The sequence below is a fragment of the Phoca vitulina genome, unplaced genomic scaffold (assembly GCF_004348235.1).
Source record: "Phoca vitulina isolate PV1807 unplaced genomic scaffold, GSC_HSeal_1.0 scaffold4, whole genome shotgun sequence".
Taxonomy (NCBI): Eukaryota; Metazoa; Chordata; class Mammalia; order Carnivora; family Phocidae; genus Phoca; species Phoca vitulina.
Window position 1 is genome coordinate 54,642,629 of NW_022589707.1, and position 144,179 is coordinate 54,786,807.

Here is a 144,179-nt window from a genome sequence, read left to right on the forward strand (position 1 = left end):
GGGTGGGGGTGGGGGCGAGGGGAGGGAAAGAGGGAGGGAGGGAGAGAGGGAAGTAGAGATGGAGGGAGAAATAAAGCAAGGGGAAAAAAAGAAGGAAATAAGTCTACCACTCTCCATTTCCTTCTTTGATTATTTTCTTATTTTCTTTACTAGGTTGGTTGATCAAAAAGCCTTCAATGGAATAGATTAATGGCCCATTCTTGCTTGTCACAAGAATATAATTGTGTAAATCATCACAGGTAATGATTTTCTTGATCATTTCAAGTCTTTTCTGAATAATATTCATTGCTCTGTGCCCTGATAACCTGCATCGACTCTTCTTACATTCAATTGTCAATTGGAAATTTTCCATTTATAATTAGTTATTTAGCTGACACTTTATTGTGTCCTGTGGAGACTGAGATGGAAGATAGTCTCAGGGTTACAGCAGAATAGTGATCTTTAGGTAAGTGGTTCTTTAATTCTTTTGAGATCATCATTTCCTGTGTGAGGTAGAACAACTCTGGACACTGGCTAGGGAAGCATAGCCAAGTTAGAATGATAATTTTCTGTAATTTCTAAGTTTTTTAAAATGAGCACTTATTTTTCTTTGATAATTACAATAATATTAAACATTAGACAAATTAAAGACATCAAAACAAATTTAGATGATTAAAAATGAGAAAGTGTGAGTAAGCTTTTGTTTCTTTAATTTTATTTATACAATTTAATTTTTGTCAAATAATAAATATATCTTTTTGAAGGACTGATTGATTCTTCTATACACTTCTCAATGCTTCTCACTCCCAAATCCCATTACCCAGAGACAAGCACTTTAACTCATTTCATTGCTTTTTCTAGTGCTTTAGTCCATATTTCTAAGTAAGTACATAGTGATATTTCCTGATTTTCAATTGCAGATATCTATTGAATTCCTCCTTAGCTGAGGTTTTGTTTTCCCTCTTTGGCTCGTCCCCTCCCTTCACACACATTTTACCTGTTCCTATAGTTCCAATACTCACAATCATTGGTTGAATCAATACCTAAATATCAATCACAACAAAGGCTGTAGATTTTCTAGCCACATAAAATATAACTTCGGCTTATCTTCTAGGAAAGAAATTGTGTTGATTGCCTCTCATTGGTAGCTTCTGGTTTCTTCTTGTGGTAACCTTGAAATATTTTTTTTCCAGTCCTTCAAAGAGAATACACTCACAGAAGAGTAGTGAGAAAAACAGATTTTACTAAAGACCCATTAGAGGTGTTGGGGAGGAAGAATTTCCTCTAGCTTTCAAGGTCCTAGCTGGACTTAGAATCAAATGGACATGAGACAGATTAGCAGGAGAAAATCAAATTTAATAGCATATGTATGGGTAATCCACAAAGAAATGGAAATTCCAAAAACTGTCAGGCAACATGATGTTTATATGAGCTAAGGAGAAGAGTAGGGGTCTGAAGATCAAAGGGGTGAAAGACCATTAGCCGGAAGGTGAAAGGAGATGTTTGAAAAACACAGATGCCCTGTTACATAGATAAGTTTCTTAGGTAAAGAGGCATCTCTTTTAATAGCTCTTTTTCTGATAAAGCAGGCAGTTGATGGGGAGGTAAACAGCTTTTTCTGAATCTGTTGGCTTTGGATTGCTTTTAACTCACAATAATACTTATGCCAAAGTGGGAGGGAAAAATGGAACAAGACGAAACCGGAGAGGGAGACAAACCATAAGAGACTCTTAATCTCAGGAAACAAACTGAGGGTTGCTGGAGTGGAGGGGGGTGGGAGGGATGGGGTGGCTGGGTGATGGACATTGGGGAGGGTATGTGCTATGGTGAGTGCTGTGAATTGTGTAAGACTGATGAATCACAGACCTGTACCTCTGAAACAAATAATACATTATATGTTAATAAAAATAAAATAAAAAGTTGTCAAAATAAATAACTAAATAAAAGTTATCTGTGAAAAGAACTTTTTCTTCCATTACATATATTTGAAAGCTCCTAGGAAAAAGATCCCAGTTAACCTAACTCACTTCTGACTAAGTCACCCATTGGATCACATGTTAGTCTAATAGAGGAAGATATTATTTCCCTTATTTTGAAATGTCTTCAGAAAATATCCTTTTATGAGTTTACTTTTAAATTATTTAATTAATAAATGAATTTAAAATATTATAGAAGCTGGGGGTGCCTGGGTGGCTCAGTCTGTTAACCAACTGACTCTGGATTTAGGCTCAGGTCATGATCTCAGGGTCCTAGGATGGAGCCCCAAGTTGGGCTCCAAGCTCAACAGGGAGTCTGCTTGAGGATTCTCTCTCTCCTCCCTCTGCTCCTCTTCCTGCTCTCTCTCTCTAAAATAAATAAATAAATCTTTGAAAAAATATATTATAAAAGCTATTTAAACTCTACAAAAGGTGACACCCTAACTTCTGAGAACCAAATATAAATCTGAGGCAAAATCTTAATTATTATACACATAGTTGCTTTGTTTCTGTGAGGGAGGAAAAAATAATTTTCCCTTACCCTTGTAGGTTCTTGGCTGAGACATCCCCTGACTACCCACCCCCTGTAATAACTGATAGATTAACAGGAGAAAAACAAACAATCTTAATAGCATGTATACCTCTTATATTTCCCTTATAAATGTAAATGTCTCTCACAAAAGGGTAACTTCTTCTTGGTTTACAGAGCTTTTCCTTTGTCTGCAGTTAAAAAAAAAAAATAATAATTAGCTTAAAATAATCCTTATGCCAAAGAGCCATATTTTGGGCTAGCCAGTTCTGCTCCCCTTCATTACTATACCACGTGTAAGTTTTAATTATTAAAAATCTAAAATAATACTTTGAAATAACATTGAAAATACTGAAGGTAAATTTGCCTCAGAGAGTAAAATTCTAGTCAGAAACTAAATACCAACCAAAATCATATATTAACTTTAGGCCCTTGAAAAAGAATATTAGTATAATGATAATGTAGGTCTTTACTCACAGCAGAATATATTTCTAATTCAAGTAACTATCATTTCAGGTCCAGTAAGCAAATAGAGACTACCCATTCATTTCATGGAAGCCTCTCATGAGCTGCCTATGGAAACAAATGTCTCTCATTGCTCAACTAGGTTGGGTTCAAATTGGTGACTTGGAGGTGAAAGGTTGTGGATTCTGTTATCAATCATCTAAGCTACCCATTCCTCAAGCAGAAAGCACTGGCTCAGACAAGAGAGGGGAGAATTATTTGACTCAATTCATTAACACATTACACGAGTCTGTTGGCAAATAATCTTTTTGAATAAAATAACTGTACAAAAAACAGCTCCCTTTTTTTATTGTAACATATGGAACATATGTGAAGAAAATATGCCAATTACAATGTTCTGCAAATTGCTATAAATTGTTAGTGAGAAAATTCATTGTAATTCCTAGGTATTTCTTCTTGTCTGTGACTGTCAAACAATGGCAGTATGATGGATTGTGTCACCACAAGCAGATCTCCCATGGACACAGTCTCTGGCTTCTGTCGGATAACATTACAAACCTGACTTTTATACTCACTGTTAACATACTTGGGGAACAAGTTATTTATTTTCTGCCACACTATTTTCTATTTCTTTGCATTAAATATACATTGGAGAGTAAAAAATGATAGTTTAGCTATAGAGGGCAGAGAAATCAAGAGCTATAGTTTGGGATACTCATTACTTTATGAGGATAATTCACTTAAATAATTTCTTAAAACAGAATACAAAAAGATGAAGACAGAATATAGTTTTGTGATTAGTTAGCATTAAATTTTCAATAAAAGTTTGAAATATACTCTTATGTTTTTCTATGAGATATTTTGAACTTCTTAAAGCACTATGGCAGAATATTTTTTCCTGAAAGGATTCCAAAATGATTTCAACAGCAATTTTATGCCAAATTGGTCAAGTACTTACTTTTTATCATGTAGTGTTCCAGAATATGGAAATGAACAAAACCAAGCATTACTAGCATTATGTAACTTATATTCCACTGAGAAGACAGAATATAAATGGATAAGCAAATGAACAAAACCAAACATTGCTAGCATTATATAACTCATATTCTACTGAGAAGACAGAATATAAATGGATAAACAAATGATAATGATGTAGGCAGGCCTGGTCCTAGGATCCAAAGGGGGTCCCACACGACCAGCCAAAAGGATCCTTGACTTCATGCATGATAGAAATCAGATGCAAGCTGAGAAGAAGTGAGAGCAGATTTTATTGAAGATATATAGTGTAGATACAGACAGAGCATCTGGGAGACTTAGAAAGGAAAGGAGAGAGAGTCTCATCTTTGCTTGGGGTCTGGAATTTTCATTGAGGATTGTGGTTTGGTGTACGTGTCCTCCCAGGCATCCAAGAACTGGTCAGAACAAAAACAAGGGTCCAGGTGTCCTCCATAAGTCACTTATTACTTGCAGCCACAGGGTCTTAGTGTTGAGATGTCTGGTGCCAGTGGTCTGGAATACATATAGGATGGCCTCACCTGGTCATTTTCACCTGGTCATTCCTTAGATGTTATCCGTTGTGCTGGAAGTCTCCAAAGAAATCATTAATTCCTTGATCCTTTCAAGGAGGACATACATTATTTCTGCTGTGAGGCACGTGTAAGGCAGCGGTGCTGGTCCTGGCAAGAATAGAGGCAGCAAAAAAGCAGTTCTTCCTGATAGTTTTAATAAGTACTATAAAAAAATAAAACGTAAGGCAAGTGAAATAGGAGTCATGCAGTTTTCTCCCTTAGATGAGTCATTCATAAAAGACCTGTACGAAAACATAACATGTGAGTAGAAGTTTGGGAAAAAAAGAATGCCAGTTGTGAGAATATTTAAGGGAAAATTATTTAAGGCAGAAAGGACACCAAATTGAAGGGCTATAGTAGAGAATTTGCTTGGAGTGTTCAAGAACTGGCAAGATCAGAATGGCTGGAGAAAAATGAATAAGGGAGGAAGAAGTAGGATATGATAAAAAAAAAAAAGTTATTCATGGGCCAGATCATTTGGGTCCCAAGTCATGTAAATGATTTGGATTTTGTTCCAAGTCTCATCGGAATGTTTGGAAGACTTGAGAGCAGGAAATTGAGAAATGATTTATCTGTTAAAGGATCTCTCTGGATGTTGTATGGAAATAGATTCTAGAGGGTCAAGAATTGAAGAAAAGAAGCTATTACAGTAGCCGAGGCAAATGATCAGAACCAAATGATTATAAAAAGTAACACTTTTTTTTCAGTTTGGGAAGCACAAAGGCATCAAGAATGGTTCCAAGATCTTGGAACCATTAGTGGTGAACTCATTAATTGAGTTCATTAGCATTGAACTCATTAGTGATGAACACTAATCAGCGGGGTAAATGGTGGGGCCATTAACTTAGATAGGGAACACTAGAAGAGAGGCAGATTTGAATGTTAGGGGGATAAATACTCTATTTTGGACAGGCTTAATTTGTGAGAAGATGCTTGTTAAATCCCTGTATTAATTTTTTTGCTATATAAAAAAATCACCACAAATTTAGTGACTTAAAACAACACAAATTTATTATTTCACAGTTTTTGTGGGGTTGGAGTCTGGGCGTGGTTTAGCTGGGTTCTCTGCAAGTCTGCAAACAAGGTGTCAGCCAGCTGGGTTCTCATCTTGACAACATCTGGGGAAGGCTCTGCTTCCAAGCTCACTCAGGTTATTGCAAACTTCCTTTCCTCACAGCCTTGGGATTTATGGAATCTTGCTTATTTAAAATCAGCAGGGAAAGCAAGACTCAAGAGCAAGTCAGCTAGCTTATACAAGGAGATTTGTATAATGTAACATAATTACAACAGTGATATCCCAGTATCTTTGCCATATTCAAGTCACAGATCCAACCCATATTCAAGGGGAGGAGACTCTACAAGGGAATGAAAGCCAGGATGTAAGGATCATAGGGACCACTTAAAAGTCTCTAGATACCAAAGTAAATAAACTGAGTTGGAAATTGAATATACATTCCAGAAGGAGCACCAGGCCTGGAGATATAAGTTTAAGTTATCAAGATATTGATATCTTAAAGCCTTGGGTCTAGATGAAAATATAATCAATATTGACATGGAAATGATAGATATTTTATACCAATAGACACATAGAACATTCTAGTTAGCTAGATTTTTAAAAAAGAATGCAGAAAATAATTCTTGGATCAGTTTGATACTTATTGGGTCAGTTTTTTTTTTTTTTTTTAAAGATTTTATTTATTCATTTGACAGAGAGAGCACAAGCAGGGAGAGCAGCAGGAAGAGGGAGAAGGAGAAGTAGGCCCCCTGCAGAGCAGGGAGCCTGAAGGGGGACTTGATCCCAGGACCTTGGGATCATGACCTGAGCTGAAGGCAGGTGCTTAACCGACTGAGCCACCCAGGCGCCCCTAATGGGTCAGTTCTTGTTTGCCTTAACAGGGCTACTTGGCTATTATCAGATGTTTAGAATGTGCCACACAAATACTGTGCTAAGACCTTTGAAAAGGTCATCTCACTTTATCCCTACAATAAACTAATGAGATAGATAATACTACTTCTTTTAAGTTGATTAGAAAACTAATGCTGTAGCTCACAGCCACTAAGAGGTACAGTCAGTCAATGTGGTGTGACTCCATGGTCTGTACACTTACCCGTGTCCTGTATAGCGCCTCCCTTTGTGTCCAACTTGCCTGGATCAGATCCACTGCTGATCACTGATTCATACTCTTTACGCCTGCATGAGTTTGTCATTCTTCTTGATTTGTTTTCTCTTGTCCTCCATCCAGATCATATCAACTTACTTCCTCCTTCCCTTGGGAGCTGTCAACTGATGTCTTTGTAGCCTGCAATTGCTTTAACATTGCATGATAGACATAATCTTTTGTAAACATTAGTCTTTTCATTAAAGACTAAAATATCTGAGGAATTTAAAACTGAATGAAGTTAGTGCACAGGAAGGACTCAGAGAAAAATCTGTAATATTGAACCCGAAGAAAAAGGAAATCCAAGAGGAAAGAAGTATTTTTGAGTAGGAAAGAAGTAAACATATTCATCATTCTTACAATTATCATGGAAGTAGTTTATATTCTTTACCTATAAGAGTAACCAAGGCATTGTGGCTTGAAGAATGAATTTACTTTCTCAGTAACAAAAAAAGATGATAAAAATGTGTTTCTCAATTATAGTGGAATGCTTTATAGTAGAAATTTTAGTTGATTCCCTTTTTAATTTTTTTTATTTTGCATTTGGCTCCTGGTGAATGGTTATAACTAATGCATACTATATAATGCATTCATTTCTGTGGTTCAAATTATATATAGGATGTGGTTTAGTATATCTCTTTTACCTAAGTGTTGTTATCCTTGACCCAACATTAGCATTAAGATGTGTCTACTGAATATTCAAATAAAGGTGGACAAGAACACATTTCTTTTTCTCACTAAAAAACAGTCTTAGATAAAACAAATTATTCTAAATGTTTAAAAAAAACCCCAAAATTTACACTAGCTTTTTTTCATGGAAAACCCTAATCCATTTTTCCTGCCTAAATAAAATACACATTTTATAGACTATATGAGAACACAATCACGTCTACTGATGAAAAACTCTGACTTATGCCTGTGGTGTCCCACCTTCAGATTCAGGATTATTTCTACAAGGCATGTGACATCCTTATAGATCAGTTTCCATTTGAAAGAACTCAAATTAAGATTATGGAAGATGGGTAAGTAAACACCAGAAAAGTAACAGCACCTTTAGTAAAATGTCATGTCTACCTAGGACTACTGTAGCAAAGTCCCATAGGCCGGATGGCTTAAAGCAACGAGCAGTTTTTCGTCTCCCAGCTCCGGAGGCCAGAAGTCTGAAGTCAAGGTGTTGGCAAGGTCATGTTCTCCCTGAAGGTACGAGGAAAGGAACTTTCCCTGCTTTTCTTCTTGTAGCCTGTGCCGTTCCCTGGGTTGTAGTAGATGCATCACTCCAATCTTTGGTCTTCGTGTGACATTATCCCTGGGTATCTTTGCATTCTCTTCCCTGTATTTGTGTCTTTGTGTCCAAATTTCCCCTTTTTACAAGGACACCAGTCATACTGAATTAAGGCTGAGCATAATGACTTTAAACTTATTTACCTCATAAAGACTTTATTTCTAAATAAGCTTACATTTGGAGGTATGGAGGGTTAGGATTTCAACATAACTTTTTATAGGTACACCATTCAACCCATAACATATGTATAAAGCCATACATTTAAAATCATATTTTGAAACATTTGTGCTGAAATATTGAATGCAGATTGCCATTGAAATTGATGTCCTCATGTTTGGTACTTCATGCAGACTAACCACATTATTTAACTTATTTTTAATTGAACTTGTTCCAGAGTCCTATACATTATCAAAATACATTGTTTTTTCTTTCCTTGTATATAATTCAACATGGCAGAATATAGATTCAAAGAGAAATCAATAGTATTATCCCAACAATAATCTAGAAGATGCTATAAGCAATAAGCAACAAATATGTATCACAAAACTGTACCAATAAAATGAAGAGCCATAATTATGAGCAATACTAGACGTTAATTTATATTTAAATACATATTAAATAAATCACCTATGGTTAGGATAGTTTACATGTGATTTTAGCTATAGGCATGGGTTTAAAAAGGTAATTATAAAGTTAAAAAGGTAATTCCCAGTCTCTAAGTTTATTTTATGTTCTTTTTATATTTACATAGTACTGTTTAGAGACAAATTATTAATGTTTATAACTCTGAAAGTCATTAGAAATTCAATGAGTTGTTATAATGTATGCATTTCATCTGTGAGGTGAACTTCTTATTACATTCTGCCTTGATTAGGGTTGTCCATACAGAAAGACTGAACAATTGTCAGGATATGCTGCTACAACTACTAGCTAACACTTAAATAGCAGTTTTTATTTCTCATTTAATTGTCATGACAACACTATGAAGTAGGTACTATTATTGTCTGCAAAATACAGATGAGGAAAAGGAGGCACAGAAAGTTTAAGTGACTTGCCCAAGGTCACACAGCAATTTGTCAGATCTCAGATTGGAAACCACATGGTCTGAATTCAGGGGCCATCTAATTATTACTGTTACGACAGAGCATTACAAATAATCCATCTGAAATTATCATCATGCTTTTTTTGTTGCCATTTTCCCTAATAATTATTATTTTAAATCTAATATGGTTTGTCTTGACAAAAGAAGTAGAAAAAGAGGCCTTATTTAAAAAATTAGCTAACTCTTCTCTGTCCATGCTTACCTTATTTGATTTCTAGATTCTAGTCATAAAATGGAGAGTAAAGCATGGATTTTGAGTTCTGTCTTGGATTTTATTATATAGCAGTGACTAAAACATGTAAAGATTCCTGACCATGTAAGTGGTCATATCCTAATGAGAGAAGAGTATACCAGCCTCTTAAACCTGTAAAAACTCGCTCTCTCTCTTTTTTTTTTTTTTGGTGGTATCCACTATCTCTTTACATTGCTTCTACAGTTTTGAGTCACTTCACTATTTTGCATTTTGACACAGAATTATGAGTTGATAATGAGAAAGTTCACTTAGACTTGTGTCTGAATGGAAATTGACTAATAATTTAGACTATTAATTTACAAATTACCTTAATACAGTAGCATGAGATAATGAATTACCCTAAAATATTTTAATTTTAATGTCTTTTTTTTAAAAATATTTTATTTATTTGAGAGAGAGAGAGCATGAGCAAGGGGAGGGTCGGAAGGAAAGGGAGAAGCAGACTCCCCACTGAGTAGGGAACCTGACACCTGGGCTCAATTCCAGGACCCTGGGATCATGACCTGAGCTAAAGGCAGGTGCTTAACTGGCTGAGCCACCCAGGCACCCCTTTAATGTCTTTTAATTGTGAATTATCTGAAGAATAATGAAGTTTAGACACATCAACAGTATTTTATACTGCAAATTCAAATTCATTGGTCTCAATGAGGTGATATCTCATTATAGTTGAGATATTTTACTCATTCTTTATGGAGAAGAATCTGCTATAATTAAGGGGAGAAAAATTATCATCTCTAAATTTGTTATCTCAATTTGTATGATATCTGCCTAATTTAATTAGTTCTATTATTTATGGCATTTACTCTAGAATTTCTTTTACATTTTATTATGCGTTCTATGAAGAAAATGGGATTGAATGCTTAATTATGTTTTTTTTTAAATTATAGTCATCTTTTTCTTATTTTTACTTCCAATACTGTTCCAGAATCCTAAAAAGGAAAAGAAAAAGTTAACTCAATTTTTAGAACTATGCATTTGGGCGCTGGTCCCTCAAAAGACACAGGGAACAATCCTTCACAGGTTCAACACTATATTTGGGCCAGGATGTTGCAGGTTGATATGAATTTTCTCACCTTCTAATCTCCTGAAGGAGCAGAATGGCACTAAATACCACTAAGCCACACTCTCAGGTTTTCTAACTTTTGAATCAAATTCTATGTACTTTCGCACAATGTACTAAAGACATAGAAGCAATAACAGGTTTATTAACAGTGGCTGGACAGTGACCAGCATCTTCCATTTTTGTACTTTGTAAGAAAATATCAGTGCAAAGAACCCCAGCTTGCTTTCTGAATTTTTTTGAAAATTTTTAATTTTTTTCTGATTTTCTGATTGTTTTTCCTGAAAGGAATTATAATCTGTCTAAAGGAAAAACTAAAGTGGCTTGAAGAGATTTCACCTTTATGGGACTTTAATTCTTCATTGTGGAGGAAAATTAAATTTATATTGCAGGTGAAACTTAAGAATCCAAACTGCTTAGTCTGCTACAAGGGCTTCTTGCTTTTTATACTTCACTTCAGAGATTAAAGACAGTCTTTATTTAGTCCAAGTATTCTACAGTGTTCTCCCTAACCTTCATATTTGCATATAAATGTCTTTTTATGGAAAATTTGAAGGTTCTTTATGCCATTTCTAATGCATACAGCAAGCATTGGCTTGCTGTAGTATAACTATTCTGACACTAAATTTCATACTATTATCTATGTGAAATTATTTAAGATATGTGATGTGTTCTGATTTCATTCTAGAATTACCACTTAGAAAGTGGTCACCACCACTTTAAGCAATATGACTAAAAGAGTTGTTCCAGTCAGTTCTGGCATATCTCTTTTAAGTCTGTATTGCTCTTGATCAATGTATTGAGTTTTTGCTAGAATTACGACTTCATGCTTCAAAGCCCTTACTATCAAGTCTTTGTACACAAGATTTCAGTGTTAGTTTTTTATTAATAAAACTTTACATTATGAAATATTTTTAGATTTGTAAAAGAGTTACAAAGAAAGTGCAGAGAGTTCCTGCATACCCTTCATCCATTTTCCCTTTATGTCGACATCCTACATAACCAAGGCACATTTGTTAAAATAAGCAATTAGCATTGGTATTTTACTATTAAAAAAAACAAACTAGACTTTGTTCAGATTCTTCAATTTTTTCCATGAATATCCCTTTTCTGTTCCAGGATCAAATTTCTATTCCAGGATACACAGTCAACATAGCCAATATTAGTTTGGAAGCACTGCAGTTTTATTCATTGCCTTCCTCCATTAAGCTCTGATTGGGCTTGCTTAATGGTCCTGAGAAGGTCCTTGTGTTCCTGCTGCTCTCATCAATTGCACACTCATTTGAACTCCCTGATCTTAGTAACTTCTGTGTCCAAATTGTTGAATTGATGTTCTTGGTGGAATTCATAGCCATCAATGACTATAATGATGGTAGAAGAGAGATGATGGCAAAAAGAATGTAGAAAAAGAGGTTTAGTTAAGTTGTTTTTGGTAGATAGATCCTTTTCATGCATGAAATCTCAATTTACAAGGTATGTCCATTATTGTAATGCCATGAAAATACCTAGGACATTTTAAACATTCACAAGCCAACAGGAGCGAGGACATCAATTAATACCACACACTCAGCCTTTGGAACTGAATGTATTAGGTTTAGTTTTCCTAACCAGTCAAAAACTAAGATTATTTTTATATAGAATGTGTCATTTAGAAAGTTAGTGGATTAAAAATCTTAAGGGTTAAACTTTAAAATATTTTGAAACATATCTGTTGTATGTATGTATAGGTATATACATAATACATATACATATAGACATAACACATATGCATACATATAACTAAGACATGTTTCAAAATATAATGTATAATCCTTAAGATTTTTAATCCACTAGGTCTTTAAAAATATATATATGTACATACATACATGAATTATTTAGTGCTAGAAATTTTTCTCTCAGCAACACTTTAGCTGTGTCCTTCAAATTTTATTGATTTTTGCATTTCTAGATTACCATTTGAATTTAGTATATTGTTTTTTTTCCAATTCTCATTTATTTTTGGCTCTTGGGGCAATGTTATCTTTTTCAATATATATATATATAAAAAAGCAAGTTCAACTCAAAATAGAAATTTGAAGTGTAGGATAGGACAAAACCAAGGGTGAGGGTTGGGGTGGGGTGGGGGGGAGGGAATAGTCAAAGGAAGAGATGAGATGTTGCCAAAAGACAGAGGGTCTCTTTGTCCCCTCTCTGGAGGAATGACCCAAATATTCACATGGTAATACATACCTTTCTATATGTACACAGCAGGGCTGGGTTTTTGTTAAGAAAAGATGGGGATAGGGAGGGCCTTTCTGGAGGCTTTAGGGACCAAGGCTAGTCCCTCTTCCCCTCTTGGCCCCCTTCTCTGACCAGGGGAAAAGGAAGGAATTCAACATTTGAAAGAGGTTAAGTAAGAAAGGGAAGGAACCCACTCAACAGAGTGGGGCGGACCCCTACAAAGGAAACAGCTCAGGACAGAGCTTGGAAGGAGACTGAAAATGGAGATACTACTGTTAACAGCTTTCCTGAAGCTGAGAGAGGAGCAGGTAAATTCCTGGAAATTAGGACTTCAATAGCCTGTATCCCTCTCCAAAACTGCTCTAGACTAAAAAACCCTACCCCTTCCTCCTACGTACCTCTACCTGCTATGAGGTAATTTGGTTTCCTTTCCCCTGAGTTACCACACAGGCTGAGGATGATGGCCATTTATCCGAGTTTTCAGCACATGGTTCTAAATGGGATCTGATGAGACCCAGCTTCTTGGATAATTATCTTAAAAAAGCAAAGGGAAATATCAGCTGGACAGATGGGAGAATTGGACACCAAAAGGAAATACAGGTTTGCCTAGATTGGCAGAAATCTAGGTTTCCCAAGGGTGGGAGAGCAGACATTGAAAAAACAATAAAATATTGAGCTTCTATTATGTGCCAAGCACTAATCTAGGACCACACCCTCTAAAAAAGGAAACAAACAAATAAAACAAGATAGAGGCAGAAAATGCAAATTCTGAGGGAGAGAACAGGGGCAGTTGAGGAAGAAGGCTGAGGGAACTGAGAAGTCTGAGGTGACGGTCTCTGCCTTAATCCTCCTCTTCCTCTGCTGTGGCATCCTGGTACTGCTGGTACTCGAAAACAAGGTTGTTCATGTTGCTCTCAGCTTCAGTGAATTCCATCTCATCCATGCCCTCATCTGTGTACCAGCGCCAGAATGTGGCCCCGAACTGCTCTGAGATGTGTCTGAAGAGCTCCTGCAAGGCCGTGCTATTTCCAGTGAAGGTGACTGCCATCTTGAGGCCACGGGGTGGGATGTTGCAGACAGCTGTCTTGACGTTGTTGGGGATCCATTCCATGATATAGCTGCTATTCTTGCTTTGTGCATTGAGCATCTGCTCATCTACCTCCTTCATGGACATCTGCCCATGAAAGACAGCAGCCGTGGTGAGGTAATGGCCATGGCTGGGGTCACAGGCAGTCATCCTGTTCTTGACATGAAAGACCTGCTGGCTGAGTTCGGGTACAGTGAGGGCCTGATACTGCTGGCTTCCATGGCTGGTCAGAAGCCAGGCATGAAGCAGTGGAAAAGTGGGAAGGGCACCGTGTTGACTGCCAGCTTGCAGAGGTCTATATTGTTTTTGACTGTATTTTTCTGTATGGCTTTTAGTGGTTGTTCTATTACATTATATATATATGTGTGTGTGTGTGTGTGTGTGTGTGTGTGTGATATCTATATATTTGTATTATATCTTTATATCTATCTCTATATTGTGATATGTCTCACAGTCTATTGATGTTATTTCTTCAGCAGCTTAAAAGTAGAAAACTCATCTCCCTTTATCTCTTTTTATTCTCCCATTTATAATATTTAAAAATATTTCCTTTACATATATTTCAAACCATATCAGTGTTAGAATTTTTGCTTCAACCATCAATAATTTTAAAAACTAAAGAGAAGGAAAGTCTATTTTATTTGCCCATAATTTTCCTTACTGTGTTCCTTAGCAACACATTTTCTTAGTTTTCCTTCATCTGATGATATCTTGAATTTTTCTTCATTGTTGAAGGATATTTTTATTGTGTATAGGACTCTAGGTTGACAGAGTTCTGTTGTTGTTGTTGCCCTAGAAAAATACTGTGCCAGTCCCTTCTGCCCTCTATGGTAAAGTATTCTTTTTCTCTAGTCATTTCTAAGATTTGTCTTTAGTTTTTAAACTTTCATTATGATATGTCTTGGCATAGATTTCTTTGGGTTTATCTTGTTTACGGTTCACTCAACTTCTTGAATATGAAAGTTTATGCTCCTTGCCAGATTCAGGAAGTATTTAGCCATGATTTCTTTTAGTACTTTTCCAGCTTCAATTTTTTTCTCTTCCCCTGAGACTCTGATAGCAAGAATGTTAAATCTTTTGTTATAGTCCCAGAAATCCCTGATAGTTTGTCTATCTATCTATCTATCTATCTATCTATCTATCTATCTACCTATCATCTATCATCATCATCATCTATTTATTGGTGTGTATATTCTCTTTGTTGTTCAGACTGGTTAAAGGGTTAGATAAGAAAAATCCACAAATATTCTCCCCTGTGAGGTGCAAATAAGACTGAAAAAAATACAATAGAACACAGTGTGTCTCTGTAATGAACAGTATTTATATAGTTATAATGAGATAAATGCTGTTATGGACTATAAGCTTTTATGATAACTAATATTCAAAAGACAGCAAGCTTAATTGTTATTATTGAATATAAGGTAAATATTACCAACTTTGCAATTAAAATATAATGTACTGGTGGCAGAAACTGGATGATAGAGTGATGAGAGGTGGGAAAATGATAACATTATCATCTTGCAAAGTGAGGAATCAAAAAATCAAATCTGAGAATCATGGAATGAAAAATAAGAGTTTAAACTGTTAACCATTTCACAGTAATTGTGTAAGGTATGACTTAGGTGCTCATCAAACTATTTTTAGTACAACTAACCAAATTTCTAGCTGCAGCTTGCCACAACTGAGTTATAGCCAGTGAAATGTAGAAAAAAGTAATATACACTATATGTTGACTTCTCAAAATCATATCATGTTTTAATTTTCTACATTTTTTTCATGCTTTTCTTATATAGCTTTGGAATTGCTTGGAATTGCTTATTATCTTTTATTTTTTCTTTTTGAATGATACCTTCCTCACCATATCTTTATTATTTTCAGCATCTTATTTAATTATTCTATTTCATGGTATCTGTTGCATTCTTCTTCCTCATACCTGCTGACTTCTTGCTCTGATTTGAACACATCACATCATACTTGGACTATGACTTTCCTGGATAGCTTTTAAAAATTTTTCCTGAAAATTCTACTTTTATTTTTTCTGATATTCTGTGCTTTTGTAAAACCTGCAAGATTTTCTGAACTTAGGAGTAAGAAGAGGTGAATATTTGTGCCAAGTTTGCCATCTGAAACCAGAAGACCATGTTAGCATTATAAATTTTACATGATTCGGGGCGCCTGGGTGGCTCAGTCGTTAAGTGTCTGCCTTTGGCTCAGGTCATGATCCCAGGGTGCTGGGATCGAGCCCATCATTGGGCTCCCTGCTCCGCGGGAAGCCTGCTTCTCCCTCTCCCACTTCCCCTGCTTGTGTTCCCTCTCTCGCTGTGTCTCTCTCTCTGTCAAATAAATAAATAAAATCTTTAAAAAAAAAAATTTTACATGATTCGAATTAATTGCTAACACCAGGCCAGGAAATATATCAAAGAAACAATAAAGTATATGTGATCCATGAATGCATCCTAAGATTTTATCCCATTTTTATTCACCTTTAAAAAGTTGACAAATATTTTATATTTATATATTTATAATATATAGTATGTAAGATTTAGTGTATAGCTCCCAAAATCTGAATAGAATTGTATAATCACTGGAAAACAACTTTCAAAGGTTAGGCAGGACAAAATGGTGTCCTCATGTAGGAGAATTGTTAATAACATATCTCTTTTTTACAGTTACTAATCTTTTTTTTTTTTTTAAGGTTTTATTTATTTATTTGACAGAGACAGCGAGAGCAGGAACACAAGCAGAGGGGAGTGGGAGAGGGAGGAGCAGGCTTCCTGCCGAGCAGGGAGCCTGATGAGGGGCTCGATGCGGGGCTCGATCCCAGGACCCTGGGATAATGACCTGAGCCAAAGGCAGATGCTTAACGACTGAGCCACCCAGGCACCACTACAGTTACTAATCTTAACATGCATCTTATCTCTAATGATCCCTCAAGGTTGGCAGGGAGTGAAAGTGATGGTGGTGAAGAGATATTCCAAGTGTAAGTGATAGATTAATTGATTAACTTGTAAGTATTTGAATGCATTAAAATGTTGAGATTAGGCTCTGTATTTAATTAGTTAATGTAAGCTTTCAATGTTACTACTAAATTAAAATGCTAAGATCTCTTAGATTTTATCATATTGTTTGCCCCTTTATTAATGGAAGAGACAACTGTGCAAGCCAGTAAGATTCTTATAGGCCTATATTAGAACTGTTTAATAGTAACATATCGGTAAGTTAATTTAAAACTTGGTGCTAATAATTTTACACTTGTTTAGTCTTTCCAAAATTGTACAAGCACTCTGCTACCAATCCAGCAAGATTTCAACCATTGTGAAATACAGTAAGTTAATGTTTGTATGATTCAGCTCAGCACTTAGCAGACTGCTTTTCTCAAAATATTATACTAAACTTGAATGAATGATTGATTTTTGGATTACTGAATCCAAATCAATGGTTGTAGTATGGAAAAAATCTTTTGAGGTAATAAACCTGGGCTTTATTGGAGAGAAAGGATATTCAAAACCATTTTGGGCAAGCAGATGGCAGTTTTTGGGTTTATGTGTCTGGGAGAGACATAATGTCAGAGCCTATTGTGTAGAGAACACAGAATTATAAGCCCAAACTGAAAATTACAGTGGCAGAGTCAGTGGCAAAAGGGATGGATGAGAAAAAATGGCTTAACGCTCTTATTGTTTCCTGATGATATTATTTCCACAACTAGAAATTCCTCTTATAATTATGAATTCAGCAAGATGTAAGATATACTTGTTCAGCCTTTCCTTTAAACATGGCATTTTTTTTTCTTCATGAGAAAATAATTACTGAGCACATCCAGATTTGAAAATAATTCTGTTTTATTTTAGATGCCTTAGATGTCCATGTAAAATTGGAAGAATTTTAGTAAGAAATGGGCCATCTGAATCATCTACCCAGAATTCTTATAATTCTTATAATCTCTAAGAAGGGCAATTAAAATTCTTGATAATTAAATACTTAATATTCACTTACCTGTTTAGTTTAGGTCAGCTTTGTGATTATATATATGTATATATTCCCATCTAAGAAATTTGCTTTCTAGTTTTCTCAAGTTCAATAAAACTCTCTACTATCCATTATATATTTAATCCAAAAAATAAGCATAATTCTAGACTCTTCTCTCCTCCTTCTGCCCAATTTAATTCCACCACCAAAATAACTCTGGAATCCATTCAGTTCTACCTGCATTGATTGTCAGTGCCCTCAACTAGGCGGCAGTCATCATAGCCAAACTTACTCTGCCTCCTCTTCTCCATTCTCCAGTATATACCCTTTTTAAAATACAGATTTGAATATCTCATTTCTCTCTTAAAATCTTTCAACAGCTTCGAATGGGCCTTCAAATAATGCCCTCCAAATTCCAACAACCTGACCTTTAGTTGCCTTTCTAGTCTCCATATGCACAAATCTACTATTTGCTCAGTTCATGCCAGCCACTCTGGCTTTCTGTTTGAGCAGACGATGCTTTCTCCTGTTTAACTGCTTCTGTGCATACTGTTCCATTTTCTTGGAATCTGCCCCTTCTCTTTAACTTATCTGAATGGTAGTCCTCCTTCAAATCCCAGTAGGAATATTGCTATGCCAGTAAACATTTCCTAATGCATGTCAACAAGCTGGATCCCCAAATTATACATTTCCCTAGCACTATGAAAATCTACTCTCAACATTTTGCACATAACAGTTTCTTAATAGCTAGTAAATACTGGTGCAGTTTTCCTTCACTGTTAAATGTTGAGAGTAAACTCCATAAGGAAAGGAACTATTTTGTTAACCAGTCTACATCTGAATGCATGATATTGTCTGGTAGGTATCAGGCATACAATAAATATTCATTAGCCAAGTGACAGATAAAGTAATTTAGAATTTAATATATAGTTTTATATACCTACAATATTTTCTTCCCAGTTTATTTGCATCCCTTACCATGCTGAGCTTTGTCAGGGTAGTAGATGAGGTAAAGGGAGAAGGTTGGATGAAAAGATTGGATGAAGAACTGCAGAGTGGGAAAGCAAAGAGAAGGTAAGGTAAGAGAGAAACACTGATATTGGAGAATGATATTGTCTTCTTTAAACATAACAAAACAAGATCCAGAAGGCTTTTCCATTTTTTACTTTCAACACATATAGTTTAATATTACTATTTAGAAGCTAATTAACTAGAGTATAGTTTCCATATGGTTATTCCTATTGACTCTTGGCATTTATGTTGGTCATTAACACTTCCTCTATAAAGTGACCATGGGAAGGGAGGCAATTTGCTTCCTGTTGACAGAGTTTGTAATATGATTGATGGGGGCAGAAGGTGAAACTATGTGGTAAAATGAGTTTTTTGCATTATCTGTGTATTTCATATATCAATGCCAGTATTTCTCAAACTGCAGGTCAAGACTCCAGAGGGAAGGGTTACAATATAATTTAAGGGGTTTCATATATGGGAACTATTTGGAAGTGGAAATGTGGGCTATATTGAGAGTATGAGTCTTCTTTTTTCCCCTCAGCTCTCTGTATTTCCTTCTTCCCAATCTGTTACAATTTCTTTTAACAATATCCTGCCAATTAGAGGATATGAAATGTTTAAGTCATACTAGTCATAGTATAAACACTTTAAAGCAAACATTAGAGAGTGTTAAAATCACTGGTCTTTACAATGCTGCTTGCAGAACCTTGCACAGTGCCTTAAAATCAATTGATATCTATAGGTTGATTTACTTTCCATTTAGTCACAGGAGGATGACTATATTATGAAAGAAAATAATAAAAATGTGGAAGAGATAGTCACTATCTATTGTATTAAATACTGGTTACCTTAGAGAAGAAAAATGAAAACTGAAAAAAATATTTTTACTTGATGAAGATGTTTTGAGTTTCTGATATAGTATTAATTCCAGGATTAACCATATTTCCCAGGGTATCTTTAGATTTTATGTTTGATTTCAGTCCTCAGTTATGCTGTTGTATTCCACTTTTCTATTTCCTTTTGCATCATCTCTCTATTTTATCTAAGAAAAGTCCTTCTGTTTGTGGGCCATGATGATTTCTATTACTTCCTAAAATTTTATTACCTAATTAACACTCATGTTGAGTCAAACAACTTTGGTTGAATATTGAACCCATGTAAACATTTTTCTTTTTAGTACATAAACATGGAAAATAATGGAAGAAAATGTGAATCATTTTCCTTATCTAAATATTGCCAAAAGAAAAAAAGAAATAAAAATTATGATAAAATTTTATATTAGAATTGTTATAGGTGACCTTATTATTAACTGACAGTCCAACTTAGAGTCTCATAGGTAGATAAGCTGATAACTGCAGTAATATATTCTATTTTCTTATTATCCGTCATTAAAATGAAATTAAAAGAATTCTTAAAACTCCAGTTAGTTTTTCTTCTAAAAATATATTTCAGTATTTTCAAATCAACATTTAAGGACAGTTTTTGACTGCAAGTGATAGACTCAAACTCTCTAAAGCATGAGAGAGGATTCATTGGCTAATAAAACAGAATTGCTAAGGTGACTGCCAGTTGGAAGCTGTGATGAGCACCAGGATTATCTCGGTTTACCTGCTGGTATCATTTCATTTCTCACACATTGCTTTCTTCACAAAACCAAAGCCATGGTATATGATAACACTTTTCTCACACCCTTACAGATTTGCAAGAAAGAAAAGCAAAAACTCTCCTTTTCCAAATCTTGGGAAGAGATTCTTGCTAACATGACCTGAATTAATATCCATGACCTGACATGACAGAAAGTGGTTGCATTATGATTGGCCCTGCTTGCATTTCCTGCCCATTCCCAGGTAATCAAAAAAAGAGAGTTTAGTACAGATGGGGAAATTATTGTGAATTCAGGCAGTTGCCCCAATGTGCTTCTACAAAATTTTCATATGCACTTAAATAATCAGAATTATATAACACACATGCACACACACACACACACACACACTAGCAAGCCAAAAGCTCTGAAAAATATTGTGTACATTAAAATCTTAGGACACAAAGATTGTCTGAAGTCATTCAGTGGTATATCTCATCACTGTTTATTGAATTAAGATTTTTTTTTAATTTAAATTTTAGGTAGTTAACATACAGTGCAATATTGTTTTCTGGAGTAGAATTCAGTGATTCATTACTTACATACAATACCCAGTGCTCATCATAACAAGTGCCCTCTTTAATACCCATCACTCATCTAGCCCATCCTCTACCCACGTCCCTCCATCAAACCTCAGTTTGTTCTGTATCATAAGGAGTCTCTTATGGCTTGTGTCCCTCTCTCCTTTTTTTCTTTTCCCCCTTCCCATATGTTGTTCATCTGGTTTCTTTCTTAAATTCCATATATGAGTGAAATCATATGGTATTTGTCTTTCTCTGACTGACTTATTTCACTTAGCGTAATACACTCCAGCTCCATCCATGTCATTGCAAATGGCAAGGTTTCATTCTTTTAGATGGCTGAGTAATATTCCATTATATATATATATATATATATATATATATATATATATATATATACCATATCTTCTTTATCCATTTATCAGTCAGTGGACATTTGGGCTCTCTCCATAGTTTGGCTATTGTTGATAATGCTGCTATAAGCACTGGGGTGCATGTGCCCCTTCAAATCCACTATGTTTGTATCCTTTGGGTAAATACCTAGTAGTGCAATTGCTGGATCGGAGGGTAGTTCTATTTTTAACATTTTTGAGGGACCTCCATACTGTTTTCCAGAGTGACTGCACCAGTTTGCATTCCCACCAACAGTACAAAAGGGTTCTCCTTTCTCTTCATCCTCGCTAACACTGGTTGTTTTTTTATATTGTTAATTTTAGCCATCCTGACAGGTGTGAGATGGTATCTCATTGTGGTTTGGTTTGTATTTCCCTGAAGAAGAGTGATGTTGAGCATCTTTTCATGTGTCTGTTACCCATCTAGATGTTTTCTTTGGAAAAGTGTCTATTCATGTCTTCTGCCCATTTCTTAACTGGGTTATTTGTTTTTTAGGTGTTGAGTTTGATAAGTTCTTTATAGATTTTGGATAATAACCCTTTATCCGATATGTCATTTGCAGTTATCTTCTCCCATTCCATAGGATGCCTTTTAGTTTTGTTGATTGTTTCCTTTGCTGTGCAGAGTTTTTTTTATCTTGATGAAGTCCCAGTAGTTCGTTTTTACTTTTGTTTTCCTTGCCTGTGGTGACGTGTCTAGTAAGAAGTTGCTATGGCTGAGGTCAAAGAGGTTGCTGCCTGTGTTCTCTAGGATATTGATGGTTTCCTGTCTCACATTATAGTCTTTCATCCATTTTGGATTTGTTTTTGTGTATCGTATAAGAAAGTGGTCCAGTTTCATTCTTCTGCATGTGGCTGTCCAATTTTCCCAAGCCTATATAAGGAAAGAAGAACGATTTCAAACAATAACTTCAGTATCCACCATAAGAAAAAAAGAGCAAAATAAAACCAAAGTAAGTGGGAAAAGAAATAATCAAGACCAGAGCAGAAATCAATGAGAATAAGAGCAAGATGGCAGAATAAGAAGACCCAGCCCTTGTTCTCCTACAGAGACATGGACTTAGCAATATATGGACCAAAATATCTTTATGGGAACTCCAGGAACCACTTAAGTTGTAGTAACCCAGGCAGGTGAAAAGTTGAGAACAACTACATTGAAACGAATGGGAAGAATTATTTAACTGTACTCTCAATTGCCCCACCCCCAAGCCAGCGCAGCTCAATGTCATTGGAAAGAACTCTGGCTCATGCCTTCTCCCTGGGGGGGTGGGGGGAGAATAGAAAAGTGGAACGTATGTCCGATGTGCAAGATTTTTAGAGGGCTGCCTGGGAGACTTGTTTCTTTTTCATCTGACTTGAAGCACTGGCCTAGTTGGAACCAGCATAATTTGTGTGGGGGCCACTAAAAGTAAGGGAAAATGGGAGTAGTTTAATCTTGCACTGGAGGACTTGAGGTGGCACAGAGGTCAATGTGACTTGTGCTATTGGGAAACTGCCCCCAACTCATGGCTTCTTGGGAGGGAGAGAGGAAGGAGGAGCTTTCATCCGGATTTACAGAGGGCTGCCTGAGAAACTGGTTTCTCTCTGTCCTTGCTTGGAGCCCTGACAGGGAATCAGGATACTTGGATGCCTTAGGGTTGCTGAGAACAAAAGGGGGCTAAACAACTTACTACTGTAGCACCTTTGAACTTGCAGTATTGTACACTCACTAGAGGGAGCAAGAGATTATGAGCTCCTGAAAAAGAAACTAACAAATCTCTAATTGGGAAATTCATAAGACCAGAGAAGTTATATCGCCACCCCACAAAAGGTTTCAGAGGCCCCCAGAATCAATAGCTGGGTTAATTGGTGAAAGTCTTCCCCTGTCCAAAGCCAGCCAAAAGAACTGACAGAAGTGCTGTTTTTTCAAATGCAAAAGCTCAGGAAAAAAAATCACAGGGACACAAAGAAACAGAAAAACATTGTCTAATCAAAGGAACAAAATAAACCTAAAGAAACGGAGATCTGTGAATTACCTGACAAAGAATTCAAAATAATTGTCTTAAGGGAAGTCAATGATCTACAAAAGAACACAGATAAACAAACAAAATCAAGAAAATACATAAAATGGGGGCGCCTGGGTGGCTCAGTCGTTAAGCGTCTGCCTTCGGCTCAGGTCATGATCCCGGGGTCCTGGGATCGAGCCCCGCATCGGGCTCCCTGCTCCGCGGGAAGCCTGCTTCTCCCTCTCCCTCTGCCTGCCGCTCTGCCTACTTGTGCTCTCTCTCTCTCTCTGTCAAATAAATAAATAAAATCTTTAAAAAAAAATACATAAAATGAGGATATCAACAAAGAGACAGAAAGTATAGAGAAGAATCAAACAAATTCAATAACTGAATTGGAAAATTCACTAGAGGAATTTAATGTTGAATTTGATTAAATAGAAGAAAATAGTGAACTCAATGACGTAATTTGGAATTATTGAGTCGGAAAAAAAAAGAATATAGAAAAGTGAAGAAAGCTTAAGGAACTCAAAAAACACCATTAAGCAGCCAATATATGCTTATGGGAATTTGAGAAAGAAAAGAAGGGAGATGGGGGAGAATATTTGAAGAAATAATGGCTGAAAAATTTTCAAGTCTAAGGAAGGAAATGGGCACCTAAGTTCAGGAAGCTCAAAGAATTCCAGCTAGGATGAATCCAAAGAGGCCCAGACCAAAAGACACATTGTAATTAAACTGTCAAAGTCAAACACAAAGAGAAAATCTTGAATCAGAAAGAGAAAAGCAACTTGTCATGCACAAGGGAGCCCCCATTAGATTATCAGTATGTTTCTTAAGGGAAACCTTCAGGATAGAAGGGAATGGGATGAATATTCAAAGTGCTGAAAGGTGGAAAACCTGCCAACCAAGAACACTCTACCTGGTAAAAGTGTCCTTCAAAGATGAAGGAGAAATAAACAGATAAACAAACTGAGGGAGTTCATCACCATTAGGTCTGTCCTACAAGAAATACTAGAGGGAATCCTGCAAGTTGAAATGAAAGGATGCCATGCAGAAACATGAAAGCATGTGAAAATATAAAGCTTGCCAGTAAGGGTAAATATATAAGCAAGTACAGATCACTGTAATACTGTATTGGTATTAAGTAAAGCACTTTTACATTTGGACAGAATTTAAAAGGCAAAAGCATTAAAAATAATGGCAAAATCATGTTAATAGATTCACAATATGTGATTTGTGACATCAATAACATAAAGTGGGGGTGGGATATATAAAAGAATTGTTTTTATATATGATTGAAGTTGTTATCAGGTTAAAATAGAGTATTATACCTTATAAGATGTTTTATATAAGCCCCATGTTTATATAACCATAAAGAAAATACCTACAGAAGATACATGAAAGAAAATGTGACAGGACAATGAATCATGGAACACTACATCAAAAACTAATGATGTAATATATGGTGATTAACATAACATAATAAAATAAAATTTAAAAAATGTGACAGGAATCAAAGCATGACAACACACATAAAAGAAAATGTGACAGGAATCAAAATATGTCAGCACACACACAAAAAAAATCAATGAAACTCACATATCTCCCACAGCAAGTATTTGTTGAAACACTTTGAAAAAGTGAAATGGAGAGGCATTTTTCCAGCATAAATTGATTGCTGTGAGATTTTATTTAAGAAGAGTTTTAGGTACACACCAAAATTGAGAGGAAGGTACAGAAATTTCTCATAGACCCACTTGCTCCCACCAATACACAGCTTCCCATATTATGAACATCCCCCCACCCACAGTGGTACATTTGTTAAAATTAATGAACCTACATTCACGTATCATTATCACCCACAGTTCATAGTTTACATTAGAGTTCATTCTTGGTGTTGTACATTCTACAAATATATTATACAAATGTATTTATATACATAATAAAAATGTATAATAGCATGTGTCCATAATTATAGCATCATACAGACTATTTTCACTGTCCTAAAAATCCTGTTCACCACTCCGACCCCAACCCCTAGCAACCATTGATCTTTTTCCAGTCTCTATAGATTTGACTTTTCAGAATGTTGCATAGTTGGAATCATACAGTCCTTAGCCTTTTTGGATTGGCATATTTCACTTAGTAATGTACATTTAAATGTCCTCCATGTCTTTTCATAGCTTGATAGGTCATTTCTTTTTAGCACTTAATTATATTCCATTGTCTGAATGTTTACTTATCCATTCACCGGCTGATGGACATTTTGGTTGCGTCCAACTTTTGGCAATTATGAATAAAGTTGTTGTAAACACCCATGTGCAGATTTTTGTGTGGTAATAAGTTTCCAGCTCCTATGGGTAAATACCAAGGAGCATGATTGTTGGTTCATATGCAAAGAGTATGTTTTGTTTTGTAAGAAACTGCCAAGCTGTCTTTCAAAGTGGCCATACTGCTTTGCATTCCCACCAGCAGTGTATGAGTGTTCCTGTTACACCACATGCTATCCAGCATTTGGTGTTGTCAGTGTTTTGAATTTTAACCATTCTAAGAGATGTGTAGTGGTATCTCGTTGTTGTTTTAATTTGCATTTCTCTGATGATACGTGGAACACCTTTTCACAGATGCTTATTTGGCATCAGTTTATCTTCTTTGGTGAGATGTCTTTAAGGTCATTGGCCACATAAATTGATTATAAGATATCCAATCTTTTCATTAAAAATTTTTTTAGTCAAAATGTAAAATTCTAAACCTGAATGCTTTTTTTGACATTACATATAATGTTAGTCAATTGGATATACTTTCTGGCTATTTTAAATGCTTTCTAATATAGTTAGTAGAAATATATTTACATATTTTAATTTTTATTAATTTTGAAAATATCTACTTTCAGTTACAAAAGTTATTATAGCTCATAATTAAACAACATAGTTTTGGATGCTAAAAAAAAATCTGAATGTTGTACATAAGCCTGAAGATTTTAGAATTTTGTGCACCTTAACACATGAATTATATGATGATACATTGGCCAGGTTTCTTCTGGCAGTTAAAAGCACTTCATTCGAAATAAAGTGGGGGTGGGGGGAGTAAAAATTGATTTTGTATTTCTCTTGGTTGCTGAGATATAAGGAGCTAACAGCTATTTTATGAAAGTACATAAATAACAAGATCTCTAATAAATGATGTGCCTAATAGAGTGTCTACAAAAGAGAGTAGCTTCTTGGTGATTGAAAGTACTCCTTAAATATGTCACAATAAATTTTTAGTAGGCAATAATTTTTCTCTGTTGGTAAATTACATAGAATTGGTAATTTTAATTCATAATAACTATAGTATTTGCTATCTAATCAGTATTTAAGCTTTATTTTAACAGAAATGATAAGTTTGATGATCTAACTAATCTAGCCTTGTCTCTATTTGAAAAATATTGAATAAGTTGTATAATTAGAAGAGTCAAATTTGTTTTCCTGTTAATAGTGATACATTCATATTTTCTAGAAAGTGAAAAAAAGGTGAAATTACTTGAAGGATCCACATGCTGTTTTAAGAAAAAAATTATTTCCTGGATGTTAGGAAGTTCAAATGTGATGCCCTTGAACTGAAATCTCAGGTATGAGAGGAAGTCAGTTATTGCAGGCTACTACTATCCCTAACTATGGAAGAATGGGCAATACTTATCATATATCTCTACTCTGTAGGAAGGGTTTACATTTTCCTACTTCAACTCCTGTCTGAGCACTCATCTCTGTAGTTTTCATTATTCAATATGCCAGAATCAATGTGGCATAGGTGTCATTATTACCATATATGGGCTCTATACCACTATTAAATATTTAGAAAAAAAATACATAATTGTTCACTACTTTAGTATGGCCCATGATTTTCCAAACAATATTCTCTTTTTTACATAAAAATGTCTTTTTCTTCATACAGTAATAAATCTTAAAGTTCTACCTGTGTGACATGTAAATACATATAGGTCCTTCCCTTTTAAAAACATCAAATTGAGGTATATTTTGTAGCATACATCTAGTTAAATGTATAGCTCAATGAACTTTTTACAAAGTGAACACACTTGTGTAGTCATTATTCAAATCAAGATATAGAAAACTATCCAACATTCCAGAAGACTTTCTTATGTCCCATTCAGTCATTACCTCCATCTCTCCATCCAAAAGTTGCTACTATGCTGGCTTCCACTTCCACGGTTTAATTTGGCCAGTTTAAATTTATGTAAATAAGACCCCCCAGAGTGCATTCTTTTCTCTGGCTTCTGTCATTCAGCATTATGTGTGAAAGACTCATCCATGGTGTTGCACATACGTACAAGGAAATTTGATATGTTTACCACTTTTTGGCTATTTTGAATACTGCTGAATTTACCTGTCTTGTGTGCGTGAATATCATTTTGGGGGATTATACCTAAGGGTAGAATTGCTAACAGGGATATATATATATATATATATATATATATCCTGTTATATAAAGGTTATATATGATATAGCTCTGTTCAGCTTTAATAGATACTGCCAAAGGGGCACCTGGGTGGCTCAGTCAGTTAAGCATCTGCCTTTGGCTCAGGTCATGATCCCAGGGTCCTGGGATTGAGATCCTCATTGGGCTCCCTGCTCAGTAGGGAGCCTGCTTCTCCCACTCCCCCTGCTTGTGTGTACTCTCTCTCTGTCAAATAAATAAATAAATAAAATTTTTAAAAAAATAGATACTGCCAAATTGTTTTCTAAAATGGTTTTACATGTGTATGAGGAGTGTAAGAGAATACCAGTTCTATATCTGCTTGCCACCACTTCGTGTGGTCAAACTATTTATTCAATATTAAATGTGTAGTATCTTTTTGTAGTTTGTATTTGCATGCCCCTATGACTCATGATTTTGACCACCCCATTATTTTGTCATTGATCACTTAGATAAATGCATTCTCTTAAGTGAAATGTCTGTTCAAGTCTTTTGCACATTTAAAAAATTTCCTGCCATTTTCCCATTAATTTGCAGGAATTTTGATATATTATGGATGTGGGTACTTTGCCAAATCACTTATATATATCTTCTTCTAGTTTTGTGTTTTCTAAAATTATTAGAATGGAAAAAGAACTGAGGGATCAGGGCATTACATTATCTGCATCGGTGGTTTTGAAACTTTACTACACATTGGAGACACATGCAAAGCTTTAAAACCCCTAATGCCCATGCTGTACCCCAAACTGACTAATTCAGAATCTCTTTTTTGGGGACCTAGGAATTAGTATATTTTAATTGGTATATAGAGAATTTAGGCAGAGAAAATCAGTAAAGGAAGAACAATATGGGAGCAAATTTAGTGCATATCAATTTGAGCTAGACTGTAGGCTTCACAGAGTACAGGAATGGTGAGTCTTACTGGAATAAAAGCTGTAGCTTATAGAACTTTGAGTCCAGAATAAAGATTTAGATTTAATTCAACAAATAGTGGGATATAACAAATTTGGGGGGGAAATTAATATGACTTATCAATACATTAAGAGAATTAAAGTGGCAGTGGGGTAGGAGTAGATTGAAAGTGGGGGAAAGAAGAGCAAATTTTCAAACTTATACTTGTGGTCTGGCTTCTGTAACTGCTAATCATCAGAGACTGCATGGTGAATTTTGTGTGTATAGGATTTTTCAGGCAAGAGGATATAAAGCTGTCATCATATTTTGAAAGGAATCAGAAACTCTCCAACAGCTAAAGATAACTAGATTAGACAAGGAAATCAGTTAATGGTTATTACACTTAAGAGTCATTGAACATCCAAACCATGTTTGTGGTAGTTGACATGGAAAAGAGATGACTGATGGTAAAGATATTTGTGGGTGGACTAAGGGGTTATTAGAGGATGGGTCAATGTTTGTGTGTGTGTATGTGTGTGTTTACAGACAGAATGAGAGAGAGAGGCAGAGAGGGAGAGAGGAATGGGTGGGGGAGAGAAGGAGAGAGAGAGAGAGGAGTGGGGGAAGGATATAAAAAATATAACTTGAACTAAAAAGAGAACAGGGAGAATGGACATGTGATTAAGAGGAAAATGATCAACATGAATGAGCAGTGGAAAAGGTATTAATTTAAGCCTTTAAACCTTGACTTTGGCAATTAGATGATAGAATTGAATTACTAAATAATTTTTTTTAAGTCATCAGAAAGAAAAGTTAATCATCAATCCAGGCTCTTTATGTTTTTTCCCATAAACATTCAATGGGTATGACAGGTAGAAGACTAGTTTACTAATTTTCATCCTAGTCATCTGTTCTTTGCCAATAAAAATACATCTTTTTATTCTCTGCTTGGTGGTCTACACATTAAATAAACTTTAAAATATGTATTGAAAACAGAATAAGATCCTTTAACCATAGATTCAAAGAAAGAATTATTCTGAATGATAAAAACATGTACTTAGAAATTTAGATTTAGATACAACTGTTGTAAGAGCTTAAGAATTCATTATAATTATGAAGGGATAAATTTTTAAAACTTCAGTTTTCTAACATAAGGATAGGAAAGAATTACTGCACAAGGATCTGACAGATGAGCTGAATCTTATCACTGCTTCACAAATAACAGTAGGGTGAATGAAACAATAAGTGGTTAATGAGAAAAAAATTGGCAGGGTCTATCTTCAACCATGTAACATATGTGTAGGGCCAGAATGATGACATTAGGTGCCCTTGGGTTAAATAAGAAAACAGTGAGAGAAATCATAGATTTGGTTTTTGGCAGATTGGTTTCATAAGGGAAAACCATGTTCAATTTATACCAATAAAATAAATTGAGGGTTGCTTAAGAGCAGTTTCTGCAAACGGTTATCATTTCAAACAGAGAGTGAGTCATCATAAAGTCTATCTGTGCTTATTATCTTGCCACTTGCCAATAGATTGATTTCTCAACTCCAGTAAGCACATTAGCCTTTCATGATAAAATTAAATTTTGCTTTCAAGATTTGGCAACCTTGTAACTTCTATAGCGCTAAATATACTAAGTAGCAGTTTAGTTTTCTTTTTTCTACCCCCCCCTTTTTTTTTTACTTGTTATGCCCTCAGAAATTTGTTAGGCATTATTGGAATCAGTGAAATTGGTAAATTCTAGTCTGCCTCACTATTGTTGGTAATTTTTTCTAGCTGACCTCAGCAACCTAGGAGCAAGCTCAAAGATAATGGATACTTACTGGGATTTTGGCAGAGGAGTGGGAGGAAAAGCCAAAGATTGCAGGGAAAGATACTGATGCGATTATTTGAAACAATAGGTAATGGGATCTGAGCTAGATGGGGGGGACAGTGGGATGATGCCACCAAGTAGGAAAGATGTAGAGGACATGGCCATCTCAAATATGTTATAGAATATTGAATGGGAATAATTAAAGCAAGAGAATGAAAATCTGGTATTTATACTTAAAGTATAAGGTCTTTCATAAAGTAGATGCTCAATAAATATTCTTTCTGGTGCTCTTTATTTCCTCCTCATTCAGAGGATAAAGAGAATTTGATGTGTGATATTATCTAACTTCTTTGATTTATAAAAATAGAAAATATGTTATTCTTTAAAATGATTCCTTATGTTAAATAAAAATAGAGATACAATGTCTCTGGCATGTTAGGAAAGGAATATAAATAGAAGAAAGTGACTTTTAAATGACTAAGAAATATTATTTTTACTTTAATATTCATTTTTAAAGTCTCCTTTACTGTAATAATTATAGTATTCATATTTTTTGCAATGTACTGATTAAGCACAGTTGGAATTAGAACATACGAGGTACTAAACTACTCTAAAAGAAATAATATCACACTATTAGCCAGTTTGGTATTCCATGTATATTAAGTAACCCAAGGTGTTGAATTATAGATATTCAAATTACCTTTATTATCTTTTTATGGAAAACTTACTTAAAGATAGTATAAAAATCTACCTAATATACAAGTGAATAAAAATACATGCCACAGTAAATTAACTATGATGCCGACTCTTCCTGCTTGGCAAATCCTCTTTTGGAGGCTTTTATTATAAAAGTAATGCTAAGAGACTAATATATAATTATAACTGCTTTTAGATGTCAAGATAAAAACATCTAAAAAGGAAAGATTAATTTATGATAAATTATACTGCCTGATATGATCCAATTAAACCTTGGTCCAAATCTATAGTTAGCTTTGTTAAAAATAACTTAAACTTACTTGTTGGTATCTTTATTTCCCTTTACCTATGCATGATGTGGTTGCTCTCATTTTAATAAAGGAGAGGGAGGGACAGATATTAAACAAATAGATGTGAAGAGAAATTTGCCTTACTATTTATTTCTCTTGTTGGCAAGTATGTTGAAATTTATGCGTGAGTTTTGGTGGGTAGAAATAGATTGAAATTTGTGGCAAAGCAAAATATATTCAAACTTAAATGGAAAGTCTGACTGAAATTAAAGCCTATACAAATATAGGATTCATAGTAATTACTATGCTTTTTTAACCTTAACCTTTGCTCATAAAAGAACTAAATAGTTCCTACCCCCAAGAAGCTTACCATCTAGAAGAATAGACAGACAAACAAATGTGTGTACAATAAATAAAATGATGTTTAAGATGTATGAAGCTTAAGAATATTTTCCTCCGACTGGAAAACTTACTTAAAGATGGGGAAACTGCATAAGGAAGATAATAAATACTTCAATGGAAACTAGTGGCCAAGTTGGATTTAATCTGTTTGATTTGGTAAATTTTATAAATCTAAATTGTCAAAATCTTAACAAGTACTGTGACTTGTAATTCTTTAGTAGTCTCCACTAAGCCTCATGCCCTGAGAACATCATTTCTGATGCTGAATATATGTTGGCTGCTTGTCAATATATAATGACTTTTTATAGAGCTGTAATTAATTATGGATTAACTATTTCCTCTTATTTACTGATTAACAAGATTTTTTAAACAAGTGATACTGTTACTAACTAAATATATTTCAGGCAATGTAAATGATTATGTATTCCCAGAAAAAAATGATGAAAAAAACCTATTGCAGCTGCAGTCTACTTATCTTCTTAAAGAAACCCATGCATGACACTACATTTAAGATTAAGACTATCAATGTGTGGTTTAATGCAAATATCTCAGGAATTTTAATGATTTTAGGAGTCTACCACTATCTTTGAAAGGAACGGGATAGCTACATTAAAAAAAAAAAAAAAAAAAAAAAAGGGGCACCTGGGTGGCTCAGTCGTTAAGCGTCTGCCTTCAGCTCAGGTCATGATCCCAGGGTCCTGGGATCGAGCCCCACATCGGGCTCCCTGCTCTGCGGGAAGCCTACTTCTCACTCTCCCACTTCCCCTGCTTGTGTTCCCTCTCTCGCTGTCTCTCTCTCTCTGTCAAATAAAATCTTTAAAAAAAAAAAAAAAGAACCTTGGTTAAGTAAACATATTCGGGGACTGCTTCTAGCTTGTGCAGTGCTGCCAGGTAATGAGCTTAATAAAGAGGTTAGTGTGTGTTTGGAGTACAATCTATACTGCTGGATTAGAGAAAATGGAGATCTGGAGGGGAATTGGATCAATTATGGGTTGCACAGAGCTTGCAGTTTTGTTTTTTAAATTCATGTGGGAGCTATTCAACATTGAAAAATTATAGTTTAAAATATTTTTAAACCAAGAAATGAGCTTCAATCAATTCTGTAAGATTGAGACTAAAATCAAGCATATTTTTTATCAGTACAAAAGATTGAAACTTGAACTTACAGAAGTATACTTAAATATGCAGGAATTCATAGAAACATTCATTTAATACTAGCACATGATAGCTTGAAAGAAGTATGCAAAAAAATTATATATAATTAAGTTCAAAGTTTAAAAATGCTGACAATGGTATCTCTAGTTCATGTCTGCTATACGAAATTCTTCACTGAAGGAGCGAAGCTAGAGGAAGGTAATTAATCTTCAAGAATGAAAGTGTTGTAATAGCAATTGTCTTTTTTTGAGACATATAATTGAATTTCAAGAATTATAGAATCATCTACTTTTAAAGGTGAAAACAAAGATGTGTGAATTTATGACATTCCCTTAGCATCATTTTATTTTTTTAATGAAGAGTCTCAAACTGTTAATCTAGGTGAGAAGTCTATAATAACTGATCAAAATCTGTCCTGAGACAGGTTGACTGACTAGCTCATGATCCTACAGTTAGTGACAAAGAATTTAAATGGTTTGTAGCAACAAAGACTTCATGAGCATGTTCTTTTCACATTCTTTTCTTTTTGATGCTACCACCTTAAAATATTTTTTCATGAATTATACAAAGTTTACAGCATTACTTTGAGTCAGACAGGACTAGTATGCCCTTCACTGATAAACTTTCAAACAAAATCCTTCTCTCCTAGGAGGAATGTAGGGAAGGAAAGTTTCATTCACTATTCAGCACAGTGTGCAGGGCCAGGTATTGTGATGTATGACAGGTTTATATTGCTAAATAAAATAAGAAGGTTTCTTGGACTTTGGTGTTTTCCATCTATTGAATAAACGATGATCAGGAATAAGACAGGGATGTCCACTCTCACCACTGTTGTTCAACATAGTACTGGAAGTCCTAGCCTTAGCCATCAGACAACACAAAGAAATAAAAGGCATCTAAATTGGCAAGAAAGAAGTCAAACTTCCACTATTTGCACATAACATGTTACTCTATATAGAAAACCGAAACGACTCTACCAAAACAATAATTTTTTTTTTTTTAGAACAAATTGTGCCGAGTTGGTGAATGAACAGTGTTCAGGATATGAAACAGTGTTCAGACTATTTAGAGAGGATGTTTTTGGAGGGCCTTCTTGTGAAGGTGACTTTCATGCTGAGATTTGAAAGATATGATGGAGAAATTGCTAGGTGAAAACAACTGAAAATGGCTTATATGAAGCCATATGAGGAATAAAAAGGATGTTGTCTAAAGGGTCACCCTTGCAGGTCAGTTAAGAACAATGACACACAGTTCTTAGATTTAGTAATAGGAAGGGTATAAGTTGCTTTGGCAAAAGCGGTTTCCACTGAGTGGTAGAGAACTAAAATCAAATTGAGAAATGAATGAAGGCTGATGGTAGTGAAAGGAAAGCCATGAACATAGCCAATATCAGAAACAATTTATTTGGCCAATTTCTTGTTGTTTGATGATGGAAATACTTGACAACACCAGTTGTAAATTGTTTACTTTTTGTAAGATTTGTTTATTTATTAGAGAGAGAGTGTGTGAGCTGGGGGAGGTACAGAGGGAGAGGGGGAGAATCTCAAGCAAACTCCCCCCTGAGTATGGAGCCCAATGCAGGGCTTGATCTCATGACGCCAAGATCATGACCTGAGCTGAAATCAAGAGTCAGACGCTTAACTGACTGAGCCACCCAGGTGCCCCACCGGTTGTAAGTTGATAATACTATTACATTGTAAATTATCATAAGAGAGTATTACATAACCACTAGAAGTGATGTGAGAGAAGAATATTTAATGATATGTGAAAAAGGTTGCTAAGTTTTCCAGAGGAGTTAAGATGGTGGAGTAGTAGGGGGATCCTAGGCTTACCTCATCCCTGGAACACAGCTTGATCAACATCAAATCATTATGAACAACTAGGAAATCAATCTGAGGATTGAGAAAACAATCTGCACAATTGCAGGGAGAGAATGTGTCAGATGTGAGATTTGGAGACACAAATTGGGGGAGAGAAAAGCTGCAGTGCCATGGAGGGGTGGGATCCCTTTGTGTAGAGAGAAGTCAGGGGAAGAGAGAGAGCAGGAGAGAGAGCAGCGTGTAAGGTTGAAGCAAGGCGTCGTGGTGTGGAGATCCCCTGGGTCGCACAGGAGAGAACCTTTCCCTTCTGGAGTACATTTGGAAGAGGGTATATTGCCTCTCCAAGTACAGAAGATCTGCTGGATGGCATTGAGCAACCATTCAACAGCAGGGAACAGAGGCGTGTGCAGAAGGCAGGTACCGTGGTCACAGCTTTTAGGGGTGCTTCAACATAGACTCCAGGCACTTGTGCAGGTGTGCAACTGCTTTTCTGGGACAGAAAGGTGCTGGGCTCAGGGATGTGAGGCTCTCTTCTGAGGGAGGGGAGTGGGTCCCAGCCTTGCAGGTACTTTAGATTTGTTGTTTTGAATCCAGCTGCCAGCAGAGATTAAAAACACAGGAGAACTGTGGTGCCAGGCATGCTGACAGCCAGGCACAGACATGTTGAGGGCAGGGATCTGAGGAAAGCCTGGGACACAGAAGAGGAAATTGTTCACTTTTCTATGAGAGCCTCCTGAACAGTGGTGTTTGCGAGTTCCCCTCCCTGGGGAGGAGAAGGAGGGGTGACGCCATCTTCCACCTCCAAACCCAGAAGCATAATGGGACTTCAGAGAGAAACACAGCACCTCAAGTGGAGGCTGGAGTTGCTTACACCAAGCCCCACCCCCTGCGTCCTCAGGGGCATTGTTACAAGGGCAGGTCTAACTGTAAGCCAGCACAGCGGGCTTCTCCCTCAGAAGACCAACATAGGCCCTCCACATGCACCAACACTACTGATCACAGAGTGCTCCAAAATGTCAGCTGCAGTTTCTGGTGGAAATAGGACCAGGCTTTTTTTTTTTTAATCCTTTATTTTATTTATTATTATTTTTTTAATTTAAAACTTTTTTTTTCTTTTTTCTTGGGAATCAGGCTTATAGTTTTTTGTTCAATGGTTGGTTTGTTTATTTCCTTTTCTCATTTTTTGGATGAAGGTCTTTTTTCCTTCCTTTCTTTTTTTCTTTGGAACCAGGCTTATAGTTTTTTGTTTGTTTGTTTGCTTTTTTGTTCCTTTTCCTTTTATCTTTTCTTGAATCAGGCATTTTTTTTTTTTTTAAGTCAGGTTTAGCTTAACAAACAAATCAAAGCACACCTAGTTAAAGGTCCAAACACTCCCCACTGCAAGCAAGGAAGAATTCTGCCAAGGACCAGCCAGTGGGAAAGAGTAGCCAAAACACAACAGCAGAGTGCATGCAGCATACACCAGAAACACCTCCTGATGCACCTGGCCCTAGACAGTGTAGGATCCCTTCTTAATATAGTATTACTCTCAGGAGCAGGAGACATAACAAGCTTTTATAGAATGCAAAAGACAGAAACCTAGACATAATGAGAAGACAGAGGAATTCTCCCCAAAAGAAAGATCAAGAAGAAATCACCTCCAGGAATTTACTCAAAACAGATATATATCTAAACAAGAATTTAGAACAACAGTCATAAGAATACTAGGCTGGGCTTGAAAAAAGCATAGAAAACACCAGAGAAACCCTGGATGCAGAGACAAAAGACCTAAAAACTAGTCAGGATGAAAAAAAAATGCTGTAACTGAGAATCAAAATGATTGGATATTATCACAATGAGGATTGAAGAAGCAGAGGAATGAATATGTGATTTAGAAGATAAAATTATGGAAAATAATGGAGCTGAAAAGTAGAGGGAAAGAAAACTATTAGATCACAAATATAGACTTAGGGAACTTAGTGATTCCACAAAGCACAGTAATATCCATATCATAGGAGTCCCAGAAGAAGAAGAGTGGGAAAAAGGGGCAGAAGGTCTATTTGAACACATTGTAGCTATGAACTTCCCTAATCTGGCGAAGGAAACAGGCATTCAAGTCAAAGAGACACAGAGAACTCCACTCAAAATGAAAACAGGTCAAAACCAAGACATAGCATAGTGAAACTTGCAAAATACAAAGATAAAGAGAGAATTCTGAAAGCAGCTTAGGGACAAAAGGTCCTTAAACTATAAGGGTAGACACATAAGGTTAGCAGCAGACTGTCCACAGAAACATGGCAGGCCAGAAGAGAGTGGCATGATATATTCAGTGTGCTGAATGGGAAATATATGCAGCCAAGAATACTATATCCAGTAAGGCTGTCATTCAAAATAGAAGGAGAGATAAATCACAATGAGAAAGAAGAGATCATGACCAACACTGCAGAAATACAAACAATTATAAGAAAATATTATGATCAATTATATGCCAAAAAATTGGGGAATGGATAAATTCCTAGAAACATATAAACTACTACTACTGAAACAGGAAGAAGTAGAAAATTTGAACAGACCCATAATCTGTAAAGAAATTGAAGCAGTAATCAAGAGTCTCCCAACAAACAAGAGTCCAGGGCCAGATGGTTTCCTGGGGAATTCTACCAAACATTTAAAGAAGAATGAATACCTATTCTTCTGAAGCTGTTCAAAAAAATAGAAATGGAAAGAAAACTTCCATACTCATTCTACAAGGCCAGCATTACCATGATCCCAAAACCAAAGACCCCACTACAAAGAATTACAGACCAATATCCCTGATGAACATGGATGCAAAAATTCTCAACAAGATACTAGCTAATCAAATCCCACAGTACATTAAAAAGATTATTTACAATGATCAAGTGGGATTTATTCCTGGGCTGCAGGGGTGGTTCAATATCCACAAATCAATCAGCATGATACATCATATTAATAAAAGAAAAGATAAGAACTATATGATCCTCTCAATAGATGCAGAAAAAGCATTTGACAAAATACAGCATCCTTTCTTGATAAAAACCCTGAAGAAGGTAGGGATAGCTCAACATAATAAAGGCCATATATGAGATACCCACAGCTAATATCATCCTCAGTGGGGACGAACTCAGAGGTTTTCCCCTAAGGTCAGGAACATGACAGGGATGTCCACTCTCACCACTGTTGTTCAACATAGTACTGGAAGTCCTAGCCTTAGCCATCAGACAACAGAAAGAAATAAAAGGCTTCCAGATCAGTAGGAAAGAAGTCAAACTTTCACTCTTTGCAAATAACATGATACTCTATGTAGAGAACCCAAAAGACTCCACCAAAAAATCGCTAGAACTGATAGATGAATTTGGCAAAGTCACAAGATATAAAATCAACAAATAGAAATCTGTTGCCTTTCTATACACCAAAAATGAATCAGCAGAAAGAGAAATCAGATATGTTATAGAATTGATCCCATTTACAATTACATCAAAAACCATAAGATACCTAGGAATAAACCTAACCAATGAGGTAAAAGATCTGTACTCTGAAAACTATAGGACACTTATGAAAGAAAATGAAGAGGATTCAAAGAAATGGAAAAACATTCCATGCTCATGGATCAGAAGAACAAATATTGTTAAAATGTCTATACTCCCCAAAGCATTCTGCACATTCAGTGCAATCCCAAAGTAACACCAGCATTTTTCAGAGTTAAAACAAACAATTCTAAAATTTGTATGGAATCAGGAAAGACCCCGAATAGCTATAGTAATGTTGAAAAAGAAAAGCAAAGCAGGAGGCATCATAATTTTGGACTTCAAGCTCTATTACAAAGCTGTAATCATCAAGACAGTATGGTACTGGCAAAAAACAGATACATACATCAGTGGAATTCTCTTAGAATAGAGAACCTGGGAATGGACCCTCAACTCTATGGTCAACTAATTTTTGACAAAGCAGAAAAGAATATCCAATGGAAAAAAGACAGTGTCTTCAACAAATGGTGTTGGGAAAACTGGACAGCAACGTGTAAGAGAATGAAACTGGACCACGTTCTTACAACGTACACAAAAATAAATTCAAAATGGATGAAAGACCTAAATGTGAGACAGGAAAGCATCAAAATCCTAGAGGAGAACACAGGCAGTAGCCTCTTTGACCTCAGCTGCAGCAACTTCTTACTAGACATGTCTCTGGAGGCAAGGGAAACAAAAGCAAAAATGAACTATTGGCACCTCATGAAGATAAAAGCTTCTGCATAGCAAGGGAAACAATCAAGGAAACTAAAAGGCAACTGACAGAACAGGAGAGATATTTTCAAATGACATACCGGATAAAGGGTTATTATCCAAAATCTATGAAGAACTTATCAAACTTAACACCCAAAAAACAAATAATCCAGTTAAGAAGGGGCAGAAGATGGGACACCTGAGTGGCTCAGTCAGTTAAGCGTTTGCCTTTGGCTCAGGTCATGATCTCAGGATCCTGAGATGGAGCCCTGTGTCAGGCTCCATGCTAAGCGGGGAGTTTGCTTGAGGATTCACTCTCCCTCTCCCTCTGCCTCTCCCCACCCCACTCATGCTCTCTCTGTCTCTCTCACAACAAATAAAATCTTAAAAAAAAAAAAAAAAAGTGGGCAGAAGACATGAATAGACACTTTTCCAAAGAAGACATCCAGATGGCTAACAGACACATGAAAAGATGCTCATCACTCATCATTAGGGAGATGCAAATCAGAAGTACAATGAGATACCACCTTACACCTGTCAGAATGGCTAAAATCAACAACTCAGAAAACAACAGATATTGGTGAGAATGTGGAGAAAGGAGAACCCTTTTGCACTGTTGGTGGGAATGCAAACTGGTGCAGCCACTCTGGGAAAGTATGGAGGTTCCTCAAAAAGTTAAAAATTACACTATGAGGGATTTATCCAAAGGATAAAAAATGCTGATTCAAAAGGGCACATGCACCCCATTGTTTATAGCAGCACTATCAACAATAGCCAAATTATGGAAAAAGCCCAATTGTACATCAACTAATGAATGGATAAAGAAGTGATATATATATATATATATATATATTTATGATATATACATAATAGAATATTACTTGGCAATCAAAAATAATGAAATCTTGCCATTTGCAACAACATGGGTGGAGCTAGAGTATATTATGTTAAGCAAAATAAGTCACTCAGAGAAAGATAAATATCTTATGATTTCACTAATACATGGAATTTAAGAAACAAAACAGATGAACATAAGGGAAGGGAAGGAAAATTAAAATAAAATAAAAACAGAGAAGAAGGCAAACCATAAGAGATTCTTAACTATAGAGAACAGACTGAGGGTTGCTGGAAGGGAGGTGGGTGAGGGGATGTGGTAACTAGGTGATGGGTATTAAGGAAGGCACTTATAATGAACACTACGTGTTATATGTTAATGATGAATCACTAAATTCTACTCTTTTTTTTTTTAAAGATTTTATTTATTTATTTGAGAGAGAGAACACAAGCAGGGGGAGAGGCAGGCAGAGGGAGAAGGAGAAGCAGGCTCCCCGCTGAGCAGGGAACTCGACTCGGGGCTCCATCCCAGGACCCTGGGATCATGACCTGAGCTGAAAGCAGAAGCTTAATTGACTGAGCCACCCAAACACCCTCACTAAATTCTGTTCCTGAAACCAATACAACACTATATGTTAACCAAGTGGAATTTAAATTAAAAAAAACAAAAAAAAGGAAAAGGAAAAGCTCACTAACTTGTAAATTGAAAAGTAGAATATAATATTGGATATAAAAAAATGTGTAAAGATATATGTGACTATAACACATTTGTCTATGAATATATATAAATAAAAAGATATGTCAATATTAGGTATCATATATTATGCCAGGATATATATGTATATGTATAAATATAACTGCAAAAGTTTATAGTCATTGAATATAAATAGGTGTTATATAAATAAAAACAGGTGTTATCTCTGTGTGATAGTTTTATTGACATTAATAATTTTATAATAAATTTTTTATAACAATTTATTTATTTTTAAAGATTTTATTTATTTTATTTTAGAGAGAGAGAGAGCATAAGCAGTGGGAGTGGCAGGCAGAGGGAGAAGCAGACTCCCTGCTGAGCAAGGAGCCCGATGTAGGTCTCGATCCACCATGTAGATGCACATGCGGGGGGAGGGGCAGAAGGAGAGGGAGAGAGAGAAAGTCTCAAGCAGACTCCATACTGAGTTTGGACCCTGAAGCAGGGCTTGATCTCATGAACTTGAGGTCATGACCTGAGCTGAAACCAAGAGTCGGATGCTCAACAGACTGAGCCACACAGTGCCCCTATAATAACAATTTAAAAATTACATACTGTAAATAAAGTGTAATAAGCACTAAAATTACATGAACTTGGTTCAAATTTATGCTGTGATATTCACTAACTTAACTTCTCTGAGTCACACTTTTATCTTCTCTTAAAGTGGAATTATAATAGATTCCTTACAAGGTTTGTAAGAAGATCATATTGACAAGGTATGAAAACTTTAACACTTTAAAAAATAATTATACTTTCTGGGCATCTAGGTGGCTCAGTCTGTTAAGAGTCTGCCTTTGGCTCAGGTCATGATCTGAGTCCCAGGACCAAGTCCTGCATCTGGCTCCCTGCTCAGCGGGGGGTCTGCTTCTCCCTCTGACCCCACCCCCCTTGTGCTCTCTCTCTTTCTCACTCTCTCTCTAATAAATAAATAAAATCTTTAAAAAGAATAATTATACTTTCAATAATTTACTGCTACAGGCTGAATGTGTCCCTCTCAAATTCATATGCTGAAACCTAATCCCCAGTGTGATGGTATTTGGATGTGGGGCCTCTGGAAGGTGATCAAGTTATGAGGGTGGAGCCCTCATGAACTGGGTTAGTGCCTTCAGAGAGTTCCTGGCCGGTTCTACTATATGAGGACCCAGCAAGAAGATGGGTTTCTATGGACTAGGAAACATGCTCTCACTAGATACCAAATCTTTTAGCATTTTGATCTTGGACTTCCCAACCTCCGGAATGGTGAGAAATAAATGTTCTTTGTTTAAGTCACTTGGACTTTTATGCTAGCAGCCCAAATGGACTAGGACACCACTTTTCATAGTTTACCAAAAAATAAAATTATATATATATATGTAATATATATATGTATATATGCATATAAATATATAATATATACACACTATGTATATTTTAAGTTATATTTATAAAATATATAAATTCAAAATTAGCTATATAAAAAGAACAATGGTGCAATAAACTAGGGGAAGACAATGGAATTTTTAGTGAATATTTTTATTGGATAAACTAATGGGTATAATATATAACATTAGTGAGTCTGTATTGCCTCATATTTTTAGAATAAAAATAGTAATTTTTGTTAGGAGAAAATTTTTATCATCCATAATATATGTCTTTTGAAAATTTTCTGTATTTATAAGTATTTCCAGAAAATATCCTGTCATCATTGACAACGTGCTTATATATCCTATAGAAACCAGATGTGATACATTGAGATGTTCAAGGGAAAATTGTGCTTCTGGAATTTGGAGAATAGAAGAATTTTAAAAGGTTAACACAGTAAAATGCAAAGGGCAGTTATAAATTGCGCCTGCAAAAATGAAAAGTGGGGATTTTCCTATAAGACTTCATAAAAAGCAGAGCCAGGTCTTTCTGTTTTTATTTTAAGGTTAGGTTAGAAATTTAACTCCTTTTCTTCTCATGATTAAGTTTGTGTAGGTTTTGTAGTAAAATTTATCTCTTCCTTAAAAGTAATAGCAAAAGGGAATAAAGTTTTCTATACCTAGGGCTAATACGAAATTGCAACTCAGATGAAATTTCTCTTTCATGTACCCTCTAATATAAATCCAGATTCATAAATTTCAGCTTTCTGTTTGGACATTCTATAAAAATGATAATCTAAGTTGAGTTTAGTAAATGTCTATATATTTATATAAAAAAGCTCTACATACCACATATGTGCATTAATGATCTTTTATTATAATATTTATTACTGTTCAACAACTATGATATCTAGGTCATGGAGGAGGATATTAGCAGACATAATTCCTACCCTTAAGGTAGTTGTAATTTATGATAACAGGGATGAGAACAGTCACATAAAGAGCATTTGGGCAAATAATACTAATATCAAATAAGAAACTCAAAAATAATAAACTGGTGTTTTGGTGCATTTTGGAAGAAAGAAGCAATATAGTTATTCATATTTAAATAAGTTTAAAAAATTGTTACTTCTCCTATGGTCCTAGGGAGAAATTCAAGGAAAATATGACTTTAGTGATAACTTGAATAGTAAAAGGAAATAAGTCAGAGAGAGCTATGGGGTAGATACACTTGATATCAGAGAGATTTCTTGTAGTGCAGTGATGAATTTTATCCATTGAGAATATAAGTAGATTGTATATCAACTATCAAAATGCAGTAATATGATAAAGTCATTAGTAACCAACAATTGAGAGTCCCATAACTTGACTGGTAAGATGGCAGGAAGCAATATCGACAAAACATCTGATATTTTTTAAAAGATCATTCTTTTTCTTTATATTAAGAGTTTTATTTTTATTATCCTATTTATTTTTATTTTTTAAAATATATTTTTAATTTAAATTCCATTAATTAGTATATAATGTATTATTATATTATAGTAGAGGTCAGTGATTCATCAGTCATATAATACCCAGTGCTCATTATATTACATGCCCTCCTTAATGTCCATCACCCAGTAAGCCCATCCCCCAAGCCCCCTCCCCTCCAGCAACCCTCAGTTTGTTTCCTATGATTAAGAGTCTCTGGGTGCCTGGGTGGCTCAGTCATTAGGCATCTGCCTTTGGCTCAGGTCATGATCCCAGGGTCGTGGGATCAAGCCCCACATCGGGCTCCCTGCTCAGAGGAAGCCTGCTTCTCCCACTCCCCCTGCTTGTGTTCCCTCTCTCGCTGTCTCTCTCTCTCTGTCAAATAAATAAATAAAAATCTTTAAAAAAAAAACATAATGGTGTTTGTTTTAGCTCTGTGAAAAATGCTGGTGTTACTTTGGGATTGCATTGAATGTGCAGAATGCTTTGGGGAGTATAGACATTTTAACAATATTGGTTCTTCTGATCCATGAGCGTGGAATGTTTTTCCATTTCTTTGTATCCTTTTCATTTTCTTTCATAAGTGTTCTATAGTTTTCAGAGTACAGATCCTTTGCCTCTTTGGTTAGGTTTATTCCTAGGTATCTTAGGTTTTGGGTGCAGTTGTAAATGGAATTGATTCCTTAATTTCTTTCTTCTCTATAGGAATGCAACTGATTTCTGTGCATTGATTTTATATCCTGTCACTTTGCTGAATTCCTGTATGAGTGTCTTTTGATTGGGGCATTTAGCCTATTTACATTCAGAGTAACTATTGAAAGATATGAATTTAGTGCCACTGTATTACCTGTGGAGTCACTGTTTCTATATATTGCCTCTGTTCCTTTTAGGTCTATGTTACTTTTGGGTTCTCTCTTCACTTAAAGGATCCCCTTTAATATTTCTTGCAGGGCTGGTTTAGTGCTTTTAATTAAGAACTGAAGATACCTGATTTTCTTTTGTTTATATTTTTATTACTAAACAAATACTTAGATATATACATAAGTAGCTATTATGGAGAATTTGGTTATAGTATCAAAACTATGTTTATTTTATAACATTGGACTTAATTCTGAGTAGGCAAAGTTACTCAAGATCTTTTTCCTGGCCTCAGCAAATTACTGGAATAATTGTCAAATTCTAGTGAAATTTACAAATAGAAACTGATGTTCTATAGCGTTAATTTATATGCACGCTTACCCTTTAGCGTCATAGCTCTAGAAGCTAAGCAGACGGGGAGGTGATAGCATTTTGCATTATTAGTCTTCAGAGGACTATAGAAATAAAGCAAGGAAGGGAAGCAAATAAAGTTTCTGTGTTGTTTTCAGGGCTGCTTTTCTCCCATGACTTCCTGAATCCATAAAATAAAGAAATATCACACTTTTGGGTATCTGGGTGTCCTCTAACCCTAGGCAATCTTATTTTTCAGATTTTAAAAGCTTTTGGAAAAAGTTGTTAGAAGAATTTTATTTTTAGTTATGACATTGTTTCTTGTCTCTCTTCCATTTCTCTTGCCCCTATATTCATCTTGTTTCTAATTTAGTCTTATAGTATTACAACTTATTTCAACCAACCAGTTCAATTTAGAAAATCCTAAGGGGGCGGTATAAACAAAGTTTTAGAAAAGTATAAGATAACAATCATCAACCCAAATCAACCAAAACTGGGACAGTTACCCTCTTATATTCTATCAATTCCTAGGTATATTTTCTTTTAGTAGGATGCTTCTTCCCCTAGGAGGAGAAACTCTTTTCTATGGTACTCTTTTTTGGTAAATAATCTATGAATTTCTAAAGGAGAGAATGAATGTTTTTAAAGATTGCCTTTAAAAGGATATGTGCCAAGAGATCAACAGGGGCAACTCTTTTGTCTTTGATGATTCTGTGTTTACACAATATGACTGTTTATTTCCCAGCAAGAGTTAAGGCTTTTAGACTCAGTAACAGATAATGCATTAGTAGCAGATAATGCATTAGTTTCCCAGGGAGTTCATGACTTAATCAGGACTTAATCATGTCCAGCACATATAGGCTTAATAGTACTACATACTGAGGCCTTAGCATCTCAGGCTGATGAAAAAAGGAGGAAGTTTAGATGCAGCTTGATGGGGGCAGGAACACGAATACAGTTACAGAGCTATATCTTGCAGTGAATAATTACCTGCATATTATCTGAATGGCTCAGAAAAGTTATGGATATATAAATTGTGGCCAAATGATAGAGCCATATATGCTTTACTCAGGTTCAGCAATATGAAAATTCTGGCTGGCACAATGTGAGATTTGGTGGCATCCTGGTCCAGGTGATCTGTCCACTGTGGAAGAATTCTGACTATTGGGATTAGGGTGGGGGTGTACAGTGGTTCTGTTCAGCATTTTAAGGTGACAGCAAAAGTTAAGGAAGACAGGACATCAATACCAAGCAAAGAAGGTGTGATTTGGGTAAATGTTCCTTCCCTATTTGACTGCTGGTGCTCAAATCAGCATTGGAATTAGAATTACAAGTTTGTATATATTTATATACAAACAAATATATATAGCTCATTCCTGCTGAGAAGTTGATGCATTCTGGGGCTGTGCTAGGCTGGACAACATACAATGTGTGTACACTGAGAAATCAGTTATAATTCTCATAGAATGGTAGGCCAAGGAGATTGGAGACAAGCCCACCCAGCAACTCCTTCATGCCACTCATTGCTGTGCTTGCATGGGATTCTTAGGGACCCTTGTAACACAGTAGCAAGATGAGTAATTTTAGAAAAGATAGCCGAAATATATGAGCATCAATTTATAGTTCTTCAAATAAGCTCGATTTAATTAATCAAGTTATTTCAAATTAGAAATAGCCAATAATTGTGCTAACCTCTTGGTGCCCAGTTTGTTTTTCAAGCAGCAGAGTCCAGTCCATGATGTGAGAACTGCAGTGGTTTTCTATATTTGACACTCATTCTGTAAACTCTTCTCTCTGATTTCTTTCAAATGCAAAGAATACTAAGATTCTCACTGCGGGAACTCTAGGGTTCCTTGGTCTAACATGTTTGGAGGCTATTTGGATGATATAATGGGTATTCTTCTGACTTTTAGAAGATGAAGCAAGCTATTTAATTGAGATTATAGGTTTATGACTTTGTAACTTGCTTCCACTTTTAAAAGATTAAATTGCAGACTGATTACATTTTAGACTCAGTGGTAAGCATTTATACTGCATTATACTGCACTTTGTTAAAATGAATCATATCAGTTATTTAATGGAAATTGTCTCCAGTTGTAAGTTATCCCTCTGCTTACCCACCTTTTCTATGTTAGAAAACTTCTGTGGTGCATGTGAAATACTCTTCAAGAGTCTATGTCTCAACTCCCAAACTTTGGTGTCAGAATCACCTGCAATGCTTATTTAAAAAGCAGATGCCTTTGTCCAACCCTAGACTTCACAAGGTGACTCTGCTCTAATATGAAGCTTAGGAGTCAGCTAATTGTTGACCCATTCCACACCCCAGCGTTTCTTTACTTTGTAGTTGAAGATAGTTATATCCATTCAATTTTCAGCAAACATTTGTTGATTGTCTATTGTGTTCTGGAGACTGTTATGTACCAGTGACCCAAAATGAGCAAGGCATTATCTTCACGAAGTATATCATACATGGGAGATAGAGTTCTAAAGCACATCACAATGTCATACATATTGCATTAGATAAATTCAAAGTGCAATAGGAACAAAGGAAATAAAATAGCCAATTGCCTTAGGAGAGAAGAGGAGGGTACATTATTTCACAGAAGATATGACATGTGAGCTGGGTTAAAGCAAGTTCCCAGAGAAGCAGACAGATGTCTCAGAGAGAGAAAAATAAATATCCCTGTGTGCTCAGAAAGAATGAGAAGTTCTCCTGGAGCCTACTATGCATACAGAAATCCAGGGTCTTAATTGAGAAACGTTCTGTGAAATATAGTTAGGATACTCTACTATCTATTGATGATGAGAAATACTGAAAGATTTTGAGGAAAGTGGCGATATGACTAGATGGAGTTCTATAGCTGCTTATGTATGAAAAGAAAAGTAATCTCTTAAAAGGCAGCCTGCCTTAATATCTCCACTGCACCAAAACAGCAAAATAACATTGGCTTTTATGAATGAATATACAATGTAAAATAATCGGCTTTGATTTTTTTAAATGGAATTGATTGCATAACTGCTATCCGAGACACACAGTCAAAGATTCCAGTTATCTTGCTATTGGCAATGTTCCAAATGACACAAATTCTGTTTTTATATAAAGTAAAAAAAAAAATGCAATTTTTAAGTATATAAACATCTGAATAAAATGGTGCTATTTTTCAGTTCTCCTCTTTCCTATTTGAATTTTTTGTTTGTACATGGAATTCTTAAATGCAATTCCTCTGTGACAGGCACAAGTGCTGTCATGCACCACACCAGAGTCGCCTATCCCCATGTTTGTCCTTCATCATCTCAGAATTCTTGTTCAATCTGCAGGGACAGAGGAGAATTGAAAAAAGCCTAAGGACAGGCCAAGGAGATTCACTGACTATTTATAGAATAACCTTCTGTTAGAATCAGCTCTTCAAAGAGAGGGACCTAAAGCTCTGTGTGTGTGTTTAAAAGAAACAGTGGCATTGTGAAATATAAGGAAACAGCTCCTAAATCAAAGGAATGCTCTGTAATTCTAAAAAAAAGAAGGTAGGAGATAAATGTAAAATTTAACAGTGATCTAAAGTGAAATGATTCTTAGTGTCATCTATTCTTTTATTGTTCTCTTGGGATGTTATATTTTGAGACTATTAGGCAAGTTCTGCTGCTTCCCCAAGACCTGCCCAAACAGTAAAATATTGGAAAGTTAACATCACTTTTACACCTTGAATACTAGCCATATACCGCAGCTGAATTTTTTTGGTAAGTACAAAAATTGATAAATGTTGCACGGTGGTTTCAAAGTAACTATGCCATTTAAATAATATTTAACATAATTTTTAAAATTACACGCTTGTGGATCCTAAGTCTTGCCCAATTTAAACATTGGAATTGTGAGAGATACGTTTTCCTTTTTTGTTTGGAACCAATTTCATGGAGCTGTAGTTTTTCGCAACACTTTTATTATATAAGCAGACCCAGAAGATCCCCATCCCCCATCTTTTCACTGTAATGTTTTCTTCCCATTTTATTCCAGAAGATGCCAAGACAGCCTCCTGGTGGGTTACCTTGGCAACCTCGTGTGTCATGTTTTAGAGTGTCCCAGGGCTGCAGTTTTATTTCCATTTGCATGCACTTCAGTCAGCTAACTGTAAATTTAAAAGGCCTGTTGTAGAATCAATCCTTTTTTTTTCTTACAGAATGAAAAACAGATAATTAGGATTACTGTTCAGTAAAATCCACTTATATTTAGTACAGTTTGTAGGAAATCTTGGACTAGTCTTACCTGAAGTCATGATATTTTTCACATGGCACTTCATAAGCTGAAGCTGTAATGCCACATAATATAATATACAGTGTGTTATATACATAATATAATGCTCGGTGTGACAGCTTGATCTCACCTTTGAAAAGCATGTCACTTTACAATCTTTTGATGACAACCATACAAGGCTTTACTCAATGGAGCTTTTGACATGTCAATCAGGGCAAGACAGCAGTGACTCCAGATTATTTTATTACATCAAGTTATAAATTTCAAACAGCCCCAATCAAACAAATACTAAAAATATATCATTTTAATATTGCTCATCCAGAGTCACATCTTTTTAGCTTTATCGTTTAAAAGTTACTAATTGCTTTTTTATGAGTTTAAAATTCTCTTAAACATACTTTTGTAGACAATAGCTTACAGTTTGTATTAATCTTGAAAGACAGACAATGGCAGTTTTATAAAAAGCAAGTGATATAGAAGGCCTTAAATTTGAGCAAAGTTGTATATAAAGTTAATGGCAAAGCTGAAATGAAAAGTAATTCTCTTTGAAATGCCAGTATTTATTAGGTATCAGAGTAGGAGCGATGGATCATTGTTTTTGCTTCAGGAAGAAAACCACCGTTGTGCATACTCCACAGTCTGCAAGATATTTTTTGCTTCTCTGTAAAGATTTTAGGTATTCTATGATTACAACATTCTAGGAGGATATTCTGCTATGGAATAGTGACATTTTTCTGTTTGACCCAGACTCAATGTTACCTTGAAATTAATAACCTTTTCTTTCAAAGAAAGGGTCTCTGAAGAGCTTTACTGAGTAATTTTGAGTGCCACCATAAATTGAGCTATATTTCCCCTTTCATTCTTTGGGGGCATCATCTGAACATGCTTCAATATGTGCAGGGTAATTCAGTTGCTACTTTCTTTCACAGTGTTACCTCCTAGGCTTGATTATCCTTAGCATGTCGTATTTTAGCTTCAAATTTGATGAAAAGGGTGGAAATAGATCATCTTTGTTCAGTTTTCTATTTTCCAGAGTCTTACCCATCCTACGAGTATTAGGAAAGTCTTCTAATATGGTGCACCCATTAAGGATGTCTGTATCTGAATATCATTCTTTTGTGAATATCCTTAAAGCAGCATGGTTCCTTTAGACATGAGTTTGTAACAGACAATTCAATAAATAACAGGCCTGGATAAGACATGCCTTTTTTTTTTTTTTCTTAACTCCAAAAGGGAGTAAAACTATCTTGAAATCTTAACTTACTGATGTAAAAATTCTTTGAAGTAGATAATGAGGAGGGGTGCTTGGGTGGCGCAGTCTGTTCCACTCTTGGTTTCAGCTCAGGACACGATTTCAGGGTCCTGGGATCGAGCCCAGAGTCAGACTCCATGCTTAGCATGGAGATTCTTTCTCTCCCTCTGTCCCTCCTGCTCGTGCTCTCTCTCTCTCTCTCTCTCAAATAAATAAATAAAATCTTGAAGTAGATTGTGAGGAGACAGGACTGGTCCCCAGACTAACTTTGACAGAGCCATTCAGCTTGTTCATGGTAGAAAAACTAACAAAATTCAAATTTGCCTAATCCACATCTTGTTCTTTTTTTTTTTTTTAAAGATTTTTATTTATTTTTTGACAGAGAGACACACAGCGAGAGAGGGAACACAAGCTGGGGGAGTGGGAGAGGGAGAGGGAGAAGCAGGCTTCCCGCGGAGCAGGGAGCCTGATGCGGGGCTCGATCCCAGGACCCTGGGATCATGACCTGAGCCGAAGGCAGACGCTTAATGACTGAGCCACCCAGGTGCCCCTCCACATCTTGTTCTTAAAACACTTAAAATCTTTCCCAAATCTTAGTTCTTCATGCTTCATGACACCAATGATTTCTTCTAATTATTTTTTTTTTTAGGTTAGTAGTATTAATGCTAATATATTCAAGGTTGCTTCTCCTGTATAACCATAGCAAGGTTAGCCAGCACTGAATGACTGTGGAATAGATTATCTCTGGTTCTGAGCAGCCATAATTGAAAGCATCTTTTAGTCCAGCATGACTTTTTTTTTTTTAAAGATTCCATTTATTCATTCATAAGAGACAGAGAGAGAGAGAGAGAGGCAGAGGGAGAAGCAGGCTCCCTGCTGAGCAGGGAGCCCGATGCAGGACTCCATCCCAGGACTCCGGGATCATGACCCGAGCCGAAGGCAGACGCTTAACCATCTGAGCCACCCAGGTGCCCCAGCATGACTTTTCATTTAAAATACCTTGAGAGCACCTTAACTGCAGATGGATGAGTTAAACTCATCTTTTCCAATTCATGGGATATTGTTAGTTATTGCTCCATGCTAAGCTCCTTTTTTGTTTTCATTATTTCTTTCTCTTATTTTTCCACCACTTTATTGTGGCATAATTTACATAGGACAAACTGCACCTATGTAAAGGGTACGATTTGATGAGTTTTGACATATGAATACACCTATGAAACAATCACTACAATGAAGATAATGAGCATATCCATCAGCCACAAAAGTTTCCTTTTGCCTCTTTGTGATCTCTCCTTCTCACCACTCTCCGAACCACAGATCAGTTTTCTGTTGCTGTTGATTAGTTTGCAATTTCTAGAGTTTCCTATAAATGGAATGATACAGTTTTCATTAATTTTTGTCTGCCTCCTTTCATGCAGCATGATTATTTTGAGATCCATTCATGTTGCAGTGTGTATCAATAGGTCCTTCCTTTTATTACTGAGTAGTATTCCACAGTACAGAATTTGTTTATCAATTCATCTGTTAGTAGCATTTGGGTCATTTCCAGTTTTTGTCTATTACAAATAAAGTTGTTATGAGCAATAACATATATCTTTGTGTGGACGTAGGTTTCGTTTCTCTTGTATAAATAGGTGTGGAATGGCTGGGTCCTATGGTAAGTGGACGTTCACTTTTTTAAGAGTGTCAAAATGTTTTACAAAGTGCCCTTTTACAAAGTCACTATATTTGGGCAAGAGTCCCACATTTTCACCAATACTTGATCCAGTCAATTTTTTAGTTGTCACTATTCTAATACATGTTTAGTGGTGTCCCGTTATTGCTTTAATTTGCATTTCCTAATGACTAATGATATTGAATGTCTTTTCATGTTTTTTTTTCTTTTCTTTTTCCAGGTGAGTACCTTCTTTGGTGAGGTATCTGTTTAAGCCACTTGCCCATTTTCTATTGGATTTTCTTATTATTGAATTTTAACAGTTCTTTGTATATTCTAGATACATGTATTTTATCAGATATGTTTTGCAGATATTTTCTCTCATTCTGAAATGGGCCTTTACATTTATGGCACAGTGTCTTAGAAAAGCAAAATTTCCTAAATTAATGAAGTCCAATTTTTTTTTTCTTTTATGGATCATGCTTTTGGTATTATATTTAAGAAATCTTTGCTTAACTCAAGGTCATAGAGGTTTTCTACTGTTTTATTCCAGATGTTTTATACTTTTAGGTTTTACATTTTAGTTTAAGATCTATTTTGAATTAATTTTTATATGTGATACAAGGTATGGGTTGAGATTCTTTTCTTCTTTATTTCTTTTCTTTTCTTTCCTTTTTTTTTTTTTTGCATAGAGATGCCCATTTGTTGAAAGACTACATTTTCCCATTGGACTGACATTGCATCTTTGTTGAATATCAATTACCAATATATGTGTAGGTGAATTTCTGGACCTTGGACACTATTTCTTTTTTTACTTGTTCTTTTGTTTGTTTCCCCCTGTGTCTTATTTCCACTCCTATATTCTTCACCCTGATATAGGCTTCTTATTGTCTATATAACATGTACATATATGTCTCTATGTATATGTGATATATTTATCTTATATATATTATAGATACTATGTCTATGTATGTATCTTAAAATATAGTTATTTTGTATAACATGTTTTACATAAATATTTTATATATAGTCTTTATTCTGTTTGATACTTTTTATAATATTCATAATATATTCAAAATATTTAAATTCTCACTCATATTTCTCTTAGTAAATTTAACTAATGAATTGTGTCTAATTGCCCCATAATATCTGACCATGAGCATCCACTACCTTCTGGTAGTGGAATGGATACCTAGTATGCATATGTCTTCAACTTTTTGGAACTACATAAAACACTACAATGGATATCCTTGTAGAAATACCTTTGTGAAACTCTAAGAGGATTTCTCTAAGTGTGGGGCCACTGGGTCAGAATTTATACACATATTCAATTTGACTATATACTGAGCAAACATTTCCCGGTAAAACCAGAACAAGTTATTTTCCAACCAGTTGTGCAAGAGGATTCCTAGTTCTTTGCATCCTTGACAATGCTTGGTATTACACCACATCCAATTTTTTTTTCAGTTCACCAGGTGTAGAAGTATACCATCTTTTTAATTTGCATCTTTCAAATTGCTAGTAAATTTGAGCAACTCATTTACATGTAAACTACATGGGTTTCCCCTTTTGTGACTTGTCTTTTAATTTTTTTGGTCAATTTTTCTATCATTTTGCTATTCATTTCCAGTTTATTTGCGGAAGCTTCCATATTCTAGATTAATGTTGCTTTAAGAACTTTCTGCAGTGATGGAAATGTTTTATATCTGTGCCATATAATATAATAGTACTAGTGGTGTATGACTGTTGTGCACTTGAAATATGGCTGGTGGCACTGAGGAAGTGAACTTTTAATTTTATGTAATTCCCACTAACTAGTCACTTGTGGCTAGTGTCTACTGTGCTAAAGAATGCAGCACCTGACATTGCTCCCTTGGCAATGTTGAATACTTCAGTTAGCTTATTTCTGGCTGTTATCTGTCTGCTACCTTTTTCTGTAGTCTTTTTCACTCAATACAAATCTTCATTTTTGATCTGTGTAGACACATCAATTTTTGACTTATGGTTTTCAGTTTCAGGGTTTTCTTTAATACGTACTTTCCCATGTTAAGGTCACAAAGATATTCTTTTTCTTTTTTTTTTTTTTTTTTTTTTTACTTACGGTGGTGTCAGTTGAATGATTCAGTTTTATTTTCCTCTGTGTAATCATATGGAGTTTTCCCTCCATAATCTATTAAACAATCTCTTTGTAACTCATTGCTTTGTGGAGCCTTATTTATCATGTATCAAATTATGTTTATGTCTTTCTGAGCTCTGTATTCTTTCTATTGGTTATTTCTCTGTTGTGCTTATTCCATATGCTTTTTTACTGTGGTTATGACATGTTTTAATATCAAACAGGATATATACCTGGTTTTTGGTCAACTTTCTCAAAATTACCTTAACTTTATGTACTTCTTTATCTTTCATATAAACCTAAATCTTTATTTATTAAGACATAATTTACATATAGTATGTAGCTCAATTAATGCATATATGTATATAACCATGTCACTACTATCTTGAACAAAATGTAGAACATTTCCATCATCCCCAGAATCTCTCCATGCCCCTTTATACTCAATATCACTTGATCTCCAGAGGTAATCAATATTTTGAATTCTATAATTATAGGTTACCATATTCCTTTGGTCTGACTTCCTTCGATCAGTATTACGTTTCTGAGATTTACTCATGTTATTGCATCAGTAATTTATTCTTTTTACTGTCATATATTATTCCATTTTATGAATATACCACCTAGTGTTTATCTAATTTCATGACACTTGGATGGCTTCCATTTTGGAGCTATTGAATGGTGTGCTGGTAAACTGGCGGTGGTTGGGGAGAAGTACGGAGACACACTGATTTGCAGCATTTGCCAGTTCTCCTGGTGTAAGTGCTTTCACCATGGCCAATTTCAAGTTGCATGGCTTAACAATAAGCTCACAGAATTCCTTATGAGCTTCTGCAAGCTGACTACAACATACACCTGGAGCTATCATGACTAAAGCTGCTCTGGATATTCTTGTATAAGGGTTTGTGTTGTTGTTGCTGTTTTTCTTTTGGTATATATGAACTAATTTCACTTGGGTATGTGCTAATTCCAGGATTCCTGGGTCATAGCATAGGCATTTGTTTAATTAGTAAATACTGAAAATTTCCTAGTTTGCTGATAATTTTTACAACATATAGGAATAGACTATCAATTCCTTTTCTTCGTATATGGACATAATCTTGAATTTTTTCTTTTTGACCTATCAATAAGAATTTTAGAGATATATATATATTTTGATGTTAGACTTACATATATTCATAATGTGAATCATATTTGATCATATTATATTCTCTTTTGAACACACTTTTGTATTTGGCTAGCTAAAAGTTTAGGCATATGTAGAGAGAGAGGGAGGGAAGGAGGGAGAGAGAGAGGGAGAGAGACTGTTTTTTACTAAAATGAAAACAAAAATATAATAGTTTCCAAATTAAGATTAAAATTTATTTTATTTTTTTTAAGATTTTATTTCTTTGAGAGAGTGAAAGAGAGCGCACAAGCAGGGAGGAGAGGCAGAGGGAGAAACTGACTCCCCGCTGAGCCAGGAGCCAGAGGGGGGGCTGGATCTCAAGATCCCAGGATCATGACCTGAGCAGAAGGCAAACGTTTAACTGACTGAGCCACCCAGGAGCCCCTAAGATTAAAATTTAAAGTGTATAAATTAAAGTATATAAATACTTGCCCAAATTTTCTATTATTGAATATTTTAACACGACTCTCTTTATTGTTATTAAATTTTCACTTTCCCTATTGTTTATGGCTGTAATCCTAAAACTATCATTTTCAATTCCGGCAGTACATTGGAATCACCTGGGGACTTGTTACACTAATTCCGGGTTCTCACCCATACAAATCAAAATCTCTGGTGTTGGAACCTAGGCAGTCTTATTTTTTAAAGTTCTACAGGTGGTATGTGTATACAGCCAGTGTTGAGATTCAATATTCTGAAATATGTTGAAATATAAGGCAGGGTGCTGAAAATGTTGAGAAATGGCTGTGAGCATCACATAGGTCATCCATCTCTGCTCACACAGAATTTGCTCTACTGGAGACGCCTCGATGATTATGAAATACACATGCACGCAAAACACATATATACAAATCTCAAGCCTCTCTTTCATAAGGTAAAACTTCAATTTTCAGCCACCTTTTATCAGGTGTTCAGTGTTGAAACATAATATGCCTCATACTATCTTAGTTTTGGAGGAACTCTCTGCTTTAGCTGCTCCAGCTCTTCCACCATCTTCAGCAATGATCTCCATTGCAATTTGTCAAAATTTGATTAAGAAGAGGGATAAATTAGATGGCCTCTAGTTCTGCTCTGGCTATGAAGTTCTGTAATTCTTAGATGTTAATTTTCTTATTTAGCTTTCTTAATTAGTTGTGAAGCTTACCAACCAGCTCTGCAGTTGTTTCAAGTGAAACATATTTTTTCCCATTTTATGTCCCCATTATCATTTCCCTTTGTTGTCTGAAGAGAAATGCAGAAAAATTTCCAAGCGAGAGTCTACCACATGTCCATGGTCTCAATAAATTCTTTTGATTTTCCTAATAGGAGAAACCCAGTATTTTCCACTTCCTTCTCTCCTCCTCCTACAGATAGGTTTTCCTTGTTTATTCATTCATCTCTGTCTACTTTTACAACCATCTGTTTCCATAAAACATATTGAAAGAACTATTTAAAAATGTCACAGATCCCTAATTGGTTTTTTTTAAGATTTTTTTTTTTTTATTTGACAGAGAAACACAGCGAGAGAGGGAATATAAGCAGGGACAGAGGGAGAGGGAGAAGCAAGCTTCCCGCGGAGCAGGGAGCTCAATGCAGGGAGCCCGATGCGGGGCTCGATCCCAGGACACTGGGATCATGACCCGAGCCAAAGGCAGATGCTTAACCGACTGAGCCACCCAGGTGCTCCTCCATACATCTTATCAATCCTTAAAGTATGGGTTGTTAGGAAACAACTGAGACTCTAGAGGAACCCATCACAAAGCAAGTTAGTCCTAGCCTAAGGCTTGAATTCAGGTTTATCAATTTCAGTCTTGAAGTCTCAATAAGGAATAGAAAGTTGTTGTTTTGTTTGTTTGTTTTTTTAAGTCTGTTGAGCCAGTTTATTTTGCAGAGTTCATGAACAGTCACCAAGTGTGATTCAGGTCAGTAGAGAAAGACATACTGATTAATAAAGTAAATTTGAAAGAGTGGAAAGAATATAAGACCCCAAACTAGTGTGAGTCCTTGCTCTTGTTTACTCACTGTTGTTTCAGGAAGCTTCAGTTTCCCTTTCTCTAAGATGGAAGGCAAATTTTATTTATTTCAGATACTTATGAGTAATAAATGACATAGTAGATGCAAATGTTTTTTGAAATTTGAAAAGTGCAAAAAAACAGGAAGAATTTGTGGATGGTAAAGTGAAGTCACTGGGAGGAGAGTGTGTGTTTTTACGAGATGTCCATAGAAGTAAGTCAAAACCAGAATCCTAAACTAGAGCTCTACACAGATTCCAGTTAATAGTGATAATTCCATAATCTTCATTGAATGCCTTTTAGTTTAGTTAACTTTGTTCCACATGAACAAGTTTCCATTGCTACAGATAGAATTAATTTCTTAGATATTATGTGAATACGTTTAACATAATTATTTTAGTGAAGTTTTTCTCCCATGATCAGCAAACTAAGGACTGTCAATAGACCTTTTATCAAAAAATAAATTGTATATATTTTAATTCAATATGTAACATCTTTTTCATTAACTTGATTTCGTAAGTGAAATAAGGTCTGAAACCTTGTCTAACAGTATGTTGCATTTCTTTTCCATTTTTGTCAGATTTAATCTGTAAATTTTTCATGTATTTACATTTTGGGTGATCTACAATGCCCTTGATTAGTGTATTCATCCATTTCCCATCCATACAGGGCAATTAACCTTATTTTTTCCCTGGAGTCTATTTTTAATATATCAGGGAAAGGAAATAGAACATAAAATGCCCGTAAAGGAATTGCCACGCACTCCATTTGCTTTCAGTTTTGAATAATATAGGTAAAGTATATGATAGCCCCAGGAAAACTCTCAGCGTTGTCTCCCTACCACATAAGGCATCCTGGGAGTAACTTATAATGTGGAGAAGTAGATTTTTCCAAACTATTTTTAAAATTCACTACTTGAACGGTATAGATCGATGGTTCTTTAAGGGGAAGAGATGGTTTTGCTCCAAAGGAAACTTTGGCATAATCTGGAGACCTTTCTCATTGTAACAACTGAAAGGATACTACTGGTACCTAGTCAGTAGAGGCCAAGGATTCTGCTAAACATCCTACAATGCACAGGACAGCCCCACAACAAAGAATTACCCTGCCCAAAATGTCAGTAGTGTTAATATTGAGAAACCCTAGTTTAGATACAATCGGCAATCAAATGTCATGGTTACTTGAAAAGAATCTACTCATTGAGGCTTGTGGATGGAAAAGGAGAAATTTCATACAGATTGAAATAAATGTTTTTTTAAAAAGCCATGGTTTCAGCTTTCAGGACTGCAGCGCTGTGGTGTTTACGTTGGCTCCACCTCTGACATTGTCAGGTTAGAGAACACAAAATCCGACAAGGTAAGCATGAGAAAGGAACAGGAATACAGTGGCGTCCTTTGATGTTGTTCCATGCATTTTATTTTCAGGGGGGTTGGTGGGGGAGAAGTGTTACAGTGTGAGGGAGTTGGAGAGAATATAGAATGTTTAGACTCAGGATTAATTCTGAATGGGCAGGTATGTACCAATCTCTCAACTCAACCTTAGATGGTATAGCGGACCGTGGTCCCAGGACCGGCAAGGGTGCTGGGACACAGGGTTTAGGTTTGGGCCTGGCCACTGGCCGTTGTGAAACCCTTGAACCCTTGAACAGGGGATTGGAGTCTTGAGACTCCGACAAGCATGGACAGGAAAGGGGCTGCTGGGGCCCGGGAGCACCGTGGGTCCTCCTTCACATGAACAACGGAGAGGCCCGATGGAGAGTTGTCCAGTACCTGCCTCAGCTACATTGAGGCTAGAGCCGCTTCTGACGCAGCGCAGGCGTGGGGCGGGGCGTTCGTGGGTAGGCGGGGTGCAAGGGTCTGGAGCCCGGGGCCGGCGGAGCAATCCGCAGGTGCCTTCTCGGCGAGCTTGGGTCCTGAGTACAGAGCTTGCCTGGTTCACAGTACTAGGATGCGTCCCAGGAGGTCTCTGCCTCCCTTGGCCCCGCCGTTCTGCGCCCTCTGCATACCCGCTGAGTGAGTACCTCTAGCCCACATGTCCTTTCTTGGGGGGAGCCGCGGGGGGAACCCAGAGCACAGCACGGGCGCAGGGTGAGCCCCACCAGTGCCCATCCCGGACCCCTGCGCCCCGCAGGACCTCAGCTCTCTGCCCAGGGTTTTTTTGTGTGTTTTTGTGGGGTTTTTTTGTTTTGTTTTGTTTTTTTGCAGAGAACCCATAGTCAACATTGTTGGTTGTCGGTTTTGTATGCTTAGACATCCCAAGAACTGAAAGTTCCCAAATGGTTCTTGATTTCCCCCATTTTCGGGAGGAGAATGGAGTAGGCTGGGGGAAGATTGGTGAGATTTGACCTAGTGGAAACAGTTAAGTAACTTAACGTGTTTATGAGATAGTTTTTATCATTCTAAGCTTTTTCATGGTTCCAAAAGTCCTCTTTTATTCCCTTGAACAAATATGACCTGAAGTTAGACTGTGGAAAATGAAGTTCATGTTGAGAGTAAAATTTAGAGGGTTCTCACTGGATAAACAGACCGATTTAATGGAATAGTTCTGTTCAGCTGAAGCAGGGCTGGTTAACGATATGGCAGAATAAGTCCTTTCAAAAACTTGAAGATAAATTCCCATTATCTGTTTCTTCATCTAGAAATAATGTTTTTAATATAAAACGAAAGTTAAGGTTAGTGCCAATTTTGTTAAACAGAGCCCTGGTACTGTGCATATTTCACTGAAAAATACTTGGGAACAGTTCTGTGAAAGCAACCTATTTAGAAGAATTATTTGGGGCGGGGAGAGAAACTTTTGGAATACAAAACAAATTTAATGCCATACCTATAAGCTATTTTAATACAATTTCAGTTATACAGAGTAAAAGAATCTAAAGATTTTTGTTGGAGCTATGCTAATGTTGTCTAAAACAAGTCGCTTAACAGTTTGAAGCCAGTTACCTTAATCTTAAAATTAAAAGGTAATCAGTGGATTGATTAGTGGGAATATTCTATATATGCTATATGTAATATCCTGTACATGCCATAAATGCTAGATTTTTCACACTGGACATGCACCGTCAGCTTTCCCACTCCCAACAGCTTTTGTTAGAGCAGGTGGAGGTGGGGTAGGATATTTCTCAGGTGATTCCGATCAGCATCTTCATTCCTTCATCGGGAAATCCTTGAGTCTTTCTGCACTAGAAGCTGGATAAGTTACCATTTGACTTCATAAACTACTGGATATTTGATGTTTCTGCCAAAGTTTTTCCTTAGTCCTTTTTTTTCTTCTGAAGCACATAAGTGGTAAAACATGGGTTTTAAGCTGGTTGGCATGGTGAATACTTGACCTTTAAGTTGTAATTGAAATGTTACTCAGTTGAAATATTTCTGTCTAGACATGCGTATAGCACACCACACGTGCTAAGTTCACTGTGTGCAGGTCTAGACTTTTAAGAATGAATAGTTTCAGTCTTATTGGGCTGTAGGAAAATAACTTTATGAGCTAAGCCTTTAAACTCTAATTTGGTTCACTTGTGTCTCACTGACAGGATGAGTGCCTTCATATAAGTTAGGCTCACCTGAGCAACTTCTTATCCTTAACATGTGCCCTGTTTTTCCTGATTGCACTGGAATTTACCTTGAATCATTAGTATCTATGAATTTTTATTTTGTTGAATACTTAATACTTATCAGTAATCCATGGTTAGATTATCCTACATTTTATTTATATGGATCGCTATACTCTATCCATGTAAATACATTTGAAGGTAACTAAAATATTTGCTCTGATTTTATCATGAATATACATATATCTATGGGATTTTGAGGGATTGGGGATTTGCTACACCTTTTTCCAGTTGATATTAACTTGAGTAAAGATTTTTCAGCCCTTGTGAGATGTTATTTCGCATTGCTTAGGTTGGGTGGATAGTTTTGCAAATCAGTTCTGTAAACCTATTCATCAGCTATTTCCAAGGTTACAGTTGGGAAAATTCTTTTTTAACTTTCTAAGATACCATAATATGGTGTTAAAATTAGAAAATTTCAACCAAGGAATATAAGAGTGTGCCAGTGTGTTGGGCACATTCCAAGTAAGATCTATACCACTCAGTGGGACTTGGAAATAAGATAGTGAAATTGAGTTTTCAATTCTGAGCTTATCAGTTACTAGGAGAATATGTTAGGGGTAGCTAGAGGTTTGATGAAAACATTGAGGCCTGTGGAGAAGGCTTGTTTGGGTCAAATTATCAGTGCTTCCAACCCTTTTGCATGGAGGAATGGAAAGGGATACTTTATGAGGAGAGGAATGTTCCCCCCTCACCTGAAATTAATTTGGAGAAACTTCAAAATGTCCACTCATTGAGCCTGATAACATTTCCTGGAGTTTTGGAAATGAACACTTTATGTGCCTGAAGAGATGAGACAGAGGCCCCTGCCTGACCCCAGAGGAGTAGAAAGCTGCATGAGGAGTCAACTGCACTGACGTGTGGGTGGGGGAGGATGTATATGCTTAACTGATTCTTGCAAAGGAGTTGGCTTGAAGCCATTTTGAAAGTTTACCCAAAAAGACCAAAGATAGACTCTGGAAGCAAAGGGAACTTAGTGGAACCCACCAGCAGAAACAAGAATATTCCATGTTAGAAGAAGTTCAGCATTCACAGTGAATGAAGCTTTGAGAAACTGACAAATGTGTTTATTCTCCTTCCCCCGCCTCCCCCCCCCATCAGGAATTGTCCTTCTATCGCCCAGAGGACCCTGACTTCACATAACAGTGGTACTTCCCCTGTCCCCACTGCCCCATCTAGCTATGAGTCACACAGTCTGGGAAGGGAGAGAGGGAGGAGAAGAAAGCCCCCAACCCCTTCACTACTACAGAGTTCTAGGCCCGAAATGGAGTCAAGATGGGAAAACAGATGTCTTTTTTATTAGGTCTGAGGCTTTATTACAGTAAGTGGACATTTGACTAGTGAAATTATTCTTTTGACTACAGTAAACTAGAAAGCTGCAGATACTTTCTTGAGGTTTTAATTAGGAGCAGTGAAAGAACTAGGCCACAGAAGAAGGTTGAAAGACAGTGGGAGAAAGTTCTTCATGCACATTAAGGAGTCTATCTTATTTAATGCAATGATTATTCCACATTCCTTTGACTTTAACTCAGCTGTGTGATCTTGGCCAATGTACTTAATTTGTCCAAAGTTTTGGTTTCTATACCATATGTGAGCATAATATTGGTCCTATCTCAAATTTTATTGTGTGAAATAATTATTAACAGTGCCTGACACAACATAAGCAAATATTATCTATTAATACCATTGGTTTTTTTTTGTTTTTTTTTTTACATCAGTGCCATAGCTCCTGGTTCAAGTATTAGGCTCAATTAGGTACTAATTTATCATCTGTTATGACTTGGCTGAGGTAATGGAAACCAACAGATTTCTTTTTTTTTTTATTACGTTATGTTAATCACCATACATTACATCATTAGTTTTTGATGCAGTCTTTTTTTTTTTCTTTAAAGATTTTATTTGAGAGGGAGTGTGCGTACGCGTGGAGCAGGGGATAGGGGCAGAGGGACAGGGAGGAGAAGGCTCCCAGCTGAGCAGGGAGCCCCATGTGGGGCTCCATCCCAGCACGCTGGGATCATGACCTGAGCCGAAGGCAGACGCTTAACCAACTGAGCCACCCAGGTGCCCTGAGTTTGAGTTAGAAGAATGTGGTGACCAGAAACATAAGCTTGTCTGATTCTTTGATTCTGACTGTTGATCCCAGATGTGAGAAAGGAAGCTGCAGCTTCCTGGGGCAGTCTTTTTCAACTCCTTTAGTAGTAAACACAATAAAACAGCTTCTTAAAGATACAACTAAGTATGTGGTTATGAAGATTGACATTCTATTGGTCATTATTATAAAATAGTTTTAGGGGGAAGCGAAAGGTTCTAGTGATGAAGTTCAAAATGGAGTCCAGTTGTTAGAAAAGAAGGGAAGCTGGGGCACCTGGGTGGCTCAGTCAGTTAAGTATCTGACTCTTGATTTCCACTCAGGTCATGATCTCAGGGTCATGAAGTGGAGCCCCGCATTGGGCTCCGTGCTGGGCATGGAGTCTGCTTGAGATGCTTTCTCTCCTTCCTTTGCCCCTTCTACCTGCTCCTCTCTCTGTGTAAATTAAAAAAAAAAAAAAGGAAACTACTACTTCTAGGTCAGATTATATTGAAGTTCAAATCCCAGTGAATTCTTTTCAAATAACTCAACATCAAAGACATATGGAGTTGTGGGTAATATGTAAATATTTGAAATCTCAGAACCATTATTTTGGCTTTAAATGCCAGGAAGGTTAATGCTCAAATGGTGACCATCTAAGAAGTAACAGTGCTTTTGCTTTCTTTGGCTTTATAACTTAGGTTTGTCTGAGAAAAATAATGCAATGTATTATGAAATGAAGGGCCAATACTAAATTCCAGAGGAGTGACCTGTGTTTAGGAAGGTGTTAAAAATGTGTGGGTAGGTTTCATAGCCTTGTAAAAATAAAGCCTTGGTTCTAACCTTTTTGTTAACTTTTAGTAAAATTATACAAGCAAGTATCTGCATTTTAGTAAAAAAAAAAAAAACAAAGGGGAAGGCATCCAGCTCAAAGAACCTCACTATGACTTGTTCAACTATATATATTGAGCTATAATATATGAAAAACAAATACTCATCGTGCATTTCTGTTCTTTAAAAGAAAAAAACCAAAATGGTGCCTAGCACTTTTATCTTCTTCTTTCTAGTCTCTTATCTTTTAAACATGGTTTCAAAGACATTTATTAATATATAATCACTAGGATCCAACAAAATAACGGTGCAACTCCTTGTTCATTGTCCCTCCACAGCTTCTTAGCTCTTGCAGAGATTAAAAAAAGAAATCTAAGTGTGGGAGGCAAAGGATCAGTACAAATCCATCTGAACTTGGAAGAATATTTTTATATTTTTAACTAAGTTTCCATATTGGGATATACAGTATCATTATCTTTTCATAGTATAAGCTATTTGTTTTCAAGAAAATAAGCCAAGTTTTAAAGAGCAGTAACTAATAGAGTTTTAGTGAAAATGTTATAAACAGGATTTTATATTTTTTAACTTCTTTCTTTCAGATACCATCTTCTAAAAGCAAGTGTTTTAAACAAGATTGGAATGTAATTTTGAGTTGAAAGTATACTCTGAGGCCAGGTCCTGTTCCCTCATTTTATAATTGAATTTTAGGTCCAGGTTCTAGATCAACTAGTAGGGTCAGTGTTGGAAGCTAAAACCTAAGTATGCATCTTTATTCTCATGATAAAAAGCAGCCCAGGAAAGTTAAGAATCTGTGACAATGACTTGTTCGATTTGGTTTGTTTTATTTAAAAGATTGATTTTGGTCAATTTTACATAAGTGGTTTGGTAGAATAGCTTAATTTGATATGATATAGGTCTTATTTAAAGAAGGAATAGGAAATAATATTTTAAAATAATTTGCAAAAATTAGTTTATTTAGAGCTTTAAAATTTTACTTCAGAAATGTGAGAGAACATTTAAAAGTTATCTGGGGAAAACTAAGCCATAGTATTTATTAATAGTCCTTTCCTTCATTAGTAGAATTTGGCAGAATTTTTTTTAATTCTCAATCTTTTTCAAGATTGTCTGGATTCAAACTTTTGTTGAGTAGAATAAAAGAACTTTGAAGGAATTTGAACCAGCATTCTTCTTTAAATTATTTTTAATAGGGTTCATTTTAGAACTTTATTTTTAGGACTTGACATACTATTTTATTATGTACTGGTGTGTGCACTTGAAATAGTCAAATTCTGTAAACGCAAGTAGTTTTGAGTAATACGGTGTTTGTCAAACTTATTAACTCCATGGCATACCATTTTTCTTAAATAGCTTGATAGTTTACTGGAGTATATACTAAAAATGATGTAGTTTATTCATTCATAATGTGTATAGTACTATATATATAGAAATTCATTTACTAATGAAAGTCTAAACAGAATTTTTATAGGTGGAAAAGGAAGTGTTTAATAAATAATGGCAAAATTGGCAACTCATTTGAAAGGAATCAGATTGTGGATGAATTAAAATGCAACATTTAAAAAATATTTCAACTCTAATTAGGCTATATTTAAATTAAAATTACAGAAGATAATAAATTTGTTAACTTATGATTGAGCCTTATAAGGCAAATGATTGTGTTAACGCTTGTGTGATTGAAATCAACACATTTTGATATCACACAGTGAATAAAATAACCATTCTATTTTCTTTATAAGCTATTGGAAATTTCTATAAGATTTAGAAATTGCACAGCTATTCATCCAGTCTTCAAAGTCCTTTAAATTTTTTTCAATCACTATGATTCAAAATAAAATATCTTTTGCATTGGACAAAAAATGTTCTTAATTTAACCAACCATGTGACAGACTTGATATGAAAGTAGGTAAGTAACAGTGAACACTGCTCTTAGAGACAAATATAAAAGACATTCAGTACTTTCACAGGATTTTCATCTGTTTAATGTATAGTGATGTTAAAATCACTGGGAGTATGAAGAAAGATTTGGGTCATTAAGGATAGATGATGGTTCATCCCTGTCAGTTCCTGAAATTGGCTGTAAAATGCATCATGAAATGAACTTCTCCCATTTACTATTTTGTCCCTAAGTGTCTTTGATATTGTGCTTTAGACTACCAGACTAAAATTGTGGGACTTAAGCACTTAATTAGGTGTTCAGAATCAAATATTAAGTATAGGAATCTGAGTTACATGTAAATATTTTAAACATTGTGGCTAAAACTTCCTATATTTAAGGCATGATTGAACTGTGGTATCTTCTAGTAACAGTTGAAGAATCCAGAGTTACATTTGGTTCTTTTGAAATTATATTGTCATTAACTTGTAATTATTATTGGTTTATCACAAAATGACCATGTTCTTGCTAGCATAAATCGGTTGTTATCAACATGATAAAGTCTTCAATCACACACTAGAAATTATACTGTCACAAGTTGGGAGGATGTTGCACTCTTGAAACAAAAACGTTAGCCCATTAATGGTGGAAAATGTGGACTCTGGAGCTAGACAGATTCTATGCAAACCTTGGCTTCACCATTTTTTGCCATGTGATTTTGGACATACCTTCCTTGAGGCTCAGTTTCTTACTTTTAAAGTGACATATTTATACATTTTTCAAAGCATTGCTATGAGGATTAAATGACTTAGTATATATAAAGCACTTAGAATATTGCCTAGCACATAAGAATTAACAACAAATGTTAACTACCAGCTAGGTTCCCCCACCACCCCTTCTTTCAGACCCTAGATCTTTTCTAGTTGTCTTGTGCTAAATTCTTACCGCTTGCTTTATCCAGTTTATTCTGAAAATTCAACAGATAGGAATCTAACTTCTCTAAGATAAAATTATGCATATATGGACATATAAATAGTATATATCATTATCAACGAATGTTTGTGTGTTTGTGTGTATGAAGGAGAGGGAAGTAATGTTTTCTTTTAATTTTTATTTATTTATTTATTTAATCACCATACATTACATCATTAGTTTTTGATGTAGTGTTCCATGATTCATTGTTTGTGTATAACACCCAGTGCTCCATGCAGTACGTGCCCTCTTTAATACCCATCACCAGGCTAACCCATCCCCCCACCCCCCTCCCCTCTAGAACCCTCAGTTTGTTTCTCAGGGTCCATAGTCTCTCATGGTTCGTCTCCCTCTCTGATTTCCCCCCCTTCATTCTTCCCTTCCTGCCATCTTCTTCTTCTTCTTCTTTTTTTAAACATATAATATATTATTTGTTTCAGAGGTACAGGGGTACATGCGCCCCGATGTTTATAGCAGCAATGTCCACAATAGCCAAACTATGGGAAGTAATGTTTTGATGGAAGATGATCAGAGGCATTTATATAGGCTTGCTCTTTACCCCAGTGAGCCTTCTTATTTAGATGAAGTTGTGTGGATTGTTCTAAGTATGCACTTAAATGCAATATTTACAAGCCTTAATCAGGGACCAATACAGGACATGTATGTCTATCATTGTGTATATTAGGTCACTTGTTCCCAAACTTCTTTGAAGATTGCTTTAATGATAAAGCTGTGAAGCTGAACATGGTAGTCAAAAAAAAATTTTTTTTCTCCAAAGATCCTAAAAATTCAATGTGGGCGGTTGCCAGTGTAGTGGTTAGGATTATTGATGAAGATCAGGTAAAAATACTCCCTTTGTTGCTTAATAGCTGTGTAATTTTACACAGGTTACTTAACTAGGACTCCCTCTTTAAAATTGTTTGAAAGTTATCTATTTCTCCTAATTCATATAAATGCATTCATAGAGTTCATATGATTCTCATAGTTCAAATAATTAAAACAGGAGCTAAAAAAGTGTAAATAGGAAAAAATGGAATAGCAGTTGTTCTACATTTAACGTTTACCAAAGGTCTCAAATATTCACCTTTGTTGATAAAGGGAGCTAAGAGAAATGCCACAATTATTTCCCCCAAAATGAAGAATTAGAACCTCTGTAGTAGTGAACAAGTACAGCATTTTCATTTTTGAATAAGATTTTTTTCAATGAAAGTAACATTTGCAAAACAGCTATCTTCATTTTAATTTGGAAATATCAAAAATTTTCTTAATGTCAAGGTACAAAATTAGACTGTATGTCACACATGAAATAGTTTTTGATAATTGCAGTAAAAGCCCTAATGTCAAATGATCTGTCTGTTCCTTAAGTGTCAGTTATTGTCTTTGAATTTTCCTGCAGACCAGTCTTATTTCTTCATCAGCTCAAAAGTCATGACAAACTTCCTTAGTTTTTAATTTTGCTTTGGTACAAGATACTCAACCTTGGAAGTAACACTTCCAGATATGCCTAACCATATCTCATCCTGCCAAGATCTAAAAAGAAAGAGGAGTTCTTTCTTATTATAGACAGAAACAATTTGTGAGTTCCCCAGTGGCAGTTTTTACAAAAGTTGAGACTTCAGATGATCTGTTGATGTGGAAAAAACAAAAGGTCATGGTTATTTTAGACTTGTGCCTTTAATCTCAGCAAATAAGCCCCCAGATGAAACCCCAACCCAGAAAGTTTTGTTTTTCAATAAAAGGATGACAAAATATAAAAGTTAGGCCCCAATGTGCAAGTCCATGTTATATTAGAATTTTTCAGAACATTAGATAATAGATTCACATAAAATGAAAGGAAATGTGTTTGGGAGCTAGAAATAAAGAATTCTGAATGAGCAATTAAGGCTTTTGTCCGTGTGACTGGGGACAGCTGCAGGGTTAGAGGCTCATGCTAAGTCACTCAACACTTTCAGAATATGCAGTGTGTGTGTGTGTGTGTGTGTGTGTAGTTCTGAAAAATGTAGCAACATCTATGGTATATACTGAATAATCACATATTCTTTTAGGCATAAATTAAGTTGCCTAAGAACCTTATCAAACAGAGTACATTGTAAAATCAAGCATTTCTTAGAATGGGCATTATTGTCTGAAAACAATATTATGGAACCTACTTTTAACTAACACATATTGATAATCTTGAAACCCTTTAAGTTAAAGCATACATGTTAAAGGTTTTATAAAATATTATGCTGTCCTAAGAATACAAAATCCTTTAGAGACCTTTTGTAAGGCATCATCTTGCTAAAACAGCAATAGATAAGGATGCTTATAACTGCAAATACCTATGGAGATAAAAGATAAGTTATTGTATGTGTGTTTAAAACCAAATTCTGCCAAGAAAGTATAAAAGCTGAGGCAGGAGAGGTGTATTTTTTATTCTTCCTTCAAAGGTGTGAGCTGGTAGGAAATGGAGAAAGCCAATAAGAAAAATTGATAATCTCCTAATAAACATGGCCCAAAGTCAGCTTTCTTCTTTTCTGCGTTAGCACCGGACTGTGGAAGGCCAGGGAATAGGAACAAGAAAAGTAACCATCTCCTGGCAGATGGGTATCTGTAAGCTGGGAATTGTATAGATTAGAGAACATGGAGATCAAAGTTTCTGTCCTTGAGGACAGAGGGGAAAATAGAAAATTCAAATTCTGAGATTAAATAGAGATGAGAACGGTATACAAGGTATTTCTCTCTCAAAGAAGAATGCTCTATAAAATTAAATAATTTAAGAGTTAAGATTCGAAAAGACCTTATGTTTGAAACTATGGAAGAGACAATGATAAGTTAACTATTTCAAAGACAGATATTAGCTGTACTTCTTTGAACAGATTCTCATATATCACAAGTTTGAAAAACATTAATTTTTTAAATAACAGCATCATTTTAAACTAAGGATTTAGCAAAGAAGTAATAAAAACTTTCAACTTACCATATATTCTCCCTCTCTCTTTATATCCCTTGCTTCCTAATAAAATAGCAACCATGTCAGGCCTTATTGCTTTTAGAAACTGTCAACATTTACTGTTGGCTTTGTATTTTTTTATGTTAATTCTTTTTAGAACATTCTCTACTCTTTTCTGGCTATTCAGTTTTTTTTTTTTTTAATGTATCTCTATTGTGTTTCATAAATTATGAATTTTTTTGCTTTTTATTTTTTAAATTTTATTATGTTAATCACCATACATTACATCATTAATTTTTGATGTAGTGTTCCATGATTCATTGTTTGCGTATAACACCCAGTGCTCCATTCAGTAGGTGCCCTCTTTATTTTTTTATTTTTTTTTAAGCAATCTTTTTTTTTTTTTTAAAGATTTTGTTTATTTATTTGACAGAGAGACACAGCGAGAGAGGGAACACAAGCAGGGGGAATGGGAGAGGGAGAAGCAGGCTTCCCGCGGAGCAGGGAGCCCGATGTGGGGCTCGATCCCAGGACCCTGGGATCATGACCTGAGCCGAAGGCAGACGTTCAATGACTGAGCCACCCAGGTGCCACCAGTAGGTGCCCTCTTTAATACCCATCACCAGGCTAACCCATCTCCCCACTCCTCTCCCCTCTAGAACCCTCAGTTTGTTTCTCAGAGTCCATAGTCTCTCATGGTTCTTCTCCCCCTCCGATTTCCCCCCCTCATTCTTCCCTTCCTGCTATCTCTTCTTCTTCTTCTTTTTTTAACATATAAATGATTTGTTTCAGAGGTACAGGTCTGTGTTTCAACAGTCTTACACAATTCACAGCACTCACCATAGCACATACCTTTCCCAATGTCTATCACCCAGGCACCCCATCCCTCCCACCCCCCACCACTCCAGCAACCCTGAGATTGTTTCCTGAGATTAAGAATTCCTCATATCAGTGAGATCATATGATACATGTCTTTCTCTGATTGACTTATTTCATTCAGAATAATACCCTCCAGTTCCATCCACATTGTTGCAAATGGCAAGATTTCATTCCTTTTGATGGCTGCATAATATTCCATTGTATATCTATACCACCTCTTCTTTATCCATTCATCTGTCGATGGACATCTTGGCTCTTTCCAAAGTTTGGCTATTGTGGACATTGCTGCTATAAACATCGGGGTGCATGTACCCCTTCGGATCCCTACATTTGTATCTTTGGGGTAAATACCCAGTAGTGCAATTGCTGGATTGTATGGTAGCTCTATTTTCAACTTTTTGAGGAACCTCCATACTGTTTTCCAGAGTGGTAGCACCAGCCTGCATTCCCACCAACAGTGTAGGAGGGTTCCCCTTTCTCTGCATCCCCGTCAACATCTGTCGTTTCCTGACTTGTTAATTTTAGCCATTCTGACTGGTGTGAGGTGGTACCTCCTTGAGGTTTTGATTTGTATTTCCCTGATGCCAAGCGATGTTGAGCACTTTTTCATGTGTCTGTTGGCCATTTGGAGGTCTTCACTGGAAAAATGTCTGTTCATGTCTTCTGCCCATTTCTTGATTGGATTATTTGTTCTCTGGGTGTTGAGTTTGATAAGTTTTTTTATAGATTTAGGATACTAGCCCTTTATCTGATATGTCATTTGCAAATATCTTCTCCCATTCTGTCGGTTGTCTTTTGGTTTTGTTGACTGTTTCCTTTGCTGTGCAAAAGCTTTTTATCTTGATGAAGTCCCAATAGTTCATTTTTGCCCTTACTTCCCTTGCCTTTGGTGATGTTTCTAGGAAGAAATTGCTGTGGCTGAGGTCAAAGAGATTGCTGCCTGTGTTCTCCTTTAGGATTTCAATGGACTACTGTCTCACATTGAGGTCTTTCAACCATGTTGAGTCTATTTTTGTGTGTGGTGTAAGGAAATGGTCCAGTTTCATTCTTCTGCATGTGGCTGTCCAATTTTCCCAACACCATTTGTTGAAGAGACTTTTTTCCATTGGACATTTTTTCCTGCTTTGTCGAAGATGAGTTGACCATAGAGTTGAGGGTCCATTTCTGGGCTCTCTAATCTGTTCCATTGATCTATGTGTCTGTTTTTGTGCCAGTACCATATTGTCTTAATGACAGCTTTGTAATAGAGCTTGAAGTCTGGAATTGTGATGCCACCAGCTTTGCTTTTCTTTTTGAACATTCCTCTGGCTATTCGGAGTCTTTTCTGGTTCCATACAAATTTTAGGAATCTTTGTTCCATTTTTTTGAAAAAAGTGGATGGTATTTTGATGGGGATTGCATTGAATGTGTAGATTGCTCTAGGTAGCATTGACATCTTCACAATATTTGTTCTTCCAGTCCATGAGAATGGAACATTTTTCCATTTCTTTGTGTCTTCCTCAATTTCTTTCATGAGTATTTTATAGTTTTCTGAGTACAGATTCTTTGCCTCTTTGGTTAGATTTATTCCTGGGTATCTTATGGTTTTGGGTGCAATTGTAAATGGGATCGACTCCTTCATTTCTCTTTCTTCTGTCTTGTTGTTGGTGTATAGGAATGCCACTGATTTCTGTGCATTGATTGTATATCCTGCCACTTTACTGAATTCCTGTATGAGTTTTAGCAGTTTTGGGGTAGAGTCTTTTGGGTTTTCCACATAAAGTATCATATCATCTGCAAAGAGTGAGAGTTTGACTTTTTCTTTGCTGATTCGGATGCCTTTTATTTCTTTTTGTTGTCTGATTGCTGTGGCTAGGACTTCTAATACTATGTTGAATAGCAGTGGTGATAGTGGACATCCCTGCCCTGTTCCTGACCTTAGGGGGAAAGCTCTCAGTTTTTCCCCATTGAGAATGATATTCGCTGGGGGTTTTTCACAGATGGCTTTTTAGATGGCTGAGCACATAAGTCTTTTTTCTTCCCTTCCTTTTTTCAGTTTTATTGTGCTACAGTTGACATAAAATTGTGAGATATGTAAAGTGTACCTCATGATGATTTTAACATGTTATAAGAGGATTCTGTGCATCTAGAGGATCTAACACGTCCATCACGTCACATATTTATCTTTGTGTGAGAAAAAATTTAAATTCTTGTTTCTTAGCAAATTTCACTTATACAATTCAGTGTTATAAACTATAGGCACCATTTTATACACAAGATCCTCAGATCTTAGACGTCTGATAGCTGACAATTTGTATCCTTTTACCAACTTCTCCCTTTTTCCCCCACTCCACAGCCCCTGGCAACCATTTTCTACTTTCTGTTTCTATGAGTTAAGATTTTTTATTTAGATTTCAGATATAAGTGATACAGTGCAGTATTTGTCTTTCTGTATCTGACTTAATTCCCTTACTGTAATGCCTTCAAGGTCCATCTGTATTGTTGCAAACAGCAAGATTTCCTTCTTTCTTATGGCTCAGTAATATTGCATTGTATATATACTACATCTTATTGATTTATTCATCCATTCATGGACATTTAGGTTTCCAATTTTCTTGTTATTTTAAGCATCTCTAAAGGGCCAGATCAGTCCTTTACATTTTTTGATAATGTCCTTTAAATTTTTCTGCAGCCCTCACCCCTTTCACTAAATTGTGACTAATTAAAGAATTTAAATGATTACAACATTGAATACTTCTTTATAAGTGTGAAACATGAAAATGTAACTCCAACCAGAATGCACCTCCCTCAGGCATGGATGCCATATTCTACTTCTCCTATGCTCATTTTAGTGCCAATAATAGTGACAAAGAGAGCATTAGAAATAAAGGTGAGGGTCAATCAGTAGGAAATTTTTTTCTGTTACAATACTATATTGTAGTTACAGAAATGACTTGTTTTGTTAAATATAATGCTACTCTACTGCCATGCTGTGGGATACTGAATTCTCAAACCCTTCATAGACGTGTCCCAAACTTTGGTCAATGTATAAAACTATACATAGTTCAAAAATAGTTGTTTTCAGGCAGAATGTGAAACCCCATTGACCATAGGTAGGTTTAGGCTAGGCAAACTCAGAGCTGTTTGAGAGTGAATAGCATTGACTGACAAGGAGGACAGAACCAGGGCAAGATGCTTGGTATGTTCTTTTCTCTATCCTACTTCTTAGAAATTTATGAATAGGGCAAGTGTTCACAATGGGAGTGATTGTAGTGATCTTACTAAAACCCACTCATATCAGAAAAGGTCCACTCCAAATAAATCTTTTAAAAATAAGGATCAAAATGTCATAGTAGGTAATGGGGTGGGGAGCTGACCTTGCTAGAATATTATCTGTAAAAAAGAGAAAGCATGCAGGTATTTATTTATTTTTATTTATAGTTTAGGTATTTTCTTGCTATGTTTTTGCCAAACAAAGTAAGACCTTGTGACCTTATCCTTTCCCTTTGAGTGCTACAGCACAGTCAATATGTGAATCCCTTTAAAAAATTTTGCTACCCATTTTGCTAAAAATCTTTATTAATGCTTTGCTTTTCAAATTGTTCTTTTCTGAAGCTTAGCTGGATGGATGATTCTTTTCTTAGTTTTTAACTTAACTCTAGTGCATCCCTGTTTGTCTGTTACTTTCTAATTCTGTTTTCCAACATCTCTTTCAGTAATTTGCCGCATTTTCTATTTTACTTCGTAATTGATTTAAATTTTATTTGCACTGTGTTGTCAGCATTCCAGTTGACACTCCCTGAGGGACTGAACAATAAAGAAATTGAACAGTAAATGTGAGTGACTAATATTAAAGGGGGAGATTTGACTGGTAATGGGTTTTATAGATCATCAATTATGCCTTTAGATTTTCGACAGTAGTGTTTAGCTTTTCTATCCTACCTTATACATTTGTGGATTTGGAGAAGGAATATTAGGATAATTGAAGACCCCTACAAATAGAGGTATAGAGAAAGTATCCTTAAGGACAGGTTGTGATTTGACTAAAGGTCAAGAGTGACACTCACGGAAGCTTCCTAACCTCTAGTCTTGGAACTTTTGGCCAGCTGCAAGGTGGATGATCCCATTGCTGAAAGCATTCATCTCTGGGTGCACAGAGACCATGTTTCAAATATTTTCACTCCCTCTCATACCTTCAAACACCATTCATTCCTTTTTTCTTCCTTCTTCTCCCTCTTCTACTCTTTTGTGATTGGTTTCTTAAACTTCTAGCTGCTTTCTTTTCAAGATACCTTTAAGGAAACTAATAGACTAATATTTGAGCAGTTCATGTTTTCAGAAGAATTGAGTAGGTGTACAGAGAGCTTCCCATATATTCCTCTCTCCCGTCTACATACAATTTTCCCAATTATAAACATCTTCATTAGTTTGACCCATTTGTTAAAATTGCTGAATGAATGTTGATATGTTCACTAAATCCCACAGTTTACATTAGGGTTCACTCTGGTGTTTCTTCTGTGGGTTTGACAAATACATAATGTCTTACCTTGGCGATTACTATATGATGCAGAATAGTTTCACTGACTTCAAAATCTGTGCACTGCTTATTCATCCCTGCCTATTCCATAATCCCAGGCAACCACTGATATTTTCTGTTTTCATAGTTTTTTTTTTTCTTTTCCAGGATATTGTATAGTTGGAATCATAAAATATGTAGCCTCTCCAGATTCGCCTACATCAGTTCTCCTGAGGAATCTTCACTCTGACTGGTCACTTAATGGTTCTGTTGCTGAAGTCTTTATACTTCTCCCTTAGGTCTTCATGGAAGGGAACTTAGATGACCCCATCCATACCTGCTCCTTCATTTATGTGGCCTGCATTTGGTCTATGGAAAATCTTGACATATTCTTCTTCCCTAAAACTTAGTACTAGGTGATCCTTTGTTCTTTGCATCAGAAAGATAGCCAGGTGTTTACCTTTGCAGTTTTGAGGTTAAGGTCAGACACCTGTCAAATGGATCTAGCTTCCTTCCTCCAGCTCCTCTCTATTGATTTGGAGTTGGGAGATCTTGCTTCCCATCCCTCCATTCTTGAAAAGTACTCTAAAATTTTATCCAGTGTGACTGAGGGGTTTAGGAGTCATTTCACTGATCTCAGTCCTCATAGTAAATCCTTGTCTAGACCTTCACTTTGGAAGCCTAGTTAAGCATCTTGTAGCAGAAACAACTCAGAACTTATTTTTTTATTCAAATATTCAGAGGTTTATCAAAAATTCATCTGTCTTATTTATGCTAAAATATCCCTCAAGGAATGACATTCCCAGACCCCTCGATGTCCTCTTTCCTATTTTCGTCTGATGCCACCAAATTAAAAGTCATTAAATATGTGGCAAGTAAATAAAAGTACCAGACCAACAAAAATACTAAAACAACAGAAGATACATATTTGTGACAAGGCTATAAATCAGATGCAAATAGTATATGCTGAATAATTTTGAATATTTTACCTATGAGAAGAATTGATACTTTTTTTTAAAAAAATGTAAGAACCTGAGAGCTATTTGACTCCCCACTAGGGCTCTCTCTTACAAAATAGCAGAAGAAATTAGCTTATAAATTATGTACATAAACAACTTTGTAGATTTCTACACTGTTTCTGTTAGATTGGTACGTATGAAAGCATGACCTACTTTTCTCCAACTTGAGCCTCATAGTGGATATTTGCTCTCTTCTATGCACTATTTTCTCCCGAAGCTACTTTTCTACAGAAAGCACTTCCAAAATTGACTCATTACAAACAGACAGTTATGCAAATCCTAATCAAAATTGCATAGTTTGTATTTATCTGGTTCACAACTCTGAATTGCCAATTTTTGTTGAATTATTTACATAAAAATGAATACATTGTAACTGTTCTTTAATTAGCAGTCTAATAATATCTATTGCTACTAGCCTTGTGGACATTAAGAGTGTGGTTCTGAAAACTCAATTGGCATTTTGGGAGGCTGGCCTAGATAATTCCATTGCTGGAAAATTACTGATTTATGCCAGAACGTACTTAAAAATCTCTTAAAATTACATCACTCTTCTCCTTTATCTTTAATTCAGTCCATAGGCCCTATCCATTTTTATCTTAGGTTGTTTGCTTTCTAACAAGTGACAACTTGGGAAAACTTAGGCAAGCTCCAGCCAACAGAAGAAAAACTCAATAAACATGGTGTGACATAGCTGCTTAAGAGCAAAGAACTATACAGCCAAACTGAAGGAGTTTGAATCATGTTATTTTTTGGTCGGTTCTATTGGGTAGGTTTCTTAAAGTAGTCTGTGCCTTTGCTTTCTTATGTATAAAAACCAAATAATAATAGCACATACCTCATTAGAGTAGAGATGAGGATTAAATGCATTAATATACATAAAGGGCCTCTCAGTGCCTAGGAAATGGAAAGCAGTCAGTAAATATGTCTGTGGTTTAGTTCTTGTAAAATAAAAATAGCTAAAAAAAAAAAAAAAGGCCAAATCCTGATCTTTGTCTAGCAGTAACAGGAATTAAACCATTCTCAGTATTTTTCACGTAAAGCATAAAATAATTAACTTCTATTCTGAGATTACCCTTTGTGTCAACCTTAGCATACTGGCTTGAGAAACTTAACAAAAAAATCAAACACAGAACACGAGAATTTAAACTGACAAGATGTTTTATTTTAAGAGGTATTGGCCACAGTTCAAACTGTATGGAAAAAAAGATTCAAAAATGTCCTTTACTGATGAGGATGTTTAATCTTTTTTTTTTTTAAAGGGAGAGAAAGAAAGGTGGGTAGGCACCAGGTGGGGAGGGGGGAGAGAAATCCTCAAGTAGATTCCACACCATTCATGGAGGCCAATGTGGGGCTCCATCCCAGGACCTTGACTGAGATCATGACCTGAGCTGAAATCAAGAGTCAGACACTTAACCAACTGAGCCACCCAGGTGCCCTGAGGATGTTTAATGTTATACCTTAGGAAAAAACAATGGTTCTCAGTACATACATCTCCCACTCTGAAAAGATCTTCCAAAAAGAAATAACTGGCGACTTCCTGGTGGGGTTCTGGTGTTTGTGGTTACCTGACTTGCCTCTCACGGAGGGGCCTCTGCTAGGACCCCTAACATTGAGGAGGTTCTGGAAGTTCACAGACTAGGAGTTGGTGGTCTTGATCTTTGGTGACTTACATTACGTGCTGTGATTTTGGGACAAAGTATTCTGCAGAGTTGCTCATATTCTGGCATCTTATCTACTTTCCTATTTATGTGTTTCATTTCTCCCTTGAGTGCTTTTCTCTTATAAATCTAGGGATGCAGACCATGGGAAGGTTGTGTTCACACTGAGTGTCACAGTGAGGGAGAAGGTGGACTTAGGTTTTCCTGGTTCTCTCCCCGTCCAGCCCCTGTAGACCTCCTGCCAATACCCACACTAACAGAAAGCTTGGAGGATAAAATTCAAAGATAGATCCAGAGGTTGTTTAAAAAATGTCTCTGAAGTGACTAAGTTGATAATTATCTTTCCTATATTATTATAACTTTAAAATGGCAAATGGTTTCTTCTCAAGTTATCCATTTTTAATATATTGTATATTTCATAAATTTTAACCTATATGGTCAATAATGTTACACATTTTAAAAATAACTGATCCTCAAATTCCAATATTGATCATGGTCCTACATGAATCAATACTAATCTTGCTGGCAAATTAGTCTTTACATTGACCAAAACAAAGTCATTATATGCCTATTAGTTAGGTGCCAAAACATAAATGGAATTAATTTAAGAGGTGAGGGAAAAACTTATAGCTTTTTATATTACTTGATATTTGAGACTTCCAACCTTAATTCTCCACTACATTTTTACTGTTATCAAATTATGCCAATGGCTAAACCATCAGCCATCTGGTCATTAAGTAAAGTAAAATATGTAAAATGTTCTGTACAATGTCTGGCACATAAAGGGGTTCATTAAATATTATATTCTTACCTCCAATTTTTATCTTTCAAAGTGAGGATATTAAGAATTTAATCAACTCCATTATATAGGTGTAATAGTAGAGAATTTGGCATTGGAATCAAGGACCAAAAGCTGCTTTGTGATTTGGCTGGCTTATTCTTTGAGTGTGGAGTTGGATGGAGATTATAAATTGGGGAAGCATTGAATTATTTTGTAAGAGCATGTGTCACCCGTCTTCTGCCCCCTCCAGGGCACTGCCCATTCGATCCTGGTATGTGTGTTTCTGTTGAAAACTACAAGTTTGAACTGTGTGTGTGTGTGCTCTGTGTTCCTGCTCTCCCCGACATGTGCACGCACGCGCACACAGTGTCAACTATAGAATGCAAAGATCCATACAGCACCAAAATCATCTTTATGTAGTAAATGAGTAAATCCTGAGATATCAACTATACATGTTGAAATAAGAGATCTCTGTTCTGTATTAATTCATTCTTAAAATTAATAGTTTGAGTCATACAAAATTGCTGATATTCAGCCATTTTCGACTTTAAGAAAAAGTCAGACTCATGTCTTGGCCTCTTCTAACATATCTAGTCATTTCTGTGCCAGTCAGCAACTCTCTACCTGTGAATAGACCATAGAATGCAATGGGCTAATATTGTAGTTTTTGCCTAGTCAGAGTGCTGCTTTTTAGGGTTTTGTTTTTTTTGGCTGTACCTTCAATTCTCTTCTCCTAACCCACATTGCTTAGTGGGTTTCTCTTTTCACTCCACATAAGGTGCTCCCTCTTTCTTTTCTGTGACTGAAGACACCTGGTCTAATATTTTTTAGTTTAATTTTTACCAAAAAGGGAGAAACTTGACTTAAAATAACTTTGGTTGTATGCCCAGCACAAATATCAGAGATAAATAAATGCTAAGGGCCTCAGTCTCTACTTGGAATGAAAGAGAAAGGTAAAAAGCAAAAGGCAGATCAAGAATCAGTATCTCAAAAAAGAACACAGCCAGATACGTGATCCCTTAATCTTTGGTATATCATATGAGGAAATGATAATATCCACCTCATCTTTTTTTTTTGGCTCCTAACAACATTACATATTCTTGGGTACATGAGGCAGAGATGCACATGGGTGGGGAGATGGATGGTTTAAGTAAACCTATGCTTCATAACTTGCAAGGGATGAACTGCTTCCCATCCCCCCAATTACTACTGGACCAATACTTTTGTTGATACACTAAATATGGTTTACTAGAAGTATGAAATAAAAAACTCAAGATCTCAAATTCAGTCTATTATTTGATACAGTATACCTAAATTTTCAATAAATATAAGAACAAACATAACAGGAGAAAAGATAATTATGCATCTATATGTGTTGTACAATTAAAACAATGCTTTGGGGATTAATATAGAAAATCACTATTATATGCATAACTGCAATTGTAACTGAAACAGTTATGAAGGAAATAAGGATTTCTCATTGTCAAAACCTTTGTGCACACTATGGTCTTTTTGTCATTTAATGTGATGGATGCACTTCTTGTGAAAGAATCTAAACTAGACTGAATTGACAGACTCGCTACATATGAGAGGTAATGTCTTCTATTTTATCCAAATTTTAATGATGCTCAGAGAAAGCCCGGTATCCTATTACTATGTTGACAGGAACAGAGGAAGAACTTTTAAAGCAATTTTAGCAAGTTCAGAATATCCTTTTTAACTCTTATCCAAAATAAAGTAAGTGATCTTTAATTTTCAAAGCTCACGTTCAGCCCTTCATCAATAGCCATTCTAAACACCCTATAAGAATATATTTCAGTTTAAGTTGTCTTTTGATTTAAGAAATTGATTCCAGATCTATGAATTTCCTATGTATAGGTTTTTTTTGATGGAAAATAAAATTGATAATTCTTTGTCAGAATGTAAAGTGTTTATTAAAACCTTTTGTAGATAGAAAGTGTCAAGATAATCACCTACTTTGTTGATAATTGTTAAATTGTTGCTGTGGATCTTGTTATCAGTAGAGACTCTGTCCTTCCACACTTCACAGTTTTTTTTTTTCTTCAGACCTTATCTACCATTGAAAATAGTGTATTCCTTTGTTGTATGAATATAATATAATTAAAAATACTGAAAATATATGATCAATTAACAAGTCTAGGTGTCAGATTTTCACCTTTACAATTTGGGCATCAAATATTTATTGCTATTCAGAAGAACTAAGTGTGTGTTTCATACTTCAAACATTTGCAGCAGAACTTTCCCCATGATAAACCTCTTACTTGAGCATGCAGTATTAGTTGTTTACAATCATCTTCCATATTATCCTATGATAAAGAGAATCTCTCATTTGACATACACCATATGATTTACATAATTCCCATCTTTTGTTTTATCAATTACTAAGTACACTGTTCAGTTGTCCCTTGTATTTTTTTTCCTAGCAAGATTTCTTTTCAATGACAGAAGCAGTGTATGTCATTTACATTCTGGTATAAACTCATTAATCTGTGTAACTACTCCAGAATATTTTGGATTTTGCTCCCACAAAAACTTAAACCCCAAACATTTGCCAGTGCCAATTACACACTTGCTTTTTGAGGCACCATCAACTGTTTACTAACAATTTTTGTACTCATGGCAGGTTGGCAAATAGTTCATAAATCAGCACTCATTTATGGATTTGACTTTGAGAAGCACTGATTTAATGAGATGTTGCAAAAACACTTTCTTTAGGCAACAGAAGCATTTTCACTAGTGCAGGGTGAATGGGACAGTAATTCCTTTGCCCATTAACCATTCTTGCCACATGTTACCCCTGTCTTTTCATTTCCAGGATTATCCCTGTTGCCCATTTTAGGAAGCTTTTATTTATAGAAGTGATTGGGTGATACCTGGGGATGTATATGAGGCTTCCTATGGCCCTTTGGGTATCCTTTCCCTTGAGTCCCCACCATGGTAATGGGTATTTAATAACTGCTTAATTCTACTTGGTCACAGTTTTGTCTTGTTTTTTATGAATCTGTAGGAAACCTCTTTTCCTAAATTTCCAAGTTGACCTTAAATCCAGTCAGAAAAGGAGATTTCATTTTATTCTTCAGAATGCCTAACACTGTTGAGTAAGGATGTTGGATAAGAATTAGTTGGGGACATAGCCAAGTTTGTATAGAGCAATTCTAAGAATGATCACACATCTGTGATTCTTGAACTGACATCCCTTAATTCCTTTTCCTTGTTCATATCCCTGTACCACAACTTTTAGAAAAAATTCCCTTCCGAGCTAAAATTGTCGGGAATTAGCTTTTAATGATTTGTCGTTGTTTCAAGGCCTTAAAGCTATTATACTCTTTTAAAAGAGGACTCAATTATAACTAAGGGTTAACTATTATAATTTTGCATATTTTAATATAGGGGACCCAAGATGGTAGGAATTTGAGTTTTCTAACATTTGAGTTATGGAGGGTCCCCCTCTGGAAAGCCTAATCATTTCTTTCTAACTAGAATTTTATTGAAATCAAGCATCTTTAATAAAAGTAGAATTAGTTACTATATTTGTGTGAATGAATGCAGTCAATTAAATGTAGACTCCCCCATGGGAGCCTTTGAACTAGAAGCCAGGCATTTTCTGGGCATAGCTGCTTGTCAGGGATTATTGCGATAGGCTTCTGTTAGATTCCTGTCTTTTAGTCTCGCCCCCACTCCATGTCATCTTTCCCTTCCCTACCTCTACCAGAGAAAACAGGCTCATATTACTTTAAAGTTCTTCTGTAGCACCAACTGGATATTTGAGTTAGGAAGGAATTCTTGCTATATTTTTTTTTCAGTGCTATTGGTATTGTGGTCATGATAAAAAGAGGAGTTCTTATTTTCTGTGTAGGATAGAAATAAAAATGTGAATTTTTAAAAAGTTAAAAAGAATTTTTAAAAAGAAGGTAATTTTTGTTTTCTTTGGCCTTTAACAGTATTTTTAGAATTCAGTAAAATATTTTTTTAAAAAACATAAACAATTTAAAGTGTGATTACTATATGAAAAAATCCTTCAATGGCATCTCATTATTTATAACACCTATCTTTTTAACAACACATTAAAAGCCCTGCCTACTTTTCAGTCCTATTCTATTAAAATTACTCATAGTTCTGCGTTCCAAATATATTAAGGTATTTGCAATTCACTTTCTGTTTTAATATTCTTCTGTGTATTTGTATTGTTGTATGTTAAATACTTTTTTTCTCTTCCTCAGTGTTGCTGACTCCTGTGCTGCTTTAGTAACCACTGCCAATACATGGTATTGAATTTTGACTATATTGTACTTAATGGTATTTTTTGACCCCATTTTAGACAGTGAGCTACTTGAGAGCACATCTTGTGTTGCCAGTCTTTATTTGGAGCTGCATATGGTAGGCACTTAATAAGTGCTGGTTTGATGAATAAATAAGTAGCCCCAAAGAGTTTGCTCTTACCCAGTTTACATTCTTTGTTGTGTTTAACTCTCAAAGGCAAAGTTTCTAAGTAAGAATGAAATCTCTGTGCTTCAAACTCAGGTAGGTCATGGGGTTGAAACTTAGATATTCTCCTTTTACTCCATTTTCACCAAAATCTATCTTTCTCACTTCCCCTAAAAACATCTAAAACTGGAGGTTAGGACAAATAAACATGAATGTATTCATTATGCTCTGTTTAAAAAAAGCTCCATGTAATACATATTTTTTGGTGTTTAAATACCTTCTGTAATTTCTTTATGTGAACTATGCTAGAGTATAATTTACACAGATTTCCCAGTTCCCAAGAATACCTGAAATACATTTTCTTTAAGTGAAGTTAATGTCACAAATTACAGCTATGAGGTTTGACATTAAGAAATACTGCAAGTATGTTAGAACTTGTTTTTGTTGTTGTTTTTAATGGCTATTGCAATTTTACAATGCAGAACAGTAAAATAGTACCTCACAAGGGGCTCTTTACTGGTATGCATTGCTACATTGGAAGTTTATTTGAAGAAGTGGAGAAATTTGATCAGTCTTGGAAAATCAGTTTACTTATTTCTCATGACTAAATTTCCCTTACTTAACCCTTATTGTTTATCCCCCCAAAATGTACTATTTTGTCTGTTTTATTTCACTAAGGAACATTTTGTAAATCAAAAAATGCTCATACCACAGCAAGTGCAGATTCGTAAGTATAAATTTAATTTTTGCCAAACATTATGGTCTTAAAATATGAAAACATAATTAGGGAATAATGAAAAGGTATTTTTCTCAGACTGTTTTTCTACAACACTAGGGGGAGGAAGGGAGAATGAAAGGGGGAGGGGCAGAAGGAGAGAAGTAGCCATTCAGCCTAACTACTCACAATGTAAGAAGGTAGACATACATTTCTTAGGTCTAGTATCAATCTGATAGCAATTCTGATATGGTAATGATTGTTTCACTAAATCACTGCAATAACAATGCCTGGGATTTGGTTTCAATAGCTTCAGGATGTTTTATGTTCTTGTTTCTACCTGAATTTCTATATAGTTGATTTCTCTTCCTAATACCAAAAATTACAAAAAATGATTTAACATTTTGCTTCCAACTAAAAGCTATTTGTGGTTAAAAAAAAACTTCCATTAGTAAGCCAGTTGAATGATTTAAGTTGGTTGATAAAGCAAGGAGACCTTTTTCTTTTAATTCACTTCATGTTCTATTGAAGTGGATACTTATTTTTTCAGTAATAGTATAATCTTTTAGGAAATAAATTTCAATGAGATCTTCTAAAAGCACTGAACCTGAAAATACATTGTTCCAGATTAGACATACATTAGTGATATTGAAAACTGAAATTGAGTTACATTTCCCATAATTTCTATTTCTCAAAAAGTCAACTATAGACCTATTTTATTGTATTATTGTAAAATGTGTAATCATTTAGATTCTTGAAAAAATATTTTTTGGGGGGCACCTGGGTGGGTCAGTTGGGTAAACATCCGACTCTTGATTTCAGCTCAGGTCATGATTTCAGGGTCATGGGATCAAGCCCGGCATCAGGCTCCATGCTCAGCGTGGAGTCTGCTTGGGTCTCCCTCTCCCTCTGCACACCCCTGCCCACGCTTGCACACTTGTTCTCTCTCTAAAAAAAAATAAAATCTTAAAATATTTTTTGTTACAAATATAAATCTTCCTGACTAGCATATCTATGCATTTATATAAGACCATGTAAAATGAAATTTCATAAAATAATTTTGAGAATGTTGAAATGGAAAGCAAATGTTATTAAAGTTGATTGCATACAATAAGAATTACAGAGTAAGAATTTTAAAAAATTTTAGTTATTTATCTTAGGGATAGCATGAGGGGGGGTAAGGAGCAGAGGGAAGGGACAAGCAAGTGCTCCAATCAAAAGACATGACTGGATTAAAAAAATAAAAGACCCACCTACATGCTGCCTATAAAAGACTTCAGTCCTAAAGACATATACAGACTGAAAGTGATGGGATAGAAAAAAAATTTCCTGCAAATGCAGGCAAAAAAATTATACTAGGGTACTATTACTTATATTAGACACAGTAGACTTTAAAACAAAGATTGTAGCAAGAGACAGAGAAGGTTGTTAAATAATGATAAAAGTGTCAATCCAACAAGAGGATGTACACCTGTAAATACTTAGGAACCCAACATAGGAGCTCCTAAATGTATAAAGCAGGTATTAGTAGACATAAAGGGAGAAATAGACAGTAATAGAGGACTTTAATACCCCACTTACATCAATGGGTAGATCATCCAGATAGAAATTCAGTAAGAAGATAGTAGCTTTGAATGATAGGCCAGATGAACCTAACAGATATGTACCAAACTTTCAATCCAAAACCAGCAGAATACACATTCCTTTCAATTGCACGTGGCACACATTTTCTAGGATAGGTCATGTTAGGCCAGAAAACAAATCTCAGGAAACTTAAGTTTAAAATCAGACCAATCATTTTTCCAACCACAATATTATGAAACTAGAAATCAGCTCCAAAAAAAAAATCTTGAGAAAGAAGAACAAAGCTGGAGGTATCATAATCTCAGATTTCAAATTATGTTACAGTGCCATAGTAATCAAAACAGTATCTATGGGGACAAAAATAGACACATAGATCAATGGAGCAGAATAGAGAGTCCAGATAAACCATGCTTATATGGCCAATTAATCTATAAAAGAGGCAATAATATACAATGAGGAAAAGACCGTCTCTTCAACAAATGGTGCTGAGAATGCTGGACAGCTACCTGGAAAAGAATGAATCTGGACCACTTCCTTACACCATTCATAAAAATAAAGTCTAGGGATTAAAGACATAAATGTGAGACCTGACACCAGAGAACTCCTAGAAGAAAATCTAGTAATCTCTTGGATATCAACCTTAGCAACATTTTTCTGGATAGGTCTCCTTAGGCAAGGGAAGCAAAAGCAAAAATAATCTTTTGAACTACATCAAACTAAAAAGCTTTTGCACAGCAAAGGGAACCGATCAACAAAACAAAAAGACAACTTACTGAATGGGAGAAAATATTGCAAATCATATATCTGATGAGAGGTTAATTATCTAAAATATTTAAAGAAGTCCTACAACTCAACAGCAAAACCCCCAAATAATCCTATTAAAAGTGGGCAGAGGACCTGAATAGACAATTTTTAAAATAAGATATACAGATAGCCAAAAGACACATGAAAAGATGTTCAGCATCACTCATCATCAGGGAAATGCAATTCAAAACCATAATGTTAATTAATGGGCTAACACATTTCCATATATGTTTTCCTGTATTTTGGCTGCATATTCTGATCACCTCTTCATATGACAACAACTTCATATGTTCTGCAAAAAGAAAAAGCGGGAAGGTTTTTCTCTAGTATGGTTTTGGAATTTTACTTTAATAGAAAAGTTTCTTTTAGTCTCACAACATTTTATCAGTAATGTCATTTAAATTTTTAGGATTGTAGGAGTTGAGATGACCTCTTTGAAGTTTCATTACTTAGGAGTTAAAAAAAGCTGCAGTAATTTTCCAATGACCAGATCCTGTCTACATTTGAGCATATTTGTCTTCCATCCACATACTTCTGGTGTTAGGCCCTAGAAGGAACCTTGAAAATATGACTAGGCTCTTTGGCCCTTGACTTCTACAAAAAAGTCACTGGAAGAGTGGTCGTTAGGAGTATGATTGATATTTCCACATACTAATAATTACACACATATACTATGTGACCGCAACTCACATAAATCTATTTTGTTAAACTTGTTTCCAAAATCAATCGTTCCTTGGCTGAAGATGCTTTGTAGTCAGTCCAGTGAAACCCAAAATATGGGTAAGAAATACTGAACAGAAGCAAAGTGAAAAAACTAGTGGTTTTAACTGAAAGTAGCTAAAATATCTAATTTGAAAAAAACAACCCCCCCAACAACAATAACAAAAAACTTTGCAAGACCATCTGAACATATTTCTATGATCTCTCAGGACTTTGGAAGAGTTTCATGGTATCAAGGGCCTTAGAAGCTTATACTTCATTAACCTGGTGGCACATTTCTCTCTGATAATATTTTCCATCAACAGTGTTTCATAGTTTGTGTGAATTGAAGCCTGAGATGACCAAATTAATTCCTTGGGAACAAACATTTGGAGTGAAAGCTAATTCAGAACTCTTCTAGGAAACAGGTTAGGAATAGTGATATGGTGATAGAGTTAAAAATGGAATAAATTACAGGTGTTGGCTCTGTAATTATTGCCGAATAATTAAATGTACATGATGCTGGTTTCCCTTATGCTTTGTTGTTTGCTGTCATGAATTTGAGGAGTACTGCTTTGATACAGAGAACTTAATCTTCAGTAAAACATATTGAATAGAACAGAGTCCTATGATTTCTCAGTAGATAGCTCTTCTAACACCATTTAAAAATATTCTTTGGATATATGACTCTTTAAACTATTATTCTGCTACTATGAGATTTTAATAGTGTGTCTAGATGACCTGATGCAATACTGCAGAGTTCACTGTAAAAAAAAAAAAAAAAAAAGTCTTTTTATACATGTCCTGTGTACCTAGACTTGCAGCACTGTGTTAGAATGCAAAATATTTCATACAGATGCATTTAAGTCATTTTTCAATAAGAGATAGTGTAACAGTGTAATAAAATTGTAAGTACCTTGTGGTAGGGAAATTTACATGTATCTTTAAAGTTTTCATAAGTAGGTATGAATTCATGAATCCTGGAAACTTAATAGATGTTGTTGATTGAATGAATTATTTTACTAAGAGTAATTATCACTTGCTGCAAGAATAATTTGATTTCAAATTTACTGGTTAATTTAGGAACAACTACAGTTAAATATTTTAAAAAGTAATACATGTGTCTTCGGTATGAGACATTTTTTTTCCTCTGACATTTTCAACTTACTTTCCAGTCTATCTTTTGGGAGAACAAAATAAAAAATATAAATTGAAGAGTAGTATTGATGATATATATTCTTAAAATAGACTTTAGAAAGGAAACCCTGCTTCTATGTTTGTAGCATCAATGTTTGCAGGAACAACCACAGTGCTTGGCTTATATTTGACTGTTGGAGTAATTCTTAGTGCTGTTCACCAAATCTTATTGACTCACCACTTACCTGGCTCAGGATAGGACTGACATTTCTCAAAAGCTGAGCAAATTAGATATGTCCTATTATTTGCTTTGGTCAATGAAATGTTGAGCAGAAGTAAAAATTTGAGTTCATGAGTGGTACAGAATTCTGTACTCTATTCTCTACTTCCCTTGTTCTCTTTCCTCTCTCCCCTTCTGTCTCTTTAGCCTTTGGCAAATTGTTGTAACATGGAGTTGTAGCTTCTCTTAGCCTGAGTCCCAGGAAGATCACAAAATAGAGGAGAACCCCCAACTAAAGTGAATAGATAGTATGAGTGAGAAATTGATTGTCATTTGAAGACAGTGAAATTTGGGGATTGTTTGTAACTGCAGCATAACCTAGCCTATTCAGACAATGTAAATCCATTTATATAGTCTATATAGGTTGGATAGGTACAGATACATGAATATGATACAAAATAAAGCAGAATACTAGTTAAAAATTGTCAGTGTTTATAAAATATGCAGAGTACTCAGGCCTTGGGGTTGAATTTAGGCAGTCTTACCTGAATTAATCATTAAATCATGTTAAGCCATATAAACCTCGATATTTCTTAATATAGCATCTAAGGTATCCTTTGAATATCTTTGTTTTTCCCCTTGCTCCAAGCATGAATAGAAACATTTTTAAATAATTACAAAAGTTATATTTGTAGAGTCACATTCAATCTAATCTGTAAAAGTAAGTACCAGTTAAATAGCCTATCAGAATCTTGATAGTATTCATGATGACTTGAATACCCTGATAGTTTTTTTTTTTTTTTACCCTGATAGTTTTTAATCCATTAAATTGGAGCTTTGTACTGGCCGATTGACAAATCAAACTGGCTATGCATGGAGAAACTGAGATGAATCATTTAGGATAAAATGGATTTAAGCTAATTGTTAATATTTTTGGAGATTGATTTTTATTTAGATACTTATACTGACTACATCCATTTAGTTATGTGCTTTTAATAATGGATAAGGGTACAAAGGGCATCTTTACAGATAATATTAAAAAGCAGATACACTAGATTGTGATTAAATGACCATGGCTTCTCACAATACTTCATTCTCTTCATATTTATTATACAAATTACATTTCTCTTTCATAAGGGTATTGAGAGTTTCAAGATTTTTGTAAGAAAGTTGCTATTCAAAATTTAGCTGTATTTTTTTAAGATCTTCAGCGAATCAAGGATAATTTTCCATATCTTAATTTTCATCTCAATATTTAGTATTTTCCAAGAAGACAAACTGCTAAGAGTTGAACTTATAGAAAGCCTGGTAAGAGTAGGAGTGTGGCAGTTATTAAATCACGTATGATTACTCAAAATTATTCAGCACTTTCAGTAAGTTAATTGGAGAGGATGAGGAGGTGTATTTTTACTACATTCACACAGATAAGTTTATCATTTCTTTCGAAAACCATTATTCCTCTGTAGTTCCTAGTGCTGAATCTTCTAATCTACCTTTGAAATGTAGCGAATTTTTCTTTTGGAACTTGGGAGTGATTTCTTCAGTTCCCTGGTGCTTAAAAGATCAGCGTCTAAGGCTTAGATTCCTAAAATAGTCTCTTTAGATAGACTACAAACTTCTAGTTCAATGGATCTTAATTTGTTTTGAAAATAGACTCCACTGGGAATCTGGTGAAAACTTTGACTCCTCTCTTCTCTCCCCTTCTCCCCACCCCCTTCTACCTACTGACCATTCCTCTCCTAACTTTCTGTCAGTCCCCACTCAGCTCTCCTACTCTTTGGTGGCCCCAAGGCATAGCTTCAGGGTTGATACTGGGATTAACCTCCAGTTCAAACCCAGCTTTCACATTTGCTTCCAACTCATAGTGTTCTGCCCTGGTTTCAGGATTTTATTTCTATGTCTGCTTGTTTTTGTGGAGAAGCTCTAATTTTTTTCCTTCAATTTCTGAAAACCAAAATATTAAAATGTTTTATACTGAATTCAGTTGTTTTATAGCACTAAGACTCTTCAGGATATCTTATCCAATATATACTATCAAAAGCAGAACCATAAATGAAGTTGAAATGCGTTGACACTTTTTGAAACAATGATATATTGTTAATTAAAGCACTCAACTGTAAAACTCATAAGTATATTGAAATATTTAATTCTGGAAAATAGAGTATGATAGTTTATTAATCAACATTGATATTGCTATAATTACATATTTTACACTGGGTAGAGCCAGTCTAAGTATTGCTTTATCTGTCTGACTTTCCTACCCGAATGAGTCCACTTAACAACAGAGTACATGTCTTACTGATCTTTGTATCTCAATGCCTGATGCATTGCAAAGTACAGGGTAAGTATCCAGAAAAATGTTTATTAGATGAATGTGTACAGGGTAAGTATCCAGAAAAATGTTTATTAGATGAATGTGTACATAATTACCTGATATTGTAGTTGCATATAAGTTAAATGAAATTTTGAGAGTTGGGTTTATTTTACTCACTGTTGTTAACATTGTTCCATTGGAGAGCTAGTTTAGTTAACACAAACAGTTACTGAATATGTTTTATGTGCTAGGCTTTTGTGTGGAAAAGAAAGGCCTGCGTGCGAGGCTGGACCTTGACTGGCATCTGGGAACTTGAATAGTAATCATTTCCCTACAAATATAAAACTTTAGCTGAATGAAGAAAGTGGCTCACTCTGCCTAGACTGTTCAAACTTGTGGTTTATGCTGAATACCTGCTTTTCTTCTGTGAGTCTGGCATTTGGCTATTGGTAAATCAGAGAGTACCTATGTGATCAATACCCAGTATAAACCTTGGGCACTGAATGTCTAATGAGCTTCTCTAGTAGATAGCACTTGGCATGTGTTACCACAATTCCATGCTAGAGGAATAATGAAACAACACAAAAAATATGTCCTGTGTGACTCCACAGAGAGAGAAAACTTTGGAATTTTATACCTGGTTTCCTCTGGTCTTTGCCTTACGCATCTTTTCCCTTTGCTGATTTTGCTTTGTATTCTTCTGCTGATCATAACCATGAAGGCAACTATATGCTAAATCCTATGAGCCCTCTTGTGAACCACTGAACCTGAGGGTTGTTTCTGGGACCCTTGATAGAGCGTCAGTGCTAGGGAACAAAGATGGAGCCCTTGAGGAGCTCATAGTAGGGAGGAGGGATGCAGGTATGAAGGGATACTAGATATTCAAATAGATAATTTCAGTATAATTTGGTTGATAATGACAGCATAAAGAGAGTGCTCTGGGGACCACTGAAAAAGGGACATTGTTTTAGGGGTTTAGGGTAGCCTTTTGAGTCAAGTTTTAAAAATAGAGAACTATTTTGCTGAGGGAAGGAAAATAGGAAATACAAACTGAGTGAAGAGACTTGAATATGTAAAATATTAGTAATAGTAATGATAGCAATGGCCACGAGAACAAGAGTAGCAAACTCACAAAGCTTACCAAGAATTGTTCTAAGGCCTTTATACATATTACTTCATTCTATCCTTATAGCAATCCTGTGAAGTAGGTGATTTTTTTTTTTTAATGAGGAAACTGCACAGAGAGATTAAATTCACTGTATAGACTCCTATAGCTGGTGCACAGTGCCGTGGAAATTGAACCCCAGCAATCTCCCTCTTAATCTGTGCTGTTCTTCTAAAGAAAGGAAGCAGTGGATATATTTAATACTTATTTTTTTTAATTCCAAATTTCTGACATAGAGAAGGCTTTTTGGATTATAACACATAACTGAGTTTGGGGTTTCCTAGGATAAGGTGTACTTTTATTATTATCAGTGGAGAAATAAGACTTAGACACAAAATAATAGAAAACAAGATAGAACAGCATATTCAAATATGTAATACAATCTAAAAGTGACAGTATAGATATTAAGCATCATTTCCTTTGTGCATATATAGGCTCAAAAATAACCTCACATTGCCTAGATCAGTGATAAAATCATGATAGTGTATTCAGGATGACCTTATTCATTGAAGAATATATAGCCTTCCCTTGGATAATCTTTAGTTTGTATCTGACTTAATGTTTTCATAGTGAATGAGTTTTTACATCTTGGTATATGTGTGTGTGTACATATTGATATACCTTCAAACTTGTATAAAAAGTGGTAAATATAACATTAAGAATTTTTTTTCTACTTGATGCATAATTTCTTGAAGACTTAGGAAAAATTAAGAGAATTGAAGTGGCTACCTTTAACTTGGTCTTTAACAGTGCAACAGGTTTAGAGATATAAATGAAAAAGACAAAACATACACAGGTTGAAATACTAAATAATATCTTTAGGGTCATACAGTGTTTTAGCATACTCTTTGGCTAACCTGACTATGGTGTGGTCATTGAATCATTTTTCATGCACTTACAAAAGTTAAATTTTCAAGTGGTCTGATATACACGCACATACTTTCATAGATGGAGAATAAAAATGAGTTCCCATATTTGAGCATAATGAACTTCATATATTTATAGAGTAAGTTTTAGAAAATTTAGCCAAAGATATTTTTTTAAACCAAAGATAGTTTCCAAATTAAACCTTTTAGAGGAAGCATGGTATTGATCTCCTTTGGATAGACTTTAGCATGATACTCATTATAATTATATGCCTAGAATCACACAGTGTTACTTAAATTTTAGTCATTGTAAATTCTTCATTTCTAGATTGACCATTTGATCTTTAAAGTTGCTTCCAGCTCTTGCCTGAAGTTTTCCACCTTGTTATGTAACCACATGATTGTACTCACCATGTTTAATATCCATGTCTGAAAACTCTAATATCTGTATCTGCCATGGATTTGTTTCTCTGACTTGTTTTCTGACTCTCACTCATTTGGTCTTTTTTTCTTGGTATACCTGAAAATTTTGTAATGGCATGTTCTCTTTCCACTGTATATGAAATTTTAAGGGTAATTTGGGTCTCTGGTTATTTCTTTAAGAGAGAATATGCTTTTGCTTCCTTCAGGCAGAAAGAAAGGACAGATTATATTAATTCAGTCAGGGATGATGCTTGTTCAGAATTACAGTTCAGTTTTAGGGCTGCTCTACTTTTGTTTCAACTCCGAAGTAAATGTGTGTGCACATGTGTACACACAAATACACAAATACAAACATAAACATTTAACACATAATCTTGTTTGGTTATGTATAGTTGATATCAACATTCATGGGTCCTAATTGGGGTGTTCACTAGGATCCCTTCTCCTTGATGGCCCCCACCCCAATTCCAGTCTCCCCAACCTCATAAGAAGTTCTGTTTAGTTTCTCATCCCCTACCCTTTGCTTGTGAATTAGCAAATGATTGAAGGGGGAAAACGGTAAGAAATGGCTCTATCCTTTGTATTTCCCTTCTGAGATCATGGTCTCTGAAGTCCACAGCTTTGGTAATTCTCCAGTGCCTTCAAAATGGTGTAATTTGGATTTTTGGATGGCTTACCCAAAACCAGTGCTGGCCAGGAGAATTGGTTTGCAGTAAGTTTTTCTGCAGAAAGCATAATGCATCATTGAAGGTGCAAAATGTAAAGCACACTTAAGTATTTATCTCTATAGAATGTGTGATAACAGACTTCAGGACATTTGACTAGTATACTAAAAAATAATCCTATTGTGCAGTAAATAGATATTAACCTGGGATAGATATTAATGTATGTAAAAGACAACATATAATGGATAATTTGGTTCAATAATTAGTTATGTCTAGATTTTCCAGTCCAAATAATAGTCTATATTTTTGAATGGCATAAGGTTGTAGTCTAAAAGTTGAGTGACTATGTAGCCTGTACCTGAAACTCCATGCTTTAGCTGGAACCAAGTGTCAACAGGATTCTCACTGTGGCTCATGTCTGAACTTAGCCTTTTTCATTTTTTAACATTGCAATTAATTTTTGTCTTGTAATAAATGGTAATAGGTAAAGCACTTGAGGTTGAATGATAGTAAAAGTAATGATGACAAATATAAAAGCATGAAATGTGTAAGTTATTTCTGGCTCTTGACTGTTAGTCTCAGTGTAAGTTCACATTTCTTATAAAAATGTCATTTTTTTTCAGTTTGTGGTGAGAACCTTTTCCTTTGATAAATTCGAGAAAATGGCATTTTATTACTTCACATAACTCAACACTATGAATTACTACAAATGCACATTAATATACCATTTCCCCAGAAGCCTATTTCACATAGCTTTGCAAACAAATGAGAAAGGCAGACACAAGAACTTAGATATTTCATCATTTAGAATCACTTGTAACTTACAGCTTTGACATAACACTTAACGAAACAATGAAGTGATTGATTTGAGAAAAATAGACTATAAATTACACTCTGAAATATCTAGTTCCAAAAATCTCAGATGTGAGTCACTAGCATAATCTGTGGGCATTCATTTAAGTATTGATGCCTTTTATTGATGGTTAGTGTAGATTAGTTTAACAAGAAAAATATTCCTCATTACAACCTCTAAACCACCACCATCTATTAATGTGCAGAGGCTTTCTACAGAAGGATGGGTTGGGAAGATGGCTAACCATGAACTATTAGCAAATGTACATACTAGAAGAGTTTGACTTCTGATGTTGGAGCTTTTCCAATGACTGAGAGGTCAGTAGTAACATGACTTTCACTTGTGACATATACAATAATATCCTGTATGAATAATTGGTTAAACTACTACTTTGACCAATTTTTGATGAATGGATGAACATCAACATTCTTTATTTCACCATACTGATCATTATCCTCCTGAGCCCATGAATGAAAACATGCTATTCTATATCTTTGTGTTATTTGCTTTTGAATTTATTCATATGCTGAGTAAATTCTAAGGGATTTAGTACGTTTGTGGTAAAATTAATTTTTGGTTTTTACTTTTTCATTTTTACTACTAAGTGACTATTATCATGTATAGGATGTTTTATAGGCACATGAATACATTTGGTGTATTTGAGGATTGATTACTTTAACCATGCTTTACATTCTGATCTTCACATGTTTCTACGTAATTGATACAACACAGTGTATAAATTGTTGAACTAAGAATTATAGAAATACATGCTAGCCACCAAGAATCTCTACATGCAGAAAAGGAAAAATGATGTATTATTTTTTTTTAATGTTTTATTTATTTGAGAGAGCACAAGCAGTGGGGAGGGGCAGAGGGAGAGGGAGAAGTGGACTCCCTGCTGAGTAGGGAGCCTGATGCTGGGCTCAATTCCAGAGCTCCAGGATCATGACCTGAGCCAAAAAGGCAGACACTTAACTGACTGAGCCACCCAGGCGTTCCAAGGAAAAATGATTCAGACAAGATAATTGTAATCATTATTATTGTAGTTATGTTACCTAAGCTATATCGACAACTTAGGAAGTACTAGTCTCTGTTCAAAGAACTGAGTTCCTGATCTGTTAGTTTTATGCAACAAAGCTCATAAACCAGAAATGATAGTAAGTAGGGTACCTTCTGGAATGAAACAGGACATGTTAAAGAACAAGGCTGAAAAAGAAATACATAGTTTCTTTCACTCCAAGTGTGTTACAGAATGTGTGCCTCCAAGTCATGGCCCTTTACCATTTAAGCAATTACTATTCATACTTTTGAAAAATGACTTTCTAAGATTCATTACCCATTTTGGCATGTAGTTTGACCGTATATATGTCAGAATGTGTTCATTTTTTATAGTAAGCATGGTTCTTACTTGCACATGCAGAATCGGGGAGGTAACACCTGCTGCCATAGGAGCTTCCATTCATGTCCTTCACTTGGAAATGCCCTGAGCAAATACTTTATTAGACCCCTTAACACCTTTGTAGAACAAAGCACTTAATGGATAGAAACACTGAGTGTTAGGCATTATGAGGAATGCAAAAATTGGTAAGATGTGATTTCTGTCTTCCAGAGCCCTATATAATGTAAAAGAAGTAAATAGTAATCACAGGTAGATAAAAATGAAATTAGCTAAATTACAGGTTGAGAATAGAAAGGGTGGAGGTTTGAGGAAGGAAAATTTGCCTCTTAAAGAGCATATGCTCTTAGAGAAAAGTGCTGAATTTCAGGGACCTTCAAGAATTAATCCCTATCCTTAAGGAGCCCCTTAAGAGAATGAACTCCTTTGGGTAAATAACTGGAAGGGCAATTGTTGGATTTAGGGTAATTCTCTTAACATTTTTTTTAAGATTTTTATTTATTTGACAGAAAAAAAGAGCACACAAGCAGGGGGAACAGCAGAGGGAGAGGGAGAAGCAGGCTCCCCGCTGAGCAGGGAGCCCGATGCGGGGCTCAATCCCAGGACGCTTGGATTATGACCTGAGCCGAAGGCAGATGCTTAACTGACTGAGCCACCCAGGCGTCCCTCTCTTCTTAACTTTTTGAGGAACCTCCAAAGAAAGAAAACAGATGAACATATGGGAAGGGGGAAAAGAAAAAAGGAGAGAGGGGAAACAAGCCGTAAGTGACCCTTAATGACAGAGAACAAACTGAGGTTTTGATGGGGGGGGGGGGGCGTTAAACAGGTGATGAGTATTAAAGAGGGCGCTTGTTATGATGAGCACTGGGTGTTGTGACAAATCACTGAATTCTACTCCAGAAACCAATATTACACTATGTTATCCAACAAAGTTTAAACAAAAACATAAACTATAAAAAAAATAAAAAAATGAAAGTATCAGTGAAAGAAAAAAAAAAGAATGAACTCCTATCTTCTCTCACATTTCAACAAACCATCCCCTGATCACTTTAACTTCTTTCACCCTAGGCAGGACACACAGGAGACCCAATCTTTAATGTTGAATCCTCCCCACATTATCCAATGTGTTAGCTGCTTCTTCCCCCCGCTCCCCTCCCCAGTTTTCCCAAATTTGCCTTATGTTTATTTAAAGCGGGAAAATAGTTAATTTACAAAGTAAACCCTGTCTTATCCAAACTGATTATTTTTGCAACATTACTTAAAATCCTCCTTAGGGTCTGAGTTTCCTAGCTTCCTTTGGCAGAGAGGAAGTGGGGATGGATGAGGAATTACATCAATGCACTCAAATTTCGAGAGAGGTTTTGGGTTCTTACACTGCAGCTGATTTGTATGCTAATCAGCACAGCAGAATTCCCTAATAGCATGATAATTATGCTGACTCAGGCTAAAATTTCACTCGTGTGGCGTGTTTATCTTGTTCTCCAGCACCGGTGGTGTAAAGGGATTGATTTTTACTGGAACGCTAGTGAATGTGATCAATTTGAACAGAGTATTGTTTTGGTGTAAACTCAAATATCTTAATAAACAAGATAATGCCTAGCAGTGGGTTTGGGGTTGTCTTTGAAAGGGTTAACATAAATAATGTGACCAAAACAATAATTAAAATGTGAGCAGGTAAACTCCCTCAAGCACAGTTTTAATGGTGCACACATTCCAAGAGCGCTCCTACCTCCTCAGGTCAAAGGCTGGAAGCCCCTTTTCTGACTCTCAGAGGAGGATAGCCTCTCATTTTGGTTGTCAGGTGTACATTTTAGGAGAAAACCTGTCTAGAAATACACAAAAGAATGCTGCTTTTCAGCATAGAAAAATACTGCAGCTATAAGGATCAGCTTCTTAAGAGGTTTTTTTTGTTTGTTTTTGCATATATGAATTTCTGAACACTTGGAACAAAAGGTTTTAGAAATGAAGACCCTTTCTATGAATTTTAAAAGGAAACATGAATATTTTTCGTCCCATTATGCCTTTGGACTGAAGCTGGAAACAATTGAGGGCACCTCCCATTGTTTGCCTTTTTTCTGTGATAATCCCCTTTGGACTAAACTTTATTATAGACCTCAAGTTATGTCTGAGTTTGTGTACTTTTTTCTGCTCTAGGAAGCTGGGCGTGTCCTCTGAGACGGCTTAGTGCCCGGTAGCTTTGTCCTCACATGACTGCTCATGACCTTACAAGCCCTAAGGCCTTGCCAGCTCTGTGCACAGTCCTCGGGGAAGGTTTGGATTCGGGAAGTTCCTTGTAAGAATTCACATTTCACCATCACCTTTTTCTCGAGTTGAGTAATTCCTTCCATTTTATAGGTAGTTCTTAATGTTGGCCATGCCTTCAAATCCCCAGAGATTTTGACTAAATTGGTTGTAGGTGAAAGGTATTATTACTTTTTTTTTTTTTTTTAAAGCTCTTCAAGTGATTCAGTGTACATCCTGGGTGGAGAACAGTGCATTAGATGAGTTAGGGAAATCCAAGGGCCTTTCACTCAGGGCGGGAGAGGGAAGCATGGTGACTCTCCGCGTCCTTTATACTTTCTCCATGGACATGACCATTCCGTTTCATACTTAACATCCAGAGGGACTTGCCAAGTCCCACCTTCTGACTAAGTCTTGCTTAATTTTGGGTGCTGAGTCTTGTCTTGTGCTCTTCCTGCTACCTTGTACTTAAAAGTTCATATTTCCTCTGGTTTCCTAGCTTGTGGCTGTGTAAGACTCAGACAGCAATTCACCTTTTCTTCTTCACCTGCAACTCTAGGCCAGCTGCTCTTCTAGCCGAGGGGAGACGGATTATAATTCCTACTATTCTAGACATACAGGCTCATGAAACATTGTTTGCATTTTACTCTTCATAGTGTGTGCCTTCCAATTCAAGATGTTTGAAACCCCTCTACCTAGCTCCCTTTTCAAAGACCCAAGGAATATACATTAGCATATTAGTATATAACTCTGTGTTATCAAAACAAGTAAATCTTTGGCTAAAAAGAAAAAAAATTCATGTCACTTAAAGCTAAGTGATATGGTTTCTTCTTCCCTGTATTAGTAATTTTAATTAGGTTGCCTATAAATACTCTTTATACAAAAAGTATACCTACTTTCCTTTCAAGATGTTTGATGATAGGAATACAGCAGCAAGGGTTGGAAACAAAGGCAATTTGTCAAACAATATACATGAATAGGTTGAAATTTTGTTTGGAAGTGGAAATCTTTATGCTCTGTTACTTATATTTTGATTGTCTTAGATGGTGAGTTTATTTTTTTTTCCCCTATGGAAAGAGCCTTTTTAAAAATGCATAGTCACTAAAAATAGAGTAAAAATTTATGTCCTAGCATTAACCTCACTTTTGGATTTTTCAGCTATTATGGAAACAAAGTAACCACTAAAATACCAATTTTTATCTAAATATGTATGAAGAGTGCTTTACTTGGCAAACTGTTAACAATCTCCCCAAAATTGTAAGTGTATGAAGTTCCAATAATCTGGACTTTCATACTACATGACTTTAATAATGGTATTAAGATTTCTCAGGACACTTTAGTGGCTTTGTAGTTGGCTCCGGTTTATAGTTTGGAGTCAGCTAGAATGTCATACTGTCATCTCTATAAAGTAGCATTGACACATGAAAACCTTTAATGACTTCACAGGATTAGGCTGTTGCAGTTATAATACTTTCTGCCTATTACGTTCACTATTCAAGGGGAAGATCCAATAATATTTTCAAATTGAACTAGAAGGTAGTCATTGAGGCAAAAATCTGTCTCAGTATCAGAGGTTATACAATTATATTTGAATTATTTGATTCAAAGTAACAGAAACCAACTTGAGAGACCTCTTAAGTCAAAAGACAAATTAATAATCAGGGTACTGGGGCACAGCCTAGAATCCAGGGACAGAAACTCATTCAGTCCTCAGGTAGCTAACATAAATAGGAAAAGTCACTGGGACTTGGCATCCTTCATCTTTATTCCACCCTGCGTGTCTGTTTTGCTCTCTGTTTTTGCTGACACGTTTTCTCTTCTGGGTGCTTAGTAGGATAGGGCTATCTTCCTATATTGCATGTGGCAGGTCTAGCCATACTCAGAGTTCATGTGGCTCTGGAATAGAGAATCTGACTGTTTCAGCTTTGTTCAGGGACCCACGTATCACTGGTGATGGCCTGGTGTTAATAGCACTGAGCATCGACCTCTAGGGGCTTGGGCCTATGCACGAGGAAGGGGAAAAAACTGGATAGACAACCAAATAGTGTCAGCTCTCACTGGGAGTGCACAAAGAAGTTGTGATTTTGCTTCTGTGTGAGGCATAGCGATATCACATACAGCTAGTTTTTCCTCAGCCTGGGTGTAATAGGTGATGAGGTTTTAGACCCCTGATTTCATCATCTAGCTCACCTGTTCTGATAATAGTTAGTATTACTGAATATTCACTGTATGTGCAGGACCAGGCTTGTCCTTAGATTGTTCCACTTAATACTGATGACGTTATAGGCAGATAGCCTCCATTCATATGTTGTAATTCTAACCCCCAATGTGGTGATATTAGCAGGTGGGGGCCTTTGGGAAGTAATCATTAGGGTGGAGCCCTCATGAATAGAATTTGGTGCCCTTATAAAAGAGACATGAGAGCTTGTTCTCTTTCCTCTGTCACGTGGGGACACCATGGGAAGACTGCCATCTGCAAGCGTCTCAAATAGTTCTCATAGTCTGAACAGAAGGTACTTAAAGCTTTTTATAAGCTCCTGTTTTGCCCAGTTAATGTTCCTGTTTGTATGTAAAATATTAAAATTGTAAGTCTTAATTCTACAAGTGAGCTCCTGGTTGTTTGCAGCCCTGGCAAAACAGTATCACTATAGTATACTTCGATTTCTTTTCAAAATTATTAGAATATTTCTGCTGGTGAGGCAAGTGGATGCCTATTTTGCTTAATGAACAATAAGCACGTTGTCCGTTTCTTATACTCTTTGCTTACAATGTTAGACAAACAGAAGTCATTTAGGCACTTTAAAAAACTCGCTGTTGTTCTCTATCCAGTGATTTCTGATTTCTCCAAGGGGAACTTAACAGTAAGTATATCTCTGTTTTGTGGTAGCTAGGGCAGCGAAGGCTATATATTTTTCAAGTCTTGTAAGAGAGGGGGGAAGAAAGAAACATCTTTTTCAAAAAGCAAGTTGAAAAGTTTAAAGGTCCAGCTTCATTGCCAAATAGTGATTTACCTCTGTTTTCTTCAGGCGAGTTTATCCTCTGATTGAGTGAAAGGAGGATACATATTGCTTACCCCTAGTAACTACCTTGCCTATGTATTATAATCATGATGCTCTGAACCACTAATATGGTCAGGGATCCATCTGGATGTCCTTGGCTCTGAAATGTGTATGGGTGTGGCATGCCCCAGTTTTACATCTCAAAGTAACTTAGAATAAGCATAGAGTTATACACTAGTTTCCTATTGCTGCCATAGCAAATTACCTATGCCTTAGTGCCTTAAAATGACAAAAATTTATTATCTTATGGTTTTGGAGGTCAAAAATCCAACATGTCACAAGTCCAAAACTTATTTCATGGCCTTTTCCAACTTCGAGAAGCTGCCTGCATTCCTTGGCACATGGCCCCCTTTTTCCACCTTGAAAGCCAGCAAGATCCAGCTCTCTGATCATTCTTCTGTTCATAACCTCTGATCACAGTTGGGAACAATTCTCTGCTTATAAGAATTCATATAATTAGATTGGGCCCACCTGGGTAATCCAGGATCCTCTCCCCATGTTAAGGTCCTTAACCTTAATCACATCTGCCAAGTCCCTTTTGCCATGTCGGGTGATACCTCACAGGTCTGGGGATTAGGATGTGGGCAGCCATTGAGGGGAGGCCAGACATTGTTCTACACACTACAGAATAGGTTAAGACAACAGAATTATTAGATAAAATGTGCACATTTTTGGTAGGACTTATTCCCCACATAAATCATCTTTTTCAATTCCCACCATGGGAGGTTACTTGTATTTTCATTTTACTTTATTTTTTATTATTCCACTTCATGTGAAATTGAAGCTCATAAAATTATCATTAGTCATGCTTCTAGTTATGGGGAGAGCCAACAACTCAGTTGGGCTCTCTGATTCAAGAGTCTTTTCTCCTATGGCTATTGCAGATGGTTTACAAGGTTGCATACAGAAAGGGGGTGTCCTACAAAATTACACCTAGTGCCTGGTTCAGAAAACCTCTAGGAATGTGGGCTATTTGTTCAGGTCCTTAAAAGATTACTTTTAGTGAGAATCAGAACAAATGTTCCCTCTGACTTAGAAAACTGTGAGTAAAATCTGCAGACAAGACAGGGCAGAGTTTGCATTTGGATAAAAATTTAGAACACAGATAATTGAATCTGATTTTTTTTAATCTACATATTTATTATAGGGCTGCTCACCAATTCAGAAGAAAAATAGTGGGGGCACCTGGGTGGCTCAGTCGTTAAGCGTCTGCCTTCGGCTCAGGTCATGATCTCAGGGTCCTGGGATCGAGCCCCACCTCGGGCTCCCTGCTTGGCGGGAGGCCTGCTTCTCCCTCTCCCACTCCCCCTGCTTGTGTTCCCTCTCTCGCTGTGCCTCTCTCTATCAAATAAATAAATAAAATTAAAAAAAAAAGAAAAAGAAAAATAGTGAAGAGTTCACATAAATTATTGTAAAGATCAGTGCTTCTCAAACTTTGGAATGCATCTGAATCATCTAGGTAGCCAGGCTTCATCCCCAAGGGTACTGATTCAATAGGTCTGGGTAAATTTGCATTTCTAAAATATTCTCAGGTGATCTTTGAAGTTCCTGTTCTGGGACCACACTTTGAAAACCACTGGAGAAGACTGTTCATTTATATGGGCAAACTCCATATTTCAGGAAACCAGGTGCTCCTGACTGGCTCTTCTGCAATCTGCTGGTCTCCTTTACATGGCAAATTAGAAACACCGTTGGCTCTCTTACAGGCCAGACCTGAAAGGGGAAGGGAAGAGAAATGTTTATGCCTGCCAGACTCTCTTTTTAGGTAGAGAAGTGAAAGGGAACGGGGCTTGGATATAAACTGTTGTAAAATATACTTAAAGAACCTCTGCTCTGTATCTTGAAGGAAACTGCTTAATACCTGCTCCTTGAATAATTTTCCCCAACAGTTTTATATAAAGAACATTTATGTGGATTGAGTGTACAGCAAAGTTTAAGAACCAGTGGTCCAGGAGTTTTCTGTGGTCTGGGTGTTTCCATTTTCACCGTCATCATCTTCAACTTCAAAACCTAGTTGTGATTCTTATCTTTACTCTGCCAGGGTTATATCATAAATCGTGATCATAACATTTATGAGAAAGCCTCCAAATTGACTGGAGTTCTTTGTCCTCTAGTCTCAGGCATTGGCCTTATGCTTCCTAAATTGCCCCTGATGTAGAGGGACTCTGGTTCAGACACTCAGAATCCCTGGGCTAGATCGCTCCTGGCTCTCTGGACACAGCCTCAGTCAAGCTATTGTCAAAGTGTAGTCCTTCCTCTCCCCTAAATAGTTTTGCTTGTGCCTTTCATGATAGGATATGGAAATAACACTCCCATGTCATTTAGATATGATCTATGTGAATGTTTTACTGCAGATTTTGTTATTTTATCCACATTGATTAGTACCTAGAGTTGCTGCTAACACTAGGTGCTCATGGAACTATTGGTAGTAACTGCCACAGGCTAAGTAGTAATTGTGATTGAAAAGGTTCATAATTATGTCATTTGAGTGGTTCTGGCTTCCATTAAATGATCATGAAACCAGGCATTTTGATGGACAACTCACAAAGCTGCATAGGTGAGACTAAACCTCATGCACAGTGCACTCACCTCTGGAGCCATGTTCTTGAGGACCTTCTTGTATTCCCAGTGTTATCAACAAAACAATCATGGGGCCAGTCCACATCTAGTTTTCTAACCATCAGGTTAGCTAATTAGAACAGTTGGCTCCCTAGGGTTATGTTATGAAATTTCCAAAGGCCTTTTCTTAAAGGCATTTTGTCTAATGAAAACTAAAATGTAGAAAACATAGTGGTCATTCTGAAAATTTAGCACTAGCTATTTATTTTCATTACAAAAATGACAAAAATGCAACCCTAGTGGAGAAACTTTACATACATTTTTCATTATTTTTATTATAAAACTGACCTGGATATAAAATAGGTTGTTGCTTTTTCTGATGTGATCTTTAACAAGAAGAGCAGAATAGCAGACGATTGGAGTATAACTATAGAACATTATATGATTGAATGAGTGAAATGTCATAAAATTTTCAGTACTGGGTAGAAGTCTTACCACCCATTAAATTGAAAAATGAGAGAAGCAAGACTTCTGCTGCCACACACTTTGGTAAAGAGTCCGGTTTTCTTGATATAAAAATAAAATACCCATTCCATTCTTCTTTGAGCAATATCTTTGAAATATTACTAACTTCCATGGCAGAGGTTGCTTAATCTGCAAATTTATCAGGTAGCAAACCATTATGATTGCTAATAACCCTTACTCACTTCACCCAGAGAACTGCTGCTTCTACCATTCCTTAACAAATGGAGTACAGCATAGTAGGCGTACTGAAGCCGATTAAATTTTCACACATCATTAGTTCCCACCTCCCTTAGAGTTTTAGTTATATATTTTTTCCTTTATCTGATTTTCTCCATGAAGACATTTTCTTTTTACTGTGGACAAATACTGAGTGAAATTTCATGCAGTTTAGTGTAATTCTCTTCTGTCATTTTATTTTAAAAATATTTAAAGTATTGGCTCCAAGTGGGTATGTGAAAATGTGGTGACTCAGTCTGTTTGATAACAATGTTTTAAAAGTAAAAATAATCTGTGTTGGCTGTGTGAATGGTGCCAAATGGACTATATTGTAAGTAACTTAAAAGCAGCAGCCAAAAGAAAAATCTTTTAGTTTGACTGTCATGAATTGTGATTATATCACACCACTTTTCAACAGGATCGTTTTTCAAGGGTGACTTTAACTATGAAAATATTTACTTTTTTTAAAAATACTTTTAAATTATCCATTCATTAATTGTCTCAAGGTCATTTATTTAACTTTTGGTATGCAGTGTTTTGGCACTTACAACCAAAGTCTGCTGAATTAGGTAAAAGTATTTTCAGGGCATGGCATTTAAACAAAATAATAGGCTTGCTTTCCGGCTTCTAATGATTTACTGTTTCTTTCATAGATTTCCAGAGGAGAAGGCACCCTCTCAATTAACAATTAGTATTCTGCCTTTGGCAAAATATAATACAGACAGACTTGCTAATCACATTCACTGAGCTCCCAGAAGTTCTTTCCAATGAAAGTGTTTACATACAAGTGAATACCAGACATGTCTCAAGCCACAAATAAGCCTTTTCAGATCAAAGCTTGAACTAGGTGTCAGGATATGTATTGTGAAGATCAGCAGAACTATTCCTCAGCAGGTTAGGAAAATAAAGTCTGAGTTTTCATAACACCTACAGTAGCATAAATGGGTGACTGGCTTATAATCTCTGGATAATCAAATTTTTAATGATTAAAGGATATTGTAAATGCTTATAAGCAAATGGGAATGAATAATTCCTTAAAGTAACATTTATAAAACTTAAGTCCAACATGTAAAGAGTTCGGAAGTCTTAACTCCCATTCTTGCAATGAGAAAAAAAGCTGGACAAACTAAAAATTAACAACCCTATGGATTCATCAGATCAGTGAAGTCACAAGGCAAACTGCTGACCCTAAAATTGAAGAGACAGGCAAACATAAAGAATCATAGTTTACCTGAAGGTGAAGCCATTCATGCAACTTGGTAAGAACATTTAGGATAATTAATTGTTGGACACTGAGCATGAACTAGCTTGAGAGAGAGAAACATTTGTGAGTACAAACACAGGAAGGCTCCCACACTTTCCTGCATTTTACCTCCAGGATCCCCAACATGTTCTTAGGAAGGTAGCCTGGAGTAAAATTTCCTCCATATTTAGAGCAGAGAGAAGGGAAAGGTAATATTCTTGAAATAAGCTTAGAGCTTTTGTTCTCTAACAAAAGGCCTATCCTCAAGGGCAACTCTTTACCAGGGTCTGATTTGGATTCTACCAAAACCTAACCTTGTTTTGGGAAGGGAAATACCTAAATTCAGCCCCCTCTAGGCTTCTTGTCTCAGCTCAGGGGGATGAAAAACATAAACCCAAACTGAGAAGCACTTGTGAAGGTCATAGTCCAGGGACATAGTCTCAGTAATAAGAATAGAGACTTCCCCCTCACCCCACACACACCTACCATCACATCATTGGGGCTCCTCTAAAACAATAGGGAATTACAGCTCAAATAACTCAGCCCTTATCTAAGAAGGAATCTCTAGGGAAGCCCAAAGACAACAAAGGAAACAAAACCAGGGACACTAGAGGAAACTTGCCTGTGACACTACCACTGAAGCAAGGAGCAAACACAGCCTCTTAGCCAGATAAGCATAAAACCTCATACTAAAGGATTATTTACTTCCATTCCTTTTACCTAATAAATCATATCTGGCTTTCAACAGAAAATTATAAGGCAGGCTAAAAAGCAAAAAATAAAAAAAAATACAGTCTAAAGAGACAAAGCAAGTATCAGAACCAGGCTTAGATATGGCTGAGATTTTGGAATGACCAGACTGGGAATTTAAAATAACTGATAAATATGCTAAGGGTCCTAATAGAAAAAGTGGGCAACATACAAGAATGGATGGATAACTTAAGCAGAGAAGTGAAAACTCTGAGAGAATCAAAAGGAAATGCTAGAAATCAGAAAATATTAACAGAAATGAAGACTATCTTGAGTGGGCTCATCAGTAGATTGTAAAGAATCTTAAAGATATGTCAATAAAAAGTTGACCTGAAAAGAAAAAAAAAAAATGAAAAAAGAGAAAAGCTGAATGCCTCTTACACTAAAAAATAATAGTGTCCATCCTGTGTAATATGCATGCTTATGGGAGTTGATTAGTTAAAACTGTAATATCCATACAGTTTTGGAGTCTGCTTCATTTATCCAACATGTTTTTTTCAGAAAATAATTATATGCCATTATTTATTAGATTATTTTATTAAAGTCTGTCATCTCTCACCTCCAGGCTGTTATGCCTCCTCAGTCTTAATACCAACACTTCCTTCAACAACATCTACAACAAGGGAGCATGTGAATCTTTACATCCATCATACTCTTCAGTAAAAAAAAAAAAAAAAAAAAATGGGAGTATCTTATCAGGTTTTTTTTGTTTGTTTTTACTGACGAGTATGATGGATGTAAAGATTCACACGCTCCCATGTTGAATTAGGTAATTGCTTATAGAAACAAATACTTCTTATTTTTAAATTTCACATATACATTATCCCCCAGTATGGGACTGTGTCTGCATATGGTTGTTAGAGACAAATTGAGAATCTCAACAGAAATGATGAATATTAACATGCCACTCCTGGGACACTCTGCTTTCAGTATTTAGTTTTTTGTCAACAATGAATTTAGCAAGCATTTTCCAGAAAGGAATGAAAACGACAAAATTCCAGGCAAATTGCAGAAGCTTTCCATTAGTAATGAAAGAAAAATAAGAAATTATAATGTTGAAAGTGGTAGAATATTCAACTGCAATAATATTTACAAGAAGAGTACATTGAAATATTTAAATTTCACTAAGGTTGTGGACCAATTGAAGTAATGTTTGAAAAATGTTAAAAGAAAAAATTTTATAAAAGTGAACTAGCTCTCCCTGATTTATTTGTATTTTATGGTTAGTTAGAATGTTTTGGGAGAGAAAAAGACACAAAAAGGAAATAGTAAGTGTTCTTTCAAAGGAATTAACCCAGATTTTCAAGTCTGTCTCTGCTGTAATTATGTGGTATCAGCCATTTTTCTTCAGAAAAATATGGCTTAGATATGGGAAAAATTAAGGGATCAGGTTGAGACTGTTCCTCAGTTTTTTATTTTTTTATTTTTGTTTTATTTTAAGTTTTTATTTAAATTCCATGGGTTGCCTGGGTGGCTTAGTTGTTACGTGTCTGCCTTCGGCTCAGGTCATGATCCCAGGGTCCTGGGATCGAGCCCCGCATTGGGCTCCCTGCTCGGCGGGAAGCCTGCTTCTCCCTCTCCCACTCCCCCTGCTTGTGTTCCCTTTCTCATTGTCTCTCTCTCTCTGTCAAATAAATAAAATCTTAAAAAAATAAAAACAAAAAAATAAATTCTAGTTAGTGAACGTATAGTGTAATATTGGTATCAGGAGTAGAATTTATTGATTCGTCACGTACAATACCCAGTGCTCATCACAACACGTGTTCTCAATACCCATCACCCATTTAACAACACCCCACCCCCCCACCTCCCCTCCAGCAATCCTCATTTTGTTCTCTGTAGTTAAGAGAACTATGGTTTGCTCCTCAGTTGTTCATTTATTGGTATTCTGACTACTTTTATTGGTATCCTTAGCACCTGAAGAGTAAAAGCACAGTTCAGAAGTTAGTATGTATGACAGCCTTGGAAGTAATCACATTTTCTGAGATAGTAAAAATTTATTTTACAGTAGTGGAGAGTGTGAAATGGGTCATACTGTACTGCTTCTTAAATGATCTGGATTTAAAAATATTTTTTGTCAAATTTGTTTATTTTCAAACTGTACTTCATGACAACAGAAATTATAGATATAAAATTTAATTTTAGATTTTTTTAACTGTTAAGTCTTTAAAAAAAAGCTAAGAAACTTTGAACTTTGTTTCCCTCTCCCTTATCTGTTTTCTCCAGTAAAAATAGCTTCCATCCTGTCACAACCATAGGCACGCCATTCATTTATTCTAACTGCTTGATTCATGGTTAAGTCAGAGAAACCTTAACCCTGAGGTTTTACTTAAAATGGTTTTTGTCTGCTGAGACATTAAAATACAGTTCCAGATTGAATTTTTTTTGCATGCTACACATATATAGATATATCTATATATATTCTATGTCAATGCTTTATACCTTCCATATAAGGAAAAGATAGTGACTCTGTAGGTTGTATTTATATTTAATTTTACCAAAAATTCCAAATATTTCTTCTGTTAGGCACTGGGATTTCTATGAACTTGAGGGGAGCTTTATAAAACTGCTCGTTCACATTTTTTAATTTGCTAGTCTCTTTCTTGTCTATTTGATATTCTTTTCATTCTAGGGTATTTTAGTAATCAGATGTTAAAAAGTGTGCGCTATGTTAAGGTCTTTGCCTTGGAGCCACTGACCAGGTATAATCTCTCATAGAATATTAATAACACATAGGAGCAACTTGAAAGTACTATTAAAAACTATCACCTCCTGAAAACCTAGAGAATATTACAGCTGTCACTTTCATTTTGTCTTTTTTTCTTAATACATTTATATCTTTTTTTGCTCTCAATCCTTAAGAATCTTTAAGATTTTATAGTATAATTCATTTCTCGATGTAGATCATCATTTTTTTTTCTTTTTGCAAAACATATGTGGTCTTTGAAAGGCTATAGCAAGGGAGGAAATTTTCTGGTGATCACTGTTTTACATTTGAGGAATCTGATACTGAGGATGGCCCTATTTCAAGAGAAATAACATTCTCTGTAATCCATGTAGTGGTCTTTCCTTTTCTCTCCCATCCACATGCCTCTGTTGTCCTGAGCCACTTTTTAGAAAGAGGGGGAAAGAAGGGATGACTGATCTACCTAACTTGGCCTTGTGGGTAGATCCCATTGCTAGTAAAACACATCAAGGATGCTGCCAAAGTCCACTGATGACCATGGCACAGGAGCTATAACCTCTGTACTCTAGATTCTGCTGTAAGCTCCTATTCCCAAAATGAATATATAGAACATTAAGAGAAATATAAGGAATTTACTCTCGGCTTCAGGTAGTTGACCAAATTTAGTTGTAATTAGTTGTGTAGATGGAAGATAAGGTGCTTAGCTACCTGACTTCTTGTCACATCAGGATCACTTAGTTGGAAGAGGTTTTGAGGTGTGGAATGGGTACATCTCACACCTGAACATATTAAACTTTAATTTCTCTATTCTCTGTCCCTTTCCCTCAGTCTTCTCCCTTTAACCTCTTTCCCTTTGGTCTGGATGGCCCCCTACCCCACCCCAACCACACATATACATGGGATTTCTCAACACCTCTGTTCCCAGTTATCCCTTGTGTCTTTCAAATTTTGCAGCCTACAGCAGTTGCTAAAAGCTTTTCTCCCCTATGTTGATAGTTTCCGGCTGGCCCTGCAGAGAGCGACACTTTGTGCTAGGATTTGTGTCTTTGGGCTGTGTTAGATATATGTAATGAAGACTTTGTTTTTTATTTAGACAGCAAATAGATGATATTGTGGAGCAGGGGTTTTCACTCCAGGCTGTAGCTTGTTTTCACCCAAATATCTGAAATCAAACACGCCTCCCACTGTGATGACTCATGTATTTCTAAAGGTCCCCATCTGGTCTCTGGAAGAAATTCATATACCTTCTATTAACATAACTTTGACCTTATTTGTAACAAACAAATAACTAATAACTCTGGCCTTATTATAACATAAGAGCATCTGCATTTCCCTGCCCTGGGCTATGTTAAAAATTGTCTTATGTTAACAGACGATGAAAGGTGCTATGCCTATTTGCTTCTCTTCAATTTCTACACTTCTTCATGAATAATAGGGAGGGGAGAAATTGAATTCATCAAATCAGTTCTTATAAAATAATTTGTCCAGTGTTGTCCTGACACTAGCCAGGAAACACAGCCTCTAAGACAGCCTTCCTTTCTTTAGTCCCACTAAAATCATTGTAGATATTATGTTCTATGTCAAAAACTTAATGAAATACTGTTTTTTTTTTTTCAAACTTTCAAGATAATCTAGAAATAAAATTAGAGATGCTTTTATGGAGAGAGGACATACAACAGGGTAATCTACAAAATAGTTTAGAACGTCTGTGCTCTGTATTCCTTGGGAATAATGAAGATTGTCTTCTCACTCATCTGAGTCTTTTGAAGTTATTTTTGGTAACTATTGAAAAAATAAAAGTACTCACAGCTGCTATTCTCAAGGAATGAATATTTTCCCAAATCAATATGATTAGTCATTTTTTAGAAGTTACACCAAAAATGCTACATTTTTTCTTTTAAGAAAAAACTTTATATACTAAACTGTTAGTAAAAAAACCAAAAAAATGAAAAACCTTCAGGGCCTTAGGCTATTTGCAATATTTCGATAAATAATATGTATCAGACTAATTTGTCTGAATGCTCTTACATTTTTCTCTATAACCTATGGTATTCTGGTTTTTGCTGCTGCTTTCTTTGGTTAGCTGAAGGTTTCCATTTTAACCCTAATCCTTCACTAATGTCTGCTCTTGACAGTTGTAACATAGGAACTACTTACTCCTACTACCTAGTATTCCTATATCCCCCTTTCCTTTCATTTTTCTATTTCTAGATGTTTTTTTTTTCCTTATTTTCTGGACCCTTTCATGGCCAAATATCCTTCTCTTTACTACCTGCTATTCTTCTGAAATTGTCTGATATAACCATATTTTCATTTTGTTGCTTGATTTTTATCTCCTTTCCAAAGGTCTTAGAGTGGGAAGGAGAGTGATCTAATGATGTTATGTAGAGATAACAGGAATTGCATCTACTGTTCCAAATGAAGTATCATTGTCCATTTTGTGAGTAGCTGATTGATCACCTACAATGTTATATACCAGCCGCTGTGCCAGAGGCCCTGGGGATATAAAGATAAACATGTCATTGTTCGTAAAATCAAAAACCTTTTAAAGTAGGTTCCAGAGAAATATCTGATTCATGTAATTGCTTGGTTTATGATGACAGATAACACATGGCCTTGAATCCATTATTATGGCAAATGACTGTAGTTCTCCATATCCATATTTTAATCATATACGCTAACCAGTTCTTTGCCTTGCTGGAAGGTAGTACGAATAGTATTTTCATGTAACTGAGGAATTTGTGGTTTCTTGACTTTTTTTAGGTTTTTTTTTGGTGAAAATCAAATGTGTGACACATTTCTCTTCATAGCTTTTTATGAATGATTTGGTCTGCCTTGCTTGGTTATCTTATTAAACATCCTAGCTGAGCTATTGCTTTGATGTCAAGTACCTAGCCAGTCTATTCCATATTCCATATGATATTAGTAACTTAAGTGTTAGAAATAAAAAACCCAGTTAAAATTTGTAGTTTTTATATAAGTATTTTTGTGTATGGGAAATCTTTTCTTAGTGATTCTTTAAGTGTGTTTACTTGCCTCATTCATTATCCTTTGTATGTATGTATTTTCCCTTTAGGTACAAATGAGGTGGAAAGTGAAATGAGTCTTTGTTGTTGGCAGTAACCAATCTTAAAAAACATTGAGAAAAAGGTTTTCATTTACAGAAAGGATTATGGGGGAAATTCTATAAAAGTATGTTTACTTCTGCAGTAGACCAAGAAAAAAACACTGGGTAAAAAAATAGTCCAATTCCTAGGCCAGAGGAAATAAAGTAGGTAATTCAGTTACTAAACAGACAGAGGAGGGTGATAGGAACCAGGAAACTATGACATGTTCTATGTCTTACTAAAAAATGAATATTTTCCTCTCAGCTCTTAAAAATGCACTCCTTATGCTTCACTGGTCCACCTCTGTTTTCAGTTGTCTTGCTGGATCCCTTGCCTCAAGTGTCAGAATTCACCAACACAAAATAGGCATGGGTCACTTTTCAGGAGGTCCAATAAATAATGACATTATTTCTAGCTTTAGAAGTGCTCTTGAAGCTAACTGGCTTTGTCGTGGTTTTTGAAAGTCCTTAACAGATTCTCCTTCCAAAACATAGTCTCACTATTTAACACCATACCTATGTATTCACCATTAGAAAATTATTAGAGGCTTTCTGGGTTTCAAGGAAATCATATTAAAAGGCACATTTCCTTAGGGTTGTTAGCACATGAGTAATCATGACATATATAAGAACAGATTCTCAAAGAATATATCATAAGACATGTAACTAGAGAGGTCATGCTATCCCCCAGCTCCAGTAGCTTCACTAATTCTAATAAATACATTAATCATTTGTTTTTATATAATTTATATTAAGTTTATAGGTATAAACTATATCAAGATTACTAACACTGATATCTATTTAAAGTAATTCAATGTAAAGATATATTTTAAAAATAATACTTAGGTATGATTTAAGTAATTTCCTCAGAAAATTTTAGCCATTATCTAATATTGCATCCAACTCAGTTTTCTTTTTCTTTTTTTTAAAAGATTTTATTAATTATTTGACAGAGACACAGCGAGAGAGGGAACACAAGCAGGGGGAGTGGGAGAGGGAGAAGCAGGTTTCCTACCCAGCAGGGAACCTGATGCGGAGCTCCATCCCAGGACACTGGGATCATGACTTGAGCTGAAGGCAGACGCTTAATGACTGAGCCACCCAGGCACCCCTCCAACTCAGTTTTCCTTGATAAATTAACCATGTTCTTTTCCTAGTATGATCCATCTATTGTTTTTCTTTCCTTCTATCCTCTGTCATGACAGAGTTTTTAATTAATGAACAAATTTTAATAGAGTAACACTTTATTCTGGGTAATGAGTTAAGAGTATAGCACTAATCAGTACATATCCAGTTCCTGCCTTCCACATACACACAAAGTTACGAGATTTTTTTGGTAACTTGCTAATAACAACATCCTTATCCTGATAACATCTCTCAGTGGCTAGATAAAATTGCTGTAATGACTTCTACTAAAAATATCTCTACTTTAGAGGAAGCTTACCTCAACATAATAAAGGCCATGTATGACAAGCCTGACAAGCCCATAGCTGATCTACTAAATGGTGAAAAACTGAAAGCTTTTCCTCTAAGATCAAAAACAGGATAAGGATGCCTGCTCTTAACACTTTTATTCTACATACTATTGGAAGTCCTTGCCAGAGCAATCAGGCAAGAAAAAGAAATGCATCCAAATTGGAAAGGAAATAGTAAAACTGTCACTATTTTTAGATGACATGATAATATATGTAGAAAACCTTATACTCCAACCAAAAATACTGTTAGAACTAATAATACAGCAAAGTTGTGGGATACAAAATCAGCCTACGGAAAGCTATTTCATTTTTATACACTAATAATGAACTACCAGAAAGAGAAATTAAGAAAACAGCCTCATTTACTATTTCATCAAAAAGAATAAAATGCATAAGAATAAATTTAACTAATGAATTGAAACTTTACACTGAAAACTATTGAGACAATGATGAAAAAACATGAAGACACAAATAATGAGGGGCACCTGGATGGCTCAGTCAGTTAAGCATCTGCCTTTGGCTCAGGTTATGGTCCTGGGATCAAGCCCCATGTGGGGCTCCCTGCTCAATGGGGAGTCTGCTTCCCCCTCTGCCCCTCCCCATGCTCATGCTCTCTCTCGGACTCTCAAATAAATAAAATCTTAAATAATGAAAAGATATTCCTGCTCATGGAAGACATGAACAGACATTTCTGCAAAGAAGACATCCGAATGGCCAACAGACACATGAAAAAATGCTCCACATCACTCGGCATCAGGGAAATACAAATCAAAAGCACAATGAGATACCATCTCACACCAGTCAGAATGGCTAAAATTAACAAAGTCAGGAAACAGCAGATATTGGTAAGGATGCAGAGAAAGGGGAACCCTCCTACACTGTTGGTGGGAACACGAGCTGGTGCAGCCACTCTGGAAAACAGTATGGAGGTTTCTCAAAAAGTTGAAAATAGAGCTACCATCTGAACCAGGATTTGCACTATTGGGTAGTTACCCCAAAGATACAAATATAGTGATTCGAAGGGGCACCTGCACCCCAATGTTTATAGCAGCAATGTCCACAATAGCCAAACTATGGAAAAAGCCCAGATGTCCATCAACAGATGAGTGGTAAAGAAGATGTGGTATACACACATGCACACACACACACACACACACACACACACACAATGGAATATTAGCAGCCATCAAAAAATGAAATCTTACCAAAAAAAAAAAAAAAAGAAATCTTACCATTTGCAGCAACATGGCTGGAACTAGAGGGTATTATGCTAAGTGAAATAAGTAAATCAGAGAAAGAATTATCATATGATCTCACTCATATGTGGAATTTGAGAAACAAGGCAGAGGATCATAGGGGAAGAGAGGAAAAAATGAAACAAGATGAATCCAGAGAGGGAGACAAACCATAAGAGACTTATGAGCTCAGGAAACAAACTGAGGGTTGCTGAAGTGGAGGGGGGTGGGAGGGTGGCTGGGTGATGGACATTGGGGAGGGTATGTGTTGTGATGAGTGATGTGTATTGTGTAAGACTGATGAATCACAGACCTGTACCCCTGAAGCAAATAATACATTATATGTTAATTTAAAAAAAGATATTCCTGCTCATGGATTGGAAAAATTAATACTGTTAAAGTGTCCATAATACCCAAAGCAATCTATGTATTTGAAATTCCTTACCAAAATTCCAATGGCATTTTTTACAGAAATAGGACAAACAATGCTAAAATATGTGTGGAACCACAGAAGATCCCAAATAGCCAAAGCAATCCTGACAAAGAAGAACAAAGCTGGAAGCAACATGCTCCATGGATTCAAAGTATATTACAAAGCTATAGAAATCCAGACAGTAGAGTATTGGCATAAAAAAAAAAACAACACATAGATCAGTGGAACATAAAAGCTCAGAAATAAAACCGTGCATTTATAGTTGATTAATTTACAGCAAAGGAGCCAAGAATATACAATGAGGAAAGGACAATCTTTTCAATAAATGGTGTTGGGAAAATTAAACAGGTATATGTAAAAGAATGAAAACTGGACCATTGCTTAAACAATACACAACAATTAACTTGAAATGGATTAAATACTTGAATATAAGACCTGAAACCATAAAATTCCTAGAAAAAAACATAGGCAATAAGCTCCTTGACATAAGTCTTGGCAGTGATTTTTTGGATTGGACTCCAAAGGCAAAAGTAATAAAAACAAGTGGGACTACATCAAACTGAAAACCTTCTGCACAGCAAAGGAAATCATCAACAGAATCAAAAGGCTACCTACTGAATGGGAGAAAATATTTGCAAATCCTATATCTGATAAAAGCTTAATAGCCAAAATATATAAAATACTTCTACAACTCAATAGCAAAAGAACCCTCCAAAAATCTGATTACAAATGGGTAGAAGATCTGAATAGACATTTTTCCACAGAAGTCATACAGATGGCCAATAGGTACATGAAAAGATACTCCTCACTAATCATCAGGGAAATGAAAAAACGTCAATGAGATATCCCCTCACACTTGTTAGAATGGCTATTGTCAGACAATAGACAACAAGTGTTGCCAAGAATGTGGAAAAAGGGGAACTCTTGTGCACTGTTGGTGAGAATGTAAATTTGTGCAGCTAATATGGAAAATGTTACAGAAATTCCTCAAAAAATTGAAAACAGAACTGTTACATGATCCAGCAATTTCTCTTCTGGGTATTTGAAGAGAACAGAAGCACTAATTCGAAAAGGTATGTGTACCCCATGTGCGTAACAGCACTATTTACAATAATCAAGATAGAGAAACAACCCAGATGTCGATCAATGCATGAATAGATGCATCATATCAGTAAGAGAAAGGATAAAAATCACATCACTTTAATAGATGCAGAAAAAGCATTTGACAAAGTATAACATCCATTCATGATAAAAATCCTCAACAAAGGAGCATTAGTGGGAACATACCTCAACTTAATAAAAGCCTTTTATGAAAAACTCATGGCATAAAACCAGAGCCTTTCCCCTAAGGTTAGGAACAAGAAAAGGATGTCCACTCTCACCACTTCTAGTCAACATAGTCCTAGCTATTAGGATCCAACAATACATTAAAAGGATCATCCACCACAACCAAGTGGGATTTATCCCGGGGATGCAAGGGTGGTTCACCATTCGCAAATCAATCAATGTGATAAAACACATTAATAAGAGGAGGGAGAAGAATCATATGGTCCTCTCAATTGATGCAGAAAAAGCACTCGACAAAATACAACATCCTTTCCTGATTTAAACTCTTCAGAGTATAGGGATAGAGGGAACATTCCTCAAGTTCATAAAATCCATCTATGAAAAACCCACAGCGAATATCATCCTCAATGGGGAAAAGCTGAGAGCCTTTCCCTTAAGATCAGGAACACGTCAAGGATGCCCACTCTCGCCACTATTGTTCAACATAGTACTGGAAGTCCTAGCAACAGCAATCAGACAACAAAAAGAAATAAAAGGTATTTAAATTGGCAAAGAAGAAGTCAAACTCTCTCTTTTTGCAGACAACATGATATTTTATGTGGAAAACCCAAAAGACTCCACCCCCAAATTACTAGAACTCATACAGCAATTCAGTAATGTGGCAGGATACAAAATCAATGCACAGAAATCAGTTGCTTTCTTATACACTAACAACGCAACTGTAGAAAGAGAAATTAGAGAAATGATTCCATTTACAATAGCACCAAAAACCATAAGATACCTCAGAATAAACCTAACCAAAGAGGTAAAGCATCTATACTCTAGGAACTACAGAACACTCGTGAAAGAAATTGAAGAAGACACCAAAAGAAGGAAAAATATTCCATGCTCATGGATCGGAAGAATAAACATTGTTAAAATGTCTGTGCTACCTAGAGCAATCTATACCTTCAATGCCATCCCAATCAAAATTCCAATGACATTTTTCAAAGTGCTGGAACAAACAATCCTAAAATTTGTATGGAATCAGAAAAGACCCCGAATCGCCAAGGAAATGTTGAAAAAGAAAAAGCTGGGGGCATCACGTTGCCCGATTTCAAGCTATATTACAAAGCTGTGATCACCAAGACAGCATGGTACTGGCACAAAAACAGACATATAGACCAATGGAACAGAATAGAGAGCCCAGATATGGACCCTCAACTCTGTGGTCAAATAATCTTTGACAAAGCAGGAAAAAACATGCAATGGAAAAAAGTCTCTTCAATAAATGGTGCTGGGAAAATTGGACAGACACATGCAGAAGAATGAAACTCGACCATTCTCTAACACCATTCACAAAGATAAACTCAAAGTGGATGAAAGACCTCAATGTGAGACAGGAATCCATCAAAATCCTAGAGGAGAACATAGGCAGTAACCTCTTTGACATCGCCCACAGCAACTTCTTTCAAGACACATCTCCAAAAGCTAGTGAAACAAAAGCAAAAATGAACTTTTGGGACTTCATCAAGATAAAAAGCTTCTACACAGCAAAGGAAACAGTCAACAAAACAAAGAGGCAACCCACAGAATGGGAGAAGATATTTGCAAATGACACTACAGATAAAGGGCTGGTATCCAAGATCTATAAAGAACTTCTCAAACTCAACACCCAAAAAACAAATAAGTCAAAAAGTGGGCAGAAGATATGAACAGAGACTTCTCTGAAGAAGACATACAAATGGCTAACAGACACATGAAAAAAAGTTCATCATCATTAGCCATCAGAGAAATTCAAATCAAAACCACATTGAGATACCACCTTACACCAGTTAGAATGGCAGAAATGGACAGGGAGAGAAACAACAAATGTTAGAGAGGTTGTGAAGAAAGGGGAACCCTCTTACACTGTTGGTGGGAATGCAAGTTGGTACAGCCACTTTGGAAAACAGTGTGGAGGTTCCTCAAAAATTTAAAAATAGAGCTACCCTATGACCCAGCAATTGCACTCCTGGGTATTTACCCCAAAGACACAGATGTAGTGAAAAGAAGGGCCATATGCACCCCAATGTTCATAGCAGCAATGTCCGCAATAGCCAAACTGTGGAAAGAGCCGAGATGCCCTTCAACAGATGAATGGATAAAGAAGATGTGGTCCATATATACAATGGAATATTACTCAGCCCTCAGAAAGGATAAATACCCAACTTTTACATCAACATGGATGGGACTGGAGGAGATTATGCTAAGTGAAATAAGTCAAGCAGAGAAAGTCAATTATCACATGGTTTCACTTATTTGTGGAACATAAGGAATAGCATGGAGGACATTAGGAGAAGGAAGGGAAAAATGGGTGGGGGGAATTGGAGGGAGAGATGAACTATGAGAGACTATGGACCTGAGAAACAAACAGGGTTTTAGAGGGGAGGGGGGAGGGGGATTGGTTGGCCCGGTGATGGGTATTAAGGAGGGCACGTACTGCATGGAGCACTGGGTGTTACACGAAAACAATGGATCGTGGATCACCACATCAAAAACCAATGATGTATTGTATGGTGACTAACATAACATAATAAAATTAAAAAAAAAAAATGGGCAGAAGACATGAACAGACATTTTTCCAAAGAAGACATCCAGATGGCTAACAGATGCATGAAAAGATGCTCAACATCACTCATGAGGGAAATGCAAATCCAAACTGTAGTGAGATATCACCTTACACCTGTCAGAGTGGCTAAAATCAAAACACAAGAAACAACAAGTGTTGGTGAGGATGTGGAGAAAAAGTAACCCTCCTATACTTGGGGTGGGAATGGAAACTGGTACAGCCAGTGTCAAAAACAGTATGGAGGATCCTCAAATAATTAAAAAGAACTACCCTCTTACCCAGTAAATTGCACTACTGGGTATTCACCCAAAGAATACAAAAACACTAATTTGAAGGGGTAAATGCACCCATGTTTGTTGCGTTATTTACAATAGGAAAATTATGGAAGCAGCCCAGGTGTCCTTCAGTAGATAAAAACACACGCATAAACCTACACATACATACAACAGAATATTATTCAGCCATAAGAAAGAAGAAAATCTTGCCTTTTGCAACAACGTGAATGGGGCTAGAGAGTATAATGTCAAGTGAAATAAGTCAGAGAAAGACAAATACGATATACTTTCACTCATGTGGAATTTAAGAAAAAAAAATGAACAAAGAAAAAAATAAATTAAAAAACAGACTTTTAACTCTAGAGAACAAATAGTTACCAGAAGGGAAGTGGGTAGAGGGATGGGTGAAATAGATGAAGGGGATTAGAAATAGAATTATCTTGATGAGCACAGTAATATATAGAACTGCTGAATCACTGCATTATACACTTGAAACTAATACTCTGTTTACTATACTGTAATAATTTTTTTTTAAATCAAGGATTATTTGGGGGAAAAAATTCTACGTACCCTTCAAGGCACGGCTTCAGTATCCTACCCATCTACTTTGGGAAATTGTATATTAAACAATCTCAGAGACTCCTAGTACAGATTAGGGTACTAACAAGTCTGAGGGAAAAAGCATGCATGGATGAAGAAAATGTATCTATATATGATAGAATATTATGCAGGTATAAAACTTAATGAGCTCTTGGTATTTGTAACAACATTGATGGACCTTGAGATTATGTTAAGTGAAATAAATCAGAAAAAGACAAATACTGTATGATCTCAGGTATGTGTGGAAGCTTAAAAAAAAAAAATAGAAACTCCTAGATAAATAGAATACATTGGTGTTTGCCAGAGCTGTTGGAAGAGGAGGGCAAAATACCTGAAGATAGTCAAAAGGTGAAAACTTCCAGTTATAAGTTAAGGGGATGTGATGTATACCATGGCAACCATCGTTAATAATACCGCATTGCATATTTGAAAGTTGTTAAGAGTAGATCCTAAAAGTTCTCATCATAAGAAAAAACCCTCTATGTACAGTGATGGATGTAAACAGACTTACTATGGTGATCATTTAACACACAGTTGACCCTTGAACGATATGGGGGTTAGGTGAGCCAGCCCTCCTGCCCTGCCCCTGTGCAGTGACAATCCACCTACAATTTTTGACTCCCCCCAAACTTAACTACTGATAGATTACTGCTGACTAGAAGCCTCATCAATAATCAAGAGTGTCCATTAACGCTCTTTTTTGTTATAGGTGTTATATAATGTATTCTTACAATAAAGCAAGCTATAGAAAAAAAATTAAGAGAAACAGAAGGAAGATAAAATACATTTACAGTACTGTATCAAAAAATGCACGTATCTGTGCAATTCAACTGGTGTTTTACAAGGGTCAAGTATCTATACAAATATGGAGTCATACTGTACACCTGAAACTAATATAATGTATATCAATTATACTTCGATAAAAAATTTAAAATATGTCTATATTATATAAAAATGAAATACTAGTAACAAGGCAAACCAAATAAAAGGTGTAAACATTTGAAAGTTAGTCCCTTCACCTAAATGTTATTCCCTAGAGGAGCACTACTACAAATTTAGCATATACCCATCCAGATTTCTTATGAAAAATGACATTTTACTTCAATGGGATCCTACTGGCTGCTCCTGTATTTCCTGTTATATGTCTTTTTAAACTCAATATTATGTTGACTATTTTAAGAATTTCAGTCTACTTTGTTCCTTTCAATTACAACGTTTTCATTTTCACTGTTGTGTAGATTTCCACTGCCTGGATTAATCATCCTCTGGTAGATGGATATTAAGGCTTTTTCTCATTTTTCATTGTTCTAAACAATGGTGAAAAACAACAATGAGTTTCACTGATGTTTTAAATCTTTGGTATTTGTCATTCTTTTATTATGAATAAAGCAGAACAATGGTTTTTAAGAGGTTAGAAACCTTACAATCCAATGTATAGACTAGCACTTGGTTGGTTTGCTAGGCTTGTGTTGTAAACTTGAAATCATTGCTACTCTCTTCTACATTCTTCCTGTATTGTATTCTTCCAGGGAAATACTAGGAATAAATTTCCCAGGATCCCTTTTCTTAATCGTTCTAAGATATACTCAGCAAAGGAGAGGCATTCAAGGATATTAGTTTTTAGAGAAAACTAAAATCAGAATTTAAAATTGGATAGTCTTGATTGACTTGTGCTGAAATTAATCTCTTACACAAATCAATTTTGATGATCCGACTTAATTTGCCTAATTTGAAGTTCTAATTCAGTTTGGGTCAGTGTACTACCACTGAACATTTACAATTGTTAGACTATATGGAAGTTTTGCAAATGACAATTTTCAAATAGCTCCCATAAAAACAGTGACAGGAAGCAACTTCCAAGTTCACTGGTGATTTTGTGCCTTCAGGAACAGGCAACAGTTTTTATGCTTCTCTTGTAGGGTCCTATTTCTGCTGTTCTGTCTGTATAAGAGGTGCTTTATCGGTTGGTATAGTGACTGAGCGTGGAACCCTTTTCATACCGATTTGATCTGTTTGAAGTTTAGTGAACTTGGTCACTCTGAAATCCAGTTGGTAAAACCCAGTAATGTAAGTGTTTGTTGAAACCAGGCCAGATGGTAATATCGTCAGTTGACATAAGGGTTTTTATCAGAGATGGCAAATAATTCTTTGAACTAGCCAAGATCACATTTCAGAAACAGGAATTCTAGAAACTTGTTGGATTAGGATAACCAGTGTATAGAATTTTGAATACATAAAAGTTTTCTCCAGCTGCTTTTTAATCTATTTTATTGATAAATCTATGGTAGTTCCATTGCTAAGAGCATGCCATCATAATGATAAAGTATTTTGCCCCAAAATATGCAAAAGGATTCATATGTTGAATATATCAGCCTATTCCATAATCTTAGTTGGATGTCTTATCTTTTAAATACATGTTGGAAAATGAAATATATAAAAATGTCACTTCACTGATTTTTAGAATATATATGTGATATAACTAGAAATCTTCTCTGGGAAGATAAGTGTGATAAGGGATTTTCAGAATCCTTGAGGAATTTTTGGTTGAGTGTATTTCTTTAGGATGATGGATATCTTATATTTTAGATTTTGTATCAGAATTGTTATGATAGTCCTGACCTGTTTTATCTATAAAGGAACATAAATAATCAAAATCTATCTTGAAAGAGTCAGTTCTTTTGTACTTCAGGGGCCAGGAGATCTAAAGATAAGCAAAGTATCAGGATAGTGATTGTCTCTGAAGATGGCTGAGACAATTTAAAGAGATTCATGGATGGAGAAACAGAATAATGTAAATATTTTACAATTTCAAATTCAGTTTTTCTCTTCTTTATTCTGTATATTTCAGGGTGGCATATACAGTCAGATATTATGTATAAAAATGGAAGGAATCATAGTTTTCCTTAAGTGAAAGAAACATTTTCTGTAACAAGTTTATCGTAATTTTGTATCCTCCTTTTTTCCTTCATAGTAGAGATAATTAAGATAAAGTCTTGTTCTAAATAGAGTATTAAGAAATTTTAGTAGAATCACTGAGAATTAGGACTTACGTGTGGTCTTGATTTGCGTCATGTTACTTGAGTTATCTCTTGGTCCTGGTATTTTTGTGAACAAAGCTTAAAGAAAGTTAAAATTGTTCTGTGGACTCTAATGAATCTCTGTATTTTATAGACATTATCACAACTAATTAATCCTTATATCAATCCCATCAAATAAGAATTATTAGCATTTCACAAATAAGAAAATAAAAGCTTTGAAAGACTACCTAACTTGTATGAGCTAGAGAGTATCTAAGGGTGTCAGGATTGAAACCCAGTCCTATACCCATCTAAAGCCTATGTTCAGAAACACTAGTCATTATTAATTCTGTAATATTTCTGCCCATAATCTTGGGACTCAGTTTTCTTAACATTGTTCATTTTTACCATTCACACTTTAAGATATTTGTTTGAATAAGAAACAAATGTTAGCAGTTTTGTCTTTGTTATTGTTAAACCCATGATTTTGATCCTTTAGTTTTCCTTGCAATAATCTGAAGTCAAAGAGCCAGAAGTGAGTTGAAAAGTGGATTGAATTGAAAAGTGCCTCCATCAGTCTTTCCTCTTTTTAGAAAACAGAGGAATGACATTATTTTTTTATTTCCATTGATCCCACTTGTAGGCAGGGGTGGGAATCACTAGATAGGACTGTTATTTGAATAGTGCATTTGCTATAAGAGAATTTAAGAGTTAAATAACCTCTTTATTAACATCCAGTTTTGTCATTTAAATATTTCTTAACACTGGAGGACATTGAGCTTTCTCTCCTTTTTTCTTATCTACTTTTGTGGTTGTAAATACCAGCCTACATGCTTAAATCTGATAATTTATCTTCTAACTCAAAACATTTTTTATTTTTTTTTTTATTTTTATTTTATTTTTTTTTTTAAAAGATTTTATTTATTTATTTGAGAGAGAGAGCACATGAGAGGGGGGAGGGTCAGAGGGAGAAGCAGACTCCCTGCTGAGCAGGGAGCCCGATGCGGGACTCGATCCTGGGACTCCAGGATCATGACCTGAGCCGAAGGCAGTCGCTTAACCAACTGAGCCACCCAGGCGCCCTCAAAACATTTTTTAAAAACTGGAAAATAAAACCTGGAACTTAGGCATCCAACTGCCTGACATCTCCACTTAGATACCTCATATCACTCACCCCAGTAGCCACTGTCCTAACACTAACCTACTATCCTAATACTTCAACTTGAGAGCAGGCATCCAGATTAGTAATTACAGTGATTAACCACAGTCATAATAAAACACAAGAGATAACCACACAGTGGACCCCAGACTCCCTCCACTCTGACCAGTAAAGAGCTTAGCCTCTTTTGCTGAGCCATGCCACAAAACAAATACAGCATAGAGCAAGTGACCAAATATATTAGCAGAAAGTGATGGAGAGAAAAAGGAAAATAAACACTATTTCAAGAAACAGAAAAAAAAAAGTACTATAAAACATATTTCATAAATTTTTAAATTTCATCCTTTTGTAATCTGTATGTAGCAGAATAGATGTAGATAGATAGTATGTGTATACACACATATAAGCATACATACTCTCATTTGTTAATGTCAGCTTTTTATCAGATATCCTAATATTATCAGATTATATTTTTTGATGTTCCTATTAAAAAACAAATGCTAGGAGGGGAAGAATGAAGGGGGGGAAATCGGAGGGGGAGAAGAACCATGAGAGACGATGGACTCTGAAAAACAAACTGAGGGTTCTAGAGGGGAGGGGGATGGGAGGATGGGTTAGCCTGGTGATGGGTATTGAGGGGGGCACGTACTGCATGGAGCACTGGGTGTTATATGCAAACAGTGAATCATGGAACACTATATCTAAAACTAATGATGTAATGTATGGGGATTAACATAACAATAAAAATTAAAAAAACAAAAAAAATGCTAAGTGAAGGGTCATAGATATTTTCATGTTCAGTGTGTCACCTTGATATACACAGTAAAAATTTTAAAGAATCAAAGACATTATTATTTAAAGTACCTTTTCTGTAGTCAAATCTTCAAGTTTAACAAAAAGCAAATTGATAGTCTATTGTAAGTTAATATAACTACAAATTACTTCTTTAATATGATTGTGATAATTTAAATGTAGGCACGTACGTATGTATGTTCATATGTGTAAGCATGTGTATATGCTTATACATGTAACCTGAGAAGCTTAGGTTTTAGGACTATTCTAGTGTAAATATTCAAGATGGTTAAAGTAGATGATCATAAATTATGAATGGCTTTACTTGATATTATTTTGACTTAATGCTTCAGGGATGTTCCCCAGAATGGAGGGAGATATTTAAAGAATATGGTCTGCCATACATTTTGTACCTGACCTAGTGCCATTTCCACAGAGACCCGTTGCCCAGAGATTGTTTTAGTTGTGCATGCTCGGAGACTGTTAAGCAGCGTCTTGATGAATACAGGCCACACTAATAATCTGTCTGTGAAATATGTTATTAGTTTCAATGAGAGAATAATTATCTAACTTCTGTGTGACTGCTTTTTTAATAACTTTGAGTTTAATCAGAAAAAAAAAGGTGAAAATGTTGGGAAAAATGTGGTCTGTTACCCAGAGGGAAAGCAAAGGCAAATCCTGTACAGGATTTTATCTTTTGTGTTAATCCTCTAACATCTTTCATGCTATGTGTTCGGTCTTGTGTGTGTGGAGGGAGTCAGTGCGATTAAGTTAATATCATTAAGAGCTGGCAGTACAACTCTATTTAAAAGGGAAAAATTTATTCCTTAAAAAAAAAAAAGCTTGATAAGTAATTGGCGAGTTAATGTTTTTGAAACACTTAGGATTGCTAAACTACCATTTTCAGAAGTCCATCATAGAACTCTTGTATATAGAATATTCTAGATCTTGTATATCCTATATATGAGAGTTCTGTAGGATGAGCACATGCCCCATATCTATGCACCTGGTATTGGAAAGAGAGCTATGTTGGTGTTAGAGAAGGATTATTGAGCAAGAATGGCTAGATTAGATACCTAATGGGTTAATGTTCTACAGGGCAATGGCTATAACTTTGGGGACATTTTCTACCTGACAGGAATCATTTATGTTTGTATCAGACAACAATCTACAAGTTAACTTTAAGTTTGCCTTCTCTGGGCTTTTAATTAATAATATATACTAAGTCAAGATACTGTCTCATAGGTAATTAAACAATCCTTAGATGGGCTGGTTAAACAGTGCTCCAAGGTAAAATTAGAAAGATTTGCTGCTTTCTCTTTGCCTTATTTCTAAGTTGTGAACATTTTTTTTTCCCTAACAGAATAGTCATTGATGTGTAAGTAGCGCTCTGTAAATGTTTTTAAAACATAAGAAAATGGTTTAGGTGGTGACACACTGGGAGCTTATGTTCAGGGTTAAGCTTAGAGTATAAAACCCATCTGTATAAAATAGGAATTTCTTTTTTGTTTCCAAGAGGGAGGAGAGATGAGATAATGGAGAAGAGGCCAGAAAGAACATGAGTCTGGGAGAAAACATGAGACTGAGCACTGCATGGGGGGAGGCCAAGAGAAACCAAAAGCTGTGGCATTACCAGAAGGAATTTTGAAAACAAATATCTAAGATTTCAAGTTTTTTTTTTTATTGTGCAGTAGAAAATCTAATCCATTTCTTTTGCCTTATATTCTTTAGTAAATTCTGTGCTCATGAATGTTTTATGTGTGCTTTTAATTTTATTTTTAGAAACTGGTTAAAGGGCTCAATTACATTGGTAGATTATTCACTTTTAAGACATTTATGTATTAACTTTTGAACCCAACTGTGTGCTAAGCATGTATGACTTGCTGGACAGACTGTGTTTAATCAACTGCAGAAAACAGAGCCTTTATGGAGCTGATAGCTTAGTGCAGAAGTCAGGCAATAAATAAACACATAAATATATAATTGTAACTTTTGGTGAGTGCTATAAGAATGAATAGGATTCAGTGATAGAGATTAGTAGGTTTAGAGATGTGTTTTAATGACATCATCCAAGAAAGCCCCTCTAGGAAGAGGCCTTGAGGCAGACCTGAAGCAGAGACCACCCAAGAAAAAGGAGGTGTCCCTGTGTTTTAGTTTCTAAGGGCTGCCATAACAACCACAAGCTTGGTGGCATAAAACAACAGAAATGTATTTTCTCTCAGTTGTGGAGGCCAGAAGTAAAAAATCCAGGTGTCAGCAGGGCGGTTCCTTCTGGAGGCTCTGGTGGGGGGGGGGGGCGGGGGGGAGACAGATCCATGCCTCTCTCCTAGATTCTGGCAGCAGCCAGTAATCCTCGATGTGCCTTGGATTATAATTGCATTACTGTGATCTCTGCCTCTGTCTTCACATTGTCTTCTGCTCTTGAGTGTCTCTGTGTCACAAGTCTCCCTTTGCCTTTCTCTTGTAAGGAAACTGTCATTGGATTTCAGGCACACCCTGAATCCAGGATGAACTCCATTGAAATTCTTGGTTACATCTGTGCAATTTAACCCACTACACTAGGCAGAGGGATTAACGTGAGCCAAGACAAAGTTGTGGTAGAGAATTTAGCTTGTTCAAGGAAAGAAAGAACATTTAGGATGAGAGGAAGAACAGATCAAATTGAGTTGATGTGGTAGACAGTGTTGTCCTGTTGCCAGGTACATCAATGACTAGAATTAGAGAATAAGCCTCATGTGTGAGTTTTCAGCCACATGGGGAATAATTTGGGCTTCACAGGACCTGGAATGGGGATTAAAGTTGTCTGTGAAATTAATTTGATATTCAATTCACTAATATTTATCTCTTCTATCCAATATTCTCAATGCCTTGTGACTTAACGAACTTACTCTAAGTGGATATGCTACAAACTTATGTGTAAATTATCTTCAAAATTACCACTTGGCTTGTTCATTCTAAAGAGGTCATTTTTTTTTTTAAGGGCTCTGGCCTCTCTTGTGACCATATCCCATTTCTGAGGTTGATGCCTAATGGTATTTTTTCTCTTTCACATTTACGTGAAAGAGAGTGAAACCTAAGACAGTGCCATAGTATTGTTCAGGTTATATGGACCAAGCCTTGTTCTATGGTGTTTAAATACATGGCACTACAGAGAATTGTTACAGTTGTATATGTCACCAATTTGAAAAGCCTGTTTAGGTCTCTTTTTTTTTCTTTTTTTTTAAAGATTTTATTTATTTATTTGACAGAGAGACAGCAAGAGAGGGAACACAAGCAGGGGGAGCGTGAGATGGGAAGCAGGCTTCCCGCTGAGCAGGGAGCCCGATGCGGGGCTCGATCCCAGGACCCTGGGATTGTCACCTGAGCCGAAGGCAGACGCTTAACGACTGAGCCACTCAGGCGCCCCTGTTTAGGTCTCTTTTTAAGATATGCCAGTGGAATTCAGCTTAGAGTATAAAATAACCTGCTTTGGAGTCTTACTGAATCTGAAAAACTCCTGTCCAAGTAAATGAATTCTATTAGCATCAGTTTTGTCTCCTGGTAAGGAATTCATTTTAAAACTCTTTTCTTCAGGAACACCACTTTATATAATTGAGGACAACTTATAAAAAGGCAGCAGTGTGCAACTGGATTATAGGTTATGGCTTCATTAAGTACAAATAATAAAGAGACTTCTTTTAACCTCTTAAATGTGGCTTTCCTACGTCCCTATCTACTGATGTGGTGCCGAGATTACGATGTGTCCCAATCGCAAACCTCCCTCCAGGTAGGGTCAAAATCATTTTTGAACATTTTAGGGTATATATCTTTAATATTGCTGGCCCCTAGCTTCAATGTTGAAATACTAATAACATTAATAAACCCACTTTAGGAACCTTTCTAATCAAATGATAGTATTTTTTGCATTTCTGAATAGTTTATATTAACAATTTCTACTGCTTATAATTTCCTCTGAAAATAATTTAACAGCAACATCCCTATAAAGGAAACCATTTGATGAATAGTCTTAAGTGCTGCTGAGAAAATAATTGAGAAGTAGGATAGAACAAAGTCAATTCACTCTAACATATACCTGTGTACCTTCCTTCTGCAAAGCAAAATGGAAATAAACATTAGATTACAATTGGTCTTTCTGTCAGGCAGTCGAAGGACTTCAAAAAATAATTTATAGGATACAGAAGTTTGTACTTAATGAGCATGGAAAATGAGGAAATCAAGTATGCATTGATTATGTGCGATGCACATTGAAGGACATTGTGGGCCCATAATTTTTAATAATTTAATTGGAAAAATATGCCAAATGGCAATTTAAAAATTAAAAGCACAGTGGATGAATTAATTCATTTGACCTAAGATGCTTACAGATCAACGAAAAGAGCTAACATAGAGCTTTCCATGGAGAAGCAGCTGAGATACACCTCACTGCCAAAATGAAACCTGAACCAAAAAAGGCAGTTTGGAAGACAAGATTGTTTGTTGAGATGGCATTTAAACATGGTTAAGGAAATAGCCACACCTTATGACAAATGTGAGATTGTGTAGAATAATTTAATGAATATTTTGCAGAAAAATGTATAAAATCATACTCATGTCAGATTTATATTTTCCTTTGAAATATAAAAGGCTTCTCAGCAATTTCTATCTCTTAAGAGAATTATAAGTTACTGGTTTATTTCTTATGTTTAACTTGGAAGCTTATTTGTCTGTCGTTACATGGCTGTGCATAATGAGACAATAAGATTAAAGCAATATTTTATTATTTTAAGTCTATCTCTATTTTGTTACTTTCCTTTTTTCCCCTTTTGGATAAGTAAATATACTTCTGGTGTTGGGACAAGACTTAGAGCAGGAAAAAAAAAATAATAGAAATTGTCTTTTTTTTTTTTTTAGTCAACAAAGCCCTTTTGAACAAATAATAGTACTAGATCAAACAACTTGTAAATTTTTGGTTAAAAACACAAAAATTAAGAGCATGAAGTCTTTTTTATTAATAAATATTCTTTATAGAAAATGTAGTAAGAGGACTTATTTTCTTTTTACAAATGATTCCATTTAAAAATCTAGTATTAAAATTAGAACAATAGGTATAGTTAGGTTGTAATAAGTAGACCCTATAAAGAATCATGTCTTAGAAAACAGTTGTCATAGTCTTCTGGCTCTTCCTTCTGTTCCCTGAGTAAAGTTACCTAGTTAGCCTTTCTAGCATAATTGGTTAATTAGCTCAGCTTCCTTCTCAAAGCGAAGGAGAAAACTTCAGCTCAGTGGCATGCTTTCTTTCATCTATCCCATTCTCATTCTGCTAGCCTCATTTTCTTCTTAGTTAAAAATAAGTTAGAGGTTTGTATACTTCCAACAGCTATAAAATTTACTGCTCAGCAAGATAAAAATATGGGATTTAGTATGGTGTATATATTTATTACAGAATATTATTATCTTACAGATTATTCTTTATTTAGAACTCTCAAAGAAAACCTGCACTGGATAAGTTAAACAGGCAAGGAAAACATTATTCAAGATTATTGAAATAGAGGTCAAGACTATTGCAGTAGGAGAGAAGACTGAACTCAACTCTGCTCAAAAGGCTGGAGAATTTTTAAGCACTGGGGTGAGCTAGTGAAAAACTAATGGAGGATGCATTAGTACGGAGGTTCATCAAGGTGATTAGGTTAACTGTGTTTGCCAGTTGGGGCTTATGGAAATTAAGCTCTACCCACCACCTGAAACACTGTCTTTCTGGATGATTATATTTCAAAGGGTTTGGCTCCTAGGTCTTTGAGAAAGATGTTCTTGTGTTATAAAACTGGCAAGATGCTGGAAGATTTATATTTCAAAGGGGCAGAGAATGAATTTCCAATGGCAGGTTTTCTAAAGTAAAAAAAACTTATTCCTGTGTTCCAAAGTAAGAAAACTTTTATTTTCTAAAGAAAAAAAGAGATGTTAGAGGGCTAGAGTCACAAAGGAACCTGTCTAAAGTTTAATCAAGCTGAGGGATGTTTTGATCAAAACTAAAGCCAAGATCAATTGGCCATGTTTCCAGAGGTTATCTAATATTCTTTTTATAAAGGCTATTTTATTTCCAAGGAGTTGTCAAAGCTAATTAACAGTTGGGTCTATAAAAAATATGAATATAGTTACATTGCTACTATCATTTATCACTGGTTTATCTCCAGATTCTAAACTTACAAAGTATAATTGCTTTGGGACAAAACTCTGTCCCCACCGAAATTCATATGTTAAAGTTTTAACTCATAATGCGACCGATGCTAATAATACTATATTTGGAGATACGGTTTTTAGGAATTAATTAAATGAGGTCATGATGGTGGGATCTTAAACCTATAGGACTGGTGGCTTTATAAGAAGAGAAAGAGAAGGATATCTTTATCCTCCATGTGAGGACATAGGGAGAAGGTGGCCATTTGCAGGCCAGGAAGAGAACTATCATTAGAACCTGACCATACTTGCACCCTAATATTGGACTTCAAGCCTCTGTAACTGTGAGAAAATAAACGTTTGTTGTTTAAGCTGTCCAGACTATGGTGTTTTGTCATGGCAACCCAAGATGACTAGTACAGTAATGGAAATAGCATACTTTAAAATAATGTGGTACAAGATAGGTTGACATAGCCTGAAGCATATAGTCTTCAGGGTTACTTATCTGATAACTTCAGGTCCGCAATGACTTTTCTTTGCAGTAGGATTGATGTGGATTTTCAGTGAATGAAGACCATAATCCATTTAGTAACTTAACAAGTTTTTGCTTGTATTTATTGGATAGTACACTTTTTTTTTTTTTTTTACATTACACCTTGGAGTGCATCTTGAGTAAGGATAAATAAAGGCAACTAGCAGTAACTTTTGACTCAATACCTATCAACAGAATCATTATAATCCAGTCCAGTTTAGAGTATGTCTTTGGGTCAGTTTCAGCTGCATAGATTGGGGTGGGTGGGAAACAAGAGCATTTTCTGAATTTCTTCCACTAGCTGAATGAGTGGTTGGTGTGGGGTTGAGGAGTGTAGACCCATATGCATAATTTTTCCTTATTATAAATCATTTCCATGAGATTGTAATTCCACTGGATGAAGGGACTTGACTGCCTTGTTTACCTCGATGGAGATAACTTCTAAAATAGTGTCTGTGACATACTCATTCAATCAGTAGTTTCTTAACATACAAATGAATGAAATAAAGAGTAGAGTGAATTAATACTGCAAACACAGATGAAGGTCATTTTATGAACTATTATTTGAAAAATATTGAAAAAATAGATTTTTCTGTAGGTAGTAAAGAACCACTGAAAATTTCCAAGAGGAGACATGATAATTTGTTTGGCACTGATTATGTTTTTGTTTGTCAGACCAAATCCATGCTTTCTTTTTCAAACTGATCATTTATCTTTTTATTGATGCTGAAAGGATAATTAATGAAGAAATAATTACTTTAAAATTTTTTGAATTTGAAAACATTTTCTGTAGAGTTTTGAAGCTAGTTTTATTAAGAAAGACGTAGATTAACTTTATAAGATTGGCTAAAAAATAAGGCTAAAACACTTATATGTTTTTAATAATACAAGGTAGGAGTCTATATTTTTAGTTAGAAGTACCAGTGCGTTTTTTTCTTTTGGTTTTGAGTGAAAACGAAATTATATGCAATTTTTTAACTTTTACAAACTGTTCTTGAGGTATAATATACATACAGAAAACTGCATATATCATAAACAGTTCAATTAATTTTCATAAAATGAACATTTTCAATTAAACTGGGAAGCCCCCATCATGCAAGAGTAACCATTCTTCTGCTTTCTAAAATAGATTAGGTTAACCTGTCTTCATATTTTATGTAAGTGGACTTACACTTCATGCACATCTTTGTGTCTAGCTCTTTTGCTCAATGTTACGTTGGAGTCCACCATATTTTTTTCCTAGTTTGTAGAGTGTTAACTCTCACTACCATATGGAACTACATGCATGCATATATACTTAAAGAACTGCTGCATCCCAGGGTGTGCTTATGCTGTTATTGCAGCTGCTGCTGAAATTTTCCAAAATTTCACCAGTTTACCCACTCAACAGGAATTTTTGAGACCTTCCATTATTCCACATTCTTTCCAACACTTGGTATTACCTTTTTAAAAATTGATTTTAGCCTTTCTAATAGAGATCTAATGATAAATGAATTCTGGTTTTTATTTCCTTATGAATAAAAAATGTTGTGCACTGTTTCACCTGCATTCTGGCCATGAAGATACTTCCTTTTGTGGGCTATCGGGTCTTTGGCACAAGTTTTTAGTTGAGTTGGTATGTAAGAGATCTTTATATATGATGCATTTATTTTTATTCTTGTTGTCTTTTGATAAACAATTTTCAGTCACTGAACAGCCCTTTTTGTCCCTTGTTTAAAAAATATTTACCAGCGCCACGTTCATAAAGATGTTTCATATTTTATTTTAAAATATGTATGGTTTTAACTTTTGTGTTTGGATTGGCAGTCAATCTAGATTTGTGTTTTGTGAAGGATGGATGGGTCTAGGTAGATTTGTCTCATAAGAACATCTAATTAATCTCATACCATTTGTAGAAAAGATGCCTTTTTCCCATTGTACAGCAGAGTTATCTTTGTCATAAATTAGGTGACTGGAATGTATAGACAAATTTGTGCACACTTCATTTTTTTTTTTCCATTGGGAAGTCTATCCTTGTGCCTATCCCACATTGTCTTAATATAGCTTTATAGTGAATTTTGATATTTGGTAATGTTAGTACTCGAGATTTTTCTTCAAAAGATTTGTTCTATATTAATTTTAGGATCATCTGGTTTCCACCAGAATTCCTGAGATTTAGATTGGGATTCATACCACTTGGGATCTACTGCTGCACAATGAATCACCTCCAAATTAAAGAGCATACAGCAACACATACTATCTCAAACACTTAGCTATCTGGTGGTTCTGATATAGTATCTCTCAGGAGGTGGTAGTCAAGATACCTGTTGGGGCTGCATTCATACAAAAGCTTGACTGAGGCTGGACTATCCACTTTCTTTTTTTTTCTTTTTTTTTTAAGATTTTATTTATTTATTTGACAGAGAAAGACACGGCGAGAGAGGGCACACAAACGGGGAGTGGGGGAGGGAGAAGCAGGCTTCCCGCTGAACAGGGAGCCTGATGTGGGCTCAGTCCCAGGACCCTGGGATCATGACCTGAGCCTAATGCAGACGCTTAATGACTGAGCCACCCAGGTGCCCCATGGACTATCCACTTTCTGTAAGGCTCACTGTTAACTCACTTAGTTCCTCGCTATTAGCTGGGCCTTTCTACAGGGGTGATTGAGTGATCTCAAGGCAGGGTAGGTAGATTGCTTTCCTCAGAGCAAGTGATCCAACAGAGAGAATGGTGAGAGAAAGTGACCAAGATGGAAGCTGTGGAATCTTTGATAAACTAGTCTCTGAAGTGATATGCAATCATTTCTATAGCATTCTGTTGGTCACATAGACCAACCCTGGTATAATGTGGGAGGCCATTACAAAGGGGTATTAATATCAAGAGATAAGGATCATTGGAAATCAATATACAGTCAGGGTTTCATTAAATCTATAGATAAATTTTGAAAGAATTGTATCCAAACATTACTGAGTCATATAACCAAAAACATAATATATCCCTCCATTTATTTAGCTCTTCTTTAATATTTCTCAATGATGCCATTTAATTTTTAGTGTCATTTTCACACATCCTTTGTTAAATTTACTTCTAAATATTTGACTTCCAATGCTGCTGTAGTATTTCATTTTTAATTTCTATTGCTGCTATGAGCAATACAATTTAGTACATTGGTCTTGTATCTAGTGAAGTTTCTTAATTTGCTTAGTAGTTCTAAATTTTTTCTAAACATTATTTTATGTATTCTAAGTGCACAATTATGTCACCTATTAATAATAGTTTTATTATTTTCCAATCCTTAATGCTATTTTTTCTTCTTGCCTTATTACATTGGCTGGGGTTTCCAGTAAATATTGAAGATAAGTGATGATGATGAACATCACTGTCTCATTCCTATCTCCTGATTATTGAGGTATAATATGCGTACAGTAAAGTGAATATCAGAAACGTATATCTTAACTTTTGCAAGCAGAACACCATCCATCCAATAAACTTAACATTATCAACAAGTTAGAAGTCCTCATCTTGGAAGTGTAATCAATCTCTTGACTTCAAACCACATTTTTACCTGTTTTTATATTTATGTAAATGGAATCATACAGTACTTAATCTCTTGTGCCTCAATTTTTTTTGCTTTGCCACTCATGTTAGAATTTGGAGATATTCTTTATAAGGTAAAGTAAATTCCCTTCTATTTCTAGTTTGGCAAGAAGGTTTTTTAAAAATCATAAATGGGTGGTGACTCTTATGAAATTGTTTTACTCTATGAAAATACTTGTTTTTTCCTTATTTCTCCATTGATATGAACTTTCATAGTGATTATTAAACCAGGTTTTCATTCATGGAATAAGTCCCTTTGGTCATGGTGTACCATTTATTTTTCTTTTTCATTATCACTGAATTTGACTTGCTTATAATTTATTTAGGATTTTTGTCTATATTCTTGAGAAAGATTCCTTAGTACTTTGCTTTTCTTATAATGTCTTTATCATGTTTTGGTAGCAAGATTCTTCTGGCTTCTTAAAGTATATTAGGGTATGTTCTCTTTCTATTATCAGAAGGAGTGTTGTGTAGCATTAGTATTATCTATATCTTTAATATTTCAAAGAATTCACTGATGAAGACATCTAGACTTAGGGTCACTTTTGTGAGAATGTTTTCAATAGCAGGTTTAATTTCTTTACTTGGTACCAAGTAATTCAGGTTTTCTATGTGTTCTTCTCTTCCTATAGTTTTATTTTGAGGAATTTTTGCAGTTCATTCAAATAACCTAATTTATTACTAAAAAGTTGTTCATAATCTCTTACGATCTTTTTTGATGCAGCTAGGAACAGTGTAAATGCTACTGTATTACCATTTGTTGTCCCTGATTTTGTTGTTTGTTTTATTCTAATTTTTTCCTTACTCTATCTTGCTAGGGGCTAATCAATTTTATTCATGTCTTCAAAAGTTTAAAGTTTGCTTCTTTTGAATGTTTGCATTATATTTTATTGACTTATTCTTTTTATTATTTCTTCCCTTTTATATTTTTAGATTTGAATTACTTTCCTCTTTCCAACTTCTTGAAGGAAAAGCATACATAATTTATCTTCACGCTTCCTATTTTCTAGTACTCACATTTAAAGTTATACATGTATTCATGATCTTAGAGGAAAAACTTTCCCAGCTTTTCACTGCTGAGTATGATGTCAGCTGTGGATCTGTCATATATGGCCTTTATTATGTTGATATAGGTTCCCTCTGTACCCATTTGGCTAAGGATTTTTATCATAAATGGATATTGAATTTTGTCAAATTCTTTTTTTATTAAGATGGTCATATCAATTTTTTTTTTCAATCTGAAAGTAGTCATTTATTAACTGACCAAATTACAAAAAGAATCATGGTAGATACCTTAGTTCATCCTGCTAATAAGCCTATTGATCTGATCTTCTCTGTTGCTAGCACCTCTACCTTCTACAAAATGGGAGGTCGTCTTCTTCATTCCCTGTCTTGGAGAAGATAACTTGAAGGGCCATCAGAAGTTGTTTGCATCTTTGAAATGTTTTCATGTCAAGAGATCTCGTGAATCAGATCCTCCTCCCCGCAGATGCTGCCATATTTACCAAGAGATTGAGCAATCAATGTGTTATCTGTCAGGCAATGCGATTCTTACTGATTTAGCCATAACTACACTTGTAAATCAGTTCATTTACCAACTTCAGGCTTGGGTCCCCCCATTCAATATATATGGTTCCACAATCCTTAGCATGTCAACTGAAGCCTTGTTGAACTTAACAAATGTGCCCCTGAAGATCTGGTGAAGGCAAAGAAGCTACAACACCTTTTGTACCTTTGGGCTCACACCATTGATAGCTCTGATCCTGATGACCGGTGCCGATTTGTGTTCCCCAAGTACACAGAATCTTGCCATCCTCACCATTCGAATCTCAGTTCTGTACATCTGCCTATATTTCTTGTGGTAATGCTTACCTTTTTTCATAGATAAGCTTCCTCCCTGCCTTTTAAAGCACCTTTTGGGCAAATTGCTTTCTCAGACACTTGATCTTCAACTCTGCAAAATTCTTTTGTTTTTTCTTAAGGGTTTCTGGCACAGCCAGAAAAAAAAAATAGAGATGATCATATATAGTTTTTATCCCTCATTTTGTTAATGCAGTGTATCACAATAACTGATTTGCAAATGGTGAATCATCCTTGCATCCCTGCAATAAATTTTGCCTGACCAGGGTACATGATCTTTTTAATAAATTGTTAAATTCAGTTTGCTCATATTTTGTTGAGGATTTTTGCGTCTATGTTTGTAAGGAATATGACCTGTAATTTTCACTTCATCTAGTGTTCTTGTCTGATGTTGGTATCAGGTTAATGCAGGCCTCATAAAATGAATTTGGATGAGTTCCCTCCTATTCTCTGTTTTTGGAAGAGTTTGAGAAGGGCTGGTATGTATTCTTTCAATGTTTGGTAGAATTTACCAGTGATACCTTCTGGTCCTGGACTTTAAATTATTGGGAGGTTTTTGATTACTGATTCAATCTCCTTACTAGTAATGAGTCTGTTCAAATTTTCTATTTCATCATGATTCAGTCTTGGTAGGCTGTATGTCTCTAGGAATTTATCCATTTTTTTCTAGGTTGTCTAATTTTTTGGCTTAGAATTGTTTGTAGTAGTCTCAAGGTCCTTAGTATTTCTGTAGTATGGGGTATAAATCTCTTTCATTTCTCTTTTTATTTACTGAATCCTCTCTTATTTTCTTGGTGAGTCAACATGGATGAACTTCAGGGACATTAGGCTAAATGAAGTAAATCAGAGAAAGACAGATACTGTATGATGCCTCTTAATGTAATCTTAAAAAAAAAAAAAAAAAAAAAGGCTCATAGGTATAACAGATTAGTGGGTGCCAGAACAGAGGCAGGGGTTCTGGGGTAGAAGAAATGGATGAACTGTTTATTTTATTTTATTTTTAGTTTAAATAAATTGTTTAAAGAATAATTTGCTAAAAGCAAATTAAAGATTAAAGTGTTGCAGAACAGCACAACAAATTATTGCTCAAGTCTCAAAAATAAAATAAAGCTACCAATCTCTCTCGAAAGCTGCTTTATCCATATCTCATATTTTCTCTCACAGATTTTGAAATGTTTTGAGTTCAAAGAATTTTATAATGTTTCCATTTTTCTATTTCTTGCATCTTGTAGAGAAATATTTTATTTCCAGGAAATCAGGAATTTCCTGATATATGTGCACAACATGTATGTGCATGTTCTCTTTTTCTGTTTTAATTAATTCCTAACTTTCACTGTGGTTAGTAAACATACTCTGAATAATTTAAATCCTTTGAAGTTTATTGATGCCTGCATTATGACATTGCCAGTGTTAGTAATATTTAATTCGCACTTAAATGTGAATCTTCATTGTTGGATGTGGTATTCTAAATATGTGAAATATGTTCATTCTACTGTTTATGTAATGAATATCTTTAATGATTTTCCATATTCTTTCAGCTTCTGATTATCATGAATTGCTAGTACTATGTTTAAGTCTTCCATAGTGATTATAAGTTTGTTTCTTCTTTTAGTTCTATTTTTACTTTATATATTTTGAGATCATGTTAATATATTCAAACAAATTTAAAATTTTGGTAGCTTCCTTTATCATTATGAATTATTATTCTATATCTCCAATAATGATTCTTAAAGTCTGCTTGTTTGGAAATTAATATGGCTACATTAAGTTTCTTTTGGCTATTTTTTTTTTAAATTTAATTTTATTATGTTAGTCACCATACAATACATCGTTAGTTTTTGATGTAACGATCCACGATTCGTTGTTTTCCTATAACACCCAGTGCTCCATGCAGGACATGCCCTCCTTAATACCCATCACTGGGCTAATCCATTCCCCCACCCCTCTTCCCTCTAAAACCCTCAGTTTGTTTCTTGGAGTCCATAGTCTCTCATGGTTCGTCTCCCCCTCTGATTTCCCCCCCTTCGTTTTTCCCTTCCTTCTCCTAATGTCCTCCATGCTATTCCTTATGTTCCACAAATAAGTGAAACCATATGATAATTGACTTTCTCTGCTTGACTTATTTCACTTAGCATAATCTCCTCCAGTCCCATCCATGTTGATGTAAAAGTTGGGTATTCATCCTTTCTGATGGCTGAGTAATATTCCATTGTATATATATGGACCACATCTTCTTTATCCATTCATCTGTTGAAGGGCATCTGGGCTCTTTCCACAGTTTGGCTATTGCAGACATTGCTGCTATGAACATTGAGGTGCATATGGCCCTTCCTTTCACTACATCTGTATCTTTGTGGTAAATACCCAGTAGTGCAATTGCTGGGTTATAGGATAGCTCTATTTTTAATTTTTTGAGGAACCTCCACACTGTTTTCCAAAGTGGCTGTACTAACTTGCATTCCCACCAACAGTGTAAGAAGGTTCCCCTTTCTTCACAACCTCTCCAACATTTGTTGTTTCTTGCCTTGTCCATTTTTGCCATTCTAACTGGGGTAAGGTGGTATCTCAATGTGGTTTTGACTTGAATTTCCCTGATGGCTAATGATGATGAACATTTTTTCGTGTGTCAGCCGTTTGTATGTCTTCTTTGGAGAAGTGTCTGTTCATGTCTTCTGCCCATTTTTTGACTTGATTATTTGTTTTTGGGGTGTTGAGTTTGAGAAGTTCTTTATAGATCTTAGAAATCAGTGCTTTGTCTGTAGTGTCATTTGCAAGTATCTTCTCCCATTCTGTGGGTTGCCTCTTTGTTTTGTTGACTGTTTCCTTTGCTGTGCAGAAGCTTTTTATCTTGATGAAGTCCCACAAGTTCATTTTTGCCTTTGTTTCACTAGCCTTTGAGATGTGTCTTGAAAGAAGTTGCTGTGGCTGATGTCGAAGAGGTTACTGCCTATGTTCTCCTCTAGGATTTTGATGGATTCCTGTCTCACATTGAGGTCTTTCAACCATTTTGAGTTTATCTTTGTGTATGGTGTTAGAGAATGGTCGAATTTCATTCTGCATGTGGCTGTCCAATTTTCCCAGCACCATTTATTGAACAGACTGTCTTTTTTCCATTGCATATTTTTGCCTGCTTTGTCAAAGATTATTTGACCACAGAGTTGAGGGTCCATATCTGGGCTCTCTATTCTGTTCCATTGGTCTATATGTCTGTTTTTGTGCCAGTACCATGCTGTCTTGGTGATCACAGCTTTGTAATATAGCTTGAAATCGAGCAATGTGATGCCCCCAGCTTTGTTTTTCTTTTTCAACATTTCCTTGGCGATTCAGGGTCTTTTCTGATTCCATACAAATTTTAGGATTGTTTGTTCCAGCACTTTGAAAAAAGTCATTGGAATTTTGGTTGTGATGGCATTGAAGGTATAGATTGCTCTGGGTAGCATAGACATTTTAACAGTGTTTATTCTTCCAGTCCATGAATATGGAATGTTTTTCCATCTTTTTGTGTCTTCTTCGATTTCTTTCATGAGTGTTCTGTAGTTCCTAGAGTATAGATCCTTTACCTCTTTGGTTAGGTTTATTCCGAGGTATCTTATGGTTTTTAAAAAAGTGCTATTGTAAATGGATTTGTTTCTCTACTTTCTCTTTCTACAGTTGCGTTGTTAGTGTATAAGAAAGCAACTGATTTCTGTGCATTGATTTTGTATCCTGCCACATTACTGAATTGCTGTATGAGTTCTAGTAATTTGGGGGTGGAGTCTTTTGGATTTTCCATAAAGTATCATATCATCTGTGAAGAGAGAGAGTTTGACTTCTTTGCAGTTTGAATACTTGTTATTTCTTTTTGTTGTCTGATTGCTGTTGGCAGGACTTGTACTATGTTGAACAATAGTGGCGAGAGTGGGCATCCTTGACGTGTTCCTGATCTTAAGGGAAAGGCTCTCAGCTTTTCTCCATTGAGGATGATATTCGCTGTGGGTTTTTCATAGATGGATTTTATGAGCTTGAGGAATGTTCCCTCTATCCCTATACTCTGAAGAGTTTTAATCAGGAAAGGATGCTGTATTTTGTCAAATGCTTTTTCTGCATCAACTGAGAGGACCATATGGTTCTTCTCCCTACTCTTATTAATGTGTCTCCCTCCTCTTATCACATTGATTGATTTGCAAATGGTGACCCACCCTTGCATCCTGGGAATAAATCCCACTTGGTCGTGGTGGATGATCCTTTTAATGTATTGTTGGATCCTATTAGCTAGGATTTTGTTGAGGATTTTGGAATCCATATTCATCAGGGATATCGGTCTGAAATTCTCCTTTTTGATGGGGTCTTTGCCTGGTTTGGGGATTAAGGTAATGCTGGCCTCTTAGAATAAGTCTGGAAGCTTTCCTTCTGTTTCTATTTTTTGAAACAGCTTCAGGAGAATAGATATTATTTCTTCTTTGAATGTTTGGTAGAATTCCCCAGGGAATCCATCAGGCCCTGGACTCTTGTTTTTGGGAGGTTTTTGATCACTGCTTTAATCTTGTTACTGGTTATTGGCCTATTCAGGTTGTCAATTTCTTCCTGTTTCAGTCTTGGCAGTTTTTAGGTTTCCAGGATGGCATCCATTTCTTCCAGGTTGCTCAGTTTATTGGCATATAGTTGTTGATAATAATTTCTAATAATTGTTTCTATTTCCTTGGTGTTAGTCGTGATCTCTCCCCTTTCATTCATAATTTTATTAATTTGGGTCTTTTTTCTTTTGGATAAGTCTGGCCAGTGGTTTCTCTATCTTAATTCTTTCAGAGAACCAGCTTCTAGTTTCGTTGATCTGATCTACTGTGTTTCTGGTTTCTAATTCATTGATTTCTGCTCTAATCTTAATTATTTCTCTTCTAATGCGTGGCTTGGGCATCATTTGTTGCTTTTTCTCTAGTTCTTTAAGGCGTAAAGTTAGTTGGTGAATTCGGGATTTTTCTATTTTTTTGAGTGAGGCTTGGATGGCTATGTATTTCCCCCTTAGGACCGCCTTTGAAGTATCCCATAGGTTTTGGACCAATGTGTTTTCATTCTCATTGGTTTCCATGAAATGTTTAAGTTCTGCTTTGATTTCCTGGTTGACCCAAACATTCTTGAGCAGAGTGGTCTTTAGCTTCCAAGTGTTCGAATTTCTTCCAAATTTTTTCTTATGATTGAGTTCCAGTTTTAAACCATTATGGTCTGAGAATATGCAGGAAATCTCAATCTTTTGGTATCAGTTGAGACCTGATTTGTGACCCAGTATGTGGTCTATTCTGGAGAAAGTTCCATGTGTGCCCGAGAAGAATGAGTATTCTGTGGTTTTAGGGTGGAATGTTCTGTATATATCTATTATATATCTATGAGGTCCATCTGGTCCAATGTATCATTCAAAGCTCTTGTTTCCTTGTTGATTTTCTGCTTAGATGATCTGTCTATTGCTGAGAGTGGAGTATTGAGGTCTCCTACAGTTAATGTATTATTATCAATATTACTCTTTATTTTGGTTAACAGTTGGCTTATGTAGATGGCTGCTCCCATGTTGGGGGCATAGTAGATCTTCTTGTTGGATAGACCCTTTAAGAATGATATAGTGTCCTTCTGTGTTTCTAACTACAGTCTCTAGTTTAAAATCTAATTTGTCTGATATAAGAATTGCTACCCCAGCTTTCTTTTGAGGTCCATTGGCATGGAAGATGGATCTCTATCCCTTCACTTTCAGTCTGGATGTATCTTTAGGTTCAAAATGAGTCTCTTAGAGACAGCATATGAATGGGTCCTGTCTTTTTATCCAGTCTGCAACCCTTGCCATTTTATGGGAGCATTTAGGCCATTCACGTTGAGAGTGATTATTGAAAGATATGAACTAATTGTCATCATGTTGCCTGTGAAGTCCTTGTCTCTATAGATTGTCTCTGTAAATTTCTGTTCTGTATCACTCTTGGGGTCTTTCTCCTTTTATAGAACACCCCCCCCCCCCTTAATATTTCTTGCAAGGCTGGCTTAGTGGTCGGTCACATATTCTTTCAGTTTCTTCCAGTCTTGGAAGCTCTGCATCTCTCCATCCATTCTAAATGACAGCCTTGCCAGATAAAGTATTCTTGGCTGCATGTTCTTCTTGTTTATTACCCTGAATATGTCTTGCCAGCCCTTTCTGGCTTGGCAGGTCTCTGTGGATAGGTCTGACGTTATTCTGATGTTCCTCCCTCTGTATGTAAGGAATCTCTTCCCCCTAACTGCCCTTAACATGGTTTCTTTGGTTCAAAGATTTGCGAGTTTTACATTTACATTACATGTCGGGGTGTTGGCCTGTTTTCCTTGATCTTGGGAGGGGTCCTCTCTGCCTCTAGGGCATGAATGTTTGTTTCATTCTCCAGATTTGGGAGGTTCTCAGCTATGATTTGCTCAAATATATCTTCTAGTCCTCTTTCTCCACCCCCTCAGGGATCCCAATAATTCTGACATTGGAACGTTTCATGGTGTCACTTATTTCTCTGATTCTATTTTCATGGATTTTGAGTTGTTTTTCCCTGGCCTCCTCTTTTTCCTTCTTTTCTATCAGTTGGTCTTCTAGATCACTAATTCGTTCTTCTGCCTTGCTTACCCTAGCTGTTAGATTATCTAGATTAGATTGGATCTCATTGATAGCATTTTTAAGTTCTGTCAGTTCAGCTTTCATTTCTGCCCTTAGAGACTCTATGTTGCCATTAATCGACTTCTCCATTCTAGCTATTGTCTTCACAATTGCTACCCTGAATTCCATTTCCGACATCTTGGTTATATCTGTATCCATTTGTAAATCTGTGGCAGAAGTCATAGTCTCTGAGTCTTTCCTATTTTGGGGGTTCCTCCTCCTAGTCGTTCTGTTGAGGGGTGGTTGATGGAATGTACAGAGTCCAAATTATTGACCACAACCCAAGCAAGATGCACCTGTTTTATAAGGCCTTTGAGTTGACAGCCTCTTGTTCTCCCAGCCTGTCTTCTGAGAGAGGGGACTGTCGCACTGTTACTCAGGCAACCCTGTTTGGGCAGAGTTGCCCTGCCCCCTGTGGGGGGTGTGGATGGGCTCAGTGAAAACCGGTTTTTTGGGTCTTTTGTTCTCTGGTGTCTTTCCCTGGAAGCTTTCTGCGTTTCTTCTGAGAGTCAGATCAGAAGAGTTTGTGTCCAACCCTCTTCCTCAGAGCAGAGATATCACAGTCTGTTCTTCAGTGAGCTCTCCAGGCCACACTATCTCCGTTTCTGTCTTTGCTGCTATAAACGGCAGCATCATGGGTTGTGTGCCCTTCAGCAGCACTCCCAGTGCTCCCTCCAGGTCGGGGTGCGGGGGCATGTCTCTGCCCTTTGTGCTTCTAAAATCGCCAGCTGCCCCCAGTTCGCACGCTGGGCCCCGCTGCTCCAGGTTTCAGTC

At 35.8% G+C, this 144,179-nt stretch overlaps 1 protein-coding gene and 1 pseudogene across 1 annotated transcript; both read right to left on the reverse strand.

Annotated features, from left to right (window-relative positions):
• Window positions 1-13,377: 13,377 nt before the first annotated feature.
• LOC116630649 (tubulin beta chain-like) lies at window positions 13,378-103,355 on the reverse strand. The gene is given in 4 exon segments (XM_032401317.1): window positions 13,378-13,910; window positions 13,913-14,000; window positions 102,345-102,418; window positions 103,295-103,355. Coding segments are annotated over 4 exon segments (699 nt in total). The 3' UTR covers window positions 13,378-13,434.
• Window positions 103,356-136,208: 32,853 nt separating this feature from the next.
• LOC116630650 overlaps window positions 136,209-144,179 on the reverse strand; it is a 26,117-nt pseudogene continuing 18,146 nt past the window's right edge.